Source organism: Paramormyrops kingsleyae, chromosome 3, assembly GCF_048594095.1.
Source record: "Paramormyrops kingsleyae isolate MSU_618 chromosome 3, PKINGS_0.4, whole genome shotgun sequence".
Taxonomy (NCBI): domain Eukaryota; kingdom Metazoa; phylum Chordata; class Actinopteri; order Osteoglossiformes; family Mormyridae; genus Paramormyrops; species Paramormyrops kingsleyae.
In genome coordinates, this window is record NC_132799.1 from 27,653,255 (window position 1) to 27,775,433 (window position 122,179).

General features: G+C 47.9%; 1 protein-coding gene across 2 annotated transcripts; it reads left to right on the forward strand.

Moving 5' to 3' along the window:
* The first annotated feature begins 19,953 nt into the window (after positions 1-19,953).
* kcnd2 (potassium voltage-gated channel, Shal-related subfamily, member 2) lies at positions 19,954-118,451 on the forward strand. 2 transcript variants are annotated; one of them, XM_023812757.2, is made up of 6 exons: positions 20,476-21,587; positions 112,082-112,244; positions 114,208-114,306; positions 115,429-115,524; positions 116,914-117,155; positions 117,669-118,451. In XM_023812757.2, the coding sequence occupies exons 1-6, from the start codon at positions 20,476-20,478 to the stop codon at positions 117,844-117,846; spliced, it is 1,890 nt and encodes a 629-aa protein (XP_023668525.1). In that variant the 3' UTR covers positions 117,847-118,451. The 2 variants fall into 2 exon arrangements, with proteins under 2 accessions (XP_023668526.1, XP_023668525.1); XM_023812758.2 differs by lacking the exon at positions 114,208-114,306 and having other exon boundaries at positions 19,954-21,587.
* Positions 118,452-122,179: the final 3,728 nt, after the last annotated feature.

The following is a 122,179-nucleotide window of genomic DNA, read 5'->3' on the forward strand; positions in this document are numbered from 1 at the left end:
ACACAGTACCCAAGGAGTCCAGTCTTCATCTCAGGTCACTGGATAGTGTCCATGTCTCACAGCCATACAGCCAGACAGGGAGTACCAGTACTCTAAAGACTCGGATCTTCGTCCCCTTACGAATAAAACTAAACCAAATGTCCAGTTTTCCAGTATGCCCAGTCTTTCAAATTCCAACCCCATCATTGCCGCCTGTTATTATAATTGGTGGAGATAAAAAATAAAATCATTGGCCTTTGATCATGCGAACGGGTGAGGGTCCGCGAGCCTACGGCACCGTGGGGTGCAGTCCGGATTCTTAAATTAGACGCCGTTTCTGTGAGGGCGGGGGCCATGTGCGGGGTGCCCCTCTCCACTGTTTAAGAATAACGTGCAGTGTCATCGCACAGTAATTAACGCTCTGACTGTAGGGTTTCTCTCTGTGTGTGCTGGCTCCTTTTCGCCGTCCAGATGTTGCGACGTGTGCATCAAATGCCGCTCGCATGAAAGCAGCGCTACCGCATGCCCTGCGCGGCTTCAGCGGGAGCTTTGCATCTGTCAGACGAGTCTGAGGTTGGTGATATGTGGATTTATGGATCTGTCCTCTCCAGTCGGGCACACGTGTGTGTGTGTGTGTGTGTGTGTGTGTGCGTGTGCGTGTGCGTGTGCGTGAGTTTGCATAGATGACATTTGGGGACCAAAATGTCCCCAAAGGTTGGTAATTCCTGAAACTTCCTTGCTTTTGAGGACATTTTTCAAGTCTCCATTTGGATAACCTCAATTTCATAAAATTATGTGAATTCAATCATGAAACTAAAAATGCCAAAAATCTTGTATTTTGTTTGGTTACCTCTGGTTAAGGTTAGGGATGGGTAGGGGTTAGGGTTGTCATTGTTGGGATTAGGGTTTTGCCCATAGAAATGAATGGATGGTCCCCAGAAAGATACAAACGTGTGTGTGTGCGTGTGTCCTTATCCCCTCATTGGAGAGACAGCTCGATATTTCTCCTCATTTTGTTTCATTTATGGTGACCAGGTGTTCTGTGGCTGGACCCACCTGGGTTGAAGTGCCCCCCCGGGGGGGTGTACCGTGTCGGCCTCACTGTGAACATCTGTTACCTCTGCCCCTGTCCTGTGGGTATGCGGTCTGTGCACCGAATCAGAAAGAAGGCTAAAAGCGTCCGTGTACCGCGCTGTGAATCAGGGAAAGGAGTCACCTCTGAAGGTACGGAGAAAGAAATCTGCACAGTACTATCGGATTTTAGACACTTCGAGACAAACGCAACTAAGAATTAGCATTTGTTCTTTTTTTTTTTAGATGTTTAATAGTCTGTTGCGCATGAGGTTGACAAGGCTAAAATAAAGCTTGTCTAACAATTGGGAATTAAAAAAAATAAAATAGTGTGACGCAAATGGAATTGAGTCATGTTGCCCGATTTAATTTCGAGAAGCCGAAGCTGCTTTGTGGGGACCGTCAGAGCACGTTTTCGATGGGTGCTTAACAGGCGATGCCCTCTGCAGCCTAATGGCCCATCCGGGGAGAACAGGGCATGGCTGTAGGCTGGTGCAACCAGTCCGTTACATAGCAGTCGCATATCACAGCAGACCGCTTCATCTTCCTGTCAGGGACTGCCAGAGCAAACTCCTGTGAACGTAGATCTGGACACGGATCATACTAAGCAAAGAAAACGCATGAAATCTGGTTGAATTTCTGATCGTTTTGCATGCTGCATGCTAAAGCGAGTGTGAATCTGCGTTCGTTTCATCTCGCGTGGAATAGCCCCGAGCTGCTAGCAGAAATCTATCGATAGGTTGTTGGCCGATGCATTCGATCCCTGGTCCATGCTGTGCTTGTGAGGGGTCTGGTGGTAATTTTCATGTATTTATGGACACAAAAGACAGGGGGAGATGTAAGAGCTTTCAGCTTGGGCACTTAAATGTGTGAGTGGGTGGGGGGGCGGGGGAAGGGAGGCCTTATGGATTGAAGCCTGGGCTGGGCAGAGGGGGGGGCGCGTTTTAGGCTGCTTTGGGACATGAGCAGAACAGAGGAAGGTGTCACTATTAAAAGGGAGCCGTAATCGGGGTAAAAACCATACTGATGTTCCATTATGAGGAGGTGGGTGGAGAGAGGGGTGATTAAGGTGAGCGATGTCAAGAATCGAGCCGCGATATTAATCAGCTGCTCCCGGAGTTGGAGTTTGGGCGAATGATGGGGGAGGTATCGACCCCGTTCGACCTTCAAGCTCGAATCTTTGTCTCTCTGCGTGCTGCGATGCTGAGATCTTAATCATCATTTCGGCAGCTAGAATGTTTTCGAAAAGCAGAAGTTTCACCTCTCAGCAAAAGCCTTAAATTTTAACAGCTTACATAGCTACTCAGAGGCTTATGGGACACACTACGGGTCGATCACAGCTAACAGCAGCGCGGCTCACTGTTAAAACTTTTCTCCAGTGGACTTGATATACCAAATGATTTATGTGTTATTGCTTTAACTATATCCTTGAATAGGCTGCGAAGACACATGATATCATAAGTGATTTTGGATAATATATATATGTTTGTTTTTTGGAGGAGTCAAAATTGCTATGCCTAGGAATGTTCCAGATCCACCGTAGTCCCTGGTGTTTTTGCAGTAGTTGATCCTAATAGGGGCCTGTGCCTCTCGCACAAACACAGATCGGCTGTCTGTCAGTGTTGACATTTGATTTCGATCTTCCCGTGGCATTGTCTGGATTCCTCAGAGAAGGCCAGGCTCATTCCTGGGGGGCTGTCAGAAGCTCAGTGGTGAATCTAAATGCCTGTGGCCGGCAGCCCCCCCTGCCCCCCCCCAGTGTCACAAGACGGTGGCAATCAATATGGGATTTAACGCCATAGAGAACCCTCTATTCGCCTGACAACCCAGGAGTGATGAATGTCATGTTTTCATAATTCAGACATCTCCGTCGCTGTCCAAAGGATTCCCCCCCTCCCTCTGTCTCTCTGTCTCCGGTCAGAATGCGTATCCGATGAAGGTGAGGGACTGCGCTTTTGTTTTTATATCTTCTCCAAGTGTCCCCCGCCCCCGCTGCCGGGCCCCATCTTGTATCAAAAAGAATAAATTACACTTCCGCTGCACTTCAGGGAGGGAAGCAGAGACCGTGAAAAGCAGCAGGGCAGCGTGCGACAAGCCGGGAAGAGTGCTAAACGTGAAGTCTGGCCTCTCCTGCGTCCAAGTGGACACCGGGAGTTCGCCTGTTGACTGCTGGAGCAGCTTGACCCATTCTGCTGTCGGCGGCCCGTTTCTGCAGTGTTGGCTACCACTGTGCCCTGATGATGCCATGTGGCAAGCACGGGGACTCCCCATCTGCCATTTCTCCTTCCCAGAGTCCCATACTGCTATGTCCAGCCACTTGCAGAGTGTGTCACTCAACAACCTCGTACTCTATGCCCGTGATCGGAAGGTTGCTGGTTTGAATCCCAAGGCCAGTAGACCGATGATGCCGTTGGTTCCTTGAACGAGGCCCCTAACTATTGATTGCTCCTGGGTGGGCACATAAATGGCTGCCCCTGTGCTCAGACCCCAACCCAACCTTCACTCTCACCTGTCTGAAATGTCTCACAGACGCGTACTGAAGTACCTGTAGGTGCTCGTCCATCCATCCATCCTCTATACCCGTTTCTCCTATGCAGGGTTTTGGGGGTTCAGAGCCTGTCCTTGGAGCTACGGCAGCAAGGAAATAACCCAGTACAGGGCACCAACCAATCACAGAACAGGCACATCATTTGGAGAACCCTGAGGGGAAACCCACAATGACACGGGGTGGAGACTCGAACCCTGGTCCCAGACGTGTGAGTGGGTGGTGTTAATGCCAGCCATGCTTATTCACATGCAAATGGGAAATATTGTGTCATTTTTGGTAAATGTGCTTGAGTAACATCAGGGGAAGCTGAACCTTGCCCGTCCACCGTATTTGAAGTAGATATAGTCCGATAAACCCAGCTCCTAGATCAGATCAGCACAGTCCTCTCTTTATCGCTTCCAACTCCTTGAAGAAGCACAAATATCCTTTTCAGAAAGTAAGCTTGTTACTTTGAATTGAAACATTGTACTAAATAATGACTCTGCTGAAATAACTACTGTGGGAAAATTAGCAAAACTAATCTCCAGATGTATATATTTTCATTTGTTGTTCTTCTACTGTCTTTGAATATGATTGCTTCTAGGAAATGCTGTAAGCGAATTACATGCAGTGTGTTCTAAGCTTTAACTGCAGTATGTTTATTTGTTCGGTGCAGTGCGTTTACGATTTCTGTGCAGTGTGTTCTAAGCTTTAGGTGCAGTATGTTTATTTTTTCGGTGCAGTGTGTTTACGCTTTTGGTGTAGTATGTTTATTTGTTCGGTGCAGTGTGTTTACGCTTTCTGTGCAGTGCGTTTTACGCTTTTGGTGCTGTATGTTACACTTTAACCGCAGTATGTTTACTCTTTACGGTTTGTATGCTTATGCTCTAGGTCAGTGTTTCTCTTGGACATAACTAATTAGTTTACAGTCTCTAAATGATGATTCATATCTTAATTTGTGACTGATGATTGGTAGATAGTGTTTTAAAGAATATCCAGTATTAATCTGCATATCTGTTGTTTACTGATTAAGAGGACATGGACAGTCATGTATATATATTTTTCACTGACAATGCAATATATATCAATGTAATATTCATATACATAATTGGATCAGATTTGATGCAGATGCTGTTTCACTTAATCTTTATCTGCTCCCTGATCATGCATAAGCCCTTTAATAGAGGAAATCCAGTTGGCGGTTTTTAGATGTGTACCCATCATGAGGAAAATAATACCCTCAAAGTGTGGCAGGCCTCCCCCTGGAGAGGTTTGGTGGCCTGAACCGCATCTGCCACGTAGAGGTAGATGCCCCAGCTCGTCGCCATTGTCACCCCCGGAAAGAGGAACGGTGCCCGAGACTTTCGGAGGAAGCAGAAACAGCTGCTATTCTGGGATGCAAAACATGAGCACTGTGCGTCTGTGGCTTCGCTTAGCAAGGGATCCCAGAATTCTCAGGTCATATTACTGAGGGAGAACAACTCCAGGCTCATCAGTACACTAAGCACCAGCAAACGAAGGGCAGACGGGGCAGATCGATACCGATAATCGCCATGACCTCACTATCCCTCCCTGCGATCCCTTCTTACTGTTTGGTTCTTTTAAAATCCACCGGCTATCTAGCTAATCAAAACATACATGAATTAAAGTCTTTGATTGTGACAGACGGGGCCAATGAAAGGACAAACACGCTCATCCCTAAGCTGATACAGTCAGGGGTGTAAAACGAAGGCTCCTTCAAGGCTCCGTCCGTAATGCTGAATCCATTTTGGAATTACAGTGGAATTATTGCAATCATCTTCCGGAAAGGGCTTTATATAGCTGCCCATCCATTCATTTGTTTTCATTAACCGTTTATCCAGTTAGGGTTGTGAGGATCTGCAGGGCCCAGCCAGGATGTGCCTGCTGCCCAACATGCTATACCAGTGAGAGAGCTCGATTTCAGTATGAATATGTGTACCGTTACACTCCTACAATCCTGTAGTAAGCGACGATACCGCTGATTTCGATCCAATTTGGATTGGATCAAAGGTTGGTATCGCAGGTACCAAAGATCAGTACTGGCGCAGCCCACCCTCTTCCTCTGTTTCTGTAGTTGAGTAATTGATAAAAGACTCCATGCCACAGGGGCACCAGCCGCAGCTGAAAGCCGATTGGCTCCCAGAATGCCCCCTATCCTGTCACTCACTGATTCAAAACATATCATTGGCTAATAATAAGGTTGGCTGTTGTGAACAAATTATGGCCCTCCTTATACCCATCCCCCTGTAAAAAAATCCTGGAATATGTCTTGTCATTTGGATTGTGTTGAGTTTGACAGTGTCGAGTCATTGTGCTGGTGTGCTGTTTGGTCCAGATGTTTGAGACTCTCCAAAGCAGTCCTCCTGCCCACACACACATGAGCAGTTATGAATGTTAAAGTGTTACCATAGTGTAGCCTCATCCTCAGTTTCCGCAAAGAAGTCTAATTTATCTGGAGGAGAAGACACGTTGTCCCCTTCGTTCCATTAGATGGAGACACTGTCCAAGAAGCCGTACAACACAAAGCAATTAATCCGATACACGACAGCTGATGCCAGAGACACCATGTGTTTGAGCGCAGCGAGCTTATATCTTTCCGATATTTTGGAGTATTTTTCTTCGATACCCCCAGACTTGTGGCTCAGTCTCTTTCTCTGGGCAGATCTATTGAAATATCGTCTCTGTTTTCCCCTCCACAGATGTTCCCCTGTTAAGAAGATGGCATGTCAGATTATATCCGATCCAATATGTTCTCAAGCTGTTCTCTGTTTCATGTTGAAAGGGGGGGATTAATTAGGGAGCTTCATTAGTTATGCAGTTCGATAAACGTTTCTTTTTTTAAAAAAAATGTCTGAACATACTGGGAGGGATTCAGATAGCGCCCTCTGTGGGTCTAAATGGGAATTGAATATCCCCACATGTAAAGATGGCAGGTTGGACCCAAGAAAATCAGTGAGTTTAAGCACCGCTGGACCGCAATTCCTCTGTAAATATGCATCTGCATTAAAGCAGGAACGGGATGAAAATAAGCGGTTTAGGTGAGCAGATCAGCTGAAGGTAACAAGCTATTTCTGGGTTTCAGGAGGCCAGGCTAGAGCAGAGGATAGCCATGAGATTCTCAGGCCGGGCGAGTTAACTGGGAGACAAATCACCCCCCCATGCAATATTCAATTACAGCACCTCCCCGGCTTAAGTCCGTCAGCCAGAAGCTCTGCGCAGTGTCCCGTGTCCAGGTCTAGGCTGCTCGCTCTGAATGGGAGGTGAGATGTGGGTTTTTATGACAGTTAAAAAAAAAGAAAAAGTTTTACGAAGTTGTGAGAGATTAGAGTGGAACCGGACTTGCCTGCTAGCGCCACCGCATGCTGTCACCCCGGTGACGGATTAGATGGGCCGAGAGCCGAGACTCACCACCTCCCGCAGCCCCGGTCGGATCCTCTGCTGCCGTGCGGCGAGGGCCTCCCCGAGCCGCCTGGGGGTTGGGTCACGTGATCCAGCTGGCGGGCCGTTTATCGCAGCCTTGCAGAGACAGGTGGGGGCTGGGTGAGTAACGGCCGCTGGGAGGAAATCCATCCCCTGGGGGAGGCTGCAGTCTGTCAGTCCGACAGCCAATCAATGACAAGTGTCCATGGGCGTGTAAGCGTGTGACGGGATGGCATCCGCGTCGGAACCGAAACGCCTCATTGAAACAACATGCCGATGGCTTGCTCAGCGGGTGCCACCTGGCAACGGTGCCCCTCCCCCCCTCCCCACAAGGAGGATCTCAAAGGGCAGCAAGGACACACCTGGTTGTGTGTGATCTCTGTTTATTGGGCCGGCAGGGAGCCGGTTCTGATCAGGAGGGCAAAGCCCCAGTTACGCCAGGATCTCAGTGCCGTGACACATGTTCCAAAAAATGCTCCAGGGTTATTTCGAAGGGCAGACTTCCCCCCAGATGGGACTGGCGAGGAGCAGGTGAGATGCGTGGAGCCAGGCCAGCTAGATGGGATTAAACACCAACTTCAAGGGCCAACCTTCTCATTGGCCACTAGGGGGCGCCTACATGGGTACTTCGACCATCCAGTGTCCATATACCCTTGGCTTGATTAACTTTATTCCTTTGCAGGCAGTTTTATTCTGTATCTGTTACAGAGCTGGAAACTGACGTATTTATGTAGCCAGTTGCTTTTGCTGAAAAGGTTCAGGTCCAGAGAGCAGCCCCCCCCCCTCACCTTGGTTATGTACGTGGTTCCTTAACCATGGCAACACAGGTTCCACCCTTTTTATTTGCATCGTTAACGCTGAAGTGCAGCCATAAAACATAACAGCGGCATTGGATAGGAGAACGACACTGACTGTGTGGCATGAAGTGCAGATCGGATGCAGCGCTGGTTCTGGCATGAATGGAAGGAGGAGAGAAGCCAGTATTGTGTGGGTGGGCGGGGCTACGATGGCATATACAGCAAAGGGGCCACTACAACTACTACTGCTGCTACTACTACTACTGCTGATACTGCTGATACTACTACTACTGCTAATACTGCTGCTGCTGTTACTACTACTGCTAATACTGCTGCTGCTACTACTACTACTGCTAATACTGCTGCTGATACTGCTGCTGTTACTACTACTGCTAATACTGCTGCTGATACTGCTGCTGCTGCTGCTACTACTACTACTGCTGCTGCTACTACTACTGCTGCTGCTACTGCTAATACTGCTGCTACTGCTACTAATACTGCTGCTGCTGCTACTAATACTGCTGCTGCTGCTGCTGCCACTACTACTACTACTACTACTACTACTACTACTACTAATAATAATAATAATAGCACTGTAAATAGTCCCCTTATATGTCAGCCAGAGATCCCCAGTTCAGTATCCCAAGGAAATTGGCTCTTGTACTTTTCATATCTTCTCCCACGTTTCTTCTGTGATCATCCAGCTGTTAAGAAGTGAATAAAGTCGTAAAGCGGCCCATCTGCGTGGGTCGCGTCCTATAAACGCATCTACGAAACACGTAAATAACGTGAATAATGGCTTTAATTATTCGCTACTGCTTTTATAGCTTTATTATAATCTGAATGCTGTCGAATTCGTTAATCTCCCGGTAACGAAGGGCACAAACGCAGTAGAGCAGTTCCGGGCACCAGCCTCGCCAGCCTGAAACCTCTTTGAATAGGTTACTCTTAAAGCAACCATGTCCAGCGGGCTGAAACGCATGGGTGGCACAGACTTGCAGCAGTTTGAGGAGGCATCTGCCCCGGGGTTTTGGAGGCGGAGAAATAGCTTCAGCAGTCCTTAATGTTAAGTTCACGCTATTGGATTTTAGCCCCATTTTCCGCTTGCTGACAGTTTTTGGAGATCGCCAACAAAACCCCCAGATCGCCGACACCCGTCAGATATGTAGTGCACTAAATAACGTGTTTTGATGAGGTTGCGAATGGAAAAGAGTGCAGTGTGAACTACAGCCAATGAGAGTGACTGGCAATGAGTGCGGCTCAAGCTATAGCCAATGACAGCAGCTGGCAATGAGTGCAGTGTTTAGGGTTATAAGTGCAGTTTATGGCTACAGTTACGGTTATTTGTCTTGTGGCTGGATATATATATATGTGTGTGTGTGGCCCAGGTATACATTACTTTGTGGGGACCACACACGGGGAAATTCAGTTTTATAAAAATTTGTGACTGCAATCAAAAAAGTAAAAATGCCAAAACTCTCATTTTATTTTGTTACTTATGGTTAAGGTTAGGACTGGGTAGGGATTAAGGTAGTGGTATTGTGATTAGAGTTTTCCCAACAGAAGTGAATGGAGAGTCCCCACAAAACTGTGTGTGTGTGCGTGTGTGTGTGTGTGCAGAGCCACTAAAGATCTGAGGTGTGTAAAAGTGTTTTCTGAAAGTCCTGTGTAAATGAGGATTACTTTGCTGCATGATTGTGAAGGTAGATCACATATTTTTACTTGATTAAAGTGTTTTAACGATTTGTGGCACCTTGACACTAATCTGTCATTGAGACCTCTCATTTCCCCAAGTCACTTCTTGTGTGTGTTTTTCTGATAAAACATAGTTTCGAGACCAGGCAGACTCATCGGGGATTGCTCCTGGTCTTGTAGTGTGTGAATACCTGTAACTGTTCAGTTACGTAGTGTGTAAACCACAAAGACTTCAAGGTTCCTGATTGCAAGATGACGTTGTGTAGTGTGAACAGTACAGCGATCTGACGACTATGAAAGTGGTGTAATGTGAACTTAGCGTAAGAAGCTTAATCGAGTTCTGACTGGGAGATTTGTAGGGGAAGATGAAAGAAAGGAAGAGAGGGAAGGAAAGGGGGGGGGGGGAGCAAGCAGTTGGCAATGGATGGGGCTGAAGAAGTGAGTCTACCTCCTTTATGGTAGCAGTTGGTTTTCCTGACGCCATTTTCCATAAGCAAAATAACATCCTAGTTGTGATCCGTTACTTGGGCTGTTAAACGTGCGGCATTTGTAGCTGCCCCCAGAATCGCATGAGCAAAGACTGCCATCGGGCGTCTCGTTAACGCCAGGCGAGTCTAGTGCCGGACGTGATGAAACATTCTGCAAAGAGGGGAGGAAAAAGGCACGTTCCATGTCATCTATGCAATGACAGAATGATGTAACGTCAGCTTTGTTAATGGAACAAACCTGGCAGGTTATAATAATGATGTTAGAGCAGGCTGCCTTGATGTTTGCGGATAATTCCCCTGGGATATTTCTGCGCCCTCTACCTCTTCCGATGGTGCAGGGGACGGCTGTGTTTTGACAGAGTGCTGGATTCTAGCAGACGCCCCCTAATGGCCGCCAAGGCCCACACGGGGTCGGCTCTGCTGAGTCACAGCCTGCTGACACCCGCACCCCAGCCCCCACCCTGAAGTCAAACCCCACATGGGCTACCTGCACATGCCTGTTCCTCTGCAGCCAGTCGACATGGGGCAGAGGGGTAGGAAGTGGCACCCCAGTTGGACAGATTGCCACCGCCTGCTACGTAATTTGAATAAAGATGCCTACCCAACATACCCAAATTCCCACCCCCCGATGCCCTCCTGGTATCGCCGCTGCCAAGGGGGTGAAGGATTTTCCAGGACTTGGTGGGGGTTCATTGCCCTGGATGCCCTTCCCTTGGCACAACCTGGCTTTGCCTACCCCCCCTGCCCCCCAACTCCCCGTCCTGGCCACCTCCCCAAGTGCCAAACATCATGATGAAGCCCTGAGCTCTTTATTAAAACGCCACAAGGAGTCAATAACACATTTACAGCCAACAAGGCAGGGGTGTGAGGAAGAGACTGATGGAGGGTCCTCACAGAAATAATTCCCCCCGTCAGTAATAAGTCACCGGGATTCAGGCACAGCTGTGCAGCAGGGCATTATGGGAATTATTTTAACCTGACATATCAGTGGCAATAAGAGGCTTATTATAAGAGGCAGGATTGCGTTTAATTACGATGGGTGCGTTCTACACACCCACCACACCAGACATTAATTAACCGAGCAGCCCTGACGACCATGACTTCTATCAAGGAAACTTAAATCCGGTTAACAGAGGGTCAGAACGAAGTAAAGGTTATCGAGGATTTAAAAATTTTTGGAGATTACCGCGCTTTGTTTCCGATGTCCCCTTTGTGACGTCATTGCCAGTGTCTTAAAACTTATTACAGGTCTTAAATTTATGTGTCTGCACTAAAATATCAGGATCAGCCCGAAACCTCTGCGACAAATATTATTCTGTTGTTATGCTGTTGGGTATGACATTCATTTTTGAAAATTTAAGAGAATGTCACCACATTAGTCACCTATATATAGTTACTATTTATGCTAAATTTTTGCTTTAAATTCCAGTCAGGTGTTTCCATCACCGAATATTGGATGTAAAAAGACTTTTAGGGGGAAGAAGCTTTGCTTGGAAGTTTAGCTCTGGGTCTCACTCGAAAAAACAGGCAATAAAATGAAGATAATTTATATTAAAGAGACAGGACTGTGTCTCAGAGTGGATGAAATGCAAGCCCTTTGTACGTGAGAGTCTGGCCTCCTACGTAGCATGTCTGTGTATGTGTGTGTATCTGTGTGTGTGTGTCTGTGTTTGTGTGTGTGTGTATGTTAGTTTGTGTGTGTGTGTGTCTGTGTTTGTGTGTGCATGCCTTTGTGTGTGTGTGTGTGTGCATGCCTTTCTGTGTGTGTGTGTGTGTGTGTGCGCATGCCTTTCTGTGTGTGTGTGTGTGTGTGCATGCCTTTCTCTGTGTGTGTGTGTGTGTGTGTGTGTGCATGCCTTTGTGTGTGTGTGTGTGTGTGTGTGTGTGTGTGTGTGTGTGTGTGTGTGTGTGTGCACGTGCTTGACCATTAACCGAACAGATGGCCCATGTGGCCTCGGCCGGCCTGTGATGTCAGCAGGTGCAGCTCTTCTTATCCCAGCTTGGCTCCTGATCGCCGTGGCCCCCGCCCCGCCCCGCCCAGACCCCTGACCGCGACCCCGCCATCCGGGGTTCACGGCCAGCCCCGCTCGGCACTGCCAAGTCGCGGCGGGTGATGTCACCGCTGCGCGATCCCCCTCGCAGACGCGGTCCTGGGGACGTCAGAGCTTCCCCGCTCCGCATCCATCGCCATCTGCCAGGCCCTCGCCCCTTTGGCTTCTCATGCTTTTTATTTTTTTTGGGGGGGGAGGGGGGTAGTGGGGTGAAGAATGAGGTTTGAGCTGGACTTGGCTGGAATATCATAGCACTGGGATGAACCTGCACCGCCCCCCATCCTCCGCCGATCCCTGTGGTCGCTGTCGCGCCTGCTGACCCTTTCATCACGCGTCGTTCATGTTCACTTTTCCTCCTCCTCTCTGACCGAGAGACTCGTCGTCTTTATCTGGGTCCTTAGGCCGCCGCCCCTCAAATCCTGCGTCCTGCTGCTTCCTGACCTCCTGCTTCCTGTGTTTGGGGGGGAGCGCCGTGCCCTCTGACAGGCAGACAGGGAGGGGGGAGCGAGCGAGGGGGTGGCCGGGAATGCATGGCACCCTCATCGGTGCCATTTGCTCAACAGCCGTAATGACTCATCTGCAAAAAACAATTTATTTTTATGCGATCTGCAGCATGGGGGTGGGGGGGGGCAGTTAGCGTACAGGTTTAGACATCCAATTTTAGTTATTGTCAATAAGGAGCTATTTTCAAGCCAGGCTAGTGTTTGCTCCACCGGGGCACTGTTTGTTTGTGCATGCGTGTAGGGTGAACTGTCAGTCTGGCAAGCTCAGGGGTCTGGAGGCGTGCGTGTGGCTGGAAAGGCCCAACCTTCCTAATGATATGCCCACACTCTCCGCTTTCCGTTGTTCCCTTTTGAATTCTTAAGCAGGTTTGTTCCTTTAGTGTATCGATACGGTTTTTAAACAGGGCGGTGCGTTAAAATAGAGTATATCCATGAATGAACAGCTGGCACAGGACGCGGGAGAGAGACGCTGCCAGATGAGCTGAATAGCAGCCATTCAGGCTGTCATACTGCACAGGCTCCATGAAAGCAGGGCCGCGGAGCAGAGAAACACCTCCCCAGTACTCTAAATCTGTCCAAAACAGAGTCGGCGTGGGAATGTGAGCCCCCCCCCCCCCCCTTCTCCCTCAACCCCAACCTGCAGGGGGAGATCAAGGCGGGATCGAGAGGTGAGAGAGCACTCTGACAGGGTTGGAATAGGCCTGTTCCTGCGGGCTGCACAGAGGAAGATGTCAAGTAGTGATTGAAATGTGAGCCGGGCGGGGGGGCGGGGGGGGGAGACTTGGGCAGGCAGCCTGAAAGCTGGAAGAGTGGCAGGAGTGTGTCACAGAGACAACGCAGTGACAGAATGTGCTCAGTGACACGCGCGGCAAACCCAGCACACACACACACACACACACACACACACACATAGATGAATACACAGTCCATCCCTCTGCCTTGTTCTCACAAGCAACACAATGCCTCACTCTCATACAGTCTTACACATACAATACAGACGAACATGCATCTATGGCTGCTGTCGTTATGTTTCACTGTCAAACATCGACATGGACATGTGCGCATGAATATGCTGTTCTTCTCGCTTTCAGTCACACACATGCACCCACGCACGCGCACACACACACACACACACACACACACACACACGCGCGCGCGCAACGCCAACTGCTCTCGCTCATCATTTGATTGCTTAATTACCAGGAGTGTTACAGATCCGTCCCAGCAGGGGGCGGCAGCTTATCTTCTTGGTGAGCGATGGGTGCAGGCGTCGCACGTCCGGGCGCTGGTGGGACGCGGGCGCCCCTGACGACCCGGGGAGTGCCCAAGTTTGGTTGCCGGACTCCCAAGCAGATGGCCGGCCGCAGGGCCTAGTGCTTGGTCGCCATGGAGACCCCAGCCCCCCCCCAACACACGTGACCTTCCCCATTTTATCAACATTTATTCGCAGAACAGAAAGCATTTGATGTAGCTGACAGGTGTTCCCTGGATGGTAAATTAAATGGCCTGTCATTGCTCACAGTGCGTCTTTTCCCAAAGCACAGATTACATCCTGTTGCTGTGACTAGCTGCCTTTTTGTTTCACATTGATGTCCGGATTGACATTTCTTTCTGAACACTTTAATTACACGTTACTTCATCTGTTAACCTGCTAAATATAAACTTTAGTATTAAACTTCAGAAGAGTTTATGTTATAGAAATTAACAAGCTAGACTACCAAATGCCCCATATTTCATTGTACGGAAAAGTAGGACATGGGACTACAGGACATCATTTAACGAATTTTATAGTGGCGGTTATGCATAGGGACATAATATGTTTGCGTAGTTCATAGCGATATATAGTCCACCAGAATTATTTATGTAATGTAATTCTGTATTAAAAGGCCACCTTTGAAAGGATAGTGCCTTTGAAAGATGAAAAGGATATTTTTGTCTTTAAAAGACAGAAAGGACTGAAAGAGAATAGCTTTCAAAACACGTACAAATGGAATTATCATGCTCTTCATATGGGCTGACAGATGATTTAAGAAAAAAAAAGCTGATTAGCTTTTGGCCATTATATGATTAATAAGTGGATTAATTGCTCTCGTCGCATGTGGATGGTTTTACGTAGTGCGGTAGAAGAATTCTTCAACACACGGAAACATTGCCGTGATGATAATCGTCAGTCTATCAGAGAGAAACATTTCATTCAATTTAATCATCCATCCAAGAAATGAGGAAGGCGCAGTACCGATTCCCGGGAACACAAGGCTGAAGGGGGAACTTCTTCATGGTTTTTTTCCCTGCCTAAATCCATCTGTAGATCTGTAAGCCCATGCTGGGTTTGATTAAATGATTTTTGAGGATAACTCGCACCTATGTTGGGTTATGTTTCGCTCAACGGGAAATGATTACAAAGTGTTCATCTATTACTTATCTCTGATGAGAACATTGCTAAACGCGACTGGAGATGCATTCAGCCTCTCAGCTCCCACAGTTGGTGCTTAACTGGGACTGCCGGGTGCTGTGCAGGTGGCACAGTGGCTGAGTGGCTATCTCTACGGCCTCACACCTCCAGGGTTGCTGGTTCGAGTCCAACTGCTGTGTGTGTGTGTGTGTTGTTTGCATGTTCACCCTGTTGTGTGGGTTTTTTCCCCAAGTATTTTCATTTCTTTCTGCAGTGAGAAGTCTTGCCCTTGTGTGTGGTTCTGTGTGTGTGGTTCTGTGATGGACCAGCATCCCATTCAGGGTCTCCCCTTGTCACATGCCTCCGTGCTTCCAGAGATCAACTCCAAACCCCCGAATGCCCTGTCCTCAATAAACTGAATGGATGGAAACGAAGAGGGCCTTCACTGTGGGAGATGCCCTTAAGCTAATTTATTTACCAGTTGTAAAGTTTACATTTTAAGTGATTTTTTTTTTTTTTTTTGCATCAGGTGGAATGTTAATATGCCGGCCTGAAAAATACAGATAGAGGATTAAAGCTTTGACCCGTAAAGCAATTTAATCTATAGCTTTCCTATTTTCTAATAGGTTAAACCATATATTTGTAAATAATTCACATGCGTTTCTAATCCACAGTCATTCTGAGAAAGCCTGCTTGGAGACTCTGAGCCCGAGGACTGTTCCTCTGTGATATGGGCTCCCCGGTGTCATCTGACTGAATAGATTTCCTCTTTTTTATTGTCTCTGTTCCAGTGCACTGTTGTTCGATGATAGTTTTTTTGTCTAATTTAGTTATATTGCTATAGTACTGGTTCTTCCATTTCTTGTATGTTCTTTTTTTAATGGATAGACTGGTTTTTAATCATATGTTTATATTATTATAATAATTTTAATGATGTTTGAAGCATCCCTGGTGATCCAACTGGTTACTGTTACTGAAAGCTGGTTTTTGCACCTAAATTGCTGAGAAAAATCTATTTTAAGAATTGCACGGGAATTTATATGTAACCGAAGGAGATGCAACACTGTTACCTTGGATGAGGTGAGGGCTTTATGACATGAGCAGGAGATCTGCTGCCATGTGACTGTGTAAACCCAGAGCATGTCACCTGACCTGAAACTGGAATCTGATTGGCTGCTATAATAATGTGCCATAAGAGGAAAAAAACTGTGATTTTTCTATCTATAGCAAGGCTTTCAAGGCTAGTGGAGTTGCTGTTTCACGAGGAGCATCGCTAAGCTTTTTTTTGTGTTTTTGGTACTTGCAATAGCATGGTGATGTCTAGCATAAGGCAACACGTCTAAACTGGACCAGAAAGCTCGCAGTGGCCACTGTCCAGATGGTGTGTTTTAGTGGAGTCACTCCGTGGGCTCAATCTGAAGTACATCACCCAATTACAGACCCTTGGGATTCCTGATACGCCAATCCAAGACCACTTGCGGCAGGCAAGCAAGATACTATCTGTCACTTTCATCTACCCATGCCCAACGTCTCTATGTGACTAATAAGACGACAATTAATTTTTCTGCCACTTAGAGTGTTCCATTAGAAACCGAAACCTTTTTGCATGGGTGGTTATTGATGTGGCAAGAATCAGCCATTCTCAACCGACCCCGGTCTCAGCGCGCAGATAGACCCTAATTAATATCTAAGTGTTTTCCACGTTACATCACACTAGATCTGATTTTGCTCAGCCCACATGTGTAGAGCAGTCGTGTTTGTGGGATCTGACCAGCGATCGTGAGTCTGTACACACTCTCAGCCTGCGGGGATCGATTTCGGTGGGAGACCACGAGGCTTTCATGAAATCAGCGACTGGCTCTCGGTGCGCGCGATCACCGCAGACTGCCAATGAACATCTGTGATCGTTATAGGCTACGGCATCGCAAGCCAGCCGAAGAAAAAAAAAGCTTGTTGATTTCTCCAAACTCTGCCCTTTGAATATAGCTGGGATTCTTTTAAACAAAATTCACATTTCAGTGAATATTTTGGCACCTTCAAGTAATAAGTAAGGCTCAGTGGTTTTCAAACTGAAATCAATTTAAACTTAATGAATATTTATCTTTCGTTTCTTTAATCTTTCGTTTTAGCCTAATTTAATTTCGAATCAAATGTTTTTAAATGTGCCTACAAATACAGCAGGAATGTGAAAATCTTTTAAAAATGGAGCTAATTTTACAAAGTCAGGAACTTCTATAATATTTATGCAGCTATCACAAGTGACGTTTAACCATTTTATTACTACAGGCTGGATTAGCTATGTAAACATACGTGTTGAATGAAATAATGTACGTGATAGATATACAAATATGTGAACATAAACTGGACAAAATACACTTAATTGCTGTCTTTATGATAGTATATTCGCACATCTTTACAATCTGTTGAATGGATTTCATGACTATAATATTTTAAATGTTTGTACCGCTTGTCTACATCATTCAGTTTCTCTTGTATACAGCTTTCAGCTGTTCTCTGAGCAAAATTGCAGTACATACTTCATGTATTGACAGCGCGATGTACCGCAAAAGTGAACTGCTCTTTGTGTTTTTCCTACATCCGTCTCGGCAAACTGTCTTCCTCGTAAGTTTACAGCCCGGGAGGACTGTCAGAAATTCCCTGTGATACTGCCGAAGACGGTCATATGAAAAAATAAGTGCACAATTGAAAAAGGCTCGCCCGGCTGGTGTACATGACGCCATGAAATGAGGCGGTGGGGAGGCTGCCTGCTCTTATAAGCCGGGTGCGAAGTGCCGTTGATGCGCTGTGGTCCTGGATCTTTGTCCGCTATTACGGGTGCGTCTGCCCGCAAAAAGGGACGAGGCAGCGCCCTGCGATCGCTCTCCGCGGTGCTGACGACGTGACGGGCTGGGGTATTCTCGGAAGTGCTCATTCTGTTATTAAAATCTCTTAATTAGCGATTTACGTGATTGCTCTTCCTTCTCCATTGAGAATGGACGGCGGGGATGCGCACACGGCGCGAACTGATAAGCGGCGGATCCGCAATGTCATGCCAGTAGGGAACTGAGTTTACCACGCGGACAGCTGCTGGATCGCGATGCCGCATCGTTGCCAGCGACGCCGTGCCAGTGCTGCGAAATGGCAATATGTATAGTTCAACAGTAATTTTGCCCTTTTCCAACTGGTGGCCGAGCCAAAGCGATCATTAAAAACTGTCGCAGGGAAACGCAAAGCAGTCCTTTATAAACGCGGGGACGCAGCTGTCCCGAATAAGCAGGCGAATCCCTCGCTAAACCATTTTGGACACCAGTTTCGATGTAATGTGATAAAACGTTGGCCACTGAACTATAACGATGGCAGTGACAGAAAATAAGTGGTGCCAAAAGTATGCTGACAGTGAGGACAACTTAGAGCCTTTAACATACGCTCCTAGTTTAAATTTCACCATAAAAAATAATGCCATTTATTTTAAAGCCATTCTGCATTCTTTAGATAGCCCAGGTTTCTTGATTGCCGAATTGGCAAACTGGTACAAGCTTTTACATAGTGGCCAGGTATATCCTCTTTAATAAACGGCATGCCGTGTGAGCGAACTGTCAATGACGAATTGCCATATGGTGGCGGCGCGATAATGTCTCTGTAGTCATGATTCAAATCTGCAAATAGGCTACGGGGATATCAAACAGCTTCGGTCGGTGTTGTTTATTCATTAAAGCCCCACTGCATTGCAACAGACACCGATCTCCGTGAATTAAACGCACGGATGCGGTGTCGCCCCGTCTCCTCGTGGATCAACGGCTTTAAAAATGTCACGTGTTTAATTGCAAAAATACCTATATAAGCATTAACTTATAATAAATGTAGCGTTTGTTCTGGGTGCGATATTAGTGTATGGTGCCCCACAATAAATCAATAAAACGACATTGACCTAGAGGTTCTGGATCAGTTCTGGGACAGCGGGGAGTACGCTTGCGCTGTGAGAGAATAATTTCAAGCAGAGCCAAGTGAGGGATGTATTTCTTTATTTCAGTTTCAGGAAAGCGGCAGGGGACTCGGGGTTTTGGGTATGCTCGGACTGTATTAAGGGTTGTCTCCATCTAGCGGCATTTTATTAAGCGTCTATGTAATTTATGTGTATTATTTTATTCGTTTTAAAATTTATTTTCTACGAGCAAAAATTCTCATAAGTCAACAGCCGTCACCTGCAGTTCCTCCCTCTATGAGCTTTCTTTTGTGAAATGAAAAGCTCTCCGATATGAGTTCGGACCTTAAAATGAGAAGCTTAACCCTGAGTATGGGAGAAGAAAACTTTACCGCCTGACTTAAATTAATAATTGTACTGCGGTCGCCGTTATTGTCATGCAGACACCAAAGGACGCATTTAAGCGGCGACGGCTTCGCTACATCCATAATAGTTAGCTAATAGTTGCAACACGTGACACGCTGCTGTTGCTTTCAGGACCGAGGGCAACTTGGTCTATCCTAGAGCTCAACGTTTATGCAAGTCTGTCCGGGGGCGACTCGATCTGTGTGCATCTGTCAGCTATTTTAACGACTTTGGATGTCTATGGCTTGATTGTTGTTTTATTATTTCCAGGTATCGGCATCGGTGACATTTCCAAAGGAACAGGCGGCGCCCGTTAGTGATAGGCTACCGTATTTTCCGCCTGCACTAGCACACAAACCCGGTGCCCCGGCTCGCCAGGGTGGTCTTGCGCTCGATGAAAGGAGCTCAGTTGTGCTTCTCTTTTGGGGAGGATCATACAGGAGAAAAGGCACTGAAGGAGACCCCATCTTGTTGCTTCCTGGTGGGGAACTAATGCAGAAGGAAAATGCGTGTCCTCTGATGACTGTGCGGGTGGGTTTGCGTTCAAGTCAGGCGTGATTACCTCGATCCGTTTTTGAACTTGTTGCTGGTTCATTCTGACATTCCTGAGGAGGAATTAAGCTGCTCCTTCACAATACTCTCCGGTTTATTGCTGCGGGAAAACCTGAGTATTTGTCCTGTTTCCCCCTGAAGATTGTAAAACAGAAGAAAACCGCCTTTATGTATCTCTTTTCAATAAACCAGTTTCACGCGAAGGTGAGTGGCAATTCAACAATTTAACAGAAAACAATTTAAACGTTAATACTAAATTAACTTTATATTTGGGGGAAAATGCAAAACAAAGAAATAGTGCATGATCTGCATCTCTTCAGATTACGTTTCAAAGCACAGGTTCACGGATTTTTTCCCCTACTTTGTATTGTGCTACAGTTTTGATCTGGCACACAGGGACAGATCGCAGGCACGGGCTGCTGTATATCTGCATATTTTTATGCACGTCCAACTAATCGGAGCACAACTGTAAATGTGTTTAGAATTTTTTACTTAATGTCATTTTGCTGAATCCTACCGCGCCTTTCAGCATTTTTCAATTTTATCGATCTGTAGATGTCCTTTCATCGCCGCACCGTAGCTGTGTAAGTTCAGAAAGCGGGACTTTCAGTTGTCACTCGGCTGGACCAAGTTGCCGAAAAGCGAGGTCAGCATGGCAGCGGGAGTGGCCGCTTGGCTTCCCTTTGCTCGGGCTGCGGCTATAGGATGGATGCCGGTGGCGAGCGCACCTATGCCGACGCCCCCGAGGGAGAAGCGGCGGACGCAGGACGGCCTCATAATCCTCAATGTCAGCGGCACCAAGTTTCAAACTTGGAGGAACACTTTGGAGCGGTACCCAGACACTCTGCTGGGCAGCACGGAGAGAGACTTCTTCTTCCACGAGGAGAGTAATGAGTATTTCTTTGACCGAGATCCCGACATATTCAGACACATACTTAATTTTTACCGCACCGGCAAACTGCACTATCCCCGGCATGAGTGCATTTCCGCCTACGACGAAGAGCTGGCCTTCTTTGGGATAATACCGGAGATCATCGGAGACTGCTGCTACGAAGAGTACAAGGATCGCCGACGGGAAAACGCGGAGCGCATCCAGGACGACGAGGACAATGAGAATAATAATGATTTGGTGTCGCCGGATATGACACTACGGCAGTCCATGTGGCGCGCATTTGAAAACCCACACACCAGCACGATGGCCCTGGTGTTTTATTATGTCACAGGCTTCTTTATCGCCGTCTCCGTCATGGCCAACGTGGTGGAGACCGTGCCCTGTGGGTCCTCGCCCAACAGGGTCAAGGATATATCTTGCGGCGAGCGCTACGCCCTGGCCTTCTTCTGCTTGGATACAGCGTGTGTCATGATCTTCACGGTCGAGTACCTGTTGCGTTTGTTGGCGGCGCCCAGCAGATACAAGTTCGTCAAGAGCGTCATGAGCATCATCGACGTGGTCGCGATCATGCCCTACTACATCGGCTTAGTGATGACCGACAACGAGGACGTGAGCGGGGCTTTTGTCACCCTGCGGGTTTTCCGCGTGTTCCGGATTTTCAAGTTCTCCCGCCATTCGGCGGGGCTGCGCATTTTAGGCTACACCTTGAAGAGCTGCGCCTCCGAGCTGGGCTTCTTGCTCTTCTCCCTGACCATGGCCATCATCATCTTCGCCACGGTGATGTTCTACGCGGAGAAGGGTTCTACCGCCAGCAAGTTCACCAGTATCCCCGCGGCTTTCTGGTACACCATCGTCACCATGACGACGCTGGGGTAGGTGCTGACTGTGGCGGCGCTGTCCGGCCACGTGACCATGTGAAATTGTGCTTTGATGTGCATTGATGCGCCGTAGCGCCGCGTATGCGCAGTAACTGTTGCGCCACCTGATCGCGGTGGCAAGCGCGCAAAGCTCACTATGCCTTGCTGAGTAACAATTAACTATTAATCGATTAATTTTAACACTCATTACAGGTTCTGTGTATCATATAACTGGATGGTGTCTTTAAATCTCCTGCCCAGTGAAAAGTTATTTTACATTCATGTGGACAGTCAATGCAGACCTCATATAGTCTATAGAAAAAAATCGAATCGTGGTCCATTGGGTGAGCTTAGTGTTGAGGGATAAAAGTGGGTATGAATTATTTGAACAGCAGTGACACTTCATTTTAGAGGTAAACATTTGCACACTCCAAATGCCTTGATGTGAGGCAATGAATTTCTCTTGATAGTTGTGCACCTTGAAGCATTTTGGTTTTGCAAAAGTTCGCCCATTTGCGAACATCAGTCGATTGGAGGGGCCCGGTCAGGTCCAGCGAGCTGTCCGTGGTCCTGAAGCCGGCGCACTGAGCTGTCCGATTGCTGGATACGGTTTGCAGAAGGAGACTGCCGGTAGCATGAGGGAATTCCCGGAGCGCACCCTCCGTACTCCCTAAACAGACTCTTCATAAATATGTCGTATATATTAAATCGTTGTGCTGGTCACGCCGCACAGAACAAACAATAAGCGATTCCAGCTCATCTGCGAGTGGGCGTCAAAAAGCACGTAAAGGATTTGCGAAAACATTAAATATGTCCATCCTCAACAACAGTCATGAATAGTAATATCCAAACACGTTTACTTTAAAGTCTGAAATGGCTATTTTTCCATTTTCGTGGGTAATAATTATCAGGTTATAATAATACATTTCCTCCCAAATCTTAACGGTCGTGTGCTGTTGGAGAATCATTCGCTAAGTAATGAAATATAGCTTCTGAGCAGAAAGTAGTCTATATAATACAGTCTTTTTTGAAAGAGACCTTAGAAAGGTATTGTGTCAATGAGTTTTTGCAATTGCAAAAGATTCATTCTTTGAGTGCTCCTTTAATGTTTTGTCCTCAGGCCTTGGGCCTCTCATAGGCCGTGAATCAATCACGTGTCACATTTGCAAATGCACATTTGAGTGGCACTGGTGCCTGGCAGAGGTGTTTTCAGGGATGAGTTTTCTCTTAATGCTAATCAGTCGAGTTTTCAGTCAGCTGCTGAAAAATGGAACACTAAAGGACGGTAAGAGGAGTGTAGGTTATACAGGACCAACACATCAGCTGCTCGGAGATAAATGCATGCAACTGCATGCTATCTATAATCCTGTTAAGAAAACCCAGTTGCAGACAGGGCCACCTGGTGCATAGGGAACAGCTATGGGCAGGTGACTGTGACAGTGACAGTGACTGTGACAGTGACTGCTTAACTGCCTTATCAAAGGGCCACTCTCCTAGATTGAACATGGCACATTTTTAAAATGTGCACATAATTTATTAAAGTCTCATTACTCTGTCGCTAGATGTGTGACAATGATTCATCTTCCTCTGTGGTTTTGGGGGGGGGAGGGGGGGTAAAAAGGTAAATTGACGGGTGTTTGAAGACTCAGGTGGTAGGAAGGAACAGAATCATCAGAGAAAACTTCTGTGTGAATTTTTTTGACCCAGTCTTCCTAGTGCTCGATTGCTTGGGATTGTTGTGCTGGGACAATTTCATGTGAAAGGCGTGTGTCAGAGCACTTATGCAAGAAGCTGAGTGCGATTCGTTTTGAAGCACTTTGTATTCGAACATTAATGTCTCTGGGACCAGGGTTTGAGTCTCCGCCATGACTCCATGTGGAGGTTCCATGTTCTCTCCATGTTGTTTGTGGGTTTTCCTCTGGGTTCTTCGGTTTCCCCCCAAAGTCTAAAAACAAAGGTTAATTGGAGTTGCCAAATTGCCCGTAGGTGTGAATGGTGTGTGAGTGTGTATGTGAATGCTGTGTGAATGAATGGTGTGTGAGTGTGTGAATGGTGTGTAAGTGTGTGACTGAATGGTGTGTGAGTGTGTGTGTGAATGGTGTGTGAGTGAGCCCTGCGATGGGTTGCCCCCCCATGCTGGGTTGTTCCCTGCCTTGCGTCTGTAGCGTCTGCAAAAGTCTCTGGACCCCCCCCCCCCCCCCCCCCCCCGACCCTGAACAGGAGAAGTGATTGCAGGAAATTAATGGATGGTTGAACTGGACCAAGAGGAGGATCTCTGCCAGTACCTGGTATGTTATGGGTTCTTAACCGCAATTGCTCTATGGGTACCGGATGCTGGTTGACTCTGCATCATGATTCCAAGCTTTCACATTTGTGCATCATTTTGGGCATCTACTACTGTATCTACTAAACGAGTGAATGTAAATGCGAATCAGATATTATTTGTATTGTTTATAAACAACAATGCAAGAAACAGGTGAATGTTGCGTAGAAATTCTCCTTGTGACATCCTGGGTTTCCTGTTAGCCCTTTTTGTGCCCTTCAGTGTTTATTCAGTTCTTCTCTTAAATGTGATTTCTTTGTTCTTAGCCTGACTACAAGTAGATGAAAAAGTTCGGCAGAGACGGTACGTTGGGAGATGGTTTATTTTTTTCTTTTTTACACCCAGATTTTTTCCCTGCTGCCACTTCCGCTTCGACTTTTCTGCTAAATGAGGCTGGTCACAAGCCATTGAGCTTGGCTTTCTATGGGTTCCTGTGCAGTTTTAAGAGGTCGGCTAGCTTTCAATGTACATAAAAAGAAAATTGAACTAACGGAATTGGATACCAAATGAAGTCGTATAACTTGGCTAATTTGTAATAATGGACCAGCGTACATCTCGAAGCAAATTAGACTGGGAACCCCCAGATTACTGCGTAACAGCCACGAGCGCAACACAAGTTCAAAGTGTGCAGAGGGAGTATCTCGTGAATTTTTTGGGTAGTTTTTGTTTTGTTGTGTACTTTCACTGCTCCAAATTATTTGTGGAGACTGGAAAGCCACTGATTAAGGCTGCCGGCTCGTTTCGGACCGGCCACGTCTCTGATCAAGTGTGAGGCGCCAGATCCGGGGGGATCGGCAGTCGAAGAGAATGAGAGAAAAGACTGGGATTCGTGTCACTGATTAACCCTTGTCTCGCCCTCAAGCCCTATTAATTGACTTCATCCTGGCTTTTGCTGAAGTGTCCGGGTGAATTTAATCAGCCTTGCCTTAATTGGCTTAGCCGCTGTCAGATCGCATCTAATAAGAGCCGCCGCCGTCAGCGTTAACGACCGGGCGTATTAATCGCTTAGCGGCATGGAGGTTGGGGGGGGGGGTGCCTCATACCCTTCGGAAGCAAAAAGCACACAGCACAGGCATGTGTCCCTGCCCTCAACTTGGCTGTTCCCACTCTTCTTGGATTTGGCAGGATAATGTCGCTCCATGCAGCAGTAAGAGGAATGGGGGTCGGGTGGCCTTGACCCCAGCGAGGTTATACGCTCTCTCTGCGGGACCACTGCCAGAGTAGGGTTTGGGTCACGTACTCTGATGACCTGTAGAAGGTTGTCAGCATTGTTGCTTGGGGTTTTTGAGGTTCTAACCTAGTTGCACCAGCACTATAACTCTAAGAACTTTTGACCCCAGTTAATCATAAGCCTGAATTAATTCATAAGCCTGAATTAACCTGCTAAGGTTTCATCAGAAGTACTGAGACTATTCACCTCCCCATACTGGCTACAGTAGAGGATTCATGTGCCAGAACTTGGACAGAAGTCTGGCTGACTGCCTGAATTCATTACCGTTCCCTGCTAGCACATCCGTATCCTATCACAGCGCAGACATGCTTTAATATAAATATCCCCCCGCCCCCCCCCCCCACGTGTATGATGTCATGCGATCTGTCAGGTTATCGGTCGTGCAATCGCAGTCTTTCTTCTGCTTCCCTATTGGCCCTAATTACAGCAGTAAGCACACCCTTGCTGGAGACCCAATTACATGACATTTAGTGGTACTTTCCTAATTCAAGGAGAGCGTGTGCAGGAAGGAATTTAGAAACATTTGATTAGTCTTCAGACGTATGTAATTACAGCTATGTTGTGAAGTAATTAAAGCGTCTTTGTCGCTTCAAGTTATCCTCCTGGAAGAATTTTGACATATCCGGCACATTCCGATGCATAGTTATTTGAGGGCTATTGTGGCGTACATTTTCACATTCCTATATCAGTTAATTTAAAATTATTCCTAATGTTTCTTTAAAACGAGTCCCAGCATTTCAAACACTTAGACAAATCCCATGACGGCCTAGACCTAATTGAAGAAATCCAATTAAAAGTTTTCGCCGAAATAGCATGTAGACCCGTTTTATGTGTGTGTGTGTCTTTTAATTACTGCGCTATTCACACTGTGTTGAATTTTGCATAATGCAAAGGCTAAACAGAGAATTTAATTTTAACGTGCTTTTGAGGTATTTTAACAACGAGACACTGTGCGCTTCTGTTTCTGTAGAAGGCTGGAATCCATTGAAGGGTTTGCTAGATGTTTAGAATCGGTAGCTGAACTCTCCAGCTGTGCTTCCTAATGAATTGCACAACTGAAGGGGCCAAAGTCCCATGTGTCATCCCTGTTGAGGGTAACCAGTCCAGTTATTCTATTTGTAAAGCAGTGGTTGTTCAATATGCCCCCATAGTTGAGCAGGATAAGGTGATGGGTTCTCCTAAACAGCAATCTCTCTGGCAATGCGATGTCCTTAAAGCCCAGTTGCTTACCCTCATGCATCACAGGCTTTTTTGTTTCTGCCTGTCAACCTCGCACCAGCTCCTGCAACGACTATCCAGCTGAGAAGCGCGAATTGGGGAGTCGACTGACGACCCCCAGACGTCAACAGCACCCAAACGCCAGGTCCTTGCAAGATTCCCTTAAGTCAGCCCCGAAAAATGTAATTTCCGTAATCTCTCAGACAGACGTTTCAGAAGCACGACGGAGCAGCGCCGATGCGAAAGCCAAGTCTTGACAGCATTTACTGTTAATTTTGTAATTCAGAAGCCTTAGTCCATCGGCCAATAATGAAAGTCTGACAATGACACTGTCAGCAGATCTCTGGTGAAAGAACCACAAAAAAAAAATCATTCTCTTCATAACCTCAAGTGGAAATTATACCAAGAGGTGAAGTTCAAGTTGCTGGTTTTGAAGCACAGTACAGGAATGAACTGATCAAATTTAAATGAATCCTTCTTTAGGTAAACCCCCTGAATGAGGATTAGATTCCGGATTAAATACATAAATACATTAAATAAATTAAATTCTTAAAGTACTGAGACCGCTAGCACCAGAATAACTGGAGTAACTGTGCGACACGGGTCAGATGGGACCCTTCTAGGTTCATAATGAGGGCTGGTATCAAGGAAGGGTCATTTTCCCAAGGTTTTGCTTGATTTGATTATTTCCGTAAATTGGGATGATCCTCAGTCCCTCCCTCCCCCTCCGCATACGGGCCAGGCTCTCCTTGAGTGGGTTTGATTTCCAGATGATTCCGTACTGAATCGAAGAGCATGGATTTAATTAACGTTTCGCGCGGCCTGGTTGACCACGGTAAGTCCTCGGTTAAACCAGGACTTCAGGTAGTGCCACCTATGTGACTGTCAGAAACGGAGGCCTGTAAACAAACTGGGGAGACTGGCTCCAGATGGGATGGGGAGCGGAGAGCCGGGGCTGAGAGCGAGGAAGAGGGACTGTAGAGATGGGGTTAGCACAATCGTAGAGAGGAACGAATCAGAAAATAGCTGGCTGGGCTGCAGGACGAGGGTATTACAGAGCGACAAAATGAACGTCTGGCTGGAGAAAGGGCCCCAGCAGGGTGTGGACTCAGCTGTCAGGTTCTGGGTGTCTATTCTGGCACCTGAGAGGAAAAAAACAGATCCCAGTGTCATATGACTGGTAACAAGACACAGGTACTGTGAGCGATTGGGCCCGTCGCCTGATTTCACCCCACGCTGAGATGTCTACATCTCTCGGTCTCGCAAACCCCATAGCTAAATATTTGCGAGACCTGCATGAGGCGGGCCGTGGTGGTGAATTTTAATCAGACTGAGCCCCATGCGCTGAAATTGCGCGAATTTGATCCACGGCGCAGTTTCACTCAGTGGGGAGAGAAGCGACCTTTTCGAGGAACATGGAGAGGAAGGTGGGACAGATGGAGCGAACTGGGCTGCTTTGTGTCGGATGCCGTTCAGCTTCCAGTTCATACCCGCATCGCTGTGGTACGTTGTCTGACCGCCAAAATGGGACGTGAACTCTTCACCTTTACCCAGTGAGTCCAGTCCTGTAACCTCTGGCCCGTCTTTGAACTCCATTGAGGGGTCATCAGGCCAGTTAGGCCCGTAGCCAGAAGGATAATAGCTCAAATCCCTGTAGGGCCACAGATGTCACCCATCTGGGAAAAGAGTCATGAAGATGAATCGCTGTGGGAAGGGGTGTCAGCTCAGCGAATGAGTCTCCGTGTTTCTGTAGGGTCTGTTTCACTAGATCTGGTCCTTCTTATATTCATGAGCCTGGCATTCGCCTGGCGAGGCATCATAGCATGAGATTTTATCTACCGCTAAGCGGTAACATATGTCATGATCTGTACGTGGCGCGTGTACCTTCCCTGCTCAGGAAATGCGCCTCGTGTTCTGCCTAATGAGGCATCCATCTCCCCCTGGAGTCCGGGGGCCTTGCATCCAGAACCTGTGCTTACATTAAAAGAAGGCCGATAATGAGCAGCTGTGCGGCCGCCTCGGACGTGCGGAAGCGGGTCCGCGGTTCCACCGTGCAGGCGGGTACCAGCGTGCGTCCCTGCTCCGTCCTGCTCTGTCCCTGTCAGAAAGTGGGCCAGGCCGCCGCCTCGCCCGGGAAACGGATGTGCCTGTCATAGTTCTTATACGTTTTCCGTTAACGGGCCAGAATTCCCGGCGCAAGCCGATGAGGTCGTCCCGACTCCACAGAAACGCTGCAGGATGACTAATGGGACCTTTCTGGGCCCTTGTGGCATCTGTTGCTGTGAGAGAAAGCAGGAGTACGCCGATACACATTTTATTTTTCAAATTTTATAACAGACACTGAGGTCGGACACAGCAATTTGGCTCAATGTTGAAATCGTGTTAGACCGTGCCACCTGTTATCAGTTAAACAGCAGTTAAATTCAAGTGCAATATATAAAAAAATTTAATCTGCATATAAATTTATAAATATTTATAAAGCAAAATGGATGTAAAGATGTGGTGGCGTGCTTGCACTGTGGTTAGCACTGTTGCCTCCCGGGACCAGGGTTCGAGTCTCTCTCTGTCATGGCTCTGTGTGTGTGGAGTTTGCATGTTCACCCCGTGTCAGCATGGGGTTTCCTCCAGGTACTCCAGTTGCCCCCCCCCACCAGCCCAAAACCCTGTTGAGGTTAACTTGAGGTACCGAATTGCATATGTGTGGATGGCGTGTGAGCGTGCCCTGTGGATGGCGTGTGAGCGTGCCCTGTGAATGGCGTGTGAGCGTGCCCTGTGAATGGCGTGTGAGCGTGCCCTGTGGATGGCGTGTGAGCGTGCCCTGTGGATGGTGTGTGAGCGTGCCCTGTGGATGGCGTGTTAGCGTGCCCTGTGGATGGCGTGTTAGCGTGCCCTGTGGATGCCGTGTGAGCGTGCCCTGTGGATGGCGTGTGAGCGTGCCCTGTGGATGGCGTGTTAGCGTGCCCTGTGGATGGCGTGTGAGCGTGCCCTGTGGATGGCGTGTTAGCGTGCCCTGTGGATGCCGTGTGAGCGTGCCCTGTGGATGGCGTGTGAGCGTGCCCTGTGGATGGCGTGTTAGCGTGCCCTGTGGATGGCGTGTTAGCGTGCCCTGTGGATGCCGTGTGAGCGTGCCCTGTGGATGCCGTGTGAGCGTGCCCTGTGGATGCCGTGTGAGCGTGCCCTGTGGATGCCGTGCCCTGCTGTGGGTTGGCACCTAGTCCTGGGTGGTTCTCTGCCTTGCAACCGGAAGCTCTGGACCTCTCCCCCAACCACAACTCTGAATAGGACAAGTGGGTGCAGAAAATGGATGGATGGATTTTTTTTATTTATATATTTTTTAAAAAAAGCTTATTTATAATGGGTTTTATAAACAGACATTTAAGTAGATCATAACAGCCTGCATTAAATTAACTCCCATGGAGAATGGATGGATGGTGGATATACATACAGAAGCTTCATTTGAAATATTCCTCTGACTTTAAAAAGCAATAGTTTGCCTTGATCCCAGATGCAGGCTGCATGGTAAGTAGGTTTTGAAAGTTTAAATGGCGAGCAGGATGGATGATGGGTGGGGGGGCACCTGCAGATATATATTTTTTTTATAAGGGGGGTGTAGAGGGTGGGACTGCGGAAACAGGGAGCTGACACAGGAAAGGTGACTGGCGGATCATCTTCAAAATATGACGCTTCATACTGTCCTAAAAGGATGAAACACCATAAGTTTGTTTTTTTTCCTTCAGAACTGGGTTTTGTCCAAAGTCAGGTCTCTTATGCTCATATTTATTTCAGGACAAATTATCTAAACTCAGCTATGCTCGGTTTTGAAGAAAACACTATCGCACACGGATTGGCGGTCTAGATAAACTGAAGCACCTTTTCTCAGTTTCATTGTCAGTGTGGTCACTGTGTTCTGCTTTTGTGGAGCAGTATATTGTATAGAGGCAGTAACCAGTGTGGGATTAGAGGCAGGCAGTAACCAGTGTGGGATTAGAGGCAGGCAGTAACCAGTGTGGGATTATCTGCTGATTTGTATGCATGCAGTTTTGCATGTTCTCCCCATGTTGTGTGTGTTTCCTCCAGGTATTCAGATTTCCTCTCACACGTTGCCAGGCAAAGCGGAGTCTCCAAGTTGCCTGTGTGTGTGTGTGTGAGAGAGTGTCTGTGTGTGTGTGTGCATGTGTGAGAGTGTGTGTGTGCGTGTGTGAGAGTGTCTGTGTGTGCGTGTGTGAGAGTGTGTGTGTGTGTGAGTGTGCGTGTGTGAGAGAGTGTGTGTGTTTGTGTGTGTGTGTGCGTGTGTATGTGTGTGTCTCTGCGTGTGTGCGTGTGTATGTGTTTGTGTGTGTGTGTGTCTGTGTCTGTGTGCTCTGCCATGGACTGTCACCCTGGTTGGGGTTTTTGCCCTGTGCTTCTTCCTGCAAGCTCACGTCTCTGTGGATGGATGGATGGTTCCTAACATGGATGAACATACAAAGGCAAAATCTTTACCTGACATGTGCTTTACCCTGACATGCCCATGTCAGTCAGGAGGAATATTCACTCCATTCATTTGCAGCATCTGCCTCCTGACTGGAAGGACGACGCTGCGTAACAGGATTTCGCCGTTAGCGCGTGACAGCGGCACGCCACAGCGGTGATGCGCGCCACACTTATCCATCGCGGCCGAGTCCGAGGCGCGGCTGTCACTCGAGGCGGCTGCCACCCGCCCCCGGGGTCCCGAGAGCGCTCCACGTTTACTCGTACCCCCGGCTTGTCTCCTGCGTGCTGTTTGTGTTTTCCTTCTTGATCAGTCATCACTCTTCCCGTCGGGATCCATCTCAATCCTCTCGCCTGTCAGGGTGAATTTAGGTCGGCATTTCTTTGCCTGGGGTGTCTTTCCTCTTGTTTTATCTTTCACGGCGCCCTTTGTGATTTGCGGCCAGACGGGGTGTGATGTCAAGGGTAAGGTGTAACCCGGAAGCGGGGGGAGGTTGCTAGGTTACCGATAAGGATAAAGATCCCCACCTTCGGCCCCAAGCGCGGCGTGGGGTCGATCGAATGCGTGCTGGTGCTTTATTTGCTGTCATGTAAGGCCTGAGGAAGTTTGAGAAAACTAGGGGTTCGTCTTAGAGACCCAGAGCCAGCGTAGGTCTAACTGATCTCCACTCACCAGCTAATCTTTGAAATAACGTCTGTTCTCCTGTCATTTGCTTAATTTCTGTATTTAACAAGAGGCTTGTTATGCGCTTGTGTTGTTATTTTTTCTCATCTTTCATCTGTACTGATTAAATTACACATTTAGTTCAAGAACCCATTGTTGCCTTATTCTAATTGCATATTTATCAAGCTTTCAGATACTTGTCGCAATCTGAGAGTCAGGTGTGGCGAAGGCGACGTTCACTGGAAGTTTGTACATCTGCGCCTCGACAGATAAAAAAGCGACGTCTCTCCCCAAGGCCTCAGACTTGCGTTTCCTTCAAACCGTCGCTTGTTTGTTTGCAGATAAAAGGCTGTTCCTTTAGCACCGTTCACCGGGGGAGCATCTGAGCGTAACCTGAATTTGACAAGCTTCAGCGATGGATAAAAAGCAGCGGAGGTCGGAACATGCGAGTGAAGGGAGACGAGATACATCTCTAACGCATTCCGTCCACTGTGTCTCGGTGTGACAAGCTGTTAATGGTTTAAATGGGAATTCTCGGAGCAGGTGGAATAGGGGATTGAGAATGGCTTCATGCCTCCTGTGAATTTCCCGTCGATTTAGGAAATCCGCACAATCACTCCTGTCAGCAAAAACAATGATTTGATTTGACCTCACATCTGCTCAGGTCCCTTGGAAAGTAATTTAATTAGTCTACAGAAGGTCTTAATGATATTAATATGGAACAAACAGATTTGGAAGGAGCTTCTTTGGGAAATGACCGGGTGACACAACAGGGCAGTGCCCCCCCGTGGGATGTTAGCCAGTCTACTTATCGCTGACTTGCTGCGCTTGCTGTTGGTCACATGACGCGCGCTCACTGACGTACAGTATGAACTCCATGATCCTCCGTGGGCATTTCGTCGCCATTTTGTTCAGCTTTTTTCCTAAACCACTCAGCTATTAAAAGAATTTTATAAATGATGGGTGTTTCTCAATACCAAGAACGCACAGATCATACTTGTGGTAGCATGAGTGGTCTTGCTAACTTGCCTTCCAAGTCTTCCCAACTTGGGGCGCGATGAATCATGGGATTGGTCTCGTTAGGCAAGGATGAAGGTGACGTATCCTTGATATTTGGGACGGGGCATGAACAACATCCTAGGATTTTTACTGTTCTCTATACTTCAGTTCTTACTATTGGAGCTGGTCTTCGGCAGTGGAAAATGACGGGTACTCAAGTACTCAAGTACGGTCAAGTGTTTTGCCACATTTTTGTTATTTTTTGTCGTGTTTTACACATCTGCCATTTTAGATAGAAATCATCTGACTTGTTGGAGGAGTCTGTGGGAAAGCTCCTCCTCCTCTTCCTTGGTCATGCCCACCTCAGCACCCCTGCCCCCCCCCCCCCCCCCCCTGGCCTGATGTCTGCTCTTCTTCCCTCTGATGATCACATGGGCCCCTTTTCGAATGGATAAGATAGATAGATTTTTTTCTCTTTTTCTTGTGCCTGTTAATGTGTTGATGCCAGTGCAGGGTGTCAGAGCCGCGCCGGTGAGGCCTGGTCTTCTGCTTTAAGTCAGATAGGAAGCCAGTGTCATGTTTTATACATCACAGGAGAACCCCCCCCCCTCCCCACCACCACCACCACCACCACCAGTCTGACACCAGCAAACTCTCTGCCTGCCTGGCCTCGATAGCACCTGCCGCGGGGGAGGGAAATCGTTTACGTGACCTCATTACAATGGCAGCATCACCTTCAGACGGGTGCACGCCGCAGGTCTCTGGACGCCGCCTTTATGTTCCACCTTTTGTGCGGAGGTTCTGGGAAACAACTGAAATTCCTCGTGCCACGTTGAATGAATTCATATAGCTTGTGACGTCACGACCATGGCTCTTCCTGCTCATCCCGGTGAGACTGGATCCCGTCCCAGGAAGCATAGGGCATTAAGCAGGGGGCCCTTAAACTGCAGCACCTTCCAAATCCAACAAGTTATCTGCCTAAGCAAGAAATCTGGCTTCGTGGTACAAGCCTCTGCAGTAATGCAGTAATTGTTTGGCATGGTTAAATCATGGTACTTTCTGCCTTGTCCATCGATGGAAGCAGCTAGTAGTTCAGGAGCAAACTGTATCCATCATGGGATTGTATTCGGCGTGAGAGATTCAGAAACTCCCGTCCGGATTTCACGTTCCCGGGCGGCCGCCTTCTGCTTGGGGGAAGATAACGTGCCGGCGAAACGATGTCACAGAACGCGGCGGCGGCGGGGGAATTTTAGCGCATTAAGATGCATCTGCGAGCCCCATTTGCGCTTATCGGAGTACGTCGATGCTCCCCGCGGGCTCACATCAAGTCCAGCAGGCCGCTGTGTTGAGTTATTCAGGGGGAGTTTCAGGGGAAGATACCATCTGTACATGTTTGCATTGCTTGTCTCTTCCTGGGAGTTTGGGCCGTACCTGAGCCCCCCACCCCGATGCCACATTATCTTGGTCCGTCACAGGGGGGCTGAACAGCCCCGGCGATAAGGAGACCCTGACACTGTCTGTTGGTTTTGGGAAGATGGTTAACGGGAGAGCTGGCAGGAACATCACGAGTCTGGATGTGTTTCACCTGTGCCAGTCAAACTGAGCACCTTCTGCAGATAAGCCCGTTGTGGACAGAGGATTTAGGTCTTCAATCTGATGATCATGTGGTTTGGGGTCATGCTGTAGCCCCCTCCCCTGCCTATCCTTGATTCTGTGCAGTTACATACATGCGTAGGAGCAACACTGATCCCAGGGTAAACCTGTCGCATGGATTAATGTAGGGAATCTCAAGAGTTTGCATCAGCACATATGACCTGTGCTTATTGCAGCACTTATTGCGCTGGAGTTATTGTATTGCAGGTGCACTGACTGCAGTCAGAGCATTTTTCACATCAGCTCATGTTATGTTTGTGGAATAATGCAGGTACCATTTTACAGCTTTGGAGAAATTTTGCATTTTGCTCTAATTATTCTAATTTCACATTGCAGACTTTTTACTTGTTTGTTGTTCTAAAGCGGTTGTGTTTGTGTAGAATGAAAATGCGCTGTGATTGGCAAACTCCGCCCCCCCCCCACTCGGGCTGTGATTGGCTGGGCGCCTGACCTTGGTGGCGAGTAAGCGGCGCGATCCATCCAGCTGCGGCGCCGTCCAGTGACGGCCCAAACCAGGCCACGAAGTCCGCACGTCGCTCCGGATCAGCCGAGACGTCCGTGTCGATCCAGGGAACATTTAGCCAAATCCTCGGCACGCCGCTCGGAATTCGGGGAGCGAAATAATAGCCGCATCTGCCAGGGATCATTGATCGTGAGCTTGCTGCGAATACCAATGAGGTGGCATTAAACCAAAATGAGAAGTGCCGGTGCGCTGCTCGCTGTTCCAAACGCACCACAGGGAGGCCGACAGAGGCGTATTGGATATTCCAGGCAGCGGCTTTATGACTGCGAGGAAAATCTATTAGGAGCGCAGAGATCCTGCTTACATGACCTGGTCATGCTGAGTTTGAGAAGGTCTTTCAGATCCAGATTGAACCACAGATACACAATGAGTACTCTGACAGTCATCTGCTATCTAATCTCTGTAACGCTTATTATTTTTCTCCTGATGGACTGTTAGTGTTGCCATAGCAACGCTGCGACAATAACAATGTGAGGTGCGCGATTTCTCCCCAGCTCAATTAATTAGGCTGGCTTGTTTATTAATTAAATGCGAGTTTGCATTTCGACGCTCGTGACAATTGTGCGTCCCGAACTCTTTGTTAAAATGAAGTGTGCTGGATGTGTTCTCTTGCTGTTAAAAAGGGATCCCTGTCATTTTCTATTAGCTTAATTTGCCTCTTAAAGGATCCCTGACGGAAGATTAATTTGTGGTTTAATTAGCCGAACAGCTGAGGTAGACCCGTGATTTCATTTAATTTGATAACCTGGTAAAAGTTTAACATTTGTCATTGTACCAAACCTCCAATGAAAATAAGAGAATAATCGTGGTTTTAAAAGCCGATTCCTTTAAATGAGCTCAGAAGTTTGGCCAGTGCTTTCCATTATCTACACCCTCATAATGCATGTATAGAACATTCATAAGCAGCATCATAAGACATCATAAATCTTAACAGCTTTAATATACATTAATAACAAACATTTTAATCATGTGGTCATACACTATATGGACAGAAGTATATGGCTCTGTGCGGCCAGTCAAGTTCATACCACATGACTACCAAGACATTTTGGACAATTCTATGCTTTGTGGAAACAGTTTGGGGAAGGCGGCCCTTTACTGTCCCAGCATGACTGTGCCCAGTACACAAAGCAAGGTCCATACAGACAGGTTTGGATGAGTTTGGTGTGAAATAACCTATGAATGTTCTATTAAGGCATAATGAATGCATTAAGAAGGTGCAGTTAGTGTAAAGTGTTACCAGTGTTAGTCAAGCATAGTATTCAGTGGAATAGGAGACAGTTTGTTATTGGGGGATGTATTTATAGGGGGGGGGTGAACGAAGCCAAATTAGATATTGGGCTGTAGACACTCTGGATTCCTGTACCCATGATAGTGTTGATAGTTTGACATCCAGAAGTACAAAAGCAGCATGGCTAGTGTGACCGAGATGAGTAGCTATAGTGGACTGATAGACCTTTTTCTAATGAGCTACATATACATGCGGAGTGCTGTGGAGAAACAGGGTTAATTTGTAAGCTGAACTGCTTATTTTAATGTGAATAACAACAACCACGCAGTGCAGTTTGACTGTTGGATTTGTTTAATCTGTGATCATCAGACCAGCAAAAGTCTCGCATCACCAGTGATCTGCTCACATTCCGCTGGTCTAAATAAATCGGGAGTATTACCCGCCAAGCTGGGGGGGGGGGGCAGAGGTGTGGTGGCATGAGGTGAGGGGCCCTGGAACCCACACTGATCGGGGCTTGACTTCACGGGCAGCTTCCCCCCCCCCGCCACCCCCCCCTCAATTTCTCCGCTCAGTCTCCTCTTTCTCGATGCTTCATGTGATCGGAACATACAGGATAGACGCTTTCAATAATAGAATCTCTCCGGGATGGACTTCGAAAGGAGCGTCTGACAGCGTTTCCCGCCTGTGTGAGGCAGTATTCCTGTGGCTAGCCTCCCCCCCCCCCCCCACTTACAGGTAAATCTCACACCCGCCATTCTTGGGGGCGGACAGGTGGTGTGAAACTTGCCGCAGGTCTGACGCAGCGTACGCGTGTAGGAAGGCAGAGGAGTTTGGATGTGAGGGTTCCCTATGTGCGTCAGAGGAGAAGAGCGAGTGAAAGGGAGCTCCGCTAAGATCACCGTGAAAGCGGGACGCCGTTCCTGATCTGATTATATTTAGCGCAGACTTGCCGGGGATTCGGGCTGAAGGGCTGCTTTCGCTTTGCTTGGGCTTTACCTTAATATGGGGCTTCTGTGTGAGAACTCGCATCATACGGCGCGGCCGCTCGCTGTCCTCACCGACCTCCAGGGACGCTCCACCGGTGCTTTTAGCCCCTGCCCTCAGCTCACGACCCTCAATCTTCCGTCACTAAATTAGACGAAATTCCAAGGGACCCTCTCCCAGGAAAGGGAGCTTCCCGCCACCGACCTGTCACGCCACGGGCCCTGTGACTCGCCCGCTGACGCACTGCTGTCAGAAAGAGCGGCCCCTGCCTCAGAGAGAGGGGGGTGCCTGTGTGGGTTCAGGGGGGCAGGCGGGTTTCTCGAGGGGAAGCGGAGGCCGTGATTTGTCCGATGAGGATGGGGACTGAAAGTATCATACGGATCACAGGAGCACACCGCCCACACACGGCGATGAGAGGCCGCAGCGGGAACCAGGCGTTCAGGCCTTCCTGATCTGGGCTGAAATCCATATACTTTTCTTTGAACGCAGTGCCGTGTTCGTCACTCCCGCTTGAGCGTTTGAAGAGAAACCAGCCCTTTGCTGGTCGGAACCTGAGAATTGGCACAGCAATATGGAGATGTATACAAGGGTGTGGCCGCAGGGGCACTGACCCCAACTGAAAGCTGATTGGCCCCTTCCCCTGTCAATTACCAATTCAAAACAAATCATTGGCTATTGAGTTGGCCCCTCTGTATGAATTTTGGCCCTTCTTATGCCCCCCACCTTAAAAAAAATTCTGGAATCGCCCCTATATGGAGATCAGTAGCCCCGACAGAGGTTTTAAACGCGGGCTGCATGCTCTCCGGGGCGGCCACAACCATGTCGCGTCTAGCGACAGTGATGGAGCACAATCCTTTCCTTGTGGGGTCGGTGCACTGTGCTGGGAGACGGTCCTCCCTCCCATGCCAGCATTTACATTTATCTGATTTCAGGAATATTATACTTGTAGTGCTGACAGCCCCCTGAACGCAGTTGTCTGTTTATGCGCTGGGTTTGAATAATGAAATATAAATGACATTGCATTTTAAAGTAAAATTGACCCGCTCGCTGCTGATGGCCGGACTAATGTGGCACGGGGACGTAAAATATGGCATTTATATTTGGCACAGCTCAGCACTTTCATGCTTCTTGAGCTCGAGACGGCGAGATTAATGAAATTCACTGGGACGAGATTAAAGCTTTACAGCTGTATTTTCTCCACAGCAGGAGGTGTCACTGCTCCTGTGTGACTGGTATGAATTTTTTTTTTGTTCCTGGAAAGAACGTTGTTCTGGTTTCCCAGTTCTAACGTTCATCCATCCGTCTTCCAACTGTTTATCCAGTAGACGGGGGTGAAGATCCCTGGAGACCATGTCAGGAAGCACAGGGCACAAGGTGAGGGACACCTTGGATGGGATGCCAGTCCATTGCAGGGCGCGCTCAAATGCGCACGCTCAAACGCACACACTACATGGGAACCTTTCCAGATGGAGACACGCCTACCTCCATGTTTTTGGACTGTACAAGGAAACACTACAGAGAGGCAGGAATTAAACCCTCAAACCTGGTGGTATGTGGGCAAGATTCAAACCCCCAAACCTTGTAGTGTGAGAGTGGGATTCGACCCCATAACCTGATGGTGTGAGGGCAGGATGCAAACCGCCAAACATGGTGGGGCGAGAGCAGGATTCAAACCACCAAACCTGGTGGTATAAGGGCAGGATTCGACCCCATAACCTGGTGATGTGAGAGCGGGATTCAACCCCATAACCTGATGGTGTGAGAGCAGGATTCAAACCCCCAAATCTGAAGGTGTGAGAGCACAGCATCACCCACTGAGCCAACCCTGCATGCTCAGCTTACAAAACAAAGAGTAAATGGTGCAGTTTCTTAAGGTTTGTTTAACATAATTTTCTCCTGCATTGGCTCAGCAGTCAGCATCTAAACACCATGATGATGCAGGTCCCTGAATGACTGTTAGGGATCAGAGCAGCATCATAAAAAGAAGCCGCAGGATGCTAATACAATAAAGGTACAATAAAGGTAACCCCATAAAAAAGGCGAGTGAAAACACGTCCCTCCCCTCGTGTCACCAGAGAGATAGGCAACGCCCCCACACCCACGCCCCCGCCGCTACGACAAAGAGGCGCGTGACGCATGTTATAAGGGAAGCGTAGCGACTCGGCCTCCACACATAATAAGGGCGCTTTTACAACGTAGCTGTCGTCAGCACTTCGGGGGGGAGGCCTCTCAGCATGTCTGGTGGAGCGCAACTTATATAAATCCGTGGTCCCCCCCCCCCCCCCCCCCCGCTGTTATTTGGTTTAATTAACCCTTTCCAGGCTCACATCTCGGGTCATTCTGAAACTGAGTGCGGTTTGCATTTATTGATCCTGAGTTCAGAGCACAAGCCTGCATTTTCGATCTGATACTTTTCTTAATCTTGGGGTGGGGTTATTCCTATTTTATATGATTTATTTTATGCAGTTAGCTAACTCTGTGAGGCTGATTCTGCCCCAGTGCGTTCTGGGTAATGACCAGCAGCTCCCTGCGGTCTCCGCAGGCCATGTCCCCTACCTGTTAAGCCCCGCCCCTGCCCGGGGCAGCTTGATGCAGCTAGGAGCAGGATGGCGGCTTTGGGCCGCCCAGAGGGCACCGAGAGCCAGCCCCGCCCCCCCCAGTCACGTCCGGTGCACATGGCCGCACGGCCAGTCCGTCTGTTTGGTTTCAGCGCTTATGATTAGAGGTCGCGTGAGTCCGGTGAGGGCGGGCCGGCGGGCAGGCGGACGGACGGGGCGGGGGGGTTAATCTGGCACGGGTGGCCGCAAAGCCAAGTCAAGCTGAGATGCTGGCGGTCACTCGGGTCACCGGCACCATCACGCTGCCCTCGGCACACGAGCGCCGCTTCGAGCAGCGGCCGCCCTGCTTCTGGGCCACGTGACACGGACTGGAGGCTGCAAGCGTGACATTCCACTCTGGTCCACTGCCACATTTCCTAATTTGTGTTCCGAGTCCGTGCTGATGCATCTATACCATGACATCTTGTAAGCACAAATCATTCGGTCAAAACCTTTAAAAAATGTGTATCGCAGCGTTTGTGTGTTTAAAGATATTCCTTATTTGCCACTAATGCCCATTAAGAATAGACCTCCTTATGACAATAATTATTATGTGTTACTGGTTGACTTCATAAGTTGATTAGTGGGAACACGGCTTCCTCGCATCTTCCGAATCGATCAGGGCCGGATCTGCCGGCCGGTGTTTGGTACGTTTCCCCCTTGTGTGCGTGGATTTGAATCCTTGAATTTCTCGTAACTATACTTGTGATCAGTGGAATTGAAGAGCACATTTCCAAAACACACTCGGTCCACTTGATATGTTTTCGAGAAAATTACTGTAGATTTAGTGAGGACTGTGTGAGTCTTGGTTCCCAATACTGTTACATATGATGAGGAAGCCTGACTTTAGGTCATTGGCGGTCTCATCTCAAAAAGAACAAAAAATGGATTAAGTTTTGGAAATTTGCTCCTCAGTTTGTGTGTCTAAATTATCCATAAGGTGTCTGTGTGCAGGGAGACTACTACCTTGTGTTATCTGGGATAGACTCCACCTTCATTGCAGCCCTGGATGTGGCGTTATGTGAAATATGAAAGAGATAAAGCAGTGTAACAGAACTTTCACCAGGGATTTTCAAATGTCCTGGAAGCCCAAGGTCAAAGCTCTGTCCCCATACATCCAGACATGACAGCTAACGTGCCGAGAGAGGAGGCGAGCTGGACAGACAGCTGGAGAATCCCGAGCCGCAGATCGAGCCAGACGCATCCGCAGATCTGTGATTGTAGGGCAGCCGTGATTGCCGACTCTCTGAGGTGTGGATGTAAATTGTTTGAATCAATAAGTCAACGGGGCGGTAGAAGGAAAACCGGTTAAATCATTTCTTTCCCTCTGACAAGCAATCCATAGCAGGCTTTGAAGTGTTTGATCCCGGTTAGAAAAGAAAAAAGCCATTTCATACACGAGGGACGTACAGTACGGATGGAGTGCGCGTCATTAATTAACATGGCAGCAAACACTTCAGCCACAGACTAAAACTAGTAATAAAAACGTGAAAATGGGAACGTCGCAGGCAAGCGAGAAAGACCACTGTGACCCAGCCCTGGAAAATTAGCCCGCAGTAAAATACCCGGGACTGCCAGCGGGACGCGGACCAAAATCCCCTCGATCCGTCGAAATTACAGTGAAATTAAGTTAATTGATGGGGGGGGGGGGCACGGGCACTGCTTTCACAATGAAATATTTGAAAAGAGCCGCAATATTGGCAGAAGCGTGTAATTTCAATGTGACTCTCGTTTTATATCAGCGATGGAGGTCAAGCACGTTATACCGAGGGACGGGACTTAAATCATTTCAACAACTTTAATTGACGAAACGCATTATCCCGTTTCTGTTAACAGCCAGACCTACGGTGCAAGACACGGCTGCGGCTATTTCTCATTGGATCAGTCTCTTTTAATGGTAGCTGATCGGTGCTCCCACTGAGAATGAATAACGATAAAAATAAAAATGATCATATCCTTGAAGTGGATCTTACGTCCTGTGGCGCCGCTGATGGCTGAACCCGGTACTTCCCGGGCGTAATACAACCGTTTGGCCGCAGCAACTTTTGGGGAATATTGACGTAGGCCTATATGGTTTAATTTCAGCGTGTAAATAGCAGCACGGCAATGTCATTCTACTTACAGTGACAGAAATACTCCATCTCGCCTCGGGTAATTGCGGAGGGCTGGAGAAATAATATTGCGGTTCAAATTATCTTTTATAAAGCGTATTACTGCGTACAGTCGAATTTTAATGCACAGCTCTGGCTATATATCTGTATTTTAATAGGGCATTTTAACTCTTTTTTTCCCCAAAGGCCCGATATTATAAGGCATAGGCTTACATTTCACTAATATTATTTTTTAACTAGCTGCAAGTTTGAATGATTCTGCGAGATTTTTTTTGTTGATTTTGCATTAGGTGTGTCTGTGTAGCCATTGAGTGATACTGTCCACTCTCGTTATAGCTAAGCTTCAGACTTGTGTCATTGCTGTACTGAACACAAGTCCTTCGGCGTAGGTGTTACCATGGCAGGATATAATTATTCTGCAACTGCTTTGAAAAGCTAATGATTTAAAATCAAATTAATTGCTTATTCATTTCAGTTGCACAGTGCTTAATAAGTCTGTTTAGTTCAATGTCGTTTGATGCATGAATGAATTGCAGTATTCTACGGTATCATCCAACTGGGAATACACACACGTTAAATGGGGCGGCCATTTATATCACCAAAGGAAGAAACAGAAAAGAAACATAAAAACGGTATTTAACGGTAAAATAATGGAAGATTATTTTCAGCTTTGAAGGCTAACAATCAAATGGCGCCTCTCTAAAGGTGTTAGGAAGAAAATGTGAGCTTTACAATAATACTAATAATACAATAATAAGAACGGCGATCGGCTTTAATGAACCTCCTCCGGCAGGTTTGTCTGTCGATCATCTGCGGATCCCGCTGGTAAAGTGCCATGAAGTGTCGGCTTATTACCGCTCCCTGTGCTGGCGGCCATTATTGACGAAAGCCGTCACCTTTCCCCGTAATACAGAAGATTAAGCCATGCTGGTATTTTTTCTTTTTATACTGGGTTGTTCAGCCCATATTTAAAGGCTCCGATCAGAACATTGACAAGGTATATCTGAACCCGGGTCTAATTTAGGTCTGCCATTAAGGAAACACAAACTGTAGGAAGTCTATGTAGTATTGGATATATCTGACAGCAGTGTGGTCTGAAACCAGCTCAGTATGTGTTGGGAGGTACAAGGTATCTGTAAATGTGAATACATTTTCAGGCTGCCACCTTGATTTTTTTTTTAAACCAACTCTGTTTCTAAACTCACGCAATTTGGCATGAAGACCCAGGAGGTTCAACTCCCACCTCCACTCCATCTCTAGACGATGGATGGATGGCATATTTGACACTATTTCTAACAGTATTTTACACCGTGCTCAAAAGGCGGTCAGTGAAGATGGATATATTAACGGTATTTTAGTTGCTCGATGTATATCAGCAAATTCACCATTAAGGAAAAAATGTAGCTTTTAGCAGTGTGCACATATACCTGGAAATACGGCCTGTTGGCACACTTTCAGCCCCAATTTGACGCTATCATGGCCCTGGGTGGCAGGGAGTCCGGTCGGGCCGCATGCTGACGCCCGGGTTTGTGGGCCACGTTTCCAGGCCACCGTCAAACCTGTTGGCCCGCTGCTGTTTTTCAGGGTTCCTGCTCCTTATCGCTGTATCGAGTGCTTGTCAGCTACGTGATGCAGCACCAAGCTTGTTTGCCTTGAACCGAGGCTGCTCTCGTAATACTCTGCAAAATGGCAGCATAATGTCAATGTTGTTACAGTGGCACCCTTGTAATTGGTTGACAGTGAAAGCCGGGTGTTCTGTTGACACCGCCGTGTCCTCGAGAGCAGCTGTCCTTGTATTTTTAGTAGCTATTGTCACTGTGGCCTTCTCTACACCTTCTCTGATAGGCAATACACGAGGAAAACATTAGAACGACTCTAGTTGTCAGGCAGGAGTTGTTTTTAATACCTGCCAGATTGTTGGGAAAGTACATCCCAGAAAATTGGCTAACTCCACTCGTGGGATCGAGGAGAGTCTGCTGAATTACGGCAGTGCGTGACTGCGGGCCAAGCGAGTATCTTTGAGCAAATCGTAATTTCTCTCAAGGTTTTTTTTTCCTAAGCATTGCGTTTCCCATTGGGACTTTAATGGATTCTCAGGCTTGGCTGCACCGCGGACGTTTTTGACGCACTCGTCCTCTGCGAGCAGTTGCAGCCTGTATAGCGCCCCCCAGTGGCCTGTTCTTTGGGTGATTTTTGGAGCAGCTCTGCATCCGCATTCTGCACATGGTGAGCTGGCAGGCTGAAGGTTAATTTGTCACTTCCGTGCACGACAGCGATCCCACGCCCCAGCCTCCACCCTGCGCATAGGTGGGCTTTCTCCAAGCGGACCTCCTGGTAGGCCCGTCCATGTGGAGGAGGTCCAGCTTTCACACTCCCGCTCGGCGGCGTGAGGAGGTGTAGCTGGGGACCACGTGGGTCGCAAACTTACGAGTGTCTGTCACATCCGGGCATTTAATTCTGAGAGAACGGCAACACCGTGCATCTCGTTGGGGACTGGCTGTAACCATGGCAACATCTTCTTAATGCCTGGGCTTGTTTTTTTTTAACGCCCCAGAGGAAAGAAGATAAAAAGCTCATTTGGAAAGACAACTTCTTTGAACGCAAAGCTATGTGGCACCCAGAGACAAAGGCTGTCTTCCTCTCCTGAGGTCACCCCTTACTCTTCAGCTGTTTTATTTGCTTCAAGCTTTTGCGTGTCACGCTAGAGAGAAATCGGAGGGGTATTTCCACCGCGCCCAGTGAATAACTTTTAAAAGTTCGCATTTGTCAAGTGGGACTTGTTCCCGAGTTTCGGGTCTTTAAGACGATTATTCCTCACCTATTTGTTAGTATTTATTTTTAACACAGAATAATGGAACTGCAACAGGTGCGTGATGAGGCTGTAAGAGCTCTGTGTTACCGCTGGAAAACCTTAGAGAGACCATCGGAGAGAGATCCTGCAAGCCTCAGGATGCTAATACCACTTATCTCTATGAGAAGGATAGCAGTATATGCTTGTCCAATCAGGAAGCTTCTCTGCAACAGTGCCTACCTTGTCGCCATGACGATATTCTCCCGACTGATTGTCTCAGTGATGGTGTATTATAAATGCTAATTGTAAGCCATAATCACTGGTTTTAAATATATCAATTAATTCACTTTAATAAAGGAGAATAATCTGTAAGTGGTTGTTTATAGATCGGTGGAACGGAAGCGGAATGGCTGCAGTCTGGCTGTAAGCTGACGGCCTGTCCACTGCAGTGTGGTTGATTGTCAGTTGCCTGGTGTCTGTGGGGATCCTCGGAGTTCTGTGTCCACTCACGTTAAGGTGCCTGTACCCATCATTTCCCTCCATGCCTGAGGACCTGACGGCTTGCATGAGTCATACATAGGGATGAAAACACCAGAGAGTGATTATCTAGAAGGTGATGCTGATGGACAGCGCCCCCTGTTGATGCTTGCCTATCATCCGCGTTCCTCATGCCGGTGACTTCTGTGTCCATAGCACATGCTGCCCTTGCGCCAAGTCTTTGAATCTCTACGGTGTGAGGGGGAGAGGGCTCTGTGCCGAGATGGTAGGGGGCCAGAGATTCAGTCAGACGAAAGGGAAGCAGAATGACAGCAGTGCGGTGACACGACATCACTGATGCTGCTTAGCAACTTGTGTTACGGTGGGGGGCGGCAGGTCAGCGGGGCAAACAAATGCAGCGTAATGGTGAGGCCGCTGGAATCCGCTACGGTCCAGGGCCCTTCTGTTGATCGCTGGGCTCCCCAGTTCATCTCCCTCTGTTGAAGCGTAATTGTCCGTCTTCACCCAACAGCGGCCATCACAGCGTTGGAGAGGAGTTCTTCAGAACTCAGAGCTTTATTTGTTTATAGCTGTGAAGTGTCATCTGGAACCGGCTGGATCAACGGCGCTCCTGAAACACTCGTCATGGCGACGGGAAGGTGGGCCGCCCTGTTTCACTAACTGAGATTTTCCATCAGATCACTGGACACTCTTCTCCGCAGAACGATTTACGCAACACATCAAGAAAGTTCCGGATGGCAAAACAAGCCACGTCTCTTATTACGATCTGAGAATGGGGCTCACTCTGCGTGATGCAGCGACAAGGGGGGGGGGGGGGGGTACTTGTTTGATTGTCACCAGTTAGTCCCTTTGATGCCCCAGGTGGTCCTTGGCTCCCTCTTTCTGGAAGCTTCCCTGACATGCTGCCCTGGTGATCTGGGCTGTGCCCTGATGTGGCTGCACCCCACTGGGTGTTGATTTGACCCCCCATGATGAGAGGAATAGGAGAACCAGGGCCCTGGGGTAAGTGTATACCAGCCACTCAGGCAGCCTCCTTCTGCAAATACAGGGACTCGTGCGCTTGCTGACATGCGTGCACAGGGTTGTAGGAACACGCAGGCACACATTCACTCACAGATTCCCATCTGTAAACACACAGACATGTTCACACTCATATATAAGTACAAAGATGCACACATTCACACATATAAACACGTATAAACAAACAGACTCTCACGGGTGTGCAAGTGGCAAGGATGCACACGTACGCACACTTAGGCACACGTGGTGCTCACATCCGGTTACTTTCAGGAGTAAGTGGCTGATGGCCAGAACAGAAAGCTGGAGGGTCCTCGGAACACACACGCTCACTCTCACACACCCACACACACAGCAGCAGAGATCCAGGCCTAGTGATTTATGATCTTTACCCTTCTGTTCCTGTACGAAATTGAAAAGTGCAGGACCATCAACCAAATTTGGATGAGCACATCCCCCAGGTATTATTCACTCGATCTAACAATTACTACAACACAAAGAGTCTCGCACCATGGTCAAGAACACAGCTTCTACACAGGACAGCCTCATCACAGCAACAAGAACACAGATTCCACACAGGACAGCCTCACCATGGCAACAAGAACATATCTTACACACGGGACAGCCTCACCACGGCAACAAGAACATAGCTTACACACGGGACACCCTCAACACGGCAGCAAGAACATAGTTTACACACGGTACAGCCTCACCACGGCAACAAGAACATAGCTTACACACGGGACACCCTCAACACGGCAGCAAGAACATAGCTTACACATGGTACAGCCTCACCACGGCAACAAGAACATAGCTTACACACGGGACACCCTCAACACGGCAACAAGAACATAGCTTGCACACGGGACAGCCTCAACACGCCAACAAGAACATAGCTTACACACGGGACAGCCTCAACACGGCAACAAGAACATAGCTTACACACGGGACAGCCTCAACACGGCAAGAAGAACACAGTTTCTACATGAGATGTTTCAAAACTATATACCTCAAATGGCTATATAAATATTTGCATCTCTGCAGCTCTTTTAATTGCCATATTTATTACTGTTTAGTTGAAGGAGTTCAAGTCTATCAACTAGGCAGAAGTTTAGCAGATACATAATCAAAGGGCTTCCTCAGCCTGTTTGTGTGCTGCTATGGAGATCACGCCAAATGCATTTCACATAATGCACAGATGAAAGGAATGATAAAATAAAAAACAACTTTACACTCTTCAGATCTTTTACTGAAATGTGACAATTGAATAAAAGTATGGGTAATGGATACAGTAAAGTATAAGCACAGTGTAAAATGCACATGCATTTTCTGCAACTATGTAGTGAATGTCTCTGTCTTGTTTGGAGTTTACTGCAGTGGCAGAGTGGTTTGAAAATGGTGTCTCTAGGTCCCCATACAGCTGGATCTCAGTTCGGGGGGGGGGGAGACATGAGAAGCTGAAACAGGGAGGGGCTGCCTTCTCAACCTTACTGTCGCTTCACAAAATAAAAATTCACGCTGGCCTGTAAAAACACACTCTCGTAGACACAGTCACATCCACAATCCCGGAAAAGAAACAGCCAGAAAGCCAGATTCCCAAGCACGGCATCTGCCCCGGTTTTAAGTTCGGGCCCGGGAGTGGGGGGGTGGGCGTCTTTTAATGTCAACATCTTTACACGTTTCTGTACTTCTCTCTCTGCGTCAGCAACTCTGGAAGTACAGAGGAAGGGATCATGTGTGATTTAAACGAAAAGGAATCGGAGATCGGTCCAGTCTCTGCAGTGGGTTAGGGGATCCTTTTACATTTTATTTTTTTAACAGACAGTTTTATCCAAAGCTACATAGTTTTTCATTTTTAAATCAGGGTCAGACAGGGTCAGTGCCTGGACCATTTGGAGGTTAAGGGGCTTCCTTGAGGGTAAAATGGTCAAATCATTCTGCCGTTAAAGGGATTTGATCCAGTGACCTTCTGGTTTGGTCCAAACCCTCTGAGCCCCCTCTTAATAAGTCATTTGGGGATGACTGTGATGCCTTTGAATCCAGGGATCCCGCCTTCATGATGTATCTAAACGACGGTGTTCAAACGCCACGTTTCAGTGTCACCTCAGAGGAGGGGGAGAAGCCATAATCGGCACAGGCGTGAAATGATGAGACGACCTTCCATGTTCTGGGAAACGTGGTCCCCCACATGTGGGAGGGGGTGTTCTCTGGGGACGTCCTCGCTGTCTGTGGACTCCCACGGCGCCAGCTGAGAGTACATGGCGGGGGAGGGGCTGAGGCACAGATGGCCAGCAGCTGGAATGTGCCCGCTCTTCTGCCCCCAGTGAGATGCCTGTCGGGCCCCCAGCGAGCCCCCACAGGCAGGGGCGAGATGCGCAAACTGGATGGGAAAGGTGTTCCCGTGGTGCGGCCTTGTGGCATGCAGATTAATGTGCGCTAACCGCTGCGACAGCGTTCCCCCACCCCCCAAACTTGGAGATTTTTAATAAAATGACTAATTCAGTTTTTCTCAGAAAAATTGCCAGTCTGCATTGCTGTTGTTTCTTGATGAATTAAGTCACTTAAGAATATTACGGGCCGCACCCACCAAACAATTCAACGCGATGAACGGTGGGTCTATCACAGGACCTCGTGTCGATCCCACGCCAGTGCTGGACCAGGATCGCTCCCTTCTCTCTCCTGCTGGGTGTCATGGCCACGTTCATCACGGTCACGTTCGTCATGATCAGTCAACTCGGTTTAGGGGGCAGTGTGAGATTGAAGCAGTGCTGTGAGAGACTGGGGTGCCTGTATGCCTGTATAGGTAAAGTGTCCCTGCGGAGGATCTGGAGGAGGTGCTGGAACTGAACCAAGATCAAGGTGGGAGGGCAGCACTGCATGGGAATGACACTCACTTCCCTAGCACCCTGCTCACCGCCGCCGCACTCACTGCCGCCGCCCTGCTCACCACCGCCGCACTCACTGCCGCCGCCCTGCTCACCACCGCCACACTCACTGCCGCCGCCCTGCTCACCACCGCCACACTCACTGCCGCCGCCCTGCTCACCACCGCCACACTCACTGCCGCCACCCTGCTCACCACCGCCACACTCACTGCCGCCACCCTGCTCACCACCGCCACACTCACTGCCGCCACCCTGCTCACCACCGCCACACTCACTGCCGCCACCCTGCTCACCACCGCCGCACTCACTGCCGCCACCCTGCTCACCACCGCCACACTCACTGCCGCCGCCCTGCTCACCACCGCCACACTCACTGCCGCCGCCCTGCTCACCACCGCCACACTCACTGCCGCCACCCTGCTCACCACCGCCACACTCACTGCCGCCACCCTGCTCACCACCGCCACACTCACTGCCGCCACCCTGCTCACCACCGCCACACTCACTGCCGCCACCCTGCTCACCACCGCCGCACTCACTGCCGCCACCCTGCTCACCACCGCCGCCACCCTGCTCACCACCGCCGCCCTGCTCACCTCCGCCGCACTCACTGCCGCCACCCTGCTCACCACCGCCGCCACCCTGCTCACCACCGCCGCCCTGCTCACCACCGCCACACTCACTGCCGCCGCCCTGCTCACCGCCGCCGCACTCACTGCCGCCACCCTGCTCACCGCCGCCGCACTCACTGCCGCCGCCCTGCTCACCTCCGCCGCACTCACTGCCGCCACCCTGCTCACCGCCGCCGCACTCACTGCCGCCGCCCTGCTCACCACCGCCACACTCACTGCCGCCACCCTGCTCACCACCGCCACACTCACTGCCGCCACCCTGCTCACCACCGCCGCACTCACTGCCGCCACCCTGCTCACCACCGCCGCCACCCTGCTCACCACCGCCGCACTCACTGCCGCCGCCCTGCTCACCACCGCCACACTCACCGCCACCGCCCTGCTGACCCAACCTCTAGCTCACTGGCCTGTGGCTCAGCAACGGCACCGCGGCATTTCCCTGACCTTTGGAACTGCACGGCCGGATGCCGACGTGTTTTTTCCGAATGCCTGCAGCAGATTGCCTCCTGCTAGTATCTCGGGACGCAGTTTTTCGGGGGGGGGGGAGGTTGGGGAGAGCGTCTCCGCCAGGCGGCCTCTTGAGGATGCGTGGTGTCACAAAGTGCTGACGGATGAAAACCACACTCCTCCATCTGTCGTGCTGACAGGAAGGCACCGTTTGTTTTGGTTGTCTTTCCCTGGGTGTGGTGGTCTTTGCCCCTCACCCCCCACCCCCCCTGCTGCTTCTGTAATGAAACAGGTGTTTCCCGGAGCAGAATTCATCCTCATGACTGCTATTCGACTTACCAACTTAGCTGACACATTTTATGGTTATTACTACTCTGCTAGGGGGCAGTATAGAGCATCCTGTCCTCGATCCCCTGCAGCTGGGGGTAAGATTCCCGGGCCCTGCTCTGCGTGTGAGCAGTTTGCATGCTCTCCCTGTCATGTTGGTTTCCTTCGAGGCGCCCTTGCTTCTTCTTGCAGTCCAATAGCAGTCGGGGGAATCGTGTCTGATAGTGAGTGTGAGCCTGATGCACTGGCACCTTATCTGGGGCTGTCCTGCTGCCCCCTGCCCCCTACTTCCTGCACTGGATTCGCACTTACAGAAAGCACACACATTTCTTGCTGATTCTTTATACAAAATGACATTTTCACAGTTTTACTCCGCTGAATAATTTGCGGGTTCGAGGTTTGGTTCGACAGCTGAGCCCGCTTGAAGTCTGAGCTGCTGGGATCCCGTTTCCGACTCCCTCTTCTTAACCGTTTTCCTACCTGCTGCCTTTTCGCAGCAGCATATCATGCTGATCCATCGTGACTCTGATTTCTAAGTGATTTTAATATCTGCTCCCGCTCTCGCCCGGATCCGGCCCTGCTGCTATTAAAGCTGACAGCCTCATTTTGGCTGATATGGGTGGTGGGGGGGTTCCTGTGATCGGTGTCTGTTGTGCGGTGGGTGATCTGAGATGCAATTCATTAAAGCCTTTGTCACTAAATAACAAGAAAGACGCGTGCAATGAAGGACCGTTAAAAATGTAACAAATATCTCCTTGTTACAAAACAGTGGACTTTCATCAATAATCATTTTACATAAGATACAGTATGTCATGATATGACATTCATGGGTGAGCCGCTAAGGTCCTAATGCCCCTCTCTTCTTGCAAGCTTTACATTCCTTGTCACTCCAAGATGCGCTTCTGTCGTATTTCGGCTTAACGGTCTTGCCGTTCTCGTTTTTTACGTAACCGCCTGACCCACCGGTCCCCATGTTTTTGCACCGTCGCGGACGTGTTTTCAGAATTTGCCGGACAATATGAAGCACGAGCGGGAAGGGAGGAGAGGGCAAGAATCCTGTATCTTTCCTCTGTCATCTGCGTATCGAGGCCGTTTTCTCTGCTTTTTATCTCCCGGAATAGCTGAATCGCCGCGGTTTTGGGAGCAACCCGCTCCGTCTCGCGCCGACAGCGACCTGCTGCCCTCGTCCTGCCTGCCATTCCATATCCCTCCACCATCCGGGTCGAGCCGCGGATTAGTTCAGTGCCCCCCCCGATGCCGTAAAGCAGGAAACCACGCCACAGCAGATTTGCCTCCATATTTATTCCTTGGTGTGATGTAAGCACGGGGGTGGGGGGGGAGGCGGGAGAATTTTCTTCAGAAGCCTTCAGAAAGGGGCCCCCAGCTGCGGATCCTTTGTTCTTGTGCCTTGGCAACCGTGGAGGACACTCAGCTGATCAAAGGCATCACGGGCGATGTACCCGCTTCCTCCGCCCGGGTTTCAAACCCACAGCTCGCCTTCCTCTCGCCGTCTCCCTCCGTTTATGGCGTCGCGAAGTGCTTAGTGCTTTCATGTCAGATCTCAGTTTTTTTCTTTCTTTGAGGGGGAATGAGTGAAATACAGAGCACAACATGGGCAGGGGTGGAAATTTCAGGTCCAGAAAGTACAAATCCAGACCAGGATTTTGTTTCAACCAACCGGTTGAGTACTCTGTGACTGTGACTCTTTATGCTCAACTGGTTGGTTGAACATAAATCATGGTCTGGATTTTTACTTTCTGGACCTGAAATTGCCACCTCTGAACATGGGAGGGACATGGGTTTGTAACTCAGCCGCCCTGCCTTCTAATTGGACAGCATCAATAACTGGAAGGAGACATTTTATCACATTTACACTTAATTTTACTTCGTAGATGCTTGCGTCCAAACAAACGTACAAGTGAGGCAAATAGCACATTACAAACATGAGTCGACTAGGCCTAAGTGCAGCTAGGCAGTGCTTCCAGTGAATGCCGAGCTGCACGTGTAAGACGCAGTTAAAGGTAATGATGAAACTGCGATGGCGGCATAATGAAGGTGCAGTGATCACTTCTGCGTTTCGATTTTTTTAACGCGCATGGCGGCGGCGATGCTGGGGGCGTGGCCTCTGACCGTCTTGTGAGTGAGAGTTAAGTGACTGGGTTAATTCTTATCGATTAGTTCTGCCTGGCCTCCCTCTTGGCAAAACGTATAGATCGGCATACTCTCTTTTACCTCCCCCCCCCCCCCAGCAACCCCCCACGCATGCTTTTAGAAGCAGCCCTGAGCTCTGTAGACTCACAGTACCCCCACCTCACCTGCCACATCAGTCTCAAGTTTATTTTTTGGCTACCTCCCCCCCCCCCCCCCATCCCGATATGTGCAGCACATTGACTGATATTAATGTCCAAATCCTGTGAGTTTGATCCTGCCCTCCCATCACCCATCGATAAAATCCCACCCTGTTGTAAACAGACATGTTTCCCGCTGCTAATTCGTGTCATATGGCTCTGTTTGCGGTCTTGACTGGAGGCCGAGAGGCATTACAAAATACGGTTTCAGACTCCTCACTTCTCCAAATCGCAAAAATAAAACATTGACAATTTGTCTTAGCAGCGGATGGGGGTCTGACTCGTCCCATGATGCCGCGGGGCTGTTTGTTGTGTGCGGTGTGACGGCTTTTGAAAGATAACATCTTCTGAAATTTCCTTCCTTTGTTCGGTTAATCTGACCTTCTTAATGAGATGAGTGCGAGTTCAAGACAAACATTTTGCCTCCTTCAGAGTTTATCTGCTAATGGAAATCAGTACAGATGAACTACCAAGGACACAATGTGACAGATCAAAGTAGATTTTATGACTCATTTTAATAATGCAATAGAAGCACATGCAGTAATTAGTGTCGGCTTTGCTACTTTCCATTGTTTGAGTAAAAAATTCTGTAATTTAAGCGCAAGAATATCATGAATTATTCATTAACATGATAATATATTTCACTAAATATAATCCATGAGGAATTATTGTTTATTAAAACATTAGCTTATTGCACACATTTAAACACTGTGGTTTAACACTAATTAAATATAGATGAGTTGTATAGTAAAGAATGGAGAGTGAGCATTGGGATTATTTTGTTTCATCAACGTTAAAAACAACAATGATAAAACAAAATAACGATATCAATCTCCTCTGGTTTATAGGAGATAATCTTGTGTCTACAAAATGATGATGGATAAAATGAAATCTGTCAATCTGTTTGGCCTGACACCCCCTGGCCTTTACACGTGATCCGGAAACTTCCAGAAAGACCCAGGTGCCAGTCGTTGCCGATCTTGCCATGGCGATCCAGCTGTGGTCTGCTGCGTGAAAGTGCACGTCGTGGACCTACCCAACCCTGACTGGCTCCTAACAAGCTGACAGGGTAACCGCGGCAACGGTGGTGGATGTGTCCAATTAGCGAGCACTGCGGTTCCTATCGTCTCCCACTTGGCACTGGTGCCGGGATCTGCACGATGAGTCACATGACGTGTTTTCTGCAATAAGAGTCCCGCAGCGAGTGCATTCCTTTTTCACTTCCACATGCAGATTTGCAGAATGCTGTACATTTATCAAACGCAACAGGCAAACAGCATGTATCCGGATTTTTCTGTGGCTGGATTGTCCTTGGCAGACCCTGGATCCATTTATGGCTGAGACACGCCGTCTCCGAGTTCGGAGTTCTGTGATTATACATAGCTGGTGGGACTTCTAGTTCCCAATTAGAATGTTCGTTAAACATTAAGAGATCACCGTGCTGTGAGGTGTTACTGGTGGGCATGTCCCGTTGATCGCAGTTAAAATGCTCTTCCGTTATTGTATTTTGGTGACTGTTTGTCTAATGACCCTATGCTTTTCCTTAACAGTAAGCTGGATAAATGTTATGTAATAAGCTCAATTTTTTTTTTTTTGCCTGATTAGCTTAATGACTTCTTGGTACATTTATTAAAACGCTGGCATTTAGACCCTTTAAAATCAACCTTGGGCAAACGGTACCATGTCAGCAGATATAGACACTTAGCGTCCATTACAGTATGTCCACCAAGTTCCAGAGCAGTTCCATGTGCACTGGAAAGGTAAAGGTGCGTGAACTTCAATGTGGTGTAATTATTGGGGCGTGTACAGGGGCGGGGCCATAGGTGCACTGGCTCCAGCTGAAACCTGATTGGCTGTCAGAGTGTCCTTCCCCAGTCACTCACCAATTCAAAACATACCATTGGCCCCTCTGTATCAATATGAATTATGTCCTCTTTTATGCTTAAAATAATCCTAGAATCGACCCCTGTGTAAATGAATCATCCTTGTACGCTTGAGCAGGGCTTTTTGTGGGCCGTGCTTCTCTCGGCAGTCCCAGCTCTTGGCCGATGGGTCATTCGGCATCTTCCGCAGACGCAGGAGACTCAGGTCGCAGGCTGCAGCTCCATGTGGCACGATAGTCCCCCGTTGCGCTTGATAGCGTCCTTCCGCCTTTACTAATGGAAAGTGTGATAGCAGAGATGCCAAGGAAGCCGAGGATGACAGATCCTGCGCTGGCCCCTGGAGACAACTCAACATTACTGTGACTATCAAATAAATGCCACCCAATTTCAGCTGAAATTCCAAGATAGGTTCACTATGCATGAAGCTGCCACCTGGGCAAAAAATTGTCACTAGTATATCCAGATTTATTTATTCATTCAGAATATGCTTTTCTTGCACAAAAATGCTATATATATATATTTTTAAGCCTTTGTACTTGAGTTCAGTTGTAGTGGCTAAGACCTCATTAAGAGTGTAACTCACTAGCAGCCGATTTGAAAATAAAAACCTTTAAAAGTGGATTGTAGCTTGAATCGTTCTGACTCTTGGCGATGATGAGCAGAGCCAAAACCGATAGCATAAGATGCTGGCATCTGTTTCACGGCAAAGCTTCAACTGTTCGTTTTAATGTCGTTTGGGCCTAAATGTTCAGTTGCAAAGCCAGACATTCAAATGACTTTTTAAATTACAAATACCACTGTAACGTATTTTTGAATAGTGACACAAACACAGCGTGCACGATTTGGCTCTGTCGCTGGAACATCAGCTAAATTTATTAGCCGTGATGTCAGAATGCACGTGACACGTTGAACGGGGCTGGAAATCCTGCCGGATTAAATTTCCGCTTGCCGAGCGCATCACAAATCTAGCACCCGAACCACCTCAGCGCTGGTCTCCAAACCAAACCGCCGTATCCGCAGACGCTGGCCGCTAGCCGGCAGGTGCCAGATGCTGGCAGCTCGTACACAAACATCACGCCGATGATCAGCCTTTTGTAACACTAGTCTTGGGAGATAGGAGGCAAACTCAGAGTACAAATGCGGCGCAATCGATCTTTACGTGGGCCCAGGCCGAGCTATAAGTTAGCATCTCCATTTTTTATTTGCAGACATGGACCACGGGTCACGACTCGTCATATTCCATAAATATATATTACGGCTGAAGAGCTGACGCTTTTAAAATATGTGTTTCCCTCTCCCTCATGCCTGACTTAACACTGCACACAGTAGAGCTGTAAGTTATTGCAGTCTCAGGTTAGCGGGCGGAGAGTCAAACTAAAGGTGTAAAGTGCTTAGCTACAGCCAGGCCCTCGGGACAGTGTTTGGCAAAGTCCTGTTCTGGCCTTTTGTGAAACAGTAATAAACGATCGCAGACTTTACCAAGCCTCTCCCTTGTTTTGACGTTAAAATTCACATTGGAATATAGCCACTGGCGATGAGATGGCCCTTTTAGCGCTGATCTCTTTGAGTCGTCAGCTGCCTGCACACAGGTGGCTCTTCGTCATGGAAAGCTGAGGAAGACATGCCGGAAGTGGCGGGTATTTGCATCTTAAAAGCGGCTTGACGCTCAGTTTGATAGGCACTGCCAGGCATAAGCAGCCCCGTGACTCATGGGCACGCTATAGAATAGCTGAGCGAGCTTCAGGAGGCTTGCAGAATTGCCCGGGGGGGGATGTCGCAACATGGACCCCATCGAGTTAAATAACCTTTCCCATGGATCCCCAGTGTCTGACGTTCTTAATCAGCCGGCACCAGCCATTGTGCCGTTTCTGAATAAACCCGGTGATCAGGCTTTGCCGCAAAATCCCTTCCCATATATTCAGGTCTCTGTATCTATTTATTTTTTGGGCGAGGGGGGGAGGTTGGATTAAGGATTGGAAAGAATCACCAGAGAGGGTTTGGTCTATCGGAAGACGGAGCGTGGTACAGACCGCAGGGGACTGTCCGGCGCCCCGGAGGCGTCGGAGGCGGTGACAGGCCCTGCTAATCAAATCAGATCAGAGATTCCCCAGGATCCGTCGGCGAGGATGCAGTTGAGGAGGCGGAGGATCGCCCCGGAAGGTCCAGCCGGAAAGTCCAGCTCCGCTCTGCGCGTCTAAGCATAGCACAACCCAGCAGGTTCCTCGGTCTGTTCTTCCCCTGCAAAGTGAAATGGAACCAGTATTACTAGTTGTTTCACAGTGATTTTGAAACAGGCGTGGGTTTCTCCTGTTGCTCCACAGCGTTAGCTCCTCTTGCTCCCTTTCTCCTGTCATCTCTTTCCTCCCGCCCCTTTTCCATCTCTCTGTCTCCCTTTTTCCCTACTGTAGGCAATTTCATCTAAAATGACGACAATTCGTCTGCCGGATAAATAAGCCTGATAGGACTTTTCCTACCACGCATACGAAATGGAGAGCCGTGTGTCTTGAATGCAATATCTTTTGACAAAACCGGCTCCATACGTCGCTAGTGCTGATTTCTCAGACTCCTTAGTCCAGGCAGCTTTCAAATCCAGCCCTCTAATTTAACGGAGTATTTTTTTCTTCGTTCCCTATTAATGATTACATTTTCTCCCCCAGCAGGCAGTCTACGGGCATATTGCGACAATTACAGGAGGAAAACAATCATTTCTCAGTTTGCCATTTTGAATTAGGCCACAAATGTAATCATGAAAGGGGACAGAAACGAAATGAATGTAACTGTAACTGCCGCAGGCTGCTGAAGAGAGTGTTTTGGCTATCAGTGTGCTTGAGTCAGTGGACTGCGCCAATTAAGGGCCCAAACACACATTCAGCCATGGAATTTTTTCCCTTCTCTTGTAAAATCAGTCCCTCACTTCATAAATGAGGAGAAGACCTTTGGTTTTATCGCGTGGTGGAGTTTTTCCCAACTGGGTTTGTGGTTCTTAACGCTGAAGGTAAATATCCCGCTCCGAGGAAATGTGAACGTGCAAAACCAGGTAAACACCTGCAGCGTGAAGCGTCTAAGCAGCCACGCATCACGTGTCGCATCGGGTCCCATGTGCTCTGTGTTCTCTGGCTAGCATGTGATGCATTGAAGGGGTCCAAAGTCCAGTACAGGTTTCACGCGCATCTCTCGAGGCTGCTCCAGATACACCCACCCTCCATCCCGTAATCAGAGCTGCTAAAGCGCCAAACTACGAGACACGTGGTGTACAGGAAGCATCTACCGCTACAGTCTGGCATGGATAGTTCTGCCTTAAATGCTTTGAAATGGTATACAGTCTTTTGGAATTCTACCTTTCTTGGGCTTCCTCCTGCTGCTATTTTTGGAATGGGAATCAGGAAAGAATTGAGGATCTTACTGATCAGGTAAGATGGAGTCGGTCCTGGGCTCACTCAGTCCCTGGTAGCTATCCCAGACTGCCCCCCATCCTCTGCCATCGCCCTCATCTGGTCATCGGTCTCATTCACACGGTTCGTTAATATGCATGTATCACAATGATATATGCATAGCTAAAGTGAGAGACTTTCAAGCCAGGTCTAAATGCAGTGGTCACACAGGCAAATCCAAATCGCCTTACCTCTGTAACTGAAAAATTACGTATTAGGTCTGTGGAATTAATGAGGAATCATCTGGAAGTTCTTTTACAGGTGGACCTGGACCTGCCAACAGCGATATTGCCTGGTTGTGGGAGACAAATGGCGAGGTTTAGCTATAGCTGCGTTTGACAAAAGGGACGGCGTGGTGCGTTGTTGACGTCTCCATGGAAACAATGTTCCATGGTTCCCGTGTTAGAGGCCGCCTGTTGCCCGCCGGAGACAAGCCATCTCCATTGTGCGCAAGATGTAGTCCTCCGGGGGGGGGGGGGCGGGTTGGTGCGTGTGTGCGTGTGTCTGTTCTGCATGTGCTCGGCTCATGGGAGTTAAATGTGATTTCTTCCACTCTCATTGGTTCATTGCGGGCCTGGTTCTTATCAGCCTGCGAGAGGAAATGGAATTTGGAATGGCGCGGTTTAATGACAGCGTGTGGGTCGGGGGCCCACATCCCCTGCCCTGTGGATCACTCACTGCTGCTTTGTGTGCTCCTGTGTGTGTGCTCCTGTGTGTGTGCTCCTGTGTGTGTGCTCGTGTGTGTGCTCCTGTGTGTGTGCTCCTGTGTGTGTGCTCCTGTGTGTGTGCTCCTGTGTGTGTGCTCCTGTGTGTGCTCCTGTGTGCGTGCTCCTGTGTGTGTGCTCCTGTGTGTGTGCTCCTGTGTGTGCTCCTGTGTGTGTGCTCCTGTGTGTGTGCTCCTGTGTGTGTGCTCCTGTGTGTGCTCCTGTGTGTGTGCTCCTGTGTGTGTGCTCCTGTGTGGGCCCACGTCTCCGGAAGGTAAGGGGTCAGCCACCTCCTGACGAGCACACCATGCCACGTGCTGGTTTCCGTGGAAACACCAGCCACCTGCCCTCCCCCTTTATACCAAAGAGCCTTACTTCTGGGCACCTTTTCACAGAGTTGAAAAGGACAAATTGGGATCGAGACCCGAATATATGACCTATTTAAAAGTCAACATGATTTCATCATACTGGTGATGACTAAATCACGTAATTATAGGCAAAAAGAAAATGGCTCTTCCACGCAACAGGTAACAAGCATTGGCTTCTTGTTTGTTAAAGATGGAAACGCAGGAGAGGTGTGAAATGCTGTGTTTATCTCAGTTGGCCTTTTCTCTTATCTCTGGCTCCAAATTCTGCTTTCGTGTTCCCTGTGCCTCACTGTGTCTCAGTATGGCCGGCCGTCCCCCGTGGTCTATATACCACTGCCTTGCGTGGAAAGGGGCACAGATTCATCCTACATGGCACCGGGGCATCGCTGGGTCGAGGTCCGGTCCAGTCCAGTAGGCTAACGGAAGGGAATGAACAAGGATGGGACACGTACCGTTTGCACAGAATTACTCATCATCTACTGTATTGCTCTCACCATACTTACCTAATCCTTCCTAACTAATCCATAATGAAGGTGTGCCTTACTTGTCACCAGGACACAAAATAATTAATTACCCCTTACCAGTTAGCAGTTTTGGACATAACTGATTGTACTGTAAAACATTACTGAGTTGACTAATGTTGTACAGTGTGTACCCATACAGAATTAAACAAAAAAGTCTATACAACATTCATTTTTCGAAGGAAGGGTAATCCTTCATGTGCAGCATTTGCATGAGGTGACAGATTAACCGTGTCTCAGCAACCGGTTGCACATGTCAACAGTTTGGCAGAGAGAAATGGTTCCCAGTACTGGCTTGCTATCTGCCAGTTTGAGGCCTGCAAGCGTGCCTTCTGTTGGACCTTTGAGCACATGCCTTCTGTTGGACCTTTGAGCGAACCTTGCTATAATAAAACTGACAGTAAGACGGCAGAGTTCAGGGCCCCTCTGTACTGCCGGGCCTTCGTGCTGTGGGATCCATGGGAGAATACCGGTCCAAATCGCTCCAGACCCCAGACTTGTCTCCTGAGACCAGCATGTCATCCTCGCCATCCCGCTGAAATGTTATCGAGCCGAGCGAAACGTGGGAATCGCTCCTCTGCTCTTCTGATTGAAATTCTGGATGTGTACACCCTACAGCTCACAGGCTATTTGGATGTGCTGAGTTGCCAAAGGCATCTCCCAATTCGAGCAACAATTAGAAATAAATGTTTGCTTAATAAACCAAAGTAATTACCAAATAACCTTTAATATAGTGGAGATTATAATCAATGTTATCAACAGCGAGAATCACTGTGGGTCTTTTTCAAGAAACTGACTTTGGGGTTTTTTTTTGTCTTTTGTTTGGTGTCATGCTAGCAGACCGATTCCGCTTGATTATCAGCAAGGAAGCTTAAGCCTAGTGAGTTAATCCTGGTCTCATTCACTGTACGACAGCTGGATTTCTGATGGTGAATTTATGACCGACCTCTCGCCGGCGAGGCTTCCCGCTTGTTACGTCTGCCAGAAGGATAGGAAACAGGCACGAATAACTCGTGGATTATCATAGTCTGACGAGGATTTCTTTGTTTCTTAACTCGCCGATTGTGATTCGTTTTCTTTCTTGCAGTCAATCAGCTGTCATTCTTTGTAGGTACGCCTGTAATTTGCTGTGGCATTTTCAGAATGGATATTTTGTGCCTTTTTTTTTCCAGAGGATCGGCAAGATGGAAAGACTTGGTTATTGCTTTCCGTCTCATCCGTCTTCCATCTGCTTATCGCGGCGGATCTTAGGGGCTTGGTTTAGTTATCGCAGTCTCATCATTTGCGTAGCCACTGCGTTAAAAAACAGCCCCATCCAGCCGTCACATTCACCCTGCCAAGGCCTCAACAATCAAAGCAGTAAGAAGAAGAACAAAGGGATCAGCGTGGGCACGTCGGACGAGTCAAGGGGCTGCATTGCACTTCATCTTTCAATCGATATTTGGTGCCATTTGCGGGGGTCGGGATCCCCCAATCACAAACAATAATGGCGCTTTGCAATGTGGAGAGCGCCGCCCTGCAGGGGCAATGCCATTAAACACTCATAAACAGCTTTAAGACCTGGATGATGGTGCAGATTACACGCGCAATAACAAAGTCATTTACACAGTGGACTTCACTATGTTAATAAAGACATAACAGCGGCACTCACAGTAAACCCATAGGTCCGAGGATGAGCCAAAAACAGCGATGTGCTGTTCTAATTACTGCGGGCCACGGGCAGGAGATCATCAAATATCGTCAAATATCTTTGAAAGCAAGTTTATGTGAATGTTTCTGGTAAATCTTTACAAATAATGAAACGTGGATTTTGTCAGTGATTTGGACATCAGAGTTCACATGCATGCTTTTACGTGTCTCTGTTGTATGTTTTACAGAAGTTCCCGGTTAATTTAAACGTTAATGGCTCTTGTTATTCTGCAACACTTTAATAGTACTCGAGGACTCCGTGGTGCAGAGAAATTTGATATCGAGCATTCAGGGTTACTGAGCTTTTAAATGTGGTTCATTTTAAATTTATTAGTGAAATGAGACTTCTTAACCCATGGTGGTGGGATTACTGTGCCCTGTCATTCGCGGCCTGGTTGAACCCAACAGGAAGCAATATAGTTATCAGAGAAGCGGGTCTGGCACAATGGGGTGGTTAGGGTAAGCCTGGCCTATCCAAACACATGCTTTGCCCACCCCAAGGGCCCTCCAATCACGAGCTTGTCCACCCCGATGCCCATCCAATCACAAGCTTTGTCCACCCCTGTACCCAGCCAATCACAAGCTTTGCCCATAAAATCCCAGTCACTCAGAGATTATTTTGAGTATTATAAATAAGATAAAGGAAGCCAAATTATTGAGTATACAAACACCCCCGCAGCCAATCGGGAGAATCCTGTTGCCCACCCTTCATCATAGAGTCGAGCCCACAGGGAAGTGGGTTTAACCTGCTTGTGATTGATAGCATGCGATAATCTCACTCCCCGTGAGTGTCTCAGCCTCAAATCACTAACATTCAGTGCTGGCTGTGGCCTGACTATCAGCTCAGCAGTTCCGTCGTGGAAGGTGGTAAAGCAGTGGAGGACTGGAGCCTCTTCCCATCTGCTGTTATTTATTTTTTAAAGCGGGGACAGGAGTTTGTCAAACAGCAAATTACATCGCTGAGATCATTAGGGAGGAGCTCAGCAGGCTTGATGTAAGAATATGCTATTTAGCAGTTGGGTGGGGGGGTGGGGGCTTAAGGTCAAAGAGTCCTTACTGCCGTGGGCACTAACGTGCATCTGTATCTCAGGTCCCGAGGTCCAGCCGCTCATTCACCCAGGTTAAACATGCTGACTCTGGGTAGTAATGTGGCTGGTTTCAGCGGCCGGTAAACAGGAATCATGTACACTTGCAAAAGGCCTTCAATCTGTTCCACTCGGGGTTCCCTAGTAGTGCAATAATTACAAAATAAACGTGGCCTCTGTGTCGCTGAAACGCACATTCGATACACCCATACGTTCAGATACAGCCGCTGAAATGCCATTCTGATAAGCCCGTAATTTATTCGTAGTCTCAACATGAACAAATGACAGTAATGAGGTCCAATCAATAGTTGCTTTACATAGATTCATTACAGATTCATTACGCACACATTGCATGCGACAGCTGCGCCGCTGATGAAACGCAGCGGGAAGAGTTCATGCGGCTCTGTGTGCCGCGCCCCGCGCCGGATCAATGTGCCGGATTTGGACACCGTAGATCTGCAGGTAACAAGCGGTGCGAGGATTCTCTGTGAACCCGGCCTCTCGTAACAAGGGGCAAAGTCACATGACCTGGGGGGGGGGGGGGGGGGGCTGGGTTGTTTTGCATGCAGTGTCCAGATCAGACCTCCGTCACGTGTTCGGCTCAGGATCTCGATTTCCCTAGAACTTGGATTAGCATTCTGAGAAAATCCTTTCCAGGGCGATGGGTGTCTGTGTCTGAACAGGTGTGTGTCTATGTGGGAGGTTGGATGCTCCATCCTGTACAGCTTTTACTTTGTTTATCGTAATTACATCCTGCCAAGCGGACTGACGGCCCACTTCCCCATACCCACGCTCTCTTCCTACGCCTTTAACTCCCCGTTTTTCTTAGTCGATTTCCAGGTGGGGGAGGCACAGGAGGAAGCGACGGCTCGCCTTTGGGGCCCCGGTGTCTCACCGGCTCATGGCGACCTCTGGCTCCGAAGCCCCCCCCCCCCACTGCCCCCCATGGGGAAGCAGATACACCGACAGCGGGGTTAGGGCTTCCTGGCTGACCCGCTCGCCCGCTGCGGGCCGGGACCGCCGTCCGTTGAGTTACAGCACCATGGGTTTTTTTGCTGTGGTGTCGTAGTGGAAAGTCGTTCCCCAAAACCATCTCTGCCTAATGAATCAGAAAGCAGAACAAAATGAAAACATCACAGTCATTCCCCCCGACATCTGCACACGGGGGCATAAATTAGAGTTAATGGGTTATAATAATCTAAACGAGAGAAACGCACACACACACACACACTGCCATGGACCCAGCTCCTCCGCGCCGTTATGTACTGCCGGCTCAAGCAGGAGTCACCTATACCGTCCCCACCCTCAAGAAATCCACCAGCAGCACTAAGACCCCCCTCCCGTTGCACACCACATTCCAAGTGCCGGACTTAAGAGGGACGAGGATCCCGATTACAGCAGCAGCCGTCCCACTCTCATGTCACTCAGGGATATTATCCCTGTCTGTGCTTTAAGAAGTACAATCTTCTGTTCTGTTTTTGAGGGGGATTATGGGTATCTATCAGGGAACAAACACTTACCGCGATGCCACCGGCGATGGCTTCTCTGCTCGTACGTGCGCAACCCTCCGTACGGTCGAAAAAGCCATGCACTCATTTTTTCTTTTTAATTATACATCACACACGGCGCCATCCGTGTGAACAAGCTCCTGCTGGGGGGGGTTACGGTTTACTGACGTCGCCCCCCCCCCAGTTTGGCTGTAGAGACAGGAAGTGAAGCGATGTGAGGGGAACGACTCCCTGCAGGAACGGGATCTTCTCAAACGTCCAGAGTAAGGGGGAAAAAGCAGCTGTAGGGCCTCGGGGATCTCTCATAAAGCGAGCGGATCCATCGACCAATTCGGGAAGCGAGTGTGAAAAAGGGGTGGGGAGGGGGGACAGTACTTCTCATGCACGAGTTGCGACTTCCATGCAAGACTGTTGTTAGAGCCCAGAGCCTCATGAATATCAATGAACCTCTCTCTCGACTATGCCGTGGGGGTGGGAGCGCTTCCCTCGATCGTCGCGGTGGTGAAGAACAGCAGGACGCCGTGGCCTTGCTTCACGTAAACTCAGTTAGGAGCGGTGTGACGCGGTGCGATCTGGCAGAGGATCACGTGTTTCGCATTTCGTTTCTTTTTTTAAGATTCTAGGGTCCTCGTCCCTGTTGCGGAGGGACAGCTGATGAGGAGACAGCATTTGAGTGCTCGTGCTGTGATAACCCTGCATCTGACAGCGCTGTGGACATTTCAGATGCATGCCATGCCTGATCATTCTGCTGTAATGTACGATGAAAGCTGGGAGAAACCATTTATCTCTTGATGGGAGGGGAAGTCAGGTGACAAACCCCTTTCACCTGCAATCAGTTTCCCATGATTCCCATGTGTCCTCCCTCATCAGGCCCCAACCACACGTTGAGCATTTGTGTCCTGGAACCCCAGACCAAGCCTGATGTCCATCCTCTCTCCCCTCTTTTCCCCTTTTGTTTCAGCTCCCCCCGACATTACCCCAAATGAAGACTTCCTTCCTTCAAACCCAATGTCATATGGATTTGTTTACCGCCCCTACAGAAGGAAGTCTTGAATACCTGGTCACCTAACTCGGCATGTTTATCTTGTTATTTCGTAAGTGCTGTCCAGCAAGATAACTCGTAAAAATCGTAAATTTGCACCCTGGAGCCCATCCACCCAGGAATGATCTGGCTAAAGTCAGCATTGACACTAGTCTCTTAGTGTTAAGAAGCATTTGTTAACATTCCTGCATTAGGTTTCAAGTGACTTAACATAACCATCATGGTGGCAGCATCACCGTGATTCTAAACACAGGAAGACCAAGCTCTTGTTTTGTCTGTCCTCCCTTTTATCTCTGGTGCACCGTCATGCGGCTGTCTGAGTGTGTACGATGACATCGGCCTCCTCCTTTAAGGCCTGGAGCGTGTAAGGGCACCTTGAAATGACATTCAGACACGACTAAGACACTCAGAGCATCCAGGGCACACAAACCCAAACAGTGCAGAATGCACGTAACTGGAAGCTACCATTCGAGGAAGAAGGCTCTCTGTCTTCACTAAGTATAGCTCAGTATTCCGGAATGGCGAGAAAATCGGTGGGACATTGGAATATTGCAATGCAGCATATCTGCCGGGCTCGGGGGGCGGGGGGGCTGTTTGGCTCACGGGGCCCCCGGGCCAGCGGACAGCTGTTGTTGGAGTCCCAGTGCCAGTGGCCTGCTGGAAGGAGTCCCACCACCGCAGTCTGCCTGGGCACGCAGTACGCAGCTCCCTCTCCTCCTCTCCTGTCCGTTTTTCTGTTTCTGAAGGATGGATGGGCTGCAAGCCTCCGCTCTGCCTCTCATCTTTATTCAGATGGGCTGAAGCTTTGATCTCTGGCTTGCAGCATCGGGAACAGCTGGCTCTCTCTTTTTCCCTCATCATAATCATCATAATCATCATCATCATCATCATTGGCATCATCATGATGACCATAATCCTCATCACTGTCCTCATCAGGACCAGCATCTTTATTTTTACTGCACTGTCAAAAAAGAGGATACCCCCCCGGGGACAGTTTTGTACCCCAAACAACATTAATGTACCCCGATGGCACAAAAATGTCCATTTCTGTACCTTAAAGGGTACATTTAACTACAGCTTGGGTACATTTGGCAGACCCTTGAGGGTACAGCCTCAGTGACAGTGAATTGTACCCTCAAAGGTACAAATTGGTACTTTTCTTTCTGAAAGTGTGGTTTTAAACTGGAACCCATGACAAACTCGCCAAATTATCAACAGAGGATCCACTCAGCGACTCGGAGCCATCGACTAAACGAAAGTCCTTCCAACTCTTTCAAAGCACGTCTCATCAAAGTGATCTTTAAGTGGTTCTCTTTGATGCTGCAAACGATGCGGCTTTTGCAATTAGCTCGGGGGGGGGGGGGAAACGAGAGGCAGAAAGAGACCTGGCAGTAGGCAGTTGTAGCATTCGGGTTGAGCTGCTGCTGTAACCTTGATGTTGACAGGGTGCGCCCTAAACGTCACAAAGCTTAAGTCTGCAGCTGTCGCTGAGGTCATTCCAAAATATAATGAAGGCCATTGGCTGTCGGTTGGATAACCCTCTTTCAGCTGCCTGTGTCAAGTGAATGTCTTTATCACCTTCTGACAGATGTGTTTGTACTCAATCTGTTCACCCCACGCACTCATATAAGAACCTCTTCTTGACCTGTGCTATCTCTCATGTCATCTGGAAGATTAATAACATCTTCATGCCATTATAGTATTGTGTAATAGGGAAATGTTGACATTGATATATAGATGTGTTCGTTTAGACATTGCAAAGAAAATTGAGCTTACAAAAGTATGATCACTCGATTTTTTTAGAAGTTTTTTTTTTAGTTGTGTCTAAGCCATTATGTAGGGGGATGATATTTGCAAGATGGGGCCCTTTATGATATTATGTGAGGATGTGTTTGATTTTCTTGTAGATTGCCTACAATTATTATATTCCTTTTTATTTTTTAACTTCAATATACAGCCGTGGAAAAAAATTGAGACCACAGCACAGTTTTTTGACTCATTTCTCAATTTATGGGTGTGCATCTGTGAATTATATTTTTCTGCAAACTGCAGCCTGGTTCTTCTCTGTTCCTCATTAGTAAAGGTTTCTTCTCTCCTTCTAGCGCCCTGAAACAAACTGTCCTAGCAGTGCACCTCACACCTGCACTTAATGTTTCCCATTCCTTTTGAAAGTCACTTGATGTCATCCTACAGTTCAAGAGAAACTGTCAAATAGGTTGACGGTCATCTCTGGCATTAGGATGTCCCATCCGCCCTTTTCCCGGCTGGTTTCTGGTGGTTCCCAGTGTCTCCTGCTTCCCATTATTCCTGTGTGCTGCTGTCTTAGAAATGTTGAACCTGGAAGCAACCTGCTGCTCAGCAGAACCACGATTAAGCCAGGATTTAAAAATGCAGATTTGTTTAAAAATATAGAGCGGTCTCTTCATTTTTTCCGCAGCTGTATGTCTTAGAAATAGTACAGTGCACTAAGTCCACAATTTGCTGGACCAGTTCTGGTGAGTGACAGAAGCTCCGGTGATCTTTGATTATGATCCAGACGTTGCAGTTCATGGGTCCTCAGGTGTAAGGCTGAGCCTTCCTCATTTTCCTCCCGCTCACACTGGCCTAGGAGGTCAGTCACACAAACAAAGGGTCACAGAAATAGCTTCCTCTTCTTCTAAAAATCCATAATATCTAGTCATATTTCTCACTCTCTGGCTTTTAGCTTCCTGGCTATTAGTCACCTGCCGTCTATGATCTTTATGTAATGAAACACCTGGTCCTGGTCCTGAACAAGCAAGCGGGTCACTGTGGAGAATATCAAGGTCATGTGGAGCTTCTTTTCCAGTTGTGAAGGGCTGGCCAAATCAGTAGGGCGCTAAATTAATTTTGGGACACCATTCCCCTAACTGACCAATGAGGAGATGTTTTGTCATGAAGTCAAGAAACAGCATGAGAAAAGGCATAGGGAGACTTGGTGGTACAGCCATTACATAGCATACACTCTGAATAGACTGCAGCCTAGTGTGGCTGGACTAGATCTACTTAAGGGATTAGTGCAAATAGCCAAAGATACATCAGTCAAAGACATTTTAAGACCTTATTATAACATTGGGTGCCACAGTGGCCGAGGGTAGCATGGCTGCCTTATATCTCCTGGGCTGGATGGATCTCTTTGTGTTCTACAGGTGTCCTCCTGTGATCCAAAGACATGCATTTAGGTTAATTGGTATCTCTAATTTGCCCTTGTATGTCTGTACCCTGTGATGGACTGGCATCCTGTCCAGGATGTATCCTTGCTGTGTGCCTTATGCTGCCCGGGACGGGCTCCAGGCTGCGCTGGATAAGCTGTTAGATAGATAGGTGGGTTTAAAATACAACAGCTCTCGGTTCCAACAAAAACATATTTTCAGCACGACGGACACAACTTCAGTGCTCAGATATTGGCATGATGCAGCTTTGAAAATTCTGTTACCTTTTTTTTTGCCATGTTAGCGTTTTAAGTTTTCTTAGTAGCTTCTTACTCATAGTAGCTTCCTAGTAGATCCGGAGAGGATGCTACTCAAGGTTTTTCTTATGACCTTGACTGGGTGATTCCTCCTTACTCTGTGCGATGTGGGTGGATGCTGGTCCTACTGCTTGTTTTACATCACCTCTGATTATTATGGGGGCAGGTTGGCACATCGGAGGCGAGGATGGCGTGTTGCTCCCTGGAGACCAATTGTGTGCGTAGGTTCATCACCTGTCGATCAGCTTGGCGTGTGCCTGTTTCCCTGAATCAGCGCTGTGTCTGTTTAGTCTAACCACTGTCTTCACTCCCTCTGTGCATGTATAGGCATCTCCTGAGCTTGGGGTAATAATTTCAAAGGAATGGAAGAATGCAAGGCAAGAGTGAGTGTGCTCAAGAAATAATGCCAGAAGAGCTGAAGGCGTATAATGTGGATTTTGTTTTGTCTGTTGTTGCATTTGTCTGTGCTTGTAAACTTTAGATATACAAGCTTACCTCCTCGCCGCTGAGGCTGGGGTACCTGTAGAGCAGTGTTTCCCAGTGTGGTCCTCAGGAACCTACAGGTCCACATTTTTTTTGGAGCTGGGAGGGAGCAAAAATGTGGACTGTCTGACAGGGAGCTGGGAGAGAGCAAAAATGTGGACTGTCTGACAGGGAGCTGGGAGGGAGCAAAAATGTGGACTGTCTGACAGGGAGCTGGGAGAGAGCAAAAATGTGGACTGTCTGACAGGGAGCTGGGAGGGAGCAAAGATGTGGACTGTCTGACAGGGAGCTGGGAGGGAGCAAAAACGTGGACTGTCTGACAGGGAGCTGGGAGGGAGCAAAAATGTGGACTGTCTGGCAGGGAGCTGGGAAGGAGCAAAAACGTGGACTGTCTGGCGGGGAGCTCGGAGGAAGCAAAAATGTGGACTGTCTGACAGGGAGCTGGGAGGGAGCAAAAATATGGACTGTCTGATGGGGAGCTTGGAGGAAGCAAAAATGTGGACTGTCTGACAGGGAGCTGGGAGGGAGCAAAAATGTGGACCGACTGTGGGTCCCCAAGGACCGCAGTGAGAAACACTGCGTGCGTAGAGATTTGACTGAGTGCAACAGGTACGTCCAGGGCTTTCTCCTCCAAGACCAGAAGGGAAGTGGTTCACATTTCTTTCCAGATCTTGATGACCTGTTTGAAATCAACAATTCAATGGAATGGAGCTGATTCTCCATTATTTATTTTTTTCAAGGGGAAACAAGGGACTCCAGATGTAAGTAACCCACACTAGTGTCATGTTGGATCGACTTGTATTATTATTCCTTTTTGTTTGCCCTTTATATCAAGGGCCTCAGCACCACTATAATTATGCTGCCCTAAGGTCACCAATAGACAAACTTTAGTTACATTATTCTTACATCTCTGGGAAATTAACTAGAGCTTCTGCTGGTGTGATCTAAGCCTGGATGCAAACTGTTTTTGACTCAATGTTAATTGATCTACCGCAGTCTTGTTCACGTCAGCGGCGAATGGTATAATGTATCCTTAAATAGAAAATGATTTAACCTTGAAGCACCTGTGGACCCAGTGGAGCTGTCGGTCTGGTGGGGATGAGGTAGATCCATAAAATGGGCCCGATGACCATGTGGCCACCATCCATTTACTGGCAGCTATCCCAGGAGGCTTTGTAACGGAGCTGTCTTCACAGTCATCCTGGGGTTTCAGCTCCAGGTGATCGCGTGTTAATGTGCGTGATGGTGGGCTGCCTGACGACTGTCTTCCGGAAAGAAAATCCCACACGCATATGGCGAACGCGCCAGCAGGCTGACATTAACTCGAGAGTTGCGAAATTGAAGCTAATTTTGTCCTCATAGACGCAGTCCTGCTCTGATTGGATAATCCGTCGTTGCTTGGATAAGCTTTACCTCCTCTAAAAGGACGCCCCTTTGACGTTGGGAATGCAGCTGCCCAGAGCCGCCCGGTCTCATCATTTCCGAACCCCATCCGTCTGTGAGCTCTTATGTCAACGGGCAACTTATCCTTTCAGCCCAGTGTGATCGCCCAACATGCCCAGGCGTCCAGTGGCCCATGATGGCACTATGCCCTCAGGCTCCCGCACCCTTTGTCCTTGCAATCAGGGCGTATTGTCCAGGGCCTTGAGTGGCAAGGCCTGCTTATTAACCTCATATGCATATAAATGAGGGATTAGCATAATCATTGCCGCGACTCGCATTTTCCATTGCATCACCACTTTATTTTAGCAAAAGAGACGGCTGCCCTTCCATCCGAAGCCGGTCCTCGGTCATGACTCTTGTTTCCCTGTGTTGTAAAGAGCCTTTCACATTACTTACATAGGTAACTAGTACTATCAGTTCGATGCGCCTGTGACCTTGGACTTCAATAATGTCAATGTAGCACTACAATACAGCAGCTCTGAAATTATGTTCTTTTTCCTCTGCCAAATCGTACCAGACCACACCAGGCCATGCCAGGCAAAACCAAATGTCTTTGCTGCGATTTCCATTGTCTTAGACTTGTCAGTTAAAATTGTGAATACAATACTTCATATTTTTTCATTTAGCAGATGCTTCTATCCAAAGAAACATACATTTGAAAGCAGGGTCTGCCAGTCCCTGGAGCAATTGGGGGGTTATGGGTTTTGCTTAGAGGACCGATGGTAGAATCACTCTGCCACCTCTGGGAGTTGATCCTGCAACCTTCCGACTGCAGCACCGCCTCCTGATAGCAAGGGAGACAAGAACAGCAGAACAACTTCGGTTTTTGTCCCACATCAGGCTTTAGGAGTGATTTATGCAGGATGCTAAGTGATTGTTTGCAATGAAACTGGATGCCCTGCTTCCATCATCCTTTTGTCCAGCAGGTGGCGTCACCGTGGGCCGTTAAGGGTGAAGGAATGCATGGCCGCATCCTTCCGGAATTGTGATCAGGGATAACTTTTCATTTGACCTCGACATCTGGGCCTGGGTCAGCCCGGCCGGGATCTTCCAGTACAGACGTAATCGAAAACAGGTGCACGATTAGTTTTTATTTAGTTTTTTTGGAACATGCATGTGTGTTAGTGATAGAGTGAGTAGAACAGGCGGAGAGTCTGAGCCTGGAATCCCGCGTCCATGACAGTTCGCAAGTGGCCAAAGTACCTGAGATGACCTCAAACCTCCTGTGCCCTAAATGACATTTCTAAGGGCAACGTTAATTCAATGCGACTCTGTTCTCTGCCCTCTCCACACCTGCCGGCAGCTCTCACCATCTGGGGGTTGGTGGAAAATGGTGTAAGGTGGTCAGTGAATCCTGTAGCTGTTTTGGTGACTCATTTCAGGAGTTTCTAGATCCCTTTCCAAACACCATCCCCGAGTTTGGTAATCTGGAGCAGTCGTCTGAATGGAGCTAATCACTTCTTTTGTTTTTCTTTTCCTCTTTCTCAGTTTCATATAAATATACAGTATATACAGGAGAGGGGGATATTAGCATGATTCTCTGAGAGCTTTTTTCCATGAGTTTTATTTTGCATTCCTCTTTTTTATTTTTGCAAAATTATCGATTATTTAAGTAAATGAACACAGAAGACGCTCCCGTTGCGGGATGAAGGGAAAATTGTGTTATTTTCAATTAGGAATCTGGTCCAGAAATGCTTTTCTAAATCCACAAATTATCCACGCCGCGAGGTTGCCTGGAGCATCCGGCGGTGACGTCTCCGCTGTAATATTAACCGCCGCTATCCGTACCACGTAATGCAGGGAAATGGCGGGCAAATTGCCCGTGATCCTGGGTTTGCAGGGGCCGAGCTTCCGCTGGGGCTTAATGGACTCTGGAACCCAACTCGTGCGGCGAGTTAATTGCAATCCGTGATTTGAATTTTTTTTTCCCCTCCCATCCACATTTGAAAACTCTGCAGCGTCCAGCAGCCATTAGCACCGACTGGGACTGATATGAGCTAATGGATTTGTTGGGAGGATTATAATCAACAGAGTGGTGTAAGAACCGGCACTGACTTTCTTAAGGCCGGGACTTAAGAAATGCATTCAAGATCTTGATATCTGATTGTTTACGAAACTAAAAGGGTTGCAATCAACAGCACTTGGTGCCAGATATTCAGTAACATTTTATTTCCCACAGTAACTTCTCCTCAGAGCTGTTGCAATATGTGATTAAAGTATGCTTTTCAGATTTTAGCATCGTTCATTATACCAATAACAGCCCCAATTAGAGTGTGACTATTGCCTGGATCATGAATAATTCAGCCTTTCCCTAAGCTGCTTCGTTTATCCTTCTCGTTGTTAACGAGGCTGTAATTTAGGCCCCTGGGTGTTCTCCCTGAGGAAGAGTGTGGCTTTAGTGGGTTAGCGCACCAAACACGTGATCAGAAGGTTGACGGTTCAAATCCTGTGGTTGGCAGAGTAATTTCACTGTTGGGTCTTTGTGCAAAGCCCTTAACCCCGAGTCGTCCAGGGACAGTCTGACCCTACTCACTGAATTGAATGTCAACACAGATATAGGTGTCTGCTAAATCAGTGAAATGGGGTCACTTCTGGTGCGTCATTGTAGACCCTGCTGTTAGAAAATTCTAAAAAGATTCAAAATGATATTACATATTGCAGGATGAACAAGAAAAAAAACACGCCCAGCTTATAATTTTAAAACAGCCTGAAAACATATTTACACTAATGAAAGGAAAAAGTTTCCAGAGAAGAAAACATCTCCAGGTTTTGAGAGAACACTTACAGAACACAAAATTGCTGGCAATTTTCTTCGCTAAAATAACACTTAGGCTAAATTTACATTAGCTTTGCTCGATTGGCCCCCTCTGATTTGTTAAATAACGTCTCGCTTGAACTCCTAGGGGTATTAAGCGGGTGTTGCTCGGTCTTACATGAAAAGATTCACAAACAAGGGACTTGGAGCGAATTTGCTGCCTTTGGCCTGTAACGTGGTCTTCAGGGTAGTGAGCCATTCAGGTTCCTGGGAGGGCTGTGCTCTTCATTTGATCCATGGATGCTGATTCTGAGCTCAGAGCTTCATCTGCCTGCTGATATTTACAGCTATACAGACACACTAACCCACTGCCAGTGATTAGTTGTACAAAGACACACTAACCCTAAGCCCAAGATTACTACCTGTACTGAAAGAGCTTTAAATTAAGCTAATTTTTTACCACAATTTGTATTATATTTGAGTGTAATTTCTGCTGTGAGATTTTTAACTTGTGCGTAATTACAGTGCACATCTTAATTTTTTTTTAGAATTTTTCTGTCGTTTTCCCAGCTTCTTCCCTTTTATAACAAAACGTCCTTTTCTATATTTCCCTAATTAACATAGTTTATTTATGAACATAAATATGGACTGAAGGTGGTTGCTGAAAAGCGTTTGAGCTTGAACTTCACATTAACTTACGGTCTAACACATAGGATGTTATTCATTTAGATGTTGCCAAGATGCTCTTTACTAACAGTTTGCCATTTTGGTGATTGACTTGTAATTATTGTAATGTTGTAATTATTCATTCACTGTCGTTCTTAACCATCGATTTAACATATTTGCACAGGGGTACAAGAGGGATATTATTTCATTTTGTTTGCTTGTTTTCTAAGGGGTAATACTTGTATCCATTCTAATGCCAGAGTGGCGTGATTCTGCCGTCTGTCGTGTTTCTGTGTTTAATGACCGAAATCTTCGCCTCCCGATTGGGTTCCAATCCCGATCTGTCTATCCCCGAACACGTAAAAAAGCGTGCAAACTCACGTACGCATTCGCACTAGCAGGGTTGCCGACTTTCACGAAATCTTACGTGAAATCTATATTATTTCATCATAACCCTAAAATTAAGTACATCAAAGGTGTTGGGGTAGTTTGCAAATCCTACAGACTATTTACAAGGTAATAAAACTATTACATACATGTAAATGCGTGTGCAGACTTGTCTCGATTTGAAAATCTCACGCCAGCCGGCTGACCAAAGTTGGCAACCCTTGCGCGTGAGCAAACACTCGCATAGTGGTAATATCTTGTTTGTAAAGAAGAAAACTTAACCTTGAAATAGTCATTAGCCCCACAGGAAGACAGACGGTTTCAGGAAGGAGTTCGGGGCAGCAGGACGAGCGAATTAGAGGTTAAAAAAAGGAAGGAAAAGTTAGGTGTCCCCACCTCGGCTTTGGGCCGTCATTTTGGCGGGCTGGCGGGATCGAACGCCGTTGAAAGGCAGGGGGCAGAGAAGGTTTCATCTGCAGCGGTGGGTGAGAGGAGACGTAGTCCTTGAGGAGACGTAGTGAATTACAGACAAAATGGAAGCTAGGAAGAAAAACCTCCTCTAATATATCAATCGTTGCTCTGAGATGATATTTCTGCCCAAAAGCTGTGGATTTGCTATATGGTCACGTTTGTATCTAACCCATTTTTGACAGAGGGTTCCAAAGTATTTCTAAGATTTAAAGGTTGTAGTGGATTTATTTTTGACAGACAAATGTGGGAAATATGGTTTTTTAAATCTGAATTATATATCTGAAATAAAATAGGGCATAGGGCCTACACTCTTTTTCTTTGAGGGTTTATAAAGAGATACAAAGCAGCTTCTATTTTGAGTTAATCAACGACCATAATTACAGGAACAGGAAACCTACAGTAAAGCACCGATTACACATTTCTGTTAGTTTTGTCGTTTTTATTATTGCTTCAACAGGAAAAAAAAAATTCTCCCAGAGACTCAAGTTCATTAAAATGTTCTTTAAGTGTAAAAAACATTAAAGTGCCATAATGTTTGAGTTTTCTGTAAACTGATTTTATTTTGTGGTTGATTTTATGAGGTACTCCTGCCTGTTAATGCAAACAGCCTGTTCCAACAAAAAGTGAAATGTGGCTCGAACTGACTACATACAGCGCAGAGTCTGGGGCAAGAGGTTCACTTTCTGTTCAAGTGAGCATCAGAACGGGCAAGAGGCTTGATCTAAGTGATTTTGAGCATGGTGTGATTGTTAGTGAAGTATTTGGTGGTTGCAGCATTTCTGAAACATCCACCCTCCAAGGATTCTCAAGGAATACTGTGTCTGCAGAGTTTATTGAGAATGGTGTGATGAACACAAAACATCCATTTAGTTGCCAAAAACCACTTATTAATGATAGAGGTCAGAGGAGAATGGCCAGACTTGTTAAAGCTAACAGAAAGTGCAAAAATAACAGTTCAGTACAACAGTGGTGCTGAGGACGGTTTCTCTGAACTTATCACCCTTGCAGGGGTTCTGGAGGCAAAACTGGGTCCTACCGGACACTAGCTAGGTATAGCTAAGATGTGGGCACTGAGTCTATATTATAAACAGTTCACCAGTTCAATATGCAGTAAAACACTCATCGAACAAAATCATTAGGAAATGACACACCAAAAGCACCATTTATGAATCACGAGGGACTAAATTATAATTGGTACTTTTTACCTCGATGGAAAAGGTTGTGAATTACAGTAGCTTCCGCTCGTGCACAGGTCGCCGGCTTTTATAGCATTTAACACAGATATACCTTGAGAGCTGTACGTCAAAGCCATTATCCCCCTGAATATTAAAACCTGTTTTTACAGTTTCCGTTCGAGCAGCGAGTCTTTAAAAGGGGGGAGTCAACAGGGGGCAGCTCCACAGAGGCGCAACGGCAGAGCAGAAATAAATGCAGAAAGGTGGTGCGGGAATGATGACAGGCGGCCGCCATTGCAGCTTGTATACACTTTACGCCCGAGCTTCTCGGGAAGCTGGGGTGACAGGTCTCTCGAATGAGGTTACATTGCAGGATGTCAGTGTGGGGTTTAATTGGACAGCCTCCAGTACGGGCCGTTCGCCACGGTGCTCCGGGACGCTGCGGGTTCTGCAGGGTGGGAGTGTGTTTGTTGAGGAGATCGCAGCCTGATGGCGAGGCGCCCTCTGCCTTTCTGGCTCCCTGATTACACACCTTGGGCAGCAGAGGGTTCTAAGCAATGAGGTGCAGCCCTGGAGGGAAGATGTGGGATGTGCTAGGAGCCGGAACGGGTTCGCTGCTTTGGGCTTAGCGCCTGATGCTTTGATTTTAGCACCTTGTCATCGCTTTAGCTCAAGGACCCCCGGTTTCACTGTGTATTTCAGCTCTGTGGTGACGCAGTCGCTCTGTCACTCCTCCAGGGCTTTAGCTTGGTCTCCCACCCCTGCTCTGTGTGTGCGTCGGGTGTAATTACCTGTTGGCAGTGTCTGCGTTTGCCTCGCAATGGGCTGATGTCCCATCCTAGGTGTTCCACTGCTGTGTGACCTCACGGTGACCCTAGGATAAGTAGGTATGGAATCATACAGGATGATAATGCATGAAAACGTACGAGTCTTCTACTGCGCGGGATCTTGGTGGGCATTTTGGAGCCCAGTGTTACCCATTAGCTGGAGGGACAGGATAAAGTGTGTACTAGATCTCTTGAGGGCAACGTTTGTTAATTACGTTAACAGATGAGTTAACATAATTAATTTTTTTTCTGGCAGCCCAGTGACTTCCCTGCCTTTATACTCTCCCAGGAATATTAGTGTTATGTTACTGATAACTCTCTTGGTTAGAGCTTCTCAACGCAGCCCCTCCTCCCTCTCTGCAGATCTGATGGGCGTTGAGTCTTCTTCAGATCCTAGTCCCACTAAACTTGGAGATCCCAGGTGCATCACCCAAAAAAAGTGCCTGCATAACATATAGACCTCACTAGGGAGGGCCAGTTCAGTGTGCTGGGGAGGAGGGGGAGGGGGAGGGGGGGGGGTGCCACTTTGAGGTGAGAAAGCAGAGAGATGAAGAGGATGGTCTGGCAGAAGGAAGAAAGTGTTTTTAAGAAGGCTGATGCATAAATCTCCCGCGTTCTCAGGAAGCAATAAGGCGAGAATGGAGTGAGAAGAGGACGACATCATCGTTCAGTGGGTAGTGCCATGGCTTCACACCTCAGGGGTTGGGGGTTGAATCCCACCTCCTCAGGCTGTGTGACGAGTTTGCAAATTCTCCCCGTGTCTTGTAGGTTTCCACTCATGACAGTCCCATGATATGTAGTTAGGGGAACTGACGTCTCAAAATTACCCATGGTGTGTGTGTGTGTGTATGATGGCTGCACCCCTACATCATGGCCCATACTTCCTCGGGTACAGTCTCCAAGCTCAGAGCGTTGGATAAGCAGTAGGTAGATGGATGGATAGTAATGAGAAGAGGACCAGTTGATTGACTGGCTGGAATCAAAGATCTTGGTGACGCTTCTTCAGTGATAACTGTAAGGATTATTCATTCCTAGAGCAGTGACGCTCTTATCAGCATCAGCCTCCTCACTTGATTAAGCATTGAGCCATGAGCGACACGTGCCATGTAACACCTCTTTGGCATTTTCCTTGTGCACGGGATGTCACGGATCCGGACGGCTCGGGAACGCGAACGAGGCATGGTGCAGGCACAGAAAGGATGGACGACCCACTTGCGGCTCAAAGAACAAAAATGGGGTTTATTTAACTGAACTAAAAAAAAACACAAGGGAGGGCTAGCAAAACAAAGGACCACGGGGGGTCAAAACTAAAGGGGATTAAACAAGACGAAATAACAAACACCGAACACTGAAACTATCAAAATCATCAAACATCGCACACAATCACAATCAACGAACCACTAGGGAACAGAACAGAAGCAGGGACTTAAATACAGAAACCAAACTGGGTAATAAGACTAACACAGGACAGGTGAGACTAATTAACAAAGACCAGGAAAACAGGGCACAGGTGAAACTAATAAACTCAAAGGAACTAAACAGGGAAACTAAGAACTAACCAAGGAAACAGAAACTAATACTGGGGAATTACAGACAGGTAAAGACACAAGCAGGGGCACAAGGACCAAAACCAAAAACCATATACAAAATCACCAAATACAAATAACTAGACAAACTCAACTGAAACACTAGGGAGCAAAATAAAACAGGAGGTGGGATTCAAACACAGGACAGAATGTACAAAGACAACCGGACGCTCAAGACATTGAGCCACATGACCAGACAGGCAACAGAGGAGAACAAAGACTAACATAAAGAACGGGATGACCAGCGATGCCTGTTGGCCAAACGGGGAAGGGACACGGTAGGACCACAGCAGGGGCTGACCCTGACACGGGAAGGGAAATAAGATGCTCTGTGGCAGCCATTGTCATGAACATTTTCATCAGGCGTGTCTTTCTGAGTTGGTGGATTGAGTTTCAGTTCCCTGGAGGGTTTGGATTAGGGTTTGGGAGTCTGTGGCCAAGCCGGAAACCTGGCTCATGTTCTAGATGACCCTGCAAAACACCAGGCTCACCTTCCGCTCTGCGTCGTGCTTTCGGAAAAGTCGCCGTCACACGGATGTCCTTAACGCAGCTCACCCCCATCATTTTGGTCTCTCACTCCCCGTCACACCCCCCCCACCCCTCTCGAATAAGGCCTTGGTTTTCAGTCTGCATACACAATTGTGAGAGAAACAGCTGTCATCATTGCTGGGGCTGATCAACGACAAACTTGGTATGATGTCGCGGGCGGCTTACAAACACTGCTCGTCCCAGCGGTCCCCAAAGGAATGGGAGGCGTCTTGCGGCTTGCGGCTTCTCTTCATGGGGATTGACAGGCATCCCGATGGCACCGGTCCCTCCACGCAGACTCCCTGGCCAGTAAAATGATGCCAGACCCTCAGGCTAGATCAGATTCCCCGGCAAATCCCTCAACATGAAAGGGCCATCCGCCACCGCCTCTTCTCCTTGCTGTCCCTCGAGGCAACTCAGTAAAAAAAAAATTGCAGGCGGGGAAGAAAGACGACTGCTAAATTATTCCTCCCACTCCGTCTAGTGGGGCTGACGTACTGAAAACAAAGTTTGTGCCACATCATATCGTGACAACCACCAGGGTCTCTAGGCGACAGCCAAGCCCATTTGCCTGGGCGGCACTGGAAGGCAAGGCTTCCCTTGAAACCTGGGCTGGGTCAATACCTTCTGATCACCCTGGACTCCAGACGGCAGTTCATTTTCCCCCACAAATGCCAGGTTATGTTATTTTCAGTGAGTTTAATTAACCAAACGAGCACAAGGATAGGAAGAAACCCATTACTCGCCCAAAGGTGCGATTTCCGACCCGTGTTTAAAAGACCTGCCATCATCTTCTTCCCCTAGAGTCTCTAGATCCAGGAAATGTCTCCAGATGGTCTTCCTCTACTTAGGTCGCCCCGAATTCAGTGGAGCATCTGCAGCTCTGGATGGAAATCAATCAGGCTGAAGTTGAAATCAATAATATATTTAGCTGAAAGGAACTATTTTTGACACAACTTACTCCATTCAATTTTTTTGGCTAAACTCTGGGTCCATTATTAGGGCACAATGTCTGGCGGGTTTATCACAGTGCTGTGACATGCTTGAGGGCGGAGCTTATCTTTCATAAACAGCCTATGGCAGCATTGGCTGAGACATCACCAGACAGAATACCCAGACAAACTGAGATCACAGTTAATATTAACTCACTAATTTCTGCCTGTTACTCCTGTATGGAGTCCCATCTACTAGAGAGACAGGCTGATTCTGTAATCCTGAAGTCCACTTTATTCAGAAAAGTGGAGGTTTCCTTTTTTTCTTAACTGCAAAGTGTATAATGAATATAAACAAAGAGGCACACAGAGAGGAACATTGTTACAGCAGATGAAGCAGCAACAATGCCTTTGGATTCAATAACAAGGCATTTTACCTCCTTCTCGTTTCGTATTCACACTCCTCCGTACACATATACACCCCAGGAGAGACTGCTTAAGTTAGTGGAGTGCTGTGACGAGGAACAGCGTGCCATCATCACTGGCGAAGCATGGTGCCAAGCACCTCTCCGGTTTGCGAATGAAGAGGATGGGGAGGGACTTATTTATTTATTTTTGGGGTCGACTGGTAGCCATCGGAACTGATGCATGATGGGAGCAGCGGAGAGCGTGGGAATGGCTCGATGGAGGCTCCTCGGAGTTTCATTCACGGGTGCGTCAGTGAGAAAAGTCTACGTGAGCGACCACCGCTGACAGTTACAGCCGAGGCTTCTTCACAGCACCGTCCGCCCCAATAGGGTCCGTCGGCTCTAAGTCCGCTCTCAGCTCCCCGAGTTTGCCCGTGACGATGGTTCGTAAATGGTTCCCGTAACACCTTGAAACTTTCGGCGGAGCCGAAGGTGCAGCGATGCCGATCAGCCACTTAGTGGGACGGGAGATCTTACGGTGCATTAAGAGGAGCTACCGTGGAAAATGCTCTTTCCTCCTAAAGAGCGGAAAAGCATCGCGCTCTGAAACACTCAAAGACAATTTGCAGAGATGAACACTCCAGTTTGCTTGGCAAAATGTGCTGCTTAGGTGGTTTTGGAATAAGGCACACGGTTCACCTTAAGCTAACTAGTCCTTCAGGGATGTCTGTGTATAATGTTCTTTTCCCCATGGCTCCATATACTTTACATCACAGTGGAGACCTCTGGAGTTTTTGGCATTTGTTTCTCTGGGTGTCATACCATCGACTCTGTGGGACAAGCAGAGTGTAACATTAGTGAAGTATTAACGTGCTATTAGCATTAGCAGTCATTAGCAATGACTGAAATTAACTCTCATTGCTGTGCACGTCGCCAGATTTACGAAGTTCAAACACGCGCCGCTAGTGCTGGGGATGAGCGGGTATCTCAGTGTGGCACAGAGAGTGACAGTGTTGCCTGGGAATGACAGTGAATGTGGGCTCGTAATAGGCTATGCTTTAACGCGATTATGACTTATTAATGATCTGAATTCCCTGGAGGGATAATGATGTCACTCGGCCAAACCAGCGACAGCTCACTGTAATGCTCTCCATAAAACTCTGGCATCAGAAACCAAACACTCAAAGGCTGTTTCAACCTAAGGCATGAATTATTTTTGCACTGGAAACACTGCAGTTCCGTACCTCGTTTCGTATAAGGCGTTAGATTGATTCATTCATACGTGGTTCATCGCTAATGATCAGTTATCACTATAAAAATCAAACAAATCAACAAATTCAGTTTAACATTCAGGAATCAAATTCAGTCATGACAGTGTTTTACACAACAACATTCATACATCTTTAATGGTCAGAGCTTAATAACCAATACCAAGTTCTGCATTCGCTTATGTTATACAGTATATAGTGCACTGTGCTGATAAAGGTCAAGAAAAAAAAACCTTGTTTTTGTACTGCAAAGTAACAGATTTTGGTATATTCTCAAAATACTGGGGATTTCAGAGGTAAAATAGGAGAGAATTGACCATAAAGGCCGTGTCATTGGGCTAAGCAATGAAAATCTGAACACTATGAGAGACATGGTGTGGCTGTTAGTTCCGCATGGAATGTAAAGAAATAACAGGAACTCAAAAGAATACCTCGCAGTCGCTCCTCGTTCATCACACAGCATGCTTGCTGGCTGTGGTGACAGGAGGCCTGGCTTGCTGAGCCTTTCTGGGTCCTTCTTTTGTTCCTACGCTCTCTGGTTAGCTCCCAGACTCAGCTTTGACCTCAGAGCCCCTCTCAGCAGTGACGGAAAGGGCTTTCTGTGTTCCAGACTGACCCTCCCCATTCCTCACAGAGATAATAGGCTGTCGGGGAGCATTTCGGGGACATCCCATAGAAATACAGAATCGATATCCCGAAATTTTTCCTCTGCGTTTTTTTTCTGCCCTCTCTAAAATTTGAATTGGGGTTGAATTTGTGCTGTTTTGTATAGTGGACATGGGGACGGGAGTTTGGGGAAAAAGTCTGGAGGCTTTACCTCAGATGCTGGACTGAAGCGAGTGAACACTGATGTCGAGTCCTCTTCTCTGATATTTCATTTTAAAGTAGGTTGTTACCGCCTCTGCTGAAGTGTTCCGGCCCCCTCACGCAGACCTTCTCCCCCCGCGCTTCAGCCCAAAGTGGTAATAATGGAGTCACATTTTTTATAACCTTCCCACAAGCTAGTTTGCTCAGTTTAATTTAACAGCATATAAACCAAGTTTACCATGAAATTAGGCTTCTCTGTTTATATAAACTCATATAATCTTTCTATAATTAAATGTGATTGTCTGTTATGGGTGGATGATGAAGGGTTACAGGTTGGTTGGATGCTTGGGTGAAGTCTGAGACAGGAGCTGAACGCAAACTCAGCTGACGTGTTGCTTACATGCTACTTTCGGGGTTTCAGGAGGTCGAGAGAGAGGCTAAAACGGTGCTCCAATTTCAAGTAATTGAAAAAGAAAAACGTTCCTCAGTGGGTGGGGTTCTGTTTGCTGTTCTGTGCAGACCTAGACCCCTCTTGCCCGAGTGTATCTGCAAAGTGACTTCCTCCATCAGTCCCTATTTCACTTTCTTCCTCCTTTGCCCTATTCTCTCGTTCCCAGTCTTATCCTCCATTAGCCACTGGGAGCCATACCATCGACTCAATGACGTTAATGTCATTTAAGCTATTCACTGATTATGCAGTTCTACCTCTAACTTACCGGTGGTCCTTCCTCGCTCTGTGAGAAAATAGGGTACGCATTAAAACCTGGGAAATGGCTTCCTTTATGCACTCTTCTCCCAAAGTAACTGAGTTTTATAGCAGGTAGTAATAAAATCGAGCACCTTGGCATCAACATGCCTTAATTGAATCAGGTGTAATTGCAGCAGCTTAGAAACCTTCCTGAGGCTATCTGATGGCTGGAGTTTGCCCACTGAGCTCATGGGCAACAAAACGAGGTGATTTACAACTGTGGGCGAAGACAGATGTCTCAGGGGAGCCTTTGGCACCCCAGCTGCGTGTGGATTTCGACCTGCCAGGACAGAACAGTGGATCGGACACAGCAGCAAACTGCTAGCTTGTCTGTGTTTCGTGGTGATCCACAGCCTTCCTCTCAGTGCATCTTCTTTATTAACAACTCTCTGGTAGTGCACTGATCCTTCTTTAGGGCCCAGAATGGTTCAGCTTTTGGGTGCCTACCAGATCGGTCGTATTTGTTACTGGCATGGCACGTATCGAGTGACTTCCAGTGGTAGCAGAGGATCTGGGTACCCGGAGGAGACTGGGAAGACTTTCGGGTCCTTAAAACGATCGGCTGGTGATTCCTTAATGATCATGGGTCTGGTGACTCCAGAATGTTCACGAAGCTGGTCATTATTTATGACTGAGTGACCGGTGATTCTGAAATGTTCATGAAGCTGGTTATTCCTTAATGACTGCGGGACTGGTTATTCTAGAATGTTCTTGAAGCTGGAGATTGATCACAGAGATGACCAGCAAACACCTGCATGATAAAATGCAGCCCCTGAAAGGTGCTTTATACAAAACTGTGTAGCAGTACAGCATTATGTTGCAACTGAAGGCTGTTTGGCTATTTACTCCACAAGCATATTCATCGGACTGGTGACTGAGGCAGAATGTCCACCTTATTTTGCCGTGTTGTGTCAAGTATTTTCAGAAGTCCTGCCGACGTCCCCCACCTGCGGCGACAAAGCCAACCTCTAAGGCCGTGCCAAGTCACGCAGCCTCTGCCCGACAGCCAGCCGCGTCACTCTGCGCCCGGGGATAAAGCCATGCATAAGTCCTGTAATCACACCTCGCCAGGACCCGCTATGTTCACATCCCTGCAGGCACCGCAGCTGCGTTTAACCCCAGCCGGATGGCCTCTGCTGACCCTCACTTTCCCCATGCGATCAGTTCAGCCGCCAGGACAAATCCCCACGCAGCCATTTGTGCACGCGTGTTTGTTTTACAATGTGGCACCATCTACAGGAACTATCACTTTTTGACCGCGGCCATGTTCACCTCTTCTTCTAATCACATTGCTCATTTACAATTACGTAATTATGCTGACAGTGATGGTTTTTATCTTTATTCCCATCCCACCCGAGCAATTTGTTTTTGTAAATGTTTTTTTTTTCCTGCGGTCTGATGAGCAAATAACAGCATTTGTCGGCGGCATGGCATCTCCGGAGTGTTAGATAAAGAAACATTTACTCCCCATAAAATCAGATGCCCCTAAAAATCCCGCTACTCTCAGCGCTCCAAGGGTGTAAGCGATTCACATGAAGCCCAGCCTGAAGGCCGGAGTGGCTGCGTGGCAGTGCTGTCCATCTGTTTCAGTAATAATCAGCCTGACCGCATAAAATGCCGCTGAGTCATTTATTAAAGGGACGGCCCTTCATAATTACATGCTGTTTCCACTGTCAACTTTGCGCTAATGCAACGGTACCATTTTTTACCAAAAGGTTGCATTTTTGGGAGCAGCTATAGATTGAATGTGCCAGGGTGCACCGTCAGAAAAAAAGGAGTGCCGATTTGTACCTTTGAGGGTACATTTGCTTGTCGCTGGGGCTGTACCCTCAAGGGTCTGTCAGTTGTACACTAGCTAATTTAGTCTAATTTAAGGTACAGAATTGGACTCTGAGGAATATTTTTTGTATCATTGGGGGTGCATTAATGTTGTTTGTGCCTTGGGGATATTCCTTAGTCAATTTCTGTTCCATAAAAGGTACATTTACCTACAGTTATAGGGTACAAACGGCAGGGTACAGCCACAGTGAAAAGTAATGGTACCCTCAAAGGTGCAAACTGGTACTTTTTTTTGACAGTGTACAGTCCTGTTTTATCTCCCCGTTTAGAAAGTTTTTTAAGGAACTTTAAAAATTGCAGCATAATAAATGGTTAAAATGCTTTCAGTAGCCAGATTAAATTTCAGGCCACCTAATTCTGCTTTTGATCAGCGGAACAGTGAACATGAAGACAGCAGTGTCTGTGATGCCCTACCCAGCATGCACTGCTACGGGATGCCAGTGATGACAGCGATGACAGCACTTAATGTTTCCCATCACGATGAGAACTGATGTGGCTGAAAAGTGGATGAAACTTCCCCATTTGGCTGAGTAATTAAACCTATCATGGTTCTGATGAATTTAAGCAATTTACCAAATGAAACCACCGCGAAGGTCAAAGTGGGGTGTTTAAGACCTCATCAGGAATGCCCTCACCACATCATAACAGATTTCATTTTTGTGTGACCATTATGTGTAATAATATAGTGGCCTTCAACACAAAAAGGTTAGTCTGAGTTTGAGCTGAGGTGACATAAAATGGTGGTTTGACTTGGTTCCCTGAGGTCTAAGCAAAGGATAAGGGCCACCAGATGGTGTGTTTAGGTGTGTTTCAGCTCGCCTTGCTGGAGGCAAGTTATGGAGATAAATTGAGGTATAAAGTAATCGTACTTAAATGTGACGACAACATTGTAATTTAACAAAACCCAAATCCATATTCAGAGTTGCAGATGTGCAGCTGCCTACGTTTTACAAGTATAATCCTCATTTAAAATTACGCATCCTAATTTCCGAGTTCACGATGTTCAGTTTGCGATTACGAGGTACAGTTTATGAACTTCATTGCTACAATTACAAATCCTTATTTATGAGTTCAAGATGTTCAGGTTGTGATTACGGTGCATGCATTTACAACTTCAGTACTACATTTATGACCCACTCGGTCAAGTACAAATTTTGTTTTTGGATTTGCAATCATTTTTATGAACAATTACCTTTAGAGGTAAATCTACTTCCAGAGCACATATCCTTCGATATCGATTGTGGATCAGTTTGCCGTGACCAGCACAGTATGGCCTCATGAAGCTCTGGACAAACTCAAACACTTCCACTCCTCTGTCCTTTTTTTCTCAACCTCTAATGAATTCTGTCATATCTCCCTTATTTGGGCTTGAGGACATGCGACGGGCTAAATCAGGTCATGATGAACGTTAAGAGCACCAGAGTGAAAACCCACATGTCGCCATGGCTGCATAAGTATCATGTGCCGTCAGGTGAGGGTCTGTGCTCTGCCTTCGGCTGTGGGTGAGCTTTAATGGGTGAGCTGGTGACTGTTACCCAGTCAGCCCAGTTAATGCTACGTGCAGAGCATATTCTATAAGCTTTTTTAAAGGCGAGGAAGCCAGTTTTCCAGGAGGGAGACAGTACTTGCTGGATACATTAGTGCAGGTTAGTTAGACAGCTGTCAGTGTTCACCTTCCTCCATTTGTGTCACTGTGTATTAAGTGACTCTCAAATCTACACCAGTACCAGCAGTACTTGCCCGTGGATTTGATTTCCTGTTAAGCGCTGCTCCTTTACATGTCAACGGTCCCATCAGCGTTGCCTAATAGGGGTCGACATCGTGTCATCTTCCTCCCCGTGTGCTCTGTGTCCTCTGGAGACGCCACGACCATGAGCTACAGATATGGATGTTTGATTTACGGTACTTGATACCTCAGGGACCTGCTAGGTTTACCAGACAGCCTGAACCCACTCACTGATCTTGCCAAGGAGCCAACATGAAAGGATGGATAACTTTAAGTTAATGAGGATGCAGTTTGTGTGAGTAATTTCTGATATATTTTGCCCTGGGCAACACTGGGATAAGAATTCATGAAAAGACTTGTGTAATATTAGGCATGCTGAATGTGCATGTGCGCGTGTATGTGAGCATGTGTGTTGCACACATGATCGATTGCAGATCAATGTCCTGCGATGAAATACAAATCTCTCGGTGCTGAATGGTGCGATACAGAAGTAGCTGAACATTACCGATTAACGTACCACCTCTTCATTGTCCTAAATGAGATCAGCAGGACTGGGTTGCGTGTCTCACTGAAAACCCCCCCGAGATGCCTCTGAGTTTTCCTGCTTACTGGAGCAAACCTTAGAAGTATAAGGAGCAGCCAATTTACCCTGTAGATAACACCACATGCTTCTGTCACCTACACATACCCTTCAGTGATCTCATCTGGGACCTACAATGTGAAGCAGCCTGAAATTTAGAGGCCATTGAGCATTGAGGCGTGACATTTCAGTGTTCTTCCCGTGTTCCTGTGTTTGTTTGCCCTGCGATGGATGGACTAGTGTCCGGGGCTGGTCATCCTTCATCTTGTATCTCATGTTCTGTGGGAGAGACTCCAGGTTCACGTTGACCTTGTGCCAGAGAAACGATTATGGAAGATTGATGTATTATAAAAGCCATGATGTCTTCATCTGTGAGGAATATTAATAATAATTTAGAATCATTGTGTGGAGAATTCCCGAGGTCACATGACCATTACATTGATTTACGTGCTGCTTTATTGATTTATGTTATACAGAAGTGTTTTTCACCGAGCATGTAGCAGAGTGAAGGCTCTACTTTATCTGAGACAAAAAATATAGAATAAGATTCTTTGATTGGCAGGGGAACACACACAAACACATTAAGGTCCTTTTCACAGTCTATGTGAACCAATACAATGAATAAAGGATGAAGCTGCCGTCTCTCACTCCAGCCTGCTGCATATTCCTGGCTGGAGTTTGTTCTACGTAGCTACAGAAGGGTTAGGGGGCCTCTTGCAATCCCCTGACTCCTCGGCGCTTCCAGCGCGTCCGTCATTCCGGCCCGCTTTCTGTCTAGGAATGCCGCGCTCACCAGAATTTTAAACCAAAGCCGGTCTGGGGACCTTGAAAGTTGTTTTCGCTCGATATTTCTCCTTGCCTGTTCCCTCCAGGTTGACTTTACATGACCTTTATTATGATTTCTGTGAGGCTTTTTGCAAGAATGTATCTTGGAAAGCCCCTTTGTGACGTTCTGCCACATGTATGATGCACCGAAGAAGGTCCATTTTCACAGTGGTAGACATGTTGGGCATATCAATCAATTCAGCTAACTCCTCTGACACAACAACTGTGACACATGTTCTAACTGCACAAAATCCCAATATCGCTGACACAGTTTTAAGGTTTTAGCAAATGATTTTTTCTTCTATTCTGTAGTAGTTCTTGCTTAATTGATTGTTTATTGAAATTTATGGTAATAGTGTGTTTCTATCTGTCATGGTAAACTATATCTTTGTATGTATTTAATTTTGGCAGCTGTGGTATGCTGCGTAATTAATTTTTGCCACAGTACCGTTTCACAAATAAGTTGACGCATAATATGTACTTCTGTGGCTGCTGAATATTTTTAAAGAATTCGGTAACACTTGAAGCAGTCTACATAAGGGTGACATGTAACCGTCATAAGAATGACATGACACATGTCATTCTTATGACGGTTACATGTCACCCTTATGTAGACTGCTTCAAGTAAAGTGTTACCGAATTCTTTTAAGTGCTTCCTGTTATTAGTTCACAGTAACAGATCACTGTTAGTTCACTGGCATTATTGTTTAGTGTTTTATTTTGTCATCTGAACAAAATTCAATTCTCCTGAGGAAAGAGTTTTCAATCGTAAGAATATGACAAAACTCCTCACCAAGAATCGTAGAACTGTCATATAATAGTTCCCAAAGCAGGGCTATCCAAGGCTGTCGTACATTCTGAGCACTCACTTCTAAACCTTCATTTGGTTCTTCAAAGCCTTTGACAGCCTTGATGTGACAGATATCAGGAAAGGTTATTGCTGTCCTGCAGGCACTGCGCTATTTTGAAAGGACGCGTGAGCTTCCCTCGAATGAATATTCATCTACCTTCACCAACACTTCCTGTATTCACTCCATTTACGGTAGTTTCCGATTCGCTCCCTCCGCTGATTAGCCTCTTCCCAGCAGTCTCACATAGCTACACACATATGTGGCGACTGTTTACACACTCAAGCACACTTCATTTCAGCCTGCAAAAGGATTTCACTGTATTCTTTGCGGCTAAAAATTAATCGCTAATGCTAATTTTCAACGGTTCGCCGCCACAGCAAAACCACGTGTTGAGATAACGCCGTTAACGGTGCTGACAGGTGTTTACATCCCCCCAAACGCCATACGTTTCTCATTGAGCTGCAGTGTTACATGACAGGCTACAGTGATGTGTAAAACCTGCGGCCCACATCTCCGCACCACCAAACCCATACTCTACTCATCCACGGTTTGCTCGCCATCCAGTGCCGTCAGCCTACCCTTATATCTTCAAAAACTGCAGAAAAGAGCTTCAGCAGAATAGCGCGGCTTATTAAAAGCATTCATCTTCATACAAAAGCTTTCATCAAGCATGCGAAAGCCAGCAGATCACAGAGGATTGAAGGGCATTCAAATTCTCACTCAAGCTAATATGAAATTCTTTATCTTAATGCTGTTCCATCATTAGTGAAGTTGTATGGCTGTGTTGTTTTTTCATTCAGGGGCGGCATGGAGGACGGTATAGTTTTCAGCAGAATTGTCAGGCATTTTTCATTAAAGTCTGTCGTTTCTGTCCCCAGGAATCAATTGGTTTCAGGACAGCACCTTCTCATAGCTGCTCAGGCACTTGACCAGTGAAGATACTAGGAACCTACTTGCCCATACATGCCCAAACCCCATGGCAGAATCATAGGCTGAGTTATCCCCCCCCCCCCCCCCCACCCCCAGTGGGAGTAGTGTCAGGTTGATGGATACGGAAATCATCTCAGGCATTCATCATCTGTCACCTCAATTTGGAGTGTCAGTCTAATACATGATAGACATTCCATGTGTGCACGGGCCTTTGTTCCAAGGGCACTTAAGTACTTCCCCGAATCAATTATTTCCCTAATTGAACACATTTACACTTCTCTCTAGTACTGAAGGTGTAATTCCCTACCCTTTGATAATGGACAAGGTCATCTTACATAAGAAAGATTGAGTGGGACACATCACCCCCCCCTCCCCAACCCCCACCCCAAAATTCCCCAGGGGAGCCATTCATAGTCGATATTTGACTTCAGCCTCACTGGGGTTTAATTTAAACACAATTCAATCCTCTGTAACTATTGGCTATCGATTAGCGCTGCAGAATCAATCTTCCCTGTAACTGACAGATTGATGTTTCTTGTGCCTGTGAGAAGGGTTATGCACCTAATAGGTATTGATCTGTTAGAAAAAAGAAATTAGCTATAAAATAAGCCCCAAAAGGTACCCGAGGACGAATATGGAAACGTCTATATTTAATTATGTAGTAGAAACAATATTGAGAGTAATACCTTTAAGCCAGATATTAATGAATGACTGGGTTTATTGTAGATGAATTACGGATAGAGGCAGCAGGGAGGAGGATGAAGAGGAAATGGGTTCAGGCCTGTATTGGCGCTTTTCCACTAGCACCAAGAACCGAGCAGTACCTGGGCTCTAACTGAGCTCCGGCGCTGACATGGCCCTTACTAACAGGGCCAAAAGCGTGATCAAGCCAGGCTGGCTCCATCATCACCATCTGATTGGTCATAACGCACAGAGATACCAGTGATCTGAATCAATATGCTTTGGCATATTCTATAATTCATTATTAGTAGTATCGCTCATCACGATGTACCAATGCATTCCCGATAACTCAGAACTCAGATTTCCTACCTCCTACTTAAAAGAAAACTATAGAACGGCTGAGTGGAATGGATTCGTAATGCAAATTTATGCCAGCGAATGCTAATTCCACTAGCGTTCGATGATAACATAAGACGGCGATTCTCACAGACTGGCTGGCGGGAATTAGCACGTAGTAAATCATGATGTACAGTGTGTGAACAGTAAAGCTTCTCTCCGGTTTTACATCACCGTTTCTCTCCAAACCTGGCAATGCCTTTACCGACCCTTCTGCAGCGGCGAAACCGAAGCGAGCTGGAATCGCGCTGTGACAAGTCTGGCTTAGCGGTGCGGCTCTGTTCCTGTACGCCAGTGGAAAATCTGTGAAAGAAAGAGAATACAGACCTTGAAGGATGGAAACGTGAAAGGCTAGTCCTAGAGAGACCGACACTGGGCAATGACCACAATTAAGAGAGGCGTGGTCATTGTGGTCATTGTGAAGCTTTGAATGGAGTCAGCACAAAGCTCTTGCAGTATCACGGGTATGGATCCAGCTTTATCCATGCTCTTGTTGGACTGGGACCTTCTCCAGACATACTGTCTTTGCTCCTGGAGCTGCACCTGGCATCTGAACTCATCTTCTCTCTGGTTGGAGTAGCTTGTTGGCTTTTTGGGTAGCGCCGTAGTCCGAGACTCGTTTATTACTCTGAAGGAAACTGGAGCAGCACAATATCTCCAGGGCTGAAGTTAAAATCGCAGCTCTGCACCCTCTGTGTAGAAAGTGCATGTTCTCCTTGTGTTGCACAGGTCCAATCTAAACTGCCCTTAATGACTGTATGACTGACATCCCATCCCAGGTGTTCCTCTACATTGTTCTCTATGCATCCTGAGATAGACTCCATACATGCCTGGCCAGGATAAGTGGTTGATGGATAGATCCAGGCTCATTTTTCCCAAGCAACCCACCATGTTCACATTTATATTTCAGGATATTTTACTGGTCTCTCCTGGGAGCCAAACAGGGAGACTTTAGGTTATGAATCTGTGCTCTCAGTCACTTTGCTTTCTGCTTCTGTGGTATGTTCATGATTCATGTGCCGTAGACCTTCTGAAATGTAATAACCCCAGAACACATACAAACCCAGCTGCTGGTATTGCTAATAGGTAAATATGTGTTTTTTTTTCCCTTACTGCTCCAAACGGCTAATTATTGAGTCAGATTATGCAAGAAGTCATATTGATGGTAAGGAAGGTCACTAGAGTTCAAGCTATTTATTATGCTGTCCTCTGCTTAAACATCCATCCATCGATCATCCCGCTGCACACACACACGGCTGGGGGAATCCGTGCTCCAGCTCTTTTTCGGTCCCCAAAATATAAATACTAAATGTGATTTTTTTTTTATACACTCTCCAAGCTGGCTCCTTCCTGTCTGCGTTTTTGTTACCCTGTTTCTGCCTTTTGTCGTCTATTCCTGGAAAGGGAAGGACTTTCTAATAGGCCTGTTTATCGCTGCCCTGCCCGCAAGTCACATGGTGCTGTTTGCTGTCCCAACCCCAGACGCTCAGACAGGTGCTGCTTAGCTCTGATTCTGCGGATGGGATTCGCCTCTCAGCTTTCCAATCTCAAACGGAATGAGGGCAAACATTCGGATTTATGTAATTCTGACACTTTTCAATTTCAAATTGAGACTGGCATGCATTGGTGTTTGGTTAAAGATAAATCTTTCTTACAGTAGCGTGAAAAGAAAATCTAAAACAGAACGTATCCCCCGGTCTGGATTTTTTTTATAATTGAGAAACAGCTACTTTAAGACTTTTATAGATTTTTTTTTTTTTGACGGGGTCAGCAGAACTGCAAGAAAGTAGGAATGTGTTCAAAGCTTGTGATTTTAATGAGATTTTTATTTTTCAGTTACAAAATAAATGTTGTCTTGTTCTTATTTCAAGTTCCATGTGCCAGTATAAAAACCTGATATTCATGTAGAGTTCCTTCTAGAATGTTCATTGTAGTTCTTTCTAGAATGCCAGGGTGTTAATAAGGATGACACCAGCCTTTTTTCAGAATCTCTCCACTGGTGGCATAATGTATTCTTCTGTAAGCCCCCTCAGTGCACTAAATCCCCCCCCCCCCAATCCCACAGCCTACAGTAAAGGCAGAGGCAAATCTACACCCTCCAACCAGTTTAATGAAATATACTCTGTTTCTCTCCCAGGGTGGGGCTTTCCTGATTGATTTTCTCGGCCTTGGTTTTAAAATTTGCTGATAAACCAAACAGTAGCTGTAAACATGATTGTCCCGGCAAACCATTTCTATATTGGATATTTTGGTTTATCACTGAATATTCCTGCCAGGCACCATCGTATTCTTCCTATGAGGTCGATTTTTCAAATGACTATGTTAGAGTTCTGAAAAAAAGGCCCTTCACTGATTCAACTAGCAGAGGGAACCATAGTCTTTGAGGTAAACAAGCATGATTTTTTTCATTTTGTCTGAAAGCATTAACACTAATCATTGTTATTTACTTTACTTTTCCATTCATTCTCCTTGCAAACATCAACAGTTCTAGAACTTTCAAAACCTCAAACTCTCGGAGGCTAAAATATTTTCATGAAATTAAACCTGGATGTAATATTGGATTTTCCTAAAATAATTTTCTAGTTCAAAGGCTGAAGAGATAAAGGTTATAGTCGGGAACATGGACACAGTCAGTCACATCACCACTGACCATATAATTCTGGGTTTTATTTCCTCAGCTCCCAGACACTGCTGTAGCTCTTCCCATGACTCGACCCCCCCCCCCCCCCCCCCCCAATTAAAGTCCCGTTTCTTCTTCCCCTTCCTGTGTCACATGGTTAAGTCCACTGTTCCATCTGAAGTAAGTCATTGAATAACCTCATGCCCATGTACCATTTAACTTGTTACTTAAACACCGGTTCTTTGCTCAGCGTTTGATGGATAACCATGACTAGCAAGGTTATCACGTAGGTGACGAGAGGCCTGTCTGCATGAAAGACAGGATTGAAGTTTACCTTGCAGTACATTTTCCATGCAACATGCCCATTGTGGACTGGTTCATAACCACGTCAGGTTCTGATCTAAGGTCGCAGAGACGGGCTCATTTGAAGGAATTGGACCCTCCCCACGTCCATTTTCCACCCATCCTTGGTGTACTGGTGTTCAGTCGAGGTCATTTGCAGTAATGCTTGGAGTCGCAGTCTCTCTTCCGTGCGGCTTTTGCACTGATTGTATTCTCTGGATGCGGGGGGGGGGTGGGTGTAAGGTGAGGCGTTCCCTGTTTACGGCCTTCTTTCTCTGCCCAGATAAGCGGACCATAAAGGTGTCGGTAAAGCCACTGAGCCGGTGACACAAAGGCCGTCACCTTCAGACGCTGGAGGACAGGACCTGCATCATGCTTTATTCCTGTTCCATGGCCCTGCTCCTTTTTTCCCCTACCGGTGTTCCAAGGTCAAAATTAATTGAAAAGTTTTCCAGTCGTAAGCCTCCCCGTGACTCACTGTGTACAGGACGGGCTCGGGAAATTAATGTAAGCATACTTAAGGCCATCTTCAGCGTGCCATAATCTTTTAATGGGGCCTCTGTGTTTTATTAAACAGGAGAGCACAGATTCAATTTGGAGCATTTCAATCAAGTATTTAGTTAATTTATTATTTGAGATAAGCCATGAATATTAAAAGAATGCGGATGCCGCTGTGCTAATCACAGTGGGAACACCCGCCGATCAGTCAGTTTCAGTCAAATTAATGCGCAGCCCAATTTTATAAATAGTACTATGGTTATTGATTACGTTTGAGGATAAAAAGGTGTATCTGGGGATTCGCTGTGGTGTTGTCCCTCTGGATATTAATGCTGATTTGAATGTCATGAAAGCGGTCTGTACTGTCAACGAGTGTTTTTGAAAGATTGTTGTTGTCCGTGATGGATTTATGGAGAAAAGCATTACCACAAGCGGTGCCCAGGTTTTTAAATTCTCTGTGTGATAATCAAGGCTGCGTTTTTTTTAGTGGTGATTCATAAGTTATTCCTGTAGAAACTCAGTATTCAATGTTCATTTGTTAATCAGCACTGGCAACATCACTTGCATCAAAATTATAGTGTCCAAGCAAATCAGTCAGTTTGCTGCTGGTCATTCTGTGCTCACACAGTGACTGTTAGTCTCACGGTGCCGAAAGACAGTCGTATAGTATTGCATCTAGTTTCGTATTGTGTTGCACTGCCTTATATATTTTGTATTGTTCAGCACTATCGGTATTATCTTTAAACTTTTGTAGTTACATGAAGATGAACGACATTGTTGCACATGGTCAATAAAGATCTTGCGTCTTGTACTTGCTTGTTTACGCAGTGATTCTGAATGTGAATCAGATCCAATTTCCAGCAAGTATTCATGCCAAATTCACCGTAAACATTCATGGTCTGATTAATGATGTGAAAATGGTGATGTGACGACTACCATACCAGTATAATTAATGAACGTATGATTTGAAATAGAGGCTCCATTAACCACCTGAAATGCGAGCAAGTAAAAAAAAAAACAATTAAACCTCCCTCTACATCTCATCTTTTTCCAGAAACATTTCGTTTTGTCCATCTCTGTTAGGAATAATGAGATTTTTTTATTTATGTGTAACTGTTTTATAAAATATTTATCTTGAACTTTAGCAAGGTCAGAATGGTTAAATTTGCCCAGATGCCTATTGATGATTAATGTTTAGTGATGCCATAATATTTGTTGGGTGTCTAAATGTTGGCCATCTCACTGTGAGGCTGGCTTCTTAAAATAGGATGGAGGAGAAAGTACTCAAACTCTATGCACCTGTCAGCTGAATGCCATGGGGTCCAGTGGGGAAATCGCGGCATGTGGAACAGATGGAGAAATTTATAGTGATCCAAGGTGAATTAGCCAGAAGGTTGCCATCCCGTCCGTTATGCGGGCGGAGGAATGCAGCTCTCGTGGCCGACAGATGGAGTTATTTCAACGCTGTCTCATCGCGGCACGTTGTTGATGATGGCAGGAGCGATGTCGCTGACCCCCCGCGCCCTGCCTCGTCTAGATCGCGGGATGGAAGGTCGCTGGACCATGGCTCTGGCCACCTGCTTGGTTGCTACTCTGATTTCCTCGGGGGTGGGGTGCAAGGCCCAGAATAGAAGGCTCACACCTGTTCCCTTCCTACCTGGGTGTAGTGAACCATCAGGTATTGTCACATCTGCCTACGAGGAGTTTAGCACCCCCAGTGGGACAGAGGGGTAACTTCAGCGGTGATGAGTTTTGTCTTTATTCTTTCCACACTTACAAGGAGGATTGTAGGAAAAAATGACTCAGCTCTGTTCCCCACTGTTACAATTCGAAAGCTGTCAAAAGACCAAAGATGACAATGAGTTGGAGGACTGGGTTATTCTGTTTACCTCATTCCCACATAGTTATTAATGCATTCGCTCTTTACAGCTCAGAGGAAACCTGGAAGGGAACAGGCTTGGGGTCTTGTGGACTTCAGTGGTTTCTGCCAGGGGGAGAATCTGCAGTGGGATCTGCGCTGTGACTCACCGCACCGCGCGTCGTAGGAGCGGAAACTGGAAGGAGGAGGAAGGCGGGCCTCATATACCATGCTAGCAGGAATGGGGCAGGCCTTGTGTGTTGGCCACCAGACTGGTTTCCAGTGTATGGTGGGGTGGGGGGGCGCACTACGGGAGGGTGTAGCATGGAGCCTGCAAGCTGGCGATTCGGTGCTGGGGGTGGCGTGCGGGGAAACAGTCAGTCCTGCGTTAATGACTTACCCTGGTGCTCAGGTACTTCCTGTTCACTGGCAGCACTCAACCTGCACACGATACTCCGGAGTCACATCCGTTTCAGTTTCCAGCTACGCCGGCAGCCCTGGGCTTCTCTCCCGTTAAAACGTTAAAATGAGCCCACGCTCATTCTGTCAGATCCGCATGTGCTGCTCATATTTGACTCCTTTCGGCTGATGCTGCCGTTGCAGTTGAAGTAACGCGGGATGTTTCAGGCACTCTGCACAGTACGACTGAATCATTTAAGGCCTCCAGTCAGCCTCAAACTGAAGAACAGTCACTCACCGCTGCCTGTTTTCCTTATCCGTCTTCCGAGTTCGTATCCTGGTCAAGGTCGTGGGAAAGCCTGGAGCCCGTCCCAGGAAGCGAAGGGCACAAGGCAGGGCTACGCGTTCACACACTACGAGCAGCACAGTCATGCCAATTAGCCTGACTGCGCCTTTGGACCGCGGGAGGAAACGGAAGCACCTGCAGGAAACCCACGTGATTTGAGAGGAACATGCACATGCCCCCAACCTTGGAAGTGTGAGGCAAAGGCGATACCCACCGAGGTACCATGCTGCCCCCGTTTGCTTCAGAATAATAACAATACATCCCTCTAACCCCAAACTTATCCTTGGCATCCACTGGTAGAAAGACACAAACAATGTCCAGTGTACTTGGGGGGGCATGTAAAGAGCGGGAACCAGCCAGGTCTCGGCTTACACCAAATGGGGGGAATCTGGGGTGTGAAGTGGACCACGGCCCCTTGTGTGAGCAACCGTGTGTAACAGCAGGAGGAACTTAGCAGGAGCTCGACACGGAGGCCAGAGCTACAGGAGAAGGTATCGACTTTCAGGAAGCCAGCAATATACAATATAGTGTACTGTATATAATATAATATAACCCACTATATATAAAATATTATATATAATAAACGGCAGAATGGGGTGAACCTGCCATTTCATCAACGTGATAAAGGATAAAAAAAGGAAGAAGGATTCACCCAGGACGTTTAGAGATTGCCCCCAGGGGGTGTTTTACAGACCTGCGGTTCCTGTTCTCATTTCAGCTGGCTGGGGAGGCCAAAATGAACCTGTTTGGGTAATTCCCAGTCGAGACGTTTACATGAAACATGCCCCTATGTCAGTGCTATCCACTACTAGCTAATCGTACTACAGCGTGACTGTTGTACTGACCCAGGAGCAGTTTACTACACTTCAGATGCTCACGGTTGAATGATTTCACGGTAGAGTGGGTGACATCGAATTCTAACAGTGCGCGTGATGTTAGCGTGATTAGATGAAGGGGGACATGACCTGATAATGTAGTACTTTCACGGCTCCCCAGGAAGGAATCCGAGGGTCGTTGGAGTTTTCCCAGATCTGGCACATCTGATTCCGGCAGTATCCATTCAGCCATCGCTCCTCATGGCCTTCAGCAAGGAGAAGCCTGAAGATCGGTATACTGCAGCTTTAAAGCTTGTTGCTGACGGCCGGTGTCATGACAGCGGTGAGTCACTCGTGCTGGTTGGCGTTTCAGGCTACACCACCATCCTGGGTACACAAGAGGGCATAGAGGTACCTTTGCTGTTCTCGAACCGAGAAGCATGACCAAAAAGTAGTCCACCTTCCACAGACAGGCTCCTTCTTGTTTAAATCGGAAAGTTGCTAGAAGGTGGTGGGGGGGGGGGGGGGGGACACGAGACGATCGGAATTCAGACGTCACCCAGTGTTAATTGGGCTGAAAGGGATTTGCGCAACAGGTCCGTGGAGGATCCTCCAGTGATGGACTGGGGGGAGGGGGGGGTCTGTGAGAATCTGGCACAGAGCAGCAGCAAGAGGGAAAGCCAGCGAGGGGGACGCCGCTATTTTAAGTCCTTATTAATGCATAACGTGACAGAGAGGCATAAATTTGCACCATCCGTCTCGTCCTCCAGCCCCCCCGCCCCCCCACCCCGTCTCTGTAGCCAGAGCTGCTGCCATATGTCCCTAATTGGTCCTGTTTCCACCGTTTGTGGCCCGTTATGCTGTGGTGCCACACGTAACGACCGGCGCCGTCCCTGAAAACAACAGGTTTTAGCGCTGACTCTGTGTTGGCAGGTACTGATGTTTGGTTTTTTTAATTAATGACAGTTTCCATACAGACGTGTAAATAAAAACGGCAGCGACTGAAAGCGGCTGGTGACGCGGCTCCGCTCCAAAGCGGGTGCGCGTCACTCGCTCTTTTATTTACGCATCTCCGTCAGCGCCACCGCGCCTCCGGAGCGCCCTGCCCGCCCATGTCCCTTTCTCTTTGTCTGAAGCCATTTGTAACCGTCCTAATGAGCTGCCTTGTTTGTCACTTTCCATGGACACGGGGAGTCCCAGCGTGACTCGCCTCAGCGGCAGCGGCACCTTATTAAAAAAACCGTGGGAGGAGGAGCCAAAATTAAACCTGTAAGGATGGCAGCTTGGGTCCTGGGTGGAATGGGATCTGGGTAATGGGACAGTTTGAGTGCAGCTGGGCCCCCCGGCTAGGGGAAGAGAGTGCAGTTAGAAGGAGTAGGGGACAGACAGACAGATGGACAGGTAGACTAAGGGACTGACGGACAGGTGTGGGCAGGCAAATTAATTTAAACTTAAAGTCATTCAGACAATATCAGTTTTATTACTGGCAAGTGCATTTGCTTGTACAAGGAATATGGTCTTTTTCACTAAACATTAGATACGGTATACAGAAGTATAAGAGGTTGACGCTGTGTAGAAGGTTAGCTAAGGTAGGTAGGTAAGGTAGGTAGAGACAGAGACACAGATTTATTTTGTGAACTGTACCCTTCTCCCTAGCGCAGGCTCATATGTCCGTCCTTGTCTCCGTCACTAATGGCCGTATCCGCATGTCCTAGTTGGGCCGGTGACCCTCACCTATCCCGGCTGCTTCCCGGCCCACCTCCGACACGAGTCCGGTTTTTTGGGTACGCCGAACCCCTGAGAGCCGACGGAAGATAAATCACCAGCAATGGGCGCCCAATTTAACTGCGTGCAGGGAGGCCAAGGGAGGGGAGACCTGTGGTAGATTTCAGGCCAAGGGAAATCCAAATGAGGGTGAGGGATGGGGGGGATTCCGGCCTGTGGGGGCCGCCAGCCCCGCCGTTCAGCTGCCGCTCCTCCCTCAAAGGCCTCTGCCTGACAGTCTGTGCTGCCCCCCCCCCCCCCCCCCGTTAGCATCTCCGGGTCTTTCTGAATGGAGCTGTCACAGTCGCTCTGGAAAAGAGTCAGTAAAGTCAACCCCCCCCCCCCCTCCACGGCTGCTCTCACACGGCTGCTTTCTGTCTCTGTCACGACGGTACCGTGTCCTAATCTGTGCCTCCGATGACTCTCAGGATTCTTGACCAGATGGCCAGCTCTATCTGATATCTCCACTCGAGTCCATGCTAATGAAGGTTAAATCCCCACCACACCCACGAAAGCACTGGCAAACCATCATCCACGATACCTGCGCATGGTGTGGCCCTGTGGTGGATCCAACACTGGCAGACCAAATTATTCAGGTTCATGAGAACATTTATGTAGGCTACCACTACCGGTTCCTAATTAACGGTGCCGTTCTCAGAACGCACGGATCCGTGAATTGGCTGCGGGCTCCAGCTAGTGCCTTCGCAGTTAATCCTTTTAGGCCGTGCAGACTCCTCGGCGCTGGGCTTGACATTTCAGGCTCCTGACTTTCTCCGCTTTAGATTTATAGTCGTCATTTACAGGAGGGAAAAGGCAAATCTATCATTTGCTGAATCATTCCGATTTTCATTATTTATGTCTCATGCCGGTGGTCTTTGTGTGGGGGAAAAAAGTTTGCAGGATTTGTGTGCATCTACGTATATATAATAGATATATAGTGTTTATTTGCTTGTGCTTTTGCGTGTTGAAGGAGTTTTCAGTATGAGACGGCCCCCTAGTGGTCAATAGTCAGCCTCACACCCAGAATTCAAAGCGACAACATGCGCTTCTTGTCATCCTCCCTAATGCCGATATGTATGCGTTCCATAATAAAAAAGATAGATTCCTTTACGCCAAAGAAATAATGAAAAATGACGGGGTTTTAACCTGGAAGTGAACGTCTTTTGAGGGTGTGGCTGGTGATAGTCAAACTCCCATCTGAAACATGTTAATTTGGTGTAATGGTGCTGCTGGAGTGGGTGGGGCTCAGTCAGTCATTGTCCACCATGTTGAAAAGCGCCCTCTGTCTGCAGAGTGAGGCAAAGCAGCCGTGCAAAACACCTCAGTCCAAACCAGAACCCCTTGCAAAGCAATAAGAATGAGTCTCCAGTCCTGTACAGAAAGTTTGCTGCTCCATTTTGACTAGTAGTGCCAACAGAGATAGATCAGCCAATGATCTGGGTCCATGTGAACCGTGAAGGATGACCTGGGAGCGTTCCTTCTGCATAAGGACTCCATCTGAATAAAATAGATGGATCAGAACCTCAGCAGCCTGCCCTGCAAACGAGTGCCGTAAAGATGGATGAAGGTGTCTTCTATTTGGGACGACCGGCTGATCGTTCCTGGCGCAAACACCTGTTAGGTCATGTGGTGTGGGGCATAGACGCACGAGGAGAATGAAACGGAGGGCTGGTGAATCACAAACATCATTCATGCATTAAAAGCTTTTGAGGTTCTAGGTCTGGCTGGGATAGCAGTGATCGGAACTGATCCTGGACCCCATTGGTCGTTATGGCTGGATCGGATCTACCAAGTGATCCGAAGGAGAAGTAGGTCTCATGTAATTTATGACAAAACAGAAAACCTGACAAGTGACACTTGTGCACGTGTTTGTCTGGGTGCTTGATATCATAGCTTCTAGTTGCTCAAGAACAGGCCGCGTCCAGCATCGAGGCCAGATATCGAATCCACGTTAAACACTTATTTTATTTCAGTCCTGTAAGGCAGTTGACCTATGGCGCAGGAGAAGCCTGTTGATAGATTGTCCAAATCGTCTCCTGCTGCAGCCCGCAGCGCTTTCTCATGAAACAGTAACGAGCAGGAACCGTCCACAAGAATCATTCCAGATTCGCCAGGGCAGCTGATATATAGCCATATCTTCGCGGTTGGGGCCTGCCCCCGCTTCGGTCGATAGAGCTCCGCTTTCGCCATGGAAACCGAGCCTATTTGGTCTTTACCTTTCACAGGTCCCTCCCCTTCTGCCGATTGGCAGGTGTGGGTGCCTGTCACACTTCATAGCCAATGAAGTATCCAAATGTGAGCATCTGTCTGTCTGTCCCTTACTCAGCTTGTCCCCCTGGGTGGAGGCCCTGGGACGACGCAGGTGCTGTTCCGCCGACTCAGAGCGGAGGGCGCGTCTTCCTCGCTCTCCTCCCGCGGCTCCGCACACGCAGCTCCGCTTCCTTCCAAACTAATTTATGCACCTCCGTCCGTGGGCGCGGCAGGGAATCAATACCAGAGGACCCGAAACAGATTGCGTCCGGGCAGGTGGTGGCTAGACGTGATGCGCAGGCTGTTCCGGTACCGCCAGAGCTCGTCGTAACACACGGACCGGACGGGGCGTGCCCACCGGGTCACCGACCCCGGCAACGCCCATGGCAACAGCGAATCAGCCCCCTTGAGGTTTCTGCATGTCCGAGAACGCGTCGTCTCTCGATCCCCTCCAGGATAATCAATAACCGTAGTGATTTAATCCATTTTTAATCTCTCGGTCATGCCACAGAACGCGATCATTAATCCGCTAAGCGTCTGGGCCCCGTGGCGGCGGCGTGTCAGGTGAATTGATGGCGTCGGTGGACTGAGACCGCATTTCAGCAAAGGGCTCCATTTACCAAATGGCTCTTATTCTGTGGTCCCATTCTCTGTGTCAGACCGCTATATTTAACTTTTCCCTTTTTAATTCCTACACATTAACTGGTCTGACCGTTATAAATGTCTGACCTAAAATTGTACACATTCTTTTTTTGAATGAGGGCACCCCTCCCCAAATTCCCCCCCCCCCCCCTCCCCCACCTAGAACGTTGCAATCATGGGACTGTCCCAAGCCTGTCAGTGTAATGGGGTGTTTGCATCGAGAGATCTCGTGACCTCTCAATCTGGGCAACGAGAAAGACTTATCTGTCATGCTACTCCAGCGCACCGAAATGATGTCATCACGGAGCACCGAAGTGCACCTGTTATGTAACTGGCTTCTGCCCAATCGCTACGAGTCAATGTGTGTCATTGCAATTAGCTATACTGTTGAAAAATGACTAGCTGCACATGACTGACAGCAGTCGCCTTCATAGAAGTTGAAGCCGAAGGTTGCAGAGCAGTATCTCAGGATGCTTTGCTGCCTGACATAGACACTGTCCAGCATAACCAGGCTAATCAGCGCTCATTAGGACCTTTGGGACTGGAGTGTCAGTCCCTAACCCCCCCCCCCCCAAAGCTCCTTTAAGAATGGCCAATTTCTCCCCAATCAGGAGCGGGTTCGCGAGTCATCCAAAATTCATCCAAGTGTCCTCAGGGGAGCCGTCCGGCATCAAGCCCGAACCACCGGCCTCTTTCTAAATTCCGCCCTTCCCCTATGACAGCGCCCTGGCACTCTGTCAAATCCGGTTGGAGCTGTTTTGGATTTGGACGGTTTTACAGTCGATGCGACTTCCATAACATAAGCGCCAGTAGACTCACCGTGATAGAAATCGATCTTTCCGCCCCGCCGGCTATCCTTATCTCACGAGCCTCTTCTGACGACGTCAGATAGTAAGACATTTACAAAGAGGCAAGAAAACAACACAAATATATACAGTTCAGCTCTGTTGTCAGCCGTTCGGCCATTTGTCAAATTGTCAATTAAGAAAAATGTCCTTAATGTATCATTAATTCAACAGAAACACACAGGGCCATTTGCTGTCATTCAGAGGCACCGACAGACGATGGAGATGAGTCTGGGAGGTTTTCGCTAACAGACTATGAGTGGTGAAGGGTTTTCCGGGGGTCTTGCATCAAGCTGCAGTCTTTGCTTGACTCATGGTGTCGGCGAGCTGGAATTGTGATGTGGTCGCTGGACGTGCCACACCGAGCATCACGGCGCGGCCATCTTTCACACACGGAAAGTGTCACTTCCTGCCGACCGACATCTCACTCAGCGGACCGGCAAACGGGAACTTTTGTCCAACGCTTAGGCAACGTTGCTGTCAGAGAGAGGCTCGCCCTGTCTCCGATTGACATTTAGTGTGCTGCTCGGGTGCTGTGTTGTTAAACGCACACGATTAATTAAAAAAGGATTGAAAGCTGAGGTCTCAGATGCTCTTGGGGTTTTTTCTAGTAATCTGTAATAAATAAAGACAAACAGAGCCAGGGCCAGAAGAACATATTTCGATCTTTATACTCCTCAATTCCCCCTTTTCTGGCTTTTCCTGTTTTTCCCAGCATGCATCTGACTCTGTCCTCATCGCTCCATCAGGGAATGGATGGGGGGGGCAGTGGTGAGAGGCAGATCCGTGAGACCTGGACTCAGGCCGAGTCAGCGCTGCCACCCTGGGGCTCAGCATGAGCACAGTGCGTCCTGCACGGCACCCTGATGCCGCCTCGCCGTTTTTGGGAGTGGTCTGTCAGGGCCGGCGTACGTCGCGCTGCAAGGGGAGGCGGGCGGAGGAAGCCTTGGCCGTTACATCAGCCGTCGCGGCTCCTTACTGGTCGATGGCGTCTGCGCCGAGCTTGAGAGGCCGCGAGCGCGTCAGCACCTTGCGATAAGTCCCCCCAACACAAAGTCACCTTCTACCGGTGCGACCGTCGCGCGGGTAATGAGCCGTCCGCTCGGGCTCCCTGCCCTGCCGTGACACACCCCTCCCGATCTCCATCCTGGTCCCCCCCCCCCCCCCCCCGCCAGTCTCCTTCATCTCTCACACCGCCCGCGGCGACTTCCCATCAGCCCGTTTGATCAGCCATGACGTGACACCCCTGCGGTCTGGCCATGTCGTCCTGGTCGTCACGCGCTCCTCTGCCGGTTGCCATGGCAGTCAGCGTGCTTCTACCTGTGAACCTTCCATCGTCCTTCTCCGTGGTTAGCAATAAACGCTGAAGGCTTTTAAATTGGTCTTTAGTAGAATTCATTGGTCCCCTTTGGGCTGTATAGGCAGTTGATTAGTGTTTAATCTGTTAAGTGAGTTGAAAGTGCATCAACTACGGTCGATTCATCTCATGCAAAAGTTTTCTTAGTCCATCCATCCATTTTATATGCCCTGGATCTTTTTTTGCTAAATCCCTCTAGCCCAGTGTTTCCCAGTCCAGTCCTCAGGGAACCACAGACAGTCCATGTTTTTGCTCCCTCCCAGCTCCCTGCCAGACAGTCCACATTTTTGTTGGCGGGAGCAAAAATACGGACTGTCTGTAGGTCCCAGAGGACCGGATTGGGAATCATCCATCTAGCATGTCCATCGCAAGGCTGCGCTGGCTGACGTCGGGATTCCTAAACATTTTATCGCAGAGAAAGGGGCAGGTGAGCAGCAAGCCGCGAACGTGACGTAGTTTAACTTACGGAAAGTTCGAAATCCCACATGAAGCTGCCTTAATGGGCGTCTCGTTGGAGACGTACAGCCGTCACGGCCTTTTAGTGTTCGGTAAGTCTGCCATCCTCATAGACCTTTAGTAACCCCCCCCCCGGGGCCGCAGTGTTCTCAGGCTATGGGGGGAGTGGGTGCATTTACTGCCTCCCTGTAATGGATATAATCAGTCATTGGCTTTATCACTCTGGGACACGGGGAATGTTTTTAAGGCGACTCGGAGGGCAGCCCTCAGGGTAGAAGACCCCAGCCACCCGGACGCTAGAAGCAGGAAAAACTCTATTTCGTTGCTATTATCATAGTTGCAGTAATTGTTATGCAAGTTATTTTCCACTTTGGCTGAATTGAGTGTTGGCATTCAGCCCGCGTGCACCAAACAAAGGGAGCTGTTTACAGCCGGAAATTATCGCTATTATGCTGATTATTTTGAGTTGTTTTAAAGCAAGCGCAAGCTAATGCAGAACCGAGTGACGCGACCAAACTCCCCAGGCTAGACTGCTGACCCAGAGTGGAAAGATGTAGAGGCCTCAGCTCTGCTGGGGAAGCGGCGACGGCTTGTTCACAGGCTAACGATCGCGCGTGAGACCGGCAGAAGGCTGAGTAGCTGTCTGCCTGCGCCAGCGACCGCGGTAGAATATGTGTTCTTGCCCGTGAGTGACTTTAAACAGATGCGTGTGTGGGAGTGTGTATGTGTAACTCAGGAATGTGAGAAAGAGAATGTGGCGGGTTCTGCGCGCGCTTGGCCGGCACAGCGCTTCAGTGGGCAGTGCTGTCGAGTCACACCTCTAGGGCAGCGGGTTCGAATCCCGCCTCTGCTCGCATTATGTGTTGTCTGCCTATCCTCTCTGCGTCACAAGGCTTTCGTCTTGCAGCTCGAAGACACGTTGGCTGATTGATGTCTCCAGACTGCCCATAGCGTGTATACATGTGCTCTGTCGTTGACCGGACTCCCATTCTGGGGGCCGTGACCTTTCTGTTGACTGGAGTAGGCTCCAGACCCCCCCCCCCCCCCCACCTTCAATCCTGGACTATGGCTGGATGGATGGTTTTAAAATATGTAGAATAGGCTTTCGGGAAGTTGAACATCTCCATTGGGCTCAGTGAGGACACACACACACACACCTCCTCCTCCTCGTTTTCCAGCATTCTGCATTGGACACACTATTAATACCTCTTCCTCACTGAACTGAGACCTGTGTGAAACACAGCAGGGTGTGTTCCTGAATGGGACGGTGCCGTTCCTCTCTTCATACGTTAATGACTGCATTCAGTCTCCATTTAAATGGGAAACCCAAAGGCCATAAAACCTGCACTATTTTAGCCCGTTAAGGTGATAATTCCTCACTAGTGGCTGACAGGTTTGTAATGCAGGACATAAACGTGGGCTCTGGAACTCACATCGCAGTTTGCTTCAAACCGGGAGCTGAGAAGGTGTCATCAAGGGCTGGCCTGCGGGTATGAAATTGTGAGGTGTGTATAAATAAATAAATCTGTGAGCTCCGTAATTAGCTAGCAGAACGGGGATCCCAAGGGGGAACCACACGGGGGCTGGATACTGGATGCTAACATCGTACTCACAGGTGCTAATGTGACCAGGTTTGTTTCTGTAATTCATTCAGCTTCTCATTAAAAGATGCCCATCCATCTCCCAGCTGCTTATCCAGTACAAGATGGTGATGAGCCTGTATCTTGTCCCAGGAGGCACAGGGCAGATCAGGGGCACACCTGTCCATCTCAGGGCAAACATGCTCTCACAGTCACACTCCAGGGACAATCATTGAGATCCAGACTCATCGAGCTGCACGTTATTGGGCTGATGGAAGCTACTGGAGTACCCAGAGGAAACCAGCGCAAACACGGGGAGAATGTGTGGATACACAAAGCCAGGGGCAGGAACTCCACACAAACAGAGTCATGCATGGAAATCAAACCCCTGGAGGTGTGAGGGAACAGTGCTACCGTGACGCCCGCCCCCCCCCCCCCCCGTGAGTATAAAACACCATATTGATGGTTTAGTGTGGATTGTTATAGCTTGCATTGCTATGTTATGTTGTAAGGCAGTGTTTCCCATCCCGGTCCTTGGGGACCCATGGACGTCCACGTTTTTGCTCCCACAGGGTATGACCACAAGACTAGCAGCTTAACTTTAGTGCTGAGAGTTAAGACATAGAGATTGTAGACAGCTGTCGGCTTCTTGGGACAATCATCCAGAATGAAGAATCCAGCAGTCAAAAAATACATCACAGACTTACATTTGGAAGAGCTACAGTGAAAGAGAAGAAAAAAGCTTCAAGAGCACTGATGTGTCTGAATTGTTCAAAGATGATTGTCCCGTAATTCTTTATAGATGTGAAAGTTGAACAATGAAGATACTCAGGGAAGAGTATTGACATCTCTGATCCTTGTTGCTGGATGAGACGTCTAAGAAAACTGGACCGCTAGAAAAACTAGTGAATTCTTGATCAAATCAAGCCCGAATTTTCACTCGGAACACAAATGGCCAGTCTTAAGCTTCTTATTTTGATCTTATTTTTAGCACATCGCAAGAAGATCCAGTGAATTGGCACAAACCATAATGCTTGGAAAAGATGAAGGTCAAAGGGGGGGGATTCCACAAAGCAGGATTTCTCGGTTAGCTGGATTAGCGGATGACTAGCAACAGGATGGACACATTCAGTCATCACAATGATGAATGTGCCCGTGGGGAGCTTGAGGAAGCAGACAGAACACAGGCCCTTCTGGCGGAATGCCAGCTAAATGCTCACCCCGAGTCCGCATCCACGTTACAGCACCCAATGATAATAGTAATAACAATAACAAAAGCCTGATGCAACTCGTCACGAACACAAATTAGCACCTCATGCTAAATGTCAAACTGCAATTGTGCGGGAGCCAATGGGATGGCAGCCTCAGGTGAATTATCCTATTTGTGTTAATCAAGATGGACGATTTCATCAACTCACATTTACTGCTCTCCATGAATCACTCTGTCAGTGCTTGTTGCGCATCTCTGCCAATGCAATAGAATTTGAAATAAAACATGTGTCTTACATCATCGCCAGCTTTCTGTTAATTTTGTTGTTGTCCTGCTTGTCCCCAATGGTGGGGAAGTTACTTACAAAAGTAAAGGTAGAGGTAGAAAGTTCAGGTCCAGAAAGTACAAATCCAGACCAAGGTTTTGTGTCAACCAACCAGTTGAGTATAAAGAGTCCTGGACCTGAACTTTCCGTCTCTGTCTGTAATGGATTTACTTTTGGGAGTAACTTCCCCCAACACTGCCTGTCTCCTGCTGGAGATGCTGCATCCATTGAGAAAAAGTCCCAGTCCAAGGTTAAATTCAGAGGTCAGCATTATGTTGACAGCAGGTCACAGAGATTATCATTATCACCTGACCAGCAAGCCAGGCTTTGGGCAGTAAGTCCATCAAACCCAAACAGGATGCTTATCTGCAGAGAGTGGAGAGCGCTTCAGGCTAGGATTGCTGGGATAGGATGAGTGCTTTCTAATTAAACAATCATTAAACCATAGTCACTGATCTTGCCACAGAAGAGCAATCGTTCTCACAGCCAGAAGGGCTAAATCGATGATGATTTCTGATGCGAACTTGTAGAAGATTTCAGTTGATGATCTACCCACATTTATTGGCCCTTAGTATGTGTCTGTTGTGTTTTTCTGCCTTAAACAGTGTATTTAATCATTACATGGGTGTGATTCATTTGAGATACTTCTCCCTTGAAAAGAAACGGTTTTAGGCGTGGTGAATCCTATACAGACTGCGTTGGTAAATAACAAGATTGTGCAAAAGCCTCACATTTGGGAAAGGTAACGCTGTCAGTTTTAGCTGGATATGTTTGCACAGCTTAATGAGCTCAGTTTGAAGCTGATTTATGAATATTTATACCTGCCTAAAAAAATGGCAAGAAAATACATCTAATTCTGTGGGCTGCTGTTTTTGTGCGTTGAAATTTTAATGGATGCCCAGTTTTTTTACTCTCCTTGAACACCCAGTAGCAATTAATGTACTACTGGGATTTAAGTGGCACTTTCACTGAAATGCAGCTATTTTATTAACTATTCCTGTAGCCTGACTGCACCAAATATCAGCTAAAGTAATAAAATAATCTTTTCTAGACAACGGCAGAATAAAAGACTCTCCATGAGACAGCAGAAGATAAAATAGTTAAGAAAACAAAGGCTATTTCACTGTTCACGGGGCGTGTAATACAATTTTCTTTCACAATGTAGGATTTCACATGGTAAAGGGGAAAAACTTAATATCACTCTTGGTGGAATTTATCTTTCAGACATATTTACAAATTTGCGAAAGGTTGCGAAATTTATGGCCAACACTTAAAGTTGAATCTGTTACGAAAGCTCATTACTTTAACGGCTGAAGCGATGGGATCATTCGACTGCAGTGTCTCGTTAATGTGACGTGAATCATAGAAGCAGGAGAGACTGTAATCGATAAGGTTTTAAGTGTTTTGATGGCGTCTGCATTTGTGAGTTTACAGTCGAAGTTGGAAAGGATCACGATAAGCATAGCTGCAGATTTCTCTAAGATCTTTAATGGCAAGGATCTGATTATCTGTGCATTGATCGGAATAACAAATTAGCTGCATCTTGTATGGGTGGTTCTGCAGTGCAACCAGCTCTGTACTCATACATGTTCTGAGAAGACTTGAACGACCCTAGAGGGTTTGTATACCTGCACAGCTCCCTGGACATAAGCGCATCACCTGTCAGGCTTGATGTAATTTTACTGCAAGCTCCAGAGGTAGAAGAGGACAGCGAAGGTATTAGCCGCTCTTGCGGGGGACCCCCAGCTCCGATGGTCGTCCTCAGTTCAGCTGGCCATGAAGCTTCACTGAGTCGCTAATGATCCAGCACCCACTGCATGTCCAGGTAGGACCAGCGTTATTAGACAGCAGCTGGTGCTGATATCCGGAATACACGGCTCACAGTGGGTCACGGCGGGTAGCAGTGGGTCACAGTGGGTCACGGCGGGTAGCAGTGGGTCACAGTGGGTCACGGCGGGTAGCAGTGGGTCACAGTGGGTTACGGCGGGTACTAGTGGTCAGCAGTGGTCACAGTGCATCACAGAGGATAGTGGGTCACGCTGAGTAACAGTATGTCCCAGTGGGTCCCAAAGGCTTACAGTGTTATTAGTCAGTCACAGTGGATAACAGTGGAATACAGTGGGTGACAGTGGCTTACAGTGGGTAGCAGTGAGTTTCAGTGGGTAAGTGTGGTCTTAGTGTCTGACTCTGATAAGGTCACCATCTCCTCACTGTTCCTCTACCACAGAATGTCAGCTAAATGAAGGCACCTTGTCTGAGCTGCTGTTTTCCTTCACTTTCCTGGTTTTTACATGCGAATAAGGTGAAGTGCAGTTTGAATTGCGACGGCCTGCGATCCCTGTATCTGCGCTGCTTAACAGCATCCAGTTGGTGACGCTCATGTGAGGCCCCGCCCACTCCGGCCTCAGTGTCAGTATGGCATTCATCAGAAATGTCAACGGTGGCATCCTTCTCATCTTCCCTATGCTGTTATTGAGTGATTCTCATCTCAGCAAATAGCTTCTGTACGCTGAGGATCCCGTCCCCTGCTCTGCTAAAGCCAGTAACCGTCCAGGGGCCCGCCCGCCCACGGAAATTATAGGAAATTGCATCGCTTCTCGGGTTAATTAGGAGGCTGTCGTACTTAATAGCACATGACAGAGAGCAGCGTAAAAATTACAAACAGGAAGGCAAATTAGCAAAGGCATCATAGCCTAGCAGGCAATACCAGCAGGGGGGGGGGGGAGAGGCTTTAGGCATAGATCACATAGATTTCCAAGATGGCAGGGAGGTCGTCTTAGAACAAAGGTGATTGAGCGGCATTATCTGATCGTGAGGATGCAAATCCAAGCCCCTTCTTCTGTGATGCAGAGGGAGGATTGTCAATAAGCAGACAGCTTACTGTCTACACTTGGAGATCAATGGCTGATCCAGAGAATCATAATACAAAACCTCTATCTAGACGGCTACATACACAGTATATTATATTTATACATTTTCCACTCTCAGCTACATCACTAATTAGAGAATTGGAAAGCTTATGCTTATTTACACACATATATGTACATATACCAATACAGCTTACATACATATAAATCAAAGGAACAATCACAGTCCTGTATAAGTAAAGTGAATCCTGAGGCCATTTTATGCTGTCTGAGGTCATTCTGTGACTGCCCATGGGTTAAATTTACACACACACACACGGTTTCCCACAATCCACTGGTGCTGGTCTAACCAACCACATCTTTAATCCCTTCCCAGTTTTAATCCAAGGCCCCCGATGGCCCGGAAGAGAGCCGGTCCCTGTTGGGGTTATAGCACACGCTCGGTGATGACATCACTCAGGCGTTATCCCGCCAGCAGCTGTGGTTAGCAGCTACCGTGGTTTGAAACACAAGCAGAGCCTGCAGGCTGCCATCCATCATCGGGGGTCTGTGGTGCGGCTGAGGGGGGGTTTCTGGCGGGGGACAGCAGGATTTACACTTGCGTTCCTGGAAGCCCATGACAGCCCCGGCGAGGTGCGGGCCTCGCTGTCCGTGCCAAACCCTGGCTAAGCACATTTTTTTACAGCCCAGCGGTCACGAGTGCTGGGACCGGGGTGGGGGGGAGGGCACTTCCGAGCCATCCCATCCCAAGCAAAGCCCCCGTCACTTTGCTGAGTGGCACTTTCCCTTGGTCCTTCCAACTTCGCTGTGTCATCTTCTGCTCCAGGAACATTTCTCATCTAGCGGTGATTCATGACATTTCCACATGTTGTTTCCTTCTGGGAGGATGTTGGAAAAATTCTGTATGTCAGGCCATAGAAGCATCTGATCTTGGGTGGAGCACCTTTTAAGGGAATGCGAGTATAGAATATAGATGGAGGGAACCCCCCAGGAGTGATACTGTTCTTCTGCTGTCTTTGTGATGTTCCACTCTTCAACTTTGTGAGAGAATTACTATGTTTGGAGTAAATGTATCTTTATGGATTCAGACACCATGAGCAGCAGTAACAATCCAAGCAGCTCCACTGATTAAACTCAATGCTGCATTTCTGTTTTTCTAATGAACTTTAGTGGCATGTGTGTTTGTGCTGGAACATGTCAATTAAATATAATGTTCATGTGGAACCTGCTAGAACATTAAGTCAGCACAAACTGACATGACTGGTTTTATTTTTCAGGTTGGGTGAAGAAAAGTTCATTTAATTTCTAACCATTTATAGCTCTCTGATGCCACCCCTCTCCCCTCTCTGCGTTTCAGGTATGGCGACATGGTGCCTAAGACCATTGTGGGAAAGATCTTTGGCTCAATCTGCTCCCTGAGCGGAGTCCTGGTCATCGCCCTGCCTGTCCCCGTGATCGTCTCCAACTTCAGCCGCATCTACCACCAGAGCCAGCGTGCCGAGAAGCGTCGAGCCCAAAAGGTACCATGCGCAGGATTCTTTTTTTCTGCATTTGTCCCACATAACTGCCAGGGTGGTGCTATGGGTAATGTTAAATTTGTGTTCTGTGAAAAAGGCATTATTTTCAGTTCTAGATAATTGATATGTGACATTCTGTGAAGCATTGGGAGAAAGGGGGTGAAAATCCCCCAGACCAGAGAGAAATCTTCAGAGCAGCACAGGTGGATTGTGGGAAACCTCATGTGTGTGATGTAAAGTTAACCCATGGGCTGTCACAAAATGACCTCAGACAGCTTAAAAATAGCCTCAGGCTTCACTTTCCTTATACAGAACATAGTGATTGCTCCTTTGACTTATGTGTATGTATGTTGTATTGATATATGTACGTATATGTGTATATAAACATATTAGTCTGATTATGTAACCTGTTTGTGTAGCATTTCCCTCTTGGGACACAGGAAACATTATTTGTGCAGATATGCTGCACCCACCCTGTTCTTAAAGCCCCAGGTGATTATCACTGTTAGAGGACTCTTATGCTGAAATGTGGCTCTGGTTTTATGCTTGGGACAGGGCCGGGGTGATTATCACTGCTAGAGGACTCTTATGCTGAAATGTGGCTCTGGTTTTATGCTTGGGACAGGGCCGGGGTGATTATCACTGCTAGAGGACTCTTATGCTGAAATGTGGCTCTGGTTTTATGCTTGGGACAGGGCCGGGGTGATTATCACTGTTAGAGGACTTTTATGCTGAAATGTGGCTCTGGTTTTATGCTTGGGACAGGGCCGGGTGGGGGTGGTATTGAGGCCGGGGTGGGGGGTGCAGGGGGCCCTCTCTCAGGGGTCCTCCCGAGGATGTATTTCTGAAGCGACACGATATCACATGGAGACCTGCTTCTGGCTCCCATCTCTTAATTTAGAAGGTTTAGCTCTAAACAGGAGGCCCCTTGGCTAAAAGGACAACGTCACCCAGTGCCACGCGGGCCGCAGCTGAGAAAGCAGTAGGCCAGTGCTCCCAATAACAATAATCTGTTTTTCCAGTTAACCCGGGAATGCTCAATGAAGCAAGGGGAGCACCGAGAGTGAGGAGAAGCTAAAAATATGTTCAAGAGTTCAGGAGAAATGCAAAGGACAGCGAGAGTTTGCTGTGTAACTATTCACACAGTGAGGCCTTCGGCAGTTAAAGACAGAGGAAGTGGAAATAAACATGTCGCGCGCGCGTGTGTGTGTGTGTGTGTGCGTGCATGTGTGTGTGTGTGCATGCGTGCGTGCGGATTAGGTTTATATTACATTGCGGAGACCAAATGTTCCCCACAATGTAATGTTTTTTTGACGTTCTGATCTGTTCGAAAATCGAAAAAGTAAAAATGCCAAAAGTCTTGAATTTTGTTTGGTTACTTATGGTTAAGGTTAGGGCTGGGTAGGGGTTAAGGTTGTCATGTTGGGATTAGAGTTTTCCCCATAAAAATGAATGGAGAGTCCCCACAAAGATATGAACACAAACCTGCGTGTGTGTGTGTGTGTGTGGTTGCCCCCCCCCAGGGTACATACTTTCCATGCCTCTTTGTGTCGCAGTTATTGTGTGTCTCCATGACTTTGTGTGACTTAAATCAGCAGGAGCTCTGAATAATTAGCTTTACAATTAAATGTATATTTTCAATCAGAGGCCCTTATAAAGATCTGTAAAGGATTATAATGTTAGTGAATGCAAACATTAATTACATGTTAATTACATGTTAATAAATGACATTGTATGAAATAGTATGATCTGTCATGTAGTTGTGCTGTTAGGGCACCAGCAGGAGAGAGCCCCGCGTTTCTCTGGTTCTACAGCTAGGGGGCGTGTCAGGTTTCCCTTTTTCCTGTCCAAATGGCGGCTTTGGCCGTGTGTTTCAGCCGGCAGAGGGACGGGCTGCCCCCGCCCCTGCCCACCCCGCACCGGGGGAGCGTAGGAGGGCTAAACGGACGTGTGTTTGTTCAAACAGAAAACCAGGCTTGCTAGAATTCGTGCGGCGAAGATCGGCGGCGCTAGCGCCTATTTGCAGTACAAACGCAATGGGCTCCTCGGCGACAGGCTGGACGAGGTAACCGGGCCGAAGTCGGCGGGTTCGGGGTGCGGCGCCGGCGGGCCGCTGCATGCGCCCGGGCCTCGCCGCCCATGCGGCCCCCCCCCATCGCCAGCGCTTTCGTGGTGTCTCTAACCGCTGCACTCTGGCTCTGGCACAGCACTGACCCACCCTCACACCCCCCACAGGCGGGAGGGCCACATTGTCTAAAGTGACTCATGACCCCCCCCCTCATCAACTGCTGCATGTGGCTTGAGCGGGGCCTTCAGGGGGGTAGCCGTGAGGGGGGGGCACCACAGACACACCCTTTACTCCTCCGGTGGAACTGCCATGCCTTCTTTTCCCGTTTTTTTTTTTTTCGTTCTTGTTTTTTTGCGTCTTTATTATTGTTTTCTTCCCATGCATTTTTTAACATGCATTTTGGAGCAAAGCAGCCATGCGATGCCGTCGCCGGGCCCCAGCCTGTGTTCTTGCAGCCCAACCTCCCATGGTATCACCCAAAAGCATCGTGGAGGAATGAGACTGTCTGAGCTGCATGACGTTCACTGGCTTCTGGGAGGGGGGGCGAGGGGCGAGAAGGGACAGGAGATCACTGCTGGGGCAGTGTCGGCCGGCTGCTTGTACGCCCCCCCAGCCCCGAGTCCTGGGTCTCGGTTACATGCATCCGGCCGACGGCGTCTGCGGTCGTTTGCCCTGTCGTTGGGTTGCACCCTTTGATTTGCTGGATTTGGAGGGGTCTTCATGGCTTAGACGAGGCTGCGTATTTGCTTATTCCCATGTCACATGCTGCTAGAGTGCTCTGGGTTTGATAGCCGATTGGGTGAAATCGGGGCTTTCTATTGGATGGACCGGCTGTCCGTCAGGAACGCTGAATCTGAGCCATAAGGGACCCTTCAGAGTTACAGGCATGTTTCCGTTTTCTCTTGCCGGGACGATCAGAGGCTGCAGGAGGGAGCCAGAGACGGACCATCCCAACGTCCTTGACATCTCCACAGCACCCCTGTCCTCACAGAGGTGGTGCTGTAGCACTGTGACGGTGTTACTCGGTCCTTGGGTGGAGTCCCCGGCTCTCTCCTGCCCGCCGCCTTTTCAGTGGACCTCCGCTGACAATCCGTGTCGTGTCTTTCTTTGTGTCCAAAGGCTTCGAAGGAGGCGGGTCAGGCCCTGGTGACCAAGACCAGCGCCACCTTCGAGAACCAGCACCATCACCTGCTGCACTGCCTGGAGAAGACCACGGTAGGCACTCGGCCCACGTGTGTGTGTGTGTGTGTGTGAGGTGATGCTACTCTCACTGCCGCCCAATGCACAGTCATTGAGATGCAGGTCACAGGGTTACGCGTTTCAACACTGCCGACGTTTCCAAGGAGCCCCTGAAGTGAATTTAAATGAAGGAGGGCCACTGAAAACTTCTTTCTTCTCCTGCGCTGGGTTCACGGGTCTGGGGGGAGGGTTGGGTCAGTGAATTTCCTCTGTGCTGAACACCATCAAACTTCAATACTAGCCAAGGACTGGACCCCCTTTGCCGCACCCCACCTTCCCATAATCCCCCTATTGGGAGAGCAAGTGTAGGTCGGGTATTCGGTCAGCTGGGGCCGCAATCGGAGATGTTCCAGTTTCCTCCTGGACGTCCTCCCAGGCGAATGAGGGAAGGGTGTGGGGGTCCGTCTCTAATCACAGGCACCTTGGCTGTGGGGGCTCTGACATCACCAGCCAGGGAATGAGTGCCCACTGGCTACCTTCCATGTGGTATTATGGGACAGGAATCGAGATACAGGCCTGTGTTTAGACCAGGGGTCTCACCACTAGATGGGCACTGCTGATGCTATATTCTTTGGTATATGAGGGCCCTTAAAATCTCATTTGTTCTTAAAGATGCCCGTTCGAGGCTACATCAGCACAAGGTCCTCGAGCGGGCATCCTTAAGAATGAATCAGATTTTAAGGGCCCTCATATACCAAAGAATATATGGTAATATATGGTAAAATGACGACATCAGCAAAACAGCCATAAATTCAAATGGAGTTATCATTTTCTCACATTCCGGGACATGCGCCCCCCTCTGTCATAGATTATTCAGATTCCCCATTGCCTCCGGGAACAAAGGGAATGTTTTCAACAAGCAAATCACGGGCATGCCAGTCTCCTCTCTCGGCCGATTTCCACTTCCTCGGCACACAAGCACCGTCCTGTTCAGCATGGTTTTGTTTTTGAGTTTATATTAATTTAATCTTGCTTATTCCCCGGTGGACGTTTAAGGCCCGTCCAGGGAGAGGCAGTGGAGGAAAGGATACAGAACTGGGTGAGAGTGAGTTGGCTTACACAACCTGCTTTCAAAACCCTGATATAAATAGTAAGTTCAGCTTGAGGCTGAAGGGTCCCTGTCCGTAGTCCATCAAGGTTTTTTTGTGCGGGAGTGAGACGGTTATGAAGTCGCTCTGAAGGACAAAGCTGCTGGGGGGGGGGGGGGTGACACATTGACCCCGCCGCCTGCCCCGCTCGCTCGTCCCCAACGTGTCACCCACCGCCCTCCCCCCCCCCCCCCGCTGCCAACCTCATTTGTCTCCCGCAGATGCCTCAGTTTGCTTAGTCCGTCTGTCTGCACTAACCAACCCCCCCCCCTTCCAGAATCACGAGTTTGTGGATGAGCAAACGTACGAGTCGAGCTGCATGGAGGTGTCGCTGACGAACCAGGCCAGGTCGCGCTCCTCCTCCGTCTCCTCCTCGCAGCACGGCCTCTCCTCCTGCTGCTCCCGGCGGAACAAGAGGAAGAGCTTCCACGTGCCCAACTCGACCACGGGCGCGGACCGGCACGGCAGCATACAGGAGCTGAGCACCATCCAGATCCAGGAGAGGCCGCTCTCCAACAGGTACGGCCACTGCAACTGGAACGACCCAATCAACAGCAATCAGATTTAATCAAGCAGGCAGACGTGTCCCTCTCTGCTGATTTCTGCAACGGATGCAGCGTGACACAATGACCTTTTGGGGACAGACGGGTGTGGCTCTCTGCCCATAATCGGTAGGTCGTCCGATGATGTCAGAGTGACATCATAGGGCCCTCGATCAAGGCCCTTATCCTGCTCTCTCAAATGTACATCGCTTTAGTCAAACCAACCGTTTCTAACTTAGATGTTTTATTTACGCAACTCATCTTCAGACAGGCAAACTGGGGGGAGTCTAGGCTTCCCGTCACCCTGTAGCAGAAAAAAAAAAGCAGACAGGACAAGTGAGATGTGAAATCAGCCATCACGGGGGGGACCTCATGGTCTTCACCCCCCTTATGGTCTGCGGTTGCTCGCTACCGATTGAGGTGTGTCATTTAACAGCCACTCCCCCATCCTTCTTGTTTGCCCCCCCCCCACCACTCTCTGGCCGGGCAGCCGGGCGAGCCTGAATGCCAAGCTGGACGAGACGGCACAGCTGAACTGCGACCAGCCATTCCTCACGGCGGCCATCATCAGCATGCCCACCCCTCCCGTCACCACCCCCGAGGGTGACGAGTCCACCAGCTCGGCTGACTACTTGCAGAGCAACATTGTCCGCGTGTCGGCGCTATAGACTCGCACCTTGAACCGGCCACGGCCAGGAAAGACCCCATCCCGTACACCTACATCCCAACCCCCCCGAACCCCACCTGCTGGAGAGTGGAGGGATCGCCACGACCGGAAAGCCAGACTAGATTTATTTTTTGACACATAGGGCGTCGTGTTGGAATATAGCGTGCGTCTCCAGGTCGGCCCTGGTGCACAAAACAGAACCAATGACAGCATGGCCTTGTTTCCCTGGGGACGGCTGACTGGTGAGCACCACTCAACTTTCAGCATCATTTCCTATACTCTTAGAAGAGAATTATTTTTGCAACATTGCGTGTCTTTAAATATATATATATATATATATATATATCTCGTCGTTATGACTTGGGTGGGGGGGAGAGGCCATTTTTGTAAAAGTTAATTTGTGGACACGAGCGGAGAAGTCTTTAATGTGACTTTCGATGCTGTGCGGGGGGAGACAGACTTTTGATACTAATAGCTGTTATGTGTTTGTGTAAGTGACTTAAAGGCCATCCTCGTGCATGTCCTTAAAACGTTGTCTGCATTTTGTGAATCCGATGGCCCGGCGCTCCCGTTCAGCATGAGCAATAAAGGTTCGTTCAAAGCCGGCTTTTGTGTCCCTCAGCGCCTAAGTCCACCTCAGGCCTTACCCTTCTCTACTAGGACGTGCAGTACCCTTAACGGGACTCTTATAGACCGGCCAACATGATTATCTTCGACATCATTCATGATGTTTTTGTCTGGGCCGTCTAAATCTTAATCATTATCCACCCTCCCCCAATGCTGGCTTTGTGAACATAGCCCAGTATACCCCGTTCCAGTGGGTTTTGTCTGGTTTTTATTATAATGGTTTAATTGCGGGTGGATTTACATTTTCCTGCATGGGGGGGGGGAGGGTCCATGCGTTTCACAAGCATGCCTCCTGTAGAGGGTTCCGGAGCGTCACACAGAATCCAGAAATTAAGGTTTACGGCAGCCTAACAAAGACGTGAAGTGGTGGGACCGTCGCCGTTTTCCTCCGATTAGCGTATGTCGGTCGTGATGTGGGAGAGCCCCCTAATTGATTTATTTTTTAAAATTTCTCAGCTGATTTCATGAGGTTAATTGTAATGCGGGGGAGCTACAAGGAGCAATGGAAAGTGCTACAGTAGCTGGAACGGTGACACCGATGACAGGAGGCTCTCTGAACACTTAGCGCAGCTTTTCACGCCTGGCCTGCGGATAAGCCGGAACACTTCAAAGCACTCGGGCTGGTTCCCGGTCCACCTTTCATCTGCAGTTCCCCTTTTTTCCTGATAGTTTCTCGCAGGTGTTAGAGGGATGGAGTGGGATTTGTTTGCCGCTTCACAGACAATAAATCATATAAAAAAAACCTTATGATTACAAAAGCACAGATTACTTATGCAGAATCTCAAACCGTCACACAAGGAACATAAGGAATCATGTAAAACGATACGTCACTTACTTGGCGTTGCATACGAACGAACGAGCGAATGAATGAATGAAATGTTTCTTGAAATTTGTAGCGTTCGGCAGCTTCGCAGCTTCGTACCATTAATTGCGCTGCTCGTTTGAAGAGCACTGCCAAAATTCTCCAGCGGCACACTGGCCAAAGAGAGAGGGGGAGATTACCATCAGCAACCTGAGTTCGATCCCTGCTCTGCCACATTAGCAGGAATGCCAAACTGGATTCTATTCCGTCAGGTGGGCTAGACGACTGGGCCCTTCTCATCGCTCAACAGTGGCACCTGCAGGGCTGTAGGTGAAATTACGCCTGCAGCCCATAGACCAAAACAGGACAAGGGCGAGTTAGGCTTGTAAGCACTGGTGTCATGTGTTGAGAGGAGAACTTGTGCTGGGATCAAATTGGGTCATTCCGAACCGGGGAGAAACATTCCCATGATTTCCTGACTTATGCAAGGCTTTTTTGTAAAGTTCATCTTTGTATCAAGAAAATGCATATTTAAATAAGATGATGGCTGTATTTAGGAATCCAATGTTTGTTTTGGTTTTTTTTTTAACCTGTTAATGACTGTGTTTAGTGCCTGTGTGCTGTGAGTTGTTCTTCTGTGTTGTAAAAATATTTATCTGAGTTTAGCTGTTTCAGCTTTTTCGTTATTGTTCCCTGCGCTTTGTTTTAGTTACGGTTCTGGCTTTCAGTATTTCCAGGTTTTCCTCTTTTTTTTTTCCTAAGAGAGTAAATGGGTACATTTGGAGAATTGCATGCATGCAGTGGGGTGGGGGGTGGGGGGGTGGGGGGGGGGGGGGGGGGGGGGGGGCGGGTTTTTACTGTGACAGAGGCAGGCCACATCTCCCTGTGCAGGTCCGTTTGTGGAAAAACCCGAGAGACTTTTCGAGAAGCTGTAGCTTAATGTACATCAGCTCGTGTGAATTCAGTAAATTATGATGATTACAAATAGTTTAAATTCGTTCAAACAGCTTGTTCTATGGACAACTTATGTAAGATACTGAAAACCTATGAAAAACACGAAGTTGTTTAGTCCAGTGCAGTGTCTATGAATTAAATAAATCACTGTTCTATTAAAATACTTGGGGGAAAAAAAAACTCTTATTGTCTTTTTTTTTTTTTAAAAAAAAAGATGCTGAAGTCTACCTGCTTTGACCCACAACAAACTATCACTGACCTAAACGCACCTGCAAAATCAAAGTATTTAATGGGCTGAAGTCACATTGCTGGTATTTGGGATGATGATCTTCCTTATTTTGAGAGCCCGTCACCCCTCATCTCACTGAGTTATATCAGTGACAGAGCATGATTCTATTACACCTTGTAGCCCCTGGCTCTAGGTTTCAGCCGGACCAAGATAGCAGTTCTGGGATCAGATTTCTCCTGCCTAAGCAACGCAAAACACAAAACAGAATTCCCTTGTTAGCGATGTGAAGCTCGAGTTCTCAAGTTTATCGCTCCGCGGTACGTACGATTTCCCGCGGTTACCGGCGTACACAGTGAGGTGGATCGGCACTGCGCCATGGCACGCGTGGGCCCGGAGGGGGGGGGGGGGGGTCCGTGTACCTCTATTTTTACCCGGGGTACAGCGGTTAATGGTGTTATTCATGTTGCTGGCTCATTTGACCCTGCGCCGCTGTGCGTGTCCGTGTAAGACTCCATTAACCAGCTGGCACTGAGCGACCAGGGTACGTGACCAACACTGGCACCACGGGGACCTGCAGGTGTGAACTGCGACGCCGTCAGGGAAGTCCTCGACAGAAATAACAAGACAAAGAAGGTTTACCCAAACATTATACACTAGAGGTCTCCGACCCTGTTTATATGGAGCAGGCGAAGTAAAGAATTCTAATGTACTTGTGCAAATGGCAAATAAAGGATTTATCTTTTTTTTTGTTTCGATGAGAGGTACAAGTTTGGTATAATAAAAGATAGCATCAAACAGGGTGGAGGGGGGTTATCTTTGGCCGACAGATTATTTCTCCTTCCGCAGCCACTCCGCAGAACGTCATTGTTTTGCCTTTGTTTGATTTGGGTGCATGACAGCCTGTGAGATTTACACCCCCTATGTAAAGCAAAATGGAGGCCGGACAGCACTGTCACCCAGGAAGGATGGGGAGGCCACTGTCACACGGCAATAGGGAGGCCGCAGCGTCAGCGGAGGAAGTGGCACAGACCGGCGTCGAACAGAGAGCCCTTGTCGGGTACGGGAGGAAGAGGGAGAGGAAACGGGGGCATGATGACGGCCAGAACAAAACATGCCTTCTGTGAGCTGCCCTGACAGCCAGCTCCACCCCTCTGTCGCGGTATTGTTAGGGGCCCAGGGCTGGGAACGGGAGTGGGAGGTTCTGCGGGCCGAACATTCCTCCATTCGGACGTTTTGTTTACTGGCAGGAGCGAAAAAAACAGACACTAAGCAGAAATGGACACGGGGATCATGATCCCTGCAGCATCTGCCAGCTGTCAGTTTCACGGAGAAGCCCATGTGATCCACAGGCTAATCAACAATGTCTAACTGTTTGAGTGTGAAATTTAACTTGTGGCTAATTTCTGGCTATGAGACAAGCGGATTGCCCTGACTTTATCAAATGTGGTCTGATTAATCAAGGATCTTTTTACAGATGATACGAGCATGTTTTTCATGCCCTTACCACGTTATTACATGTTATGTAGAAGCTGTGAGATTTTCGGCTCAGTGGTGTGTCCAGGGACATGTGCGCTCATCAGGAAAACTTCCCATTACCCGTTTTGTCCCAAAGGGTTTCCAGTGATGTCACTTCCTCCTGCAGCTCACACGGTGCCAGACAGGCCAGGTACATGGAACTATTGTTTTCTCGTAGCAAATTCAACAACCTCTTTCTTCACGTGG

Bases quoted from the DNA above. Each gene is read 5' to 3' on its own strand.
- kcnd2 (XM_023812757.2), top strand. From the start codon at position 20,476: ATGGCAGCGGGAGTGGCCGCTTGGCTTCCCTTTGCTCGGGCTGCGGCT. The intron at 21,588-112,081 runs GTAGGTGCTGAC...TCTGCGTTTCAG, and splicing joins GTCACCATGACGACGCTGGG to GTATGGCGACATGGTGCCTA. The intron at 114,307-115,428 runs GTAACCGGGCCG...TTGTGTCCAAAG, and splicing joins TCGGCGACAGGCTGGACGAG to GCTTCGAAGGAGGCGGGTCA.